Here is a 144,179-nt window from a genome sequence, read left to right on the forward strand (position 1 = left end):
GAGGCATTCACTTTCTCAAATATGTGTTAAAAGCACAGAGAATTATCAAACTTTTCTTTGTTGGTCTTTTCATCCCTCTGCAATAACGCATTAATTCACTCCTCTTAATAAATGGTTGGGACTGGTAAAAAGCCAGAGCTATTCCTCTACACCATAGCGGTGGTGTTATAGCTAATGTACCTCATGGGAGACATAGTCCAGCTGCAGCACCAGCTACAGTTGCTTCAATGCAGGAGACTACTGTGATCTGAGACGGACACCCTCAGACACCTGAAACTCTTGTAAAGGACTTGTGGGAGCTTGGCAGCCATTTGGGAACACAGCTGGTGGGAAGGTGTGATACCCCATAGAACCTAAAGTGATGCTAGACATCTATGCTTAAGCAACTGAATTTCTCCCATGGTCTCAAACAAAAGGACAACAGGGGTAAAACAAAAATTACTTTAATATATGGAACTGAAATTATACTCTACCTCAGCCATTGTTTCCTGACTACCATGAAGCAGCAACAAACCTAGACGAATTCTCAAGCCACAAAATACCTTGTTTATCTACCAGCAGCTGAAGCTGCAGAATTTTTTTAAAGCATCTTTTTCACCATCGTACCCACCTCAGCTTTAGATAAAACCAGCCTCCTTTTGTTGGTCTTTGGAAGTTAAGTGGAGTAGCTGAGTGATGAAAGGGATATCAAGTTGCCAGAGGTGTACAGACCAGCCTGAGCCTTGGTGGTCTGACACGTCTCAGAGAGGTGCTGGACAGACGTGGAGCAGGACACACGATAAGATACGGTATAAGGAGCTCTGGCAAATGGCACGTTTTGGCAGCACAGAAGCTGCACATCTCCCTTGTCTGACTGCATTTCATAGGCTGTCAGTGAAGTCAAAGCTGCCTCAACACTACTCATCCTTCTTCCCAGAATGACTGCTGTACACCACTGTCAGACTACAGAGTTTGTCAGTATGAGGAAGCTCTGTGGGAATGGCTTGGCATCCACAAATCTGTCAGGGAAGTGGCTGGAATATGTAACTTACATTCCTTCATTTTGATTAAGCTCTAGTTACTCAGACTGTAACAAACACCAAGTTTATATAACACTGCAATCTCTACAGACAATGTTAAATAGCTACACATTATGGACATTATCTATCACATAGGCTAATTTAATGTAAGCTTCAAAGCTATGTAGAACCAAAACACTGATAGTACTGGAAAAAAAAGGCATTTGTTTCATTATTAAAGTAATCAAACCCTGACAGCCTTTTTTTTTTTAATGGGAGCGTGTTAGCATCTTGTTCCATTTTGGAATAAGCTTTGTTTCAAACCATTGGAATTTCCTTCAGAACAGAAATCCCAATTCCCAACCATTTTTGTTCCCATTGTTCCTGCATCCCAGATCCCAGCACCCAGAGGCTAAACTTCTTTCCCAGTGCATGTCCCCGTTCCACCTCCCCATGCCCACAAATCCTGCTGTGTAGAGTCTCACAGACTCTTTTAGAGAAACAGACTCTGCAGACAGCACAGACACACAGCCCACTCTTTGGAGAGCAATTGTATTGTGTTAGGTTCCTGCGCCTAGGGCTCTTTGTAGCATAATCTCTTACAGAACTAACATTAACCATCTGGTACCATTTAAACGAGAGGCCCTGTGGACTACATTACCCAGAATCCTTGACAGAGATGTTGATGAGTAGCTAATGAGTGAAGAATAAGTCAGGCTCACCGTGTTCCTCAAATTCATGATCTTTTTCTTGGCCAGAGGTACACAATGGATGATGGTGACAGCAGGTAAAATTGTAAGCCAGAAAGGTTGCTCTTAGATTCATCTCAATAATGAGTGAAAAATTCAGGCCCAGTCTTTCTTTTCAGATCCATGACCCCAGCCAGAATATACAAAACTTACTTTTGCTCTCTCCTGACAGAAACATACGAAAATTCACAGTCATTGTAGAATTCTAGGTAAAAAACAAAAAAACCTCTCCCCCGCCCCCCCCCCCAAAAAAAATTAAAAGCCCAAATTCTATGAACAAATCACCCAATGAAATCAACCAGACTTGATCCCAGTAGAGTAGCTGGAAGCAGTGGTTAAACACATATGACTCTCCAGATGCTGTAGCAGGGCACCCATAATGATTTCATCACAGGCACAGCTGAAGAGATGCCAAACTTCCTCACTGCAACTGGAGCAGGTGACAGTGAGTATCTGGTTCTTCCCTAAGCAGCCACACCACAGACAGCTTGGCATTTGCACCCTCTCCTACCAGCTCATTCAGATCAGAGTGCTGCTGCTTTCAATGCTGACAGCAGGCATGCAGTTCCAGAGATGGATCACTATACTTTAAAAAAGCTTCCTTAAAGTTTACGATGGTGGAGATGTCACATAACATTTGGCTTTTGATGTGATGCAGTGTAAATGCTGTAATCATATTTACAAGACATGATTGATAACATGCTGTGCATGAACTCCTTCCTTTCAACTTTCCCATAAAAGACGTTCATCTGCCATTTCCGAATCTCAACTACCAAAGGATCCAAGCGAAAAAAACTAAAATAAGCCCAAGCAGGGCAAACTGGCCAGAAGAAAGCTCAGCTCCAAACTTGTGTTCACTGAATGATTATGTGAGATCCCAATGAAGGCTAAGTCCTACAGCAAAACTCTTCACCTGAATACCAGTTCAATTAGTTCTTTATTTCAGCAGCGTGATCTCACTGATAAAGTTACTCCTGAGCTTCGCTGCTGTACAGGGATCCCCAGCAGATGCTGTAGAGGAGACTATGGACTTGTTCAGCTGCTCTGCTGCCTGATAATACCCTCCTTACTTGCACAGTCCATCACCCAAAGTGACTACTAGGTTAATATAGCCAGCTCCACCAGCAGGGAATCAGCGAGCACTTTTTTCATCCTGTCTCTAGAGCTAGGAGGTGGTAATCTCTGATATGGGTGTAACCCTGTTAGATACTAAGGACTTCCACTGCAGCCTTAAGCACCATGGCCTGCATCTGGGGAGGGGACATTTTACAACTCAGTGAATCAGTTGCTTGAAACTCCCTTTCAACACTCATACAGCCAAAGTCTGACTTCTGTAAAAGACCAAGAATGTGACCAGCACACACAACAGGAAAGGGATTATTGTAATTAGATGGTGATGGAACAATTAAACTAATGGTAAAAAAGCAAATTTGTCATAGTGAAGGAAGAGCATAAACCCAACTGGAATGGAAGATCTTAATACACATTTGTGTTGCAGTGCACTTTCACATGATTCTGAGATTCAGGCTATGATGCATTAGCATGCATTAGAAAACTCCAGTTGCAAAAGAACCAAATTCAATTTTTGTGTCATACAGACATGTATTATTTTGCTATAGAATGTCTGAATTTACAGCCATGAATGTTTAAAACATGTTGCAAACCTTTGAGCAAATAGGAGATGAGGTTAAAGCTGAAGAAAAATCATCTAGCATCCATAGTCTGGCATGTGGTAAAGTCATGCTGGAATCAGTTAAGATTATCTCATGTAGTAGAGGGAGACACTTTGAATGGTAGAAGGACATCCAATCCTGCAGATGTTCAGATAACACATGTTTCCAAGGCACTTTGAAGATGAAGCACATAAATAGAAGGTTTCATTATTAGATATTAGGAAGAGTAATAAAAACAAATACAGTTCATACTAAAGAACATCTGACGGCTCTTTTATGAGACACAGCATAGGGGTCTTTTCAAAGTAGTGATTTATTTTTTCACATTACTCCTTTTCATTAGCAGAGTTCAGAAATTAATTTGAAAATTTCTGTTTCATTCAAACCAGCAGTGTCAAACATTTCTGCCAAAGAAAGACACAACAACTCAGGCAGCGTAAAGAAGCTTGTAAAAAGCTACTAGACAGAGAAGTTCACTCAACCACTAGCATCACTGATTGGATCCAGAGCCACAATAAAAATGGATAGACAATATATGCCCTTACCTTAAACCATCTCAAATACCACACAAAGGAAAGGGGGGCAAAGGAGCAAAAGAGTGAACTGTAGAAAAAACAAAATGAAAGCCATACACCCAACATCTCAATTTCGAACAGTTGTGTAAAACATCTGGAAGTTGCAAATCCTGAAGAACCCAGCAGTCCCCATATCTCATATTTCACCCAAGGACACCATAGTTGGTCTCTATGAACTAAAGAAGAGGAACAAAAAGAAGCATAGTAGGTCAAATAAGGTGTGTGCACAAGCTAGAGATTTGTTGGCTTCATTACAAATATTTTCTGTGTGATGAATGAGAAATGTTTTACAGACTTGGGCTGTGACAGCAGTATACAGCAAAATTCCTTTGTTGAATGGAACAGGTATTAGAAGAGGATCTTACATCCCAAAGCTTACATCCATAAATGTGATCTTGCAGCAATGTCCTTACAGTTATCATAAATGCACACTTTTTCTAGTCAACCTTTTTCTTTTCCAGTCATGATTATATGTAATGAGAGTTTTAATGGATATACCTTCAAGAAGAGAAATTCCAGTAAGAACGTAGAAGTGCCTTTGAAGTAAGGAGTATGCTGAATCACAGCCATTAAAAATTTATGAGGTTTCCTTTACTGGTAGAAGAGAAAGCTCTGCGCTATTTGATAGACCTAAAGTGACACATATTGCAAATTTAAGTACCGCATACAAGAGAAGACAAGAAAGCAGCTCATACTGTGTTAGGAATAGAATGTATTACTTTGTGCACAGTATGAGGAAATTTGTTTGAATGCTGCTGTTATCAGACAAATCCTTTCACTGAAATACCAGACAGGACATCCTCAGAAAGAAGGACAGAGCAGAGAGCAGGGAGAGCAGCGAGGTAGAAACAAAGTGCATGCTAGATAATTGACAATTTGATCAGTAAATGACCACTTACGGAACTGAGAACCAAAGCAGGTAAGGACAGGAGAATCCTACAGAATACAAAGCTTGTGATTTTCCTTGCAATTCTAGAGAAAGAGAGGGAGGGAGTGTGGGTTTGGTTTTGGACAAATAAATACTTATTTTTCTGATTTAGACATAAAAGATGGCATCATGTAGAAAACCCACAAGAAGCTTTCAGTGAAAGAGAAGCCTAGGAATATAAAGCATATTTCAGGAACTTTCAATTAGGGTTAGGAGTATAAGGATCCTGAAAAGCAAAGCTATTGGGGACTGCAGTATTTTGCATGTGTGGTGCACACATGTAGAATTGAAAATGCACAATGAAGCTGCAGATTCAGTTCTTCACAGTGAAGAACATCAGAAATTCTCTCAGCCATAAAGCCTTCCTGGGTTCGCTTCTGTGTGTGCCTCAGGGTATGGTGAGGATCTACACACTGGGCTGCTAGTTATTGACGTGTGCCATCCTCAGTGTTCTGCATGCACCTTCCGTGTAATTCAGACACAACTTGAAAGACAGAAGTGACAAGCTGCTTGCAGGTCTCTCTGTTTTTTCTTCTTATTATAATACTTGAGAGCTTCACAAACTGCATTTATAACAAGCCTATGAAATGAGGGACTACTGTAAAAGATGGGAATTGAAGCACAGATTAAGGTCTAAGGGGTCCACCTCTTTTAGGTGCCTAACCTGGGGCTCCTAGGATTTATTTTTTTTGTCAGACTTTCTGGCACTAGCAGGCACTTTACATTTTCCAGACACCACTTCCATTGACTTCCATGGCTCTTGTGAATGCTCTGCAGTTCTGCAAGTGAGACCCCCTGCACACAGCAAGCAATTGCCTGCTAAATTCTTCCTGGCATGCTGCACATTATATGTATTAGAGAGAAAGAATTCAGTTGTCAGTGGCAGCATTTCACTACCCAAGCTCTGTGTGATTCGGTAAATACCTTCCAGTTTCCTCAACAATTAAGGCAAAAAAAAAAAAAAAGATAACAAAGTCTTTCATTAAAAAGTCCTGTCCCTCGTGCTACCACATTCCCACTCAGATTATTGCCAGAAAGGGTCTCCCGTGCAAACTAAAGTAGCAGTTTTCTCCTATTATTCCAATGAGCTTCCTTTTCTTGGAGAACATCTAAAATCTCACTGTGAATCCAGCCATGAAAGGTGAACTCCAGATTGGAGTTCCCACTGGAAATCCTACTCAGCAATTTTAAACTCAAGCAAGGTAGTGGGATGGAGTCTGGAAAATATAAATCCTGCATGGATCCCGATACTCCTGTTTCCAGGGAAAAAAAGCCCCAAACAACCAAAACCCCAAACCAAAAAAATAAAATTAACTGGTTTACTGGAAATCAGTAATAAGAAGATTTATTTCAGAGGATATATTACTAATAAAACACAATTTCTCCCCAAGTTGTGTATGATTATATGGTTACCTCTCTCAAAAACTTTGATTCACCATCTTCCCAAGACCCTGACTTTACTTGGAGCATACAAGAGCCATGATTCATGGAAACAATCATCTGAAAAACCAAATCAGCTAGTCCAACTTGTTTTCAACTAACCTAAAGAAGGGTACAAACAGTAATTTCTGTATATGAGTCAATCCTTTTTCCATAATACACTACAGTTTAGACAACATCGGGTCATGATAGATCTTGCCCTGTCATATCAGACTATGCCATAAAATGACTGTCTCCAGGTCCTTGTCATTGCTGCTACCTCCTGCTTCCACTGGCAAGCAACCGGCTCTTACACCTTGACTGATAGCTTGAAACGAGTGTTATAACAGCTGGTGCCATAAACAACCACATTTCTCTGTCGTTCTTGTATGACCTTTACATATTCTCCTACAGCAAGATTTAGAAATGGGTTATTTGCAATAGGAGAAAATAATTTCCTACCTGGCAGCCCTTAGTAGCTGCTAAGTTCCTCTGTCAACATGAGCACACCGACATTTTGCTGATGTGGAAGACTGAAATGCAATGACAGGAAAGACCTTCCAGCACATGGTATGCATCTACTCCATGCGTGAAAATCTACTACAGGCTTCTTGGACTTCCTAGACGTTTTGATCCAATGCTAACACACCTGAAACTCAGGCTCCATTTTTAATCAGACAGGAACTACTTCCCCCCCACACACTTCTTTCTAAGCTCTCAGGCACTCTGGGCCATATGCACTGACACTGCATGCCTGTTACAGCCTCGAAATTCAAGAGCATAATGAGTGATTCAGACCAAAGCTTGAGTGGGGGAAGGTGGCAATATTCAGCACCTAATTTAGGCTCCATAGTAAGCCGTCTGGATATTCTGTACTTCAGCAGATCAGATGAATATCCTTTTGACGCTCTTTGCCAAAGAACACAGCACTCCTGCACTTCACAAGACAGAGTTTTAGCCTCAGCTTTTTACAACTACATGTGAACTTTACTAACACCCAAGAGAAAGAGATGGATTTCCCCTGTTTAAGGTGCTCACAGCATCAAGATTTTTGCATATTCATCCCTCTAGGTTGTCTGTGACTGTCTAGCTGCAAAGTTGGAGGAAGAATGGAGGTTATACCAAGCTTGTTTTAACTTTCATTTAATAACATTGATTATTGTTATGTCACGTAGCAGCTACAGAATTGCTAAAGCATTTTCAGCCAGCTCTGTGCTGTCACCTGCGACCTGATGAATCCAAAATACCCTGGCATTGTCTTCCTGAAAGGCTCGCACTGACCTGCATATTTTTTGAATTTGTTCCAATTTCCAGCAGTTTCTCCAAGGTTTATTCAGACGAATAAGCATTTGCATTTGAGGCTGTTTCCCACAACAAAAGGACACAGTCTCTGAATGTAGTCTTTGTGCTTTCTCTTTGACCCCAGTTATTTGTTGCACAGACGACATGTCGCTGTTGCAGTTCCCTGGCATCTGTAGTTACCGTTGCCACTAATCCAGTAATTTCTAGTCCACATTTTAGGGCCATGCCAGCCAATCACTGCTTTTTGATTGCCTTCTGTTGCACACCACACACTAACCAAGCCTTCAAAACAACAGTGAAACTCTGCAGCTTGACACAGCTCCATTAATTTTCTTAATTGAATCAAACAGTCAGAATTTCCTTTGTTTTATTTGTTCTCCATTTGGAGACATATTTTTTACTAATAACATACAAACTACATAGATTTACCACAAACTTTGATAATTGTACTGGGTAAGTACAAAGGCTGATGGAGGTTAGCTTTATATAGGCTATCTTCTCTGGCTTCTCAAAGAGCTCACAGCAAGCATCAGTAGTCATTCAGATAAAAATTCTCACCAAACGCTTATATGTCATTACACTATGCTTCAGTTTTTTTACCCTATAGCTTCTTGAATGTGCTGTAGAGTATGTGCAAATTTTGATAAATAACTCAATTTGTGGTACTTGATGTATCTGCAGAAAAACAGCACAGAGAAGGCAGGAGGGGAAATCTTTCCACAGGCACACTGGAGTTAAGTGTGATCTTATACTTTTCAGCAAGCTGACCTAACTCCAAGTAGAAAACTGCCAATAGGGTGGTAGTGGGTATATCCTCAGGAGGCAAGAGACATTTTAACTGGGAGAGAATTGGTTATAGGGAATGAGGGCAAAGGGTCAGGATAGAGCCGGGCACCGAGGATGTATGCTGTTGGTGTTGGATAAAGGTTATAGCTGACTTTGGAACAATAACTCTGGCCTTCACATAGATGTACCAAGATGACTGCTATGCTCTGAATTTACAGAAAGGTACTCTTTGAGCACTAAGAATACACGTAATCAATACTGAACAAAGCCACAGCATTCCCTGAAAGAAGTAACTGCTTAGAAACCATTATTTATGCTGTGCAGAAAACTGTCAAACTTTCTGTGCGGTGTTTATCTCAGATTCTATACATTTAATCCTGGAAAAATAAAAAGGGTGGGGTCTGCAAATGAGGTACAGAATACAGCAAACCCTCACAGGGAGAAGAGAGGAGAAAGCACAAAAAGGCCAAGAAAAATGTCTTTTTGGAATTTCAAAGAAATGTAGGGTTTGGTTTTTTCTTAGGGTTTTTGTTTTTTTTTTTTTTTTTTTTGTAGTTATGCTTTTCAGTGAACATGACAGGGTTCATGAGAAGAACTTTCAGTGTTTAGGAGCTTTTACTTTATTGATAAATGATATACACAAAATGCTGTATTTGCTTTTCTGCATTTCTTCCATTCACCCCTCTGGCACATTTTCCTCAGAGCTTCTCACTTCACCGGTTGAGAGGCATTTATTGCCAGGATCTTCTATCCTTACTTATTCAAGCAGAAGAACTACATCTACTGTCCAGAAAAGGGCAAATCATTAAAGTGAAAAAAAAGTGTTTCTAAAGAGCTACAAAGCCTCACTACTTAAAGGCCTTAGAGAATAGAAAATAACTACCTGGCAAGAAGAGCTGGTAGTATTGCTTAAAATCCCTAGGTTACTGCTTCAGCCTGTGTACAAATTATCCCTCTAGAGGCCAGCAGAGTATCAAAAAAGTTACCATGAACTAGACCATAATACCTCTGCAGACCCAAATCTTATCCAAATTATTAACATTAAAAACTTCTTCCAGCTGTCCAAAGGCTGCCTTTTGCACTGAGACTGAACTATCCTGCAATTATAGTAGGAATGTAAAAAGTGTGCCGTAGTATTACTTTTATTATAGATCTAAATTCCTGGCATGGGGTCATGGGTATTTGAAGTAAGAGTGCTCACTAAAACAGATATATTGCCTTCATTCACAAAGGGAAGATCTGCTCCTTTAAGCAGTGTGTTTGCAATTAGTGCATGCTTAGGAGAAACAGTGTGTACTGTGGTCAGAGCCATACTGTGGTCTACCATACTATGGCACCTATTGCTGTCTCTGAACTTTTTGTCTTGGTATTACCAGCTGTAAAATAGATGTTGTAATACAACGCACAGTTGAACCGGAGGAAACCTCCTGCCTCACAGAAGTGAGGAGAACATTAACTACTGTAATCAGCTACATGGAAATGCCTCGTTAAAAAGGGCAACAGGAATGCAAAGCAATGAGAAATCTGGCAAATGAAATAGGTATATGCATGCCTTAGTATTTTTCTACTAATGAGCTGATCTAATTCTTTCTCTTTGAGCAGGTCTTTTTCTAAGGCTTGTTCCTGCAGTGCTCACACAGCCACATTCCCACAGAATTTTGCTTGAGGAAGGCCTCGAAATTCAGCTTTGTGTGTTTTGTCTTGATGCCAGGAAATACTATCCTTTTAATTAGCAGGTCCATTTCTTTGATAAGTGTTTAAGTGGTTTCAGTGCAATTTCATCTCTTCAGTTGTCATCCAGCACTTGGGAGGTAAGGAAAAAGGAAGCAAGCACTGAATTTTTCCATCATTTCTACAGAGGGACATTTCTGTACTTTTGTGGGTGGGCGGATGGATGGATAGACAGACGGAAAAGGGAGTTTCCTTTATGGGATTCCAATAATTGGTATGTGGTTTACATTCCATTCATCTGAAGGACTCTTATTTTAATCAGAAACAGGCTTAGACTACTAAACTACCTCTAGTGTTCAAAACGCCCCTGCTTTCAGCCAGTGGCTTTTCTCACATGCACCTTTCCTTTGACACCCACAGGCCCCAAAGAGTAATGCGGTCATTTACCACCAAGAACTCAGTGTCAGGTTCTATAACAGGAGTTGGTTCAGAGCCCTGTTCCAGGCAGAGGTTTTCTGATTGTTAGCTTCACAAGCAGAAGGACTTTACAGTGTGGTATTTGAAATTGGCATTGATTTCTCAAAAAGGGTTTTGGTGAGGTTTTTTTCCTAGGCTCATCCAGCTCTGGGAAAGCCCTGTCTGGACAGTGTCGTGGAGGTCTGGCAGCACAGCTTGGTCTTAGTAGCCAGATGCTAATGCAGAAAACTGCTGAGGACAGACCCATATTTGGCAGCGGGACTTGCTGCTGTGCATTAAGCACAAATGAATGAGGGGCTAACACCTTGTTGAGAACTAGTCAGACTAAATAACAACACAAGACAAATTTCAGCTTTGGAGTTGGTGAAAATGCGGAGAACTTCAACATTAACTGCTGTCATCCAAGAGAAGGGAAAACATAGAATGACTTTTGTAGCACTGTTACTCAGAATTCTCTCTGGACCATTTGTGATAGGCCTGCAGAAAACCCTAAAATCTCTTCAAACCCTGCATTTTCCCATCTCAGCTAAATTGTTCTGCTGTCCAGATTTGTTTACCTTTCACTGTTAATTATGCATGTCCCAGCATATTTATCTTTTCTGGGCCTCTGTTGATTAACCTGTCTAGATTGTAACTGCACACACTTTGGAGATTTCCATACCATCCATCCTTGAATGCACAAAGTACTTCATGTCACAACCCCCTCTAGTACCCTTTGGGCAGGTCTGTCAACCAGCCCAGCAGGAGAAGTGTTGCAGGATGCTACACAACCTAAGAAAGGAAGAATAGTTTCACAGCTCAGGTCTACAGCAACCTGGGTCCATCACAGATTTCTTGCCTTGTGCCTCAGTTTCCCCATGGGGAGGGGGTAACTAGGGACAGATGCTGATCTGACATCAAAGGGAAGGCTAAGCCACCACCCCCTTCTTTCTACATGGAAGATATGAAGCAGGAGGTCTGTGGCAGTAGGCTATGGACACAGACAAGAAAGGCACAGTTCTGTCCAGCTCCATGCATCCTGCAAAGACAACATGCAACATGGCATGCACCAAGTAAGCAAAAATTGCTAATGGCATGAAGGAAGCAAAAAAAACAATCAAATACTTCTTCCTTCTACCCCGTGATTCAACAGCCTCTTGGCAACATGCATTTCTCTGCTGTTTATTTAGAACGTGAGACCCTTGGGACATAATTTAGCATCGGCATTGGCAGATGAGAAGTATCTGAAGTTGGGTTGTGGGTTGCAAAGTTCTCAGCAAAATCATCCATCTGCAACCTGACAATTTCCTCTCTCTTGCCACAGTGAAGCAGAACACCTCTCCTTGGGCGAAGGCCTTTAGACTCTGCTAGACCTCTGAGAAGCATGGATCCAACCTGTACTACCCAGGTCAAGGATATCATTGCTGCATACCTGTCACAGCATGTCTTACCCAAACTATGCTACCATGCATTGCCATGCCCGGGCTTTCACTGGTCCTGGTCTCTCAAGCTTCGAGATTTCTGCCTGAGATTTGCCTCGAAAGAGATTCTTTCATCTTGATTCAGCTCAGGGCAATAATGAAGTTAATCCTGAAAACAAACAGGTCCAACAGTTGAAGTGTTTGCTACATTGTTAATTTGGAGTAAATCTATCAAGATCAGTGATATCCTGATCACTGAATACTGGATTGAAAACAGAATTTGGAATGCTCAGCCGTGTTCTGGCCAAACCACTTCCTATTAGATGAATCGGAACATTTTGTAACGCTCCCTGGTGCTGTTATTTGGGTTTCACCCGCAGTTGTTGGTTGGGTTCATTAGCATCCCAACTGCCTTCTGTGATGTTTTTTGTTGTTGTTGTTCTTATTATGGGGTTTGTTACCCACCCCTCTATTTTTCGTTTTTTTGTTTTTTTTTTTTTGGGGGGGGGGGGTTTGGTTTTTTTGTTTGTTTGTTTTTTTGTTCTTCTTGCATTTGTTTGGTTTTTCTGCCATGAAATAGCCCAGAATTTATTTTGGATGCTGAGATTTAGCACAGAGCTAGCATTTGCTATAATAACGCTTTGCTGCTGGACACCCATGGTTTTCCACGGTCAAAGCATTTACTTACATCAGACACCAAAACAGCTTGATACAAAGAGTCTTTGGATTCATCTTTCCTGGAGTGACTACAATGAGTTTGTACCACATTAGACTAAAGGAAGGTGAAATGCTGAATGAAGGTGAATGCCGGTCTTGCTAAACTACGAGTGCACCACAGGAGCTGCCTAGCAGCACAGTCGGTTCCTTTAATCATTCCCCAGTATTCTCCCTGGACTGATCAGACAGCACCTTCACACACCAAGACCTATAATCCGTCCTTTAATGTTAATTAAGGTATGACTGCTTAAACTTCTGTGGGTTTTTTCCCTTCTCTTCCTTTAGCTGGCCACAACTGTTCAAGTGTTGCTGAAGAGTGTTCTGTTTAAGAATTAAAAAATGCTTAGCTAAATAGGTTAGCTTATTTGCTTTTGCTGATAGTAGCAGTCCACCCACAGAGCCCTTTCAAATCTCTTCAGTGTTTTGGAAACTGGATAAGGGACTTATTCAATGACGTGCAAGTTTTCCCTGAGCCAGGAATGAAGCATGCATTTCATGAAATGAGAAATAACCTCAGACCACACACAGAGTATAATTTCTGAACTCTGTCTCGGGCTCTCTTCCCCTCATACCCGCACACACATACACATACTCCTGCTAAAAAACAAGATGATGACTGACATCCCTAAATCCTTTAAGCATTCTTCTATAGCTAAGAGCAGAGGGAGGTTTTCAGAGCTTAGGTGGCTCATTATTAGCAACAAGCTGATGAAAAAATGGATTACTACAGTATGTGCATACCATGTCAAACAGAAATAAAAGCTGATGCCATCTAAACACAGCTTTCAAGAGTAGAAACTGCTGATGCAAACGTATTAAAGTTATATTTACTGCATAATGAGATGAGGAAAAATCCTCCCACAAGAATATTTCCTTAAGAATAATGTTCGTTCTGTCACTCCTTGTTTAGCTAAGCTAAAATCACTGGGTACTTCTAATACTATTTTCCATTATAATCCAGAGAAATAAAACAGACAGGTAAATTTACTGCATATGAAAACCTCACATCCTTTCCTCTCCCAGGTGCAGGAGCTGTGTTGCATGGCTCGTGAGAACAAACTATACAAAGAATAGGCAAAGGCCAAACTTTTCCACAGCAGTTACTCCATTGCCTCAATACCACCTCCAGAGCTTAATTCTCCACAGCCTTAGAGCAAGTGAGTGCACTTAACCACTGAGACACTGGCCAAACTCCTGCTCAGCTCCCCTTGAATATTTCCGTCATGCTGGTCTAAAAGAAGTAGCTTCGTTGCGTTCAATAGTTCAGGAGCTCTCCTGCCTTACAGTTGTAGCACCTCTGCTGAACTGCCTCTGCAGAGCTTAAAATGAACAAGTGAAGGTGCTTACAGACTGATTTCTGTACCTCATTCATTGCTGTGTACCTGACCAGTAATACCGCCACACAACTAAGCCATTGATACCTACTCTATCATCCTGGATACTCTCTATCTGCTTATGCACACAAATGTACATTTATACTTGTATTACATACACTGCTGTTACTTCCTCCAATAGTTAAGCTTTCTTAACGCTTTCCATTATAGGGCCTTGCTTTCAGTTGTTTGTAACTTTGCCAAACTCTAAGTGCTCAAGATGAGATTTTCCATGCTGGGTGTCTGTGTCAGGCTGATTTTTTTTTCTGGTAAGTTTCAACTAAAATAGTACAGCTGTTCTGAATATGGGGTTAAAGGGGAGCAATCTCCCTCTTCCCTACGTTTTTCTTACAGCCATTTCACTGAGAATCTGTTTTCTCTGCATGCATTGGGAGAGATATTTGGGGTGGGGAAAAAGGTGTTACCTTACTGTAAGGGATAAGACTGTCAGGGTCATGCCCAGCTGAAAATCTGACAAATTTTGGCGAAGTTATAGTTCTAAATACTGTGTTCTATTCATGCTCTATATAAATCTCCTGGAGAGCAGCACCATTGTTTTCTAAACACACCACTGAAACAGTAGACGACCCTGACCTCACACACCTCCGCATCCATCACCAGACTGTGTGCATATCCTTCCCAAAGATGAACTGAGCATCCTCCCGATTAAAATATCACTTATAGGGCAGTTCGTGACTTTTCATGCAATTTCTGGTCCTGGCCCCCAGGAGCTGCTGTGGCATCAGAACTGAGAGCTGAGAAATTCTGACTGGTGTACCATCAATACCCGTTGATGGTGCCCAGGCAGTGCACTTGAGGAAGATTGTTAGCTGGGAAACAAGCTGAAAAGGAACACAAAAGAAATGGAAAAGCAGAGCAGACTCAGCAGACTCCAAGAGACTGATGCAACATAGCCAAGGCATAATGATCCATTGTGTAAAATACACAAACACTGTCTCCAGACTGTAGAATAGAACCAAAAATCCAAATATGCCTCTTTTGTTTTCAACCAGTTTCTGTGACCTCTATTAACAACACCTTCTTTCCATTACTGGCTGGTCCTCAGAAAAGGCTGTAACCTATTGCTTCCTGCTATTAGCTACTTTGTTTTTTCAAACAGGAATTTGTGATTCTACATTTTCATTATGATATACGTGGGAATCAATCACCTCCAAGTAATGGAATTCCTTTTTCTTTTTATCTGAAAGATTTTAAAAAACACATTGTCAAAACCGCATAAGAAACAGTTATAAAAACACTAAAAAGAAAATGAGAGCATTACAAATGCTCATGCCAACTAGTGTAAATGCATTACAGAACAGTATTCATAGAATCATAGAATCATAGAATAGTTAGGGTTGGAAAGGACCTCAAGATCATCCAGTTTCAACCCCCCTGCCATGGGCAGGGACATCTCACACTAAACCATCCCACACAAGGCTTCATCCAACCTGGCCTTGAACACCGCCAGGGATGGAGCACTCACAACCTCCCTGGGCAACCCATTCCAGTGTCTCACCACCCTAACAGGAAAGAATTTCTTCCTTATATCCAATCTAAACTTCCCCTGTTTAAGTTTTAACCCGTTACCCCTTGTCCTGTCACTACAGTCCCTAAAGAAGAGTCCATCCTCAGCATTCCTATAGGCCCCCTTCAGCTGTATGCTCACCAATACTAACTTTTTCCCAGGGACATCAACCTTCTTCTCTGAAAGATTCCTTTATTTCTTTCCCTTTCAGATTTGGAGTTTTCCTTATGACTGTCCTAGCACAAAACCAAGAACAAAGAAATTCCAGGTTGCATCCGAGATCAGCCGCAGCCTCTGTCGCTGTGAAGAGGCTGCAGCAGCACAGCAGTTACCATCTTGACTCATCCAAACCAAGCTACTGGACAGCTATAATCTTTTCTAGTTAATTCCCAGTTCCCTGCCTGAACAACAACAAAAGGTAAAGCCAGACACATATCACAGACTTTGTCTGTTACCCTGTAATTCTGCAAAGCTAAAAATGGAAGTTCTCTGCTACCAGGAGGAACAGACTCACTGCAGCTTTCCAGAGGTTCTGAACACCCACTTCTCGCTTGACTGAATGAAACAAAAAAAGATAGACCAGTGACATGCTTAAATTATAATAACTCAATTACAGAGTATTTTATTGCTCACTCTGAGTCTTTAACATGAACTCTTCTACTAAGATGAGTCTTGGGATTTCCACCCTAAGGAAAGTAAAATAAAAATATCCCATTCTATTCTTTTAAACTCCCTTAAAGCTTTCTAAAATCATTTTCTTACCATGATGGGTTTTTTTTTTGTTTTTTTTTTTTTCCAGACACATCACCCTCAAGACTACCAGGAGGCAGCTGTCTCTTCTCATGGTAGAAGCTAAGACTTCACGTATGATATGAAAAACAGTAGCCACACTGAACCTACCACCACTGTCTAAATATGTAACCACGCAGAGAAAACACTGCAACGCTGCTAAAAGGCCTAAATCTTCACCTTTCTTGACCAAGGGTGGCAGAAGAGTTTGACATTCTGGAAACCAGGGTCTCCATGTGAAAACAGATTCCACGTCTTGGGCTTTTTCAGTCACCTAGCTAGGATATTCCGCCTTTACTGGTATTCATGAATGTTAACATGTGCCTGAACCAAAGGATAAAAAAAAAAAAATAATAAAATTTAAAGAAAGAAACCAACTTTAAACAGCTTTCCCTATTATCACTGAGGATTTTAATTTTTCCATTACATAAGCAATTGCAAATACAGCTTTCCCCTTTAAAAGCCTTCCTACTACTTCTATCTCCTCCAATGAAATGGAATTTAAGAAGAGAAGCCCTTCATACATACCCATAAATGTTTCAAGACAAATACCACTGTCTAGGCCAAGCGCATTTTCCCATTTAATTTCTTCTACCTTGTTCAGGTTTTCAGCTTACAAAGGATCAGAGACAAATGCCAGTGAATTCAGGCATTTGTTATGGATGCATGTTACGTTTTTATAGTGTTCTCTTAGCAGCCCAAGGTTTCTGAGTTTGAAATAAGGTGCCATCAGATGGTGAATTACTCAGTTGCAACAATTTGATAGAACCACAAAATTCTAAACCAGAAAATTATTCTACTTTCCCAAGGTTCAAATAACAGTATGTCAAGTATGTAGGTAAAATACTTACTATTTGTTTTGCCACAGGCCTAAAATGTGTGTCATACAATCACAGTTTCTTTCCATATATATTAGAATTAGACTATATTGTACAGATAGTCTACCATATAATTGTCATTTATACTACACATATGTATAGTATATAATATATACAGTATATATATTACATGTAAAATATATCATTATATATATCTCATTGTGTATATAAAAATATAATATTATCTACTTCTAATGATTGGGGCATGTAGTAAAGTCAAGCAACGACACCCATTATAAGGAACTTAGATTCTGGTTTTGTTAAATACTGCATAGAGTAACACATCAGAAGCAGAATGGAACCTTAACATTTAATTAAAGAGGAGGTATTTCTCAGTACTCCCTCCAAGTACAAGAGTCCTAAATTAGAAGTAGCGTACAGTAATACAGAAACATATATAATTGCAACTACAAAACAGTGTGGGGCAGAAAGGGAGGCAGCAGGAGCCTGAATTACTCTAGCCATGCTATTACAGTATCTGCACATAGAAGGACTAAGCCAAGTTCATATCCGAATCCACTGTGGAGGTGATGAGACCAAAGCACAAAAGAGCAGTTTTAAGAAAACAGCTTTCTCAGAGACACTTAAATTATATTCCCAATTAGACCACATTATGAATTATAAAACAGAACAACTAGAAACTCTGCTGGAACTTCCATCACAGCCTGGATCACAGACAGGCCAGCCCTGCCAATGGTTGTGAGCATTTGCTTCAAACAATATAAACAGACATCTGGTATTTGTTTTTAAAGTAATTGGCATAGAATAATTTTCAGGGTGATATAGGAGATCATGTTTATATAAGCATTCACTTGATGGAAACAACTTAATATCAAACCATAAAGGAAGAAAAGCCCTGTAGTATAAACAGTCCTGCTGAACTAAAATGCAGATTCATTCTGAGTTGAGCTGGTAGTTGTTTAGCAACTGGGCTATCCCCACTGCTCTGCCATTGTCTTTCATGGGTGCAGTGTTAGGGATTGTGAATGCTGATATCAAATATACAACTAGTGTTCAGTCATTGGAACATGCTGCAATAGACTAGTACAAATTCTAATGTGATTACACTGCATGCGTGCAATTTCAGAAAACAATGCTTTAGTGCAGCTGGCCTGCTCATGCTCCAGTTTGTGTAAGTTATGTCAACCCAGTCATACTGCATGAGGACACACAGACACAACATCAAGTTCTGACCTGTTGATTCCATCCTCTCAGCTCAAGCAAATTCAAAGAATAATTGAGATAATAATTTTAAAAGGAAATTTAGCTTTTTGGATACCAAACAAAAATTAGGATGTCAGCAAACGACTTAGAAGCCCTGCAATCATCTTGTTTTGATGTGCTTTCCTTCTCTTAGAATTAGCTTGCAGAATCACACGAGATAGCATCACAAGGACCACCCTATGATCTACATGTGATCTACAGAAAAACAGGCATACCTCTTAAATGCTCTCAATCACTACCTTTCTCGTCTGCACATCTAGACATCCAGCTTAGATGGAAGAAACTGCATTTCCTGAATTACCTAAAGCCAGTCACCTATTTTCAGGTGCTTAATCAGGAAGGTAGATTCTGGCACAAGGTCTACTTACATGGTCATTACTTTTTTCCATAGGATGCACCAAGTCAAGATGTGCAACTTGGAATGAGTAAATGCAAGGAGAGAGAGTTTTCATATTACCTCATTTGTTGCATAATCTGGAAGGTATGCAGTGAATAAAATATGCAGGGCACTGCAGAAACAGAAAAGTATGTAGCAGCTAAGGCAGTTAAATGCTTCCTTGGAAGAACAGAACCCTCTCCTCCTTCTGCTGTTAAGATTCCTAAGCAAGTAACTTAAACCATCTTCTTCAGATGTAGTATTATGATCTTTGAAGTATCCTGTGATACTTTGATTGTGCTATTGCCAACTTCCTTTCCCTCCTATTAATGCTGCTTTTGCTCACTGTGCTGAAGCCATGGTGCTGGCATCAGTCTGCCTTTCAGTGCTCGAAGTCATGACCTGCTAAAGCTGAGCAAATACATCCTTTCAAACTGCCTTAATGTGCTCACAAAATGTTTGCATGCACTCCCTGACTTTCTCAAACATATTCATTATCCAAAATTATTCAGTATACCTCCCCCAGACCAAATATGAAATCTGTGTACCACATGGCTACTCCCAAGTGTAGCTATAAGCATAGCTCCAGTTTGCAAAACATGGTTAAGATCCAAATTACACTGCAACTCAGACCCAGGGCACACATAGCGTTTTTAACTAGGCCTGGTGACAGTTTTGTAAACAGGTTGCTGACAGAGCTGCATTTGTTAGCTTAGGAAGGGTCAAATTTCTTACTATTTCACAGACAACCTTTTTTTTTTCCCCAAGTGGTTTTTTTTTTTTCCAATCAAAGAACTTCAGTTGAAGGCAATGGAGGCTATTGGTACTCCGTGTTAGATCAGGGACGCAAAGCCAGACCCATAGGAATCCCACCAAGCAAAAGAACAAGGAAATTGCAACAAGGAGCAGTTAAAACCTAGTTTGCCATTTACAGCTAAAAGTAATGACAAAACAGACACCCTTCTCCTCCTGGCTGATTTATACTGAAATCAAGTAATAACTAACATGAAGCTACTTCCTTACACTATGAGGCCGCCACAGCTACCCTGTAGCTTGTACCTCCCTGCAACCATGCAGGAACATGTGGAAGTCGGAACTCCACTCTACTGTATTACATTCCCCCAAAGCTTCCTTCATTTTTAAACCCAAAGAAAATGATAATCATGTATTTCCAAGAAGACAAAACTTATCTTTTGGGTTTTTTTTAATACTTAAAGAATAAATATACCTTCACACATAGGTCAAATTCTTCCCTTTTCAATTTATTGAGATACTTTTTTTAAAAATCATACAGATGTCTTCGCCATGACAGAAATATTTTATACACAGATCCCTAGTGCAGTAAATTGCAATATTTATGGCTTAGGTGATATTCCCTAGAAAATACATTAAATCTGCACAGGAAGCTATAGAGTGACATATATCTTACTTCAAGACATCTCCCTGTAGCTCAGCTCAACTGCAGATAACAAATGTATTTCCACAAATACACGATCAGGACTTGGCACACGTGAATAAAACATGCACTTCTATGGATGTTTTGATTTATGCATATGAACACCCTATAGATGAGAAACATAATTTTCTGATTACTTCAGGAAAATGAAGATGACTTCACACTTTGTAATCAGCCATGCAGTTCAGCCTTCTACCTGTACAGTTCCACTGCTCCGAGGTTCTTCTAAAATAAGTAAAATACAAAATCTTACCTATATCAATCAGATTCTGCTCTCCCAATGTCTACTGATTCAGACTATGACAGACAAGCTGGTGGTGCTCAGGTGAAGCTTCTACCTAGTGCCCTGATAGCAGCTGAAATCAACAAGCCCTTGAAGCTCTCTGACTGGGAAGTTACCAGTCCCTCCTTCTGGCCTAAAACATGTCAGTTTTACTGATGCAACTTCTAACAGATAGTTGCTTCTCCTACTTTGACGAGCACTACATTAACCTATTACACAACATGTACTCTCACAGATTTTCCCTATTATCTAACTTCAATTATATTTGGTGCAGATCAAGCCATTTAATTTTTCTCTTTTTGCTGCGGACATGAAGGGGCTATTCTCTTTCTCTGTGCAGCAGCCTTTTCCTGTATTTGATGACCATATTCTTTATTCCACCAAATCATCTCTTCTCTAACTGAGCAGCAGTTTGCCTCTCTAAGCAGAAGAATGCCAATCTGTAAAGAAAGTGAATACTAATGCCACCAATAAAAGGCCTTAGTTTATGCTGTACTTATTAAAATCAACAAGAAGGGTGCAGATATTCAGTCTCAAGTTGACTTCCTTCAGCTGTACATAACGCAAACGTATGAATAACCAGCAGTTTTCAAGTTCTTTCATTTTCTTTGTTGAGATTTTTTTTTAAAGCTGACTATCCTGCATTTCAGTTTGTATCTAAATATCATTGGGTATAATAAAGCGGTAACAGCATAGATCGAGGGTGAGAAAAACAGTTAGGGGACATATTTTTCTTACTTATGTTAGCTGCCTATAAATACCAAGGATTTTACTACTTTATCAAATATGTTAAGTACTGAGCTCCTTGTTCCAGGTAGTTAACTCAGATTTCCCTGTTAGCTTTTTAGATGGCTTCCAATTACAATAAGCGCATAATGGTTAATGCAGAGACAGAGCAAAGCCTAGAACGGCTTCCCATGACCCAGAGTAGAAGCTGCTCCAGATGAAATTTAAGCTTATTTTCCAGTGGGCAGACATCCAGACCACAAAAACTACCACCATTCACAGACTGCTGCTGTGCAGCTTCAGTGTCCAAGGTTTTAAAATTTCATAACATTTACCCTTCGCATAAAACAATTTATATAGTATATTCAATGTACAACTCTTTACTAATACGGCATTACATCTGAGATTTCAGTTTACAAAAACCAAGGATTAGGGTTAAGGTTTCCAGAGCAACATGAAGCCCTGGCCTCTTTTGCTTACTATGATAAGGTACTCCTTCACATGACCCCACAGCACTGACAAATGTGATATGACTACTCAGGAAATGAGATATGACATATCTCATAACCACTCCTCCAATCTGTGAAGAGCAGTTTTCATTTAAAATTTTATTACAGTGAGCATTTCAGGAGTAAGTTGATAATTTGTCAGTATGTAGAACTTCTTTACTCCATACATACTGTATTGCCTATTCTCAACAACTGACAGATGAACCCCTCCTTTTTGAAATACTGGTAGCATATTAAGTACTGGAATAAAAATGAGATCCAGAAGCTTTTTTTTGTCCCCCAAGTACACAATGGAAAGTATTCATTATGTTCTCAGAGATGTACAAATTTCCCTGTTTTGTACCCAAAATGCAAATTAGAACTCTGAGGTCATGTTCCTCACCATCTTAGAAAGAATTAGTATGTTCTGCTACAGAAGTAGTTGAATGGGGTGCAGTCTGTATATTCACAACTGGGTAAAAAATATTACCCATCATTCTCTTTGGTAACCTATGCATTTGATGCATCAGAAAGAGGAGTTATGGTTCAACCCAATCCTAGTTTTCCACATCTTTATCCTGAAAGCTTAGGACTGCAACACTACATAGCACTGGCGAACCGTTGGGCAAAACTAATGTTTAATAAAAATTATTTGCCCAGAAAGGTGAGTGCAAAGTAACAGTATACATTATTTGATGTTGTAAGAAATGCTATGATCATAACTAGGTCCATTCCAGCTCCAGTGTTGAGGATAGAGTCAAATGTGGAAGATACATGTAAATACATTTGCTTTGGCTGAAACATGGCAGACAGAACATGTACCCAGCAGCTCTCATGCCAAAGTCAGAACACACAATACCCAGTGCTACAGACAAATCTGCCTACATAGCAGAGGTGGCATAAAAGCAGGGACGGGCACCAGTGCTTTCCTCAAGCATATACTGCTGTATAAACATGCTGAAAGGGTAATAGAGTTGAACAGTCTGATAAAATCAGGAACACAAAATTCTGTATGCTTTCATTGGTGAAATCAATCAATCAAAGGATTCATGGTGCACACACCCAGTGTACCTGTACCAGAAATGTATGGTTATTTATTCTTTGAATTACTGGTCACCTGCATAGATGAAGATAAAGGAGTAACATGAGAGAAAGATCTGACTAGAAAGTGGGTGATTGACTGAACCTCCATAATTAAGCGTGACTGATCCCTACAGGGGTCCCTCCAGGTAGCAATTTCTCCTCCTCTACGTCCACTCTCATGAGACTCCACCTGGAGTACAGCATCCAGATATGGGGTCCCCAGCATAAAACAGGCATGGACCTCTTAGGCCAGGTCAAGAGGAGGGCCATGAAAAGGGCCAGAGGGCTGGACTAGGAGAGTTGGGGTTGTTCAGCCTGCAGAAGAGAAGGCTCTAGGGAGACTTCACTGTGGCCTTTCAATACTTAAGGGTGGCTTATAAGAAAGACTGGGAAAGACTTTCTTACAACAACCAGTAATGACAAGAGGTAATGGCTTTAAACTGAAAGAGCATAGATTTAGATTAGGCACAAGATTTTTTTAATGACAAGGGTGGTATGGCATGTGAACAGGTTGCCCAGAACAGCTGTGCAACCCTGGCAGCTGTGTCCCCTGGCAGTGTTCAAGGCCTGGTTGGAAAGGGCTTTAAGCAACACAGTCTAGTGGAAGATGTCCCCATCCACACTACTGGGGTTGGAACTAGATGATCTTTGAAGGTCCTTCCAACTCAAACCATGCCCTGATTCTATAATCGTATAGGTTCTTGAAATTCCCTCAGGCAGCTAACTGCTGTGTCTAGTCTAATTTGTGTACTATAAAACAACACAAGAATATGTAAAAGATATTAGACACAATCATTCCGATCTCATGAAGTCCCTGAGTCTCTAGTAGCTGAGAAAGCATATGGAATATCACTGTCAAATCCTGTTAATATCATTAGATTCTGCATAGATGACTGAGGATGTCCAAAATGTAATTAAACAGGAAAAATTACTTAGTACTGCCACTGAGTCTAGGAAATAACCAGAATTCAAGAAAAAAATTGCACTCAGAACACTTAAAAAAGCTTAATTTAAAATTAATATATCATAGTTTACAATATATAGTATTTATGTACTACTATGCATATAGGTACTATACACATGTAATTACATATATATTCATATGTGTAAAATGCAAATCCATATCATGAATATGACTTCATCACTTTGCCTTTAATCTCATGAAGTTACATTTTGCTGAATACTGCTGAAGCTGTGGATATTTTAATGTTCAAATGAAATAATTATAGTGCAAGTCACGTAGAAAACTCTCATTTTACTACACTACAAGATGTAGCAGTGGATGGTTCATCTGAATCATCTGGACTGTATTTTTTCCATAGAAAATTTTCATTTTTTTTCCAAAGAGAACTTTCATGCACTTCTCTCTCTTCTGTCACTTGGGGAGGAGGTGCTTTTTCACATAGCTTCTCTACAGCTGCTATGTCTGTCAGCTTTCTGAGGCTCTCCTCATTCTGATCATTCAGCATGTCCCAGAAATCTTTTGGTCTCTCCTTTGATTTCTCTACTTGCCCTGAAGGGAATCTCCTTAGTGAGTCTGTAGGCCCATTTCCATCATTTCTGAAGAGGTCATTGAGAATAGAGGTATCTCCAAGTAAGTCCACAAAAGACTTTTTCTTACAAGTACGAGCTTCTCTCTCCCCATTTGCTGACTGAGACAAGCATCTTTTTCTTGGCAGCTGTGTTCCTTCTGAGTCCTGCTGTCCTTCACAACTTTTTACAGGCAGCACCTCAATTATTTCTGATTTACTGCTTAATGAGCCAGATGCCATAAAATCCTTGAATGCCTGACTGTTTCTCCTTTCGATATGTTGAGTAGCAACAGTGGGCGATTGTTTATATTTTGCATCAACACACACATCTTGCAAGTAGGAGTCATTGTGAAGCTGCTCTACTACTTTACGGCTCTGCTGGCTCTGTGTTTCCATAGTTCTGCTCCGAGGTAGTCCTTTAGCTGATGAAGGAGTAGATTTAGATCTTCCAAAATTAAGAACGGATTTTTCTTTTGCGTGTGTTGTACTCAATTCTCTTTCTTCACAGTCATGTGAAGACTGTGCTGCTGTTTCAGCTAGGAAGAAAGACTCCATTTCTGGATACTTGGAAATATAGAATTCCCTCAACATCATGTGCCTTGTTTCTGACGTAGCTTTTACAATACGCTCTGCAAGTTCTTCTACTGATCCCATATTAAAGTGGGACACCATTTCCTCTAACTGTCTCCTGTAATGAACAAGGAAAAATGTTATTTTGATACCTTTAACTAGAAACAAAAGCAGCTTTCAAGCCATTCATTCAATTCTCCTATTTCACATATCCCAGAAAGTAATCACCGAAATGAGCTTCCTTATTTTAGAGGGGAGGGGGGATGGGAAAGGAAGAAGGAAGTAGCTGCTCAAACTCCTTTTAAAAGACTTGCTAAACAACAGCTAGATAAACACATTCACAGGAGACAGGGACTGTACCTCCACCCTATCCAGTAAGCTATAGAGTATTTGTTTCTGCTGAGAGGCCAAGCTCCAACTAAAGGAAATTACCCTGAGTTAGCCATCACCTAGAGACTGGTAACCTAACTGGGAGGCTGGAGAGGTGGGTTTATGCTCCCTTGTCAGAGAAAGAATATGAAACATGCTACCTTTCCTGTATGAGGGCTCCAACAGGCAGTGAGATTCAACCCTGTCTGGACTCAAATACTAATTGACAGGCTAGCTCCAACTATACCCTTTGTGATGTGGTGACTGTAGACAGCTTCCGATTCTACCTTACAACACAAACTGAGGCACCTAATCATCCTCATTAATTGTACAGCACATTCAGATGCACTATAAAGTAACTGCAAGCCATGCGCTAACAGACGACCTGCTTAACTTTTAAGAGTGAGCGTGCTTTTAAGCTTTTTGCAAGAGCTATAACAGTAAGCAAGTCTAGCACTTCAACAATAACAGTATAGCTAAGGCCAGATGGCTAATACGACAGATTTTGAACATTTACAGGTATCACCTAGGAACATAACTATTGTATAGTTATTTAATTGTCTCAAGGCCGAACTGAATATATATACCAAATCCCAGTTCTATAGGTTTGCCTAGTTAGCTACAGCTTTCTCCTGTTTCCACATACCACCTGGCTATTGTTCTTGAACTTTTATCTATATACCAATGAAATTTAAATATTTATAAAAGCAAAAGTTGAGGGGAAAAAGGCAAAACAAAGACAGAAAATTTATCCTTCAAAAAATTAGGGGGGCAATAAAATATTAAATAATATTAAGCCCTATGCTAACAACCCCACTAAAGTCCAAAGTTCTTTAATAGTCTTTCAAAGAAAGTGATGAGATCAGAGCAAAACCAGTAGGCAGTCAGAAGTTCACACTATAAAATTTCTTGTTTCTCTACAGTTTAAACATTGGTTTGTAGTACTGTATGAGGCACATAGCATGAACACTCATGGTGATGACAACTGCACAGCTCTGTAATATATAAAACACTGAATCAACATGTTAAAGTGATTTGTGGGTTCAGTTCATCTTATTAATCAATTATGGTACTCTTTGTGCAATGTGAGTGGAAGTTTCCCATTAGTTCTGCTCTTGCCATAGAAATTAATCAGTATTCCATGAGTATGGTTGAAACAAAGGAAAAAGCAACTCCTCACAAGGAGATTAGTTTCAGCCTTAGGATTTTACTTCCATCTCACTAAAACAGTCTCACCTGCAGATTCCTTTGGGTGTCTTCCCAACTAAGAAGGTGGTTGAACCTACTTTGTGTACTTTTTTGTTTTTCTGGGTCACAGGATGCATAACATACAGGTGGTGTTGATTACTGTTTGCCAACATTTCTTGTTGTCCCTTCATAATGTTCTTCTCTGCTGTGTTGTCTTCATTTTTCTAGTTAAATGAGACACGGAAATCATCAGAACAGCTATGTCTCCAACATAATGATAAGATCTATTGTACCCACTTCAGTCGCTATTAGCTAGCACTCAATGATTTGAATGCTAAGACTAGGGATTCAGGGCTGCAGTGCAGACTCCCTAACCCAGTCACAAACTTTCAGAGACACTGACGGCAGTCTTGGTTCTCCAAGAATAAGGTGAGATATTTTTCCAAACAGGTTAATTGTAAGGTTAAATAGAAAGTATCTAAGTAATCTAATGCAAAACCAGGGGTTATACAAATGGTTAATCCTGTACTATGGGACCCAAAGCTCAGTTACAACCTCCAAATATTGCTATAAAATAGAAAATGCCTGTGTCAATAGCTTACACTCAGAGAAAAAGACAACTAAAATTAATCACAATGCCACTCAAAAATACCAAGTGAAAAAAATTGTCAGGATCATAATCTTTAACATACACACACTTACTCAGAATTGTGATACTTTTGGAAAAGGTATCACTATACTCACGTGTAAAGGAACAGAAAAAAGTTGAACATTACACTTTTATTATAATACTGGCAAGCCTAAGATGCTAATAACCACATGATGCTTCTTAAGTGAAGAATGCCAACAAAAAGCTAACGTTTTAATCAAACTCAGTAAGACTGTACTACAGATCAACTTGTCATGCATTGACAGTCAACAAAAAATGTAATCCTATTTACACCTTCTTTTTCAGAAATTTCCCCTTTGCCAAAAGACAAGCCAAAAGAAATATGAAAATTAAAGAATGTGTTTGAAGAGCAGGGAAAAACAGGATAAAAAAACCCCAAACCAACCAAAACCCCACAACACAACAGAAGAGTAACTTTTCTTCCACCATCTTTAAATTTATTTTTCTCAAATGAGTTAGGGGGAAAAAATGACCGCTTAGTGATGTCCTCAGCCTCCCTACTAACACTACTTCAGAGATGAACACGCAAACTATGTTCACACCTTGTCATTTGGAGTTCAAAATTTGGGTTTGGATCTACAGTGTTTCTTCCCAATGTGTTTCTATCTGATCCATGTCCACTGCCTTTACTTCCATGGGCTGCTCACAATGTTCTTGAGCTTTAGAATCTCACGTCTGTTCTCAATCCGTTACTTTGGCAAGTAACCTCAAACTAGCATACACACAGAGATGTTAATATTAAGGGACCTACAGGCATAAATTTGCACTTTTTAAGCTAAATGCACAATTCAAAAGATGAAAATTTCACTTTATTATTAAAAATACTACATAAAATTGAAACCAAAGTTCCAATTAAAATTAAAACCCTATTCTCCCAATAATGTTATGATGATAGTAGCAAAATTAAGGTTGAATTAGCAGATGTTAACTATAGCATAAATATTCTACAGTTATCTTGCCAGCTCTGTATACATTAAAGATGTTTACAAATTATTATTAAGATATGCATATATAATACTGAACTTTACTTGTAAAATTTATTGTAAAAGAAGAAAGTAATGCTAGGTTTAAGACATGTTTATTTTGGTGGAATTTTTGCATGAAATGTAGTCATAGTGTTCAGATCTCACTATGATAAGACTCAGGGCATTTATCAGTCTGTCACGAAATCAGGACTCTAATTTAATGTAAGCAAGCATAACTTGCATAGAATACAAGCCTAATCATGCCAATGCCCGTCTTAAAAGTATTTTATACCCCCATATACATGCATCCATCTACCCCTTATTAAATAAGACCAAAGTATATGAGGCAGCAACACTTTGGTTTACACATCTGTTTAAACGCAGAAGATTAGAAATCTCTTTGGGAAAAAAGCCAAATGTTGTAAATGCACTGAAAGTCAAAGTTGCTTGTCTTTGCAGAGAACCAGAATTAATGTAAGAAGTACCACTAATTGCAAATAAACTCACAAATGGTATATTTAGTTTTGGAAGTACAAAACTTAAGCACATCGACCCACACTGCCATATCTGAAAGCAAATCAAAATACCACCATATACACACAAAGAGCTCCTCCTCTTCTACCTGAATTAGCTGCTCTAAGTTTTTTCTTATGATAGATAAAGTGACTATAAACAAGCTACCTCAAGAGCTGCAGCAGCTAATGCCAGTGCAAGCTCATGGCCACTGTGAATTTCTCCTGAAAAATTTATCTCAGCTCTCTGGAACAAAGCCCGCTAGTTAAATGGCTCCCACTAAATGGCTGAAACACAATTGGCTCTGTTTAACTTGTTAATGTTTTAGAAAGTTTGCCAACTTAATCCAGCTCCCAACTTCCAAATCCAGTAATTTATTTTTAAAAAAACAATAAACATTGTCAGTAGAATCAAAACACTCAGTGAACACGGAGACATCTTAAGAAAAACTAAAGGTCAAATCTGAAGTTTATTATTCTGAGCAATACACAGATGAGAGTCTAGGTAGAGGAAAGTTTTACATACACAGATGAAAATACTCCTAGTATCTTTCTACTAGTATTACCTTTAAAGAAAGTGAAAACTTCAGTCAACATTCCACACTACTTTGCTTTCTTTTGAATTTGACTTCATTTATTTTTCTCCTGAATTCTTCTCTCCCATGGCCAATTTCTGATTTTCGACTTCTAACACACTAACTGAAATCTATTTAATGCTGAAAATTTCCTTTCAAAAGCTTTCTGTTTTCTGTTCTTCAACTAATTCTCTACCAAACTATTGTGTGTGTCCCCCCATTATTTCCTCCTACATAAAATCCCATGTTGACCTTACAGAACTGGTCTTGTTCACCTGAATTATCATGTATATCATATGCATCAGACAATCTTGCAAAGCAAAATTGAAATCAGTACAATTTGATTCAGCTAAGAACCTCTGACTATTGTTCTTAAACTACTGATACTAGCACATTTAATCCATTTATATCATTGAATGTCAGACTCATTATGAATAAATGTTATGACAAAGAATGAAATAATGAAACAAAACTTTCAACACAAGACATATTCTGTACATTTAGAAGTGTGTGTAATAGTTGTTTAACTGAAAATAGTATATACTAATTAACACAGTTAGGTAAGTGCAAGTGTTGCTGAACTTCGTGAAAGAAAAATTTGATAATATACGATCTGACTGCAGTGTTTTCAAATCATTGGAAAGATGCTAGTGATTAGTACCTAAGCACATCTCAGGACTATAAAGAAACTGATTCCATAGGAAGAAAGAAAGGACAATTAAGAACAAGTCAACTTTCTAGTGTAAAAAACAAAGAAAGAAAGTTAACAAATTTAACACAGGAGAAGAAAAATTAGTCAAGAAACTGAAAGGGCACAATTACTGACACAAATTCTTTCTCCTGGAAGTAAAATTCCATCCAGTACCAAAATAAGTAATAGCATGTTTTTCTCACTCTAAATGTAAATATGCTTAAAAAGTTCCAAAGACATTATTATGGCCAAGCTATTCTGAATGACAAGTAAAATCATAGTATCAAAATCCAAAAGTATTCTTGCAAATATTATACCATCACACACATACATACTGTTAAAACTTTTTCATGTGCTGCACCTAGCGCATCTTCTGATTAGCATTCTGAAATATATGACAGAAAGCTAAAGAAATACTTTAGTTTACTTTTACATATAGTGCCTGCTATATGTAATTTAAAATAATTTTTACAAAAAAATTTGACAGCAATCATGAAAACAGTCTTTGCTAAATATTTAACTACATTAAAGACAACATTTGTGGTGCACGTTACAAAATTTCCACAGTTGAAAGTGGGAAAGTTTCACTTAAAGTTGTCCACCTATTTATCAGTCATATATCTGTCTATATATTACTAACACCATTATACATTTTGGTATTCTTCATATTTTCTCCTTTCTCAATACAGTACTTCCGTGGTGGAAAAAGGTGCAGCAAAATAATTTCTTTGACAAAGACAAAATATTTTCATTGTATTACTGAATATAACATTTTTACTATGTTAGTCAACTTCCTACACTTCCACGGGAAAAACCTTCACAAAAAGTTAAAAAGAAACTATTTATTTTCAAATGCATACATATAAGAGAAAGGCCACCCATGCAAGTTGCTTAGTAGAAGGCAACATGTTTTGGATTCAGAAAATTACATGAGAAAAGCTGACACTACAGAAAACATACCTGCTAATGTAAAGAAATAAAGTTCATGAATATATACAGTAAAGCGAAATTGTGAAGTGCTGTTGTAAACCATGGAAAACAGCATGTAGAAACTCAGTCATTCCTTCCTGGTTTACACTTGTTTTCTTACCTCATCACCACTTCATTTACTGCACTTACTCTGAAGAGGCTTTCCATATATTGCAATGGGTAAGAAGTGGGATTATTACATAGCTATGCAGAAAATAGTTTTTAAACTATTCAGAAAACGTAGGGACTCTTACCACACATGAAAAAATACTTCAAAGCAAGCATTTGTTTTCAGTTTTCATCTTCCATTTAGTCTACGGGTTTCCAACATGAACATGTTCTATCTTCCTACCACAGCAGATCTTTTCCCCCATTCATTCCTTCTTCTTTCATTGTTTATGTAGCTTATTCTTAAAAGTATATATCAGGTTTTGGATACCAATTATGAGCATCTATTTCTTTGAATTACATATTACATACAGGCTGTAATCAAGAGTCCAGCAAAAAGGGCAGCATCTGCACATTTAGAGTTCCACATCAGTTCACAGTTAAGCGTAATGGTCTTCAAGCAGAAGGAAGACAAGCAGCTGAACACCAAGCAAAAACTTAATTGCCAGAATGCAGGAGTTATTTTCACTGAGAGATTCCAACTTGAACCTGCAACAACTCATGCATCTGTTAGCTCTGTGTAACAATCTGTCTCCTGCAGCATAATTTTAAAAATAGTATACACCCACCACACCCAACTTTTGCCTGTTTTTGAAGTACAAAACTTCAGTATCTGTTCTTCCTACAGGCATAAAGAAGTAGCTCTACGCTCTGGAACAATGAATGATAATCCATGTACAAGCACCCTCAGACATTAATGAGATGACTGGCCACCTTCAGCCTATGACTTCCTTTTTCCTCTCTTTATCCCCTTCAAGCAAGGCAAACGAAAACAATCTTAATCATTTTACATACACCATGATGAAAACGTATGGGAGAGTAAGTAAGCAGAGGCTAGGAGCAAGACGAGTAGAGAAAAAAGAGAAACAGAGATTCAGAAATACTTGGTTTTCAAACTGTGTCACATTTGTGGTAATTCCTCAAGTCACCAGACTTAAGAGGATAACGAACTTCCTTCAAAAGCCTGGATATGAAGTTGAAATCATGCTTGCATAATGATCCCTCAGCCACAGTTGCACTGTGTCTGAGCATCTTCCTCTGTTTTAGAGTCATAAAATGGTTTTACTGCCTGACTATCTGAAGTATCACCACTGTAAGTATCTTACTAGATACTGACTTCTGTCAGCAATAACCCTCAGTGACTTCCCCACTCACGGCTGAAACAGGGTTAACAGGCTTTTGTCTTCAGGTATGCATGAAACCACTACTGCCAGATATCCAGGATACTTTCCACTGCAATTTAATTGTTTGTTTTCATTTCTAAACCAAACAAGAAAAGCCTTCTCAAATCTCCAAGGTGCCTTGCGAGTCATCTAAATCATTCAAAAGCATGAAGCACAGTGAATTCAGTATGACTGTCCTCTTAAAATACAGCTTATAAGCAAGTAACAAACCCGTATGCTATATTCTTTGTATTTTCCCACTCCCCTCAAAACAGATATATCACAAATTGCAATAGTTTTAGATGATTGTTATTATTTTGATCAAGTGATACTTACTCCATTCCAGTGATCTACCCAACTTACAATTCTAAATTATTTCAGCTAATCTTTTTCCCTTCACAGTTTTCACTGAATTCCCCCCCACACACACCCCTGCCACTGGGAATATTTATGAATTATTATCACCTTTCCACATGCTTTTCATGAACATACGCTATAGTCATAGATACTGTTTTTATTTTACCTATGTCTTCTCTAATTGTTGGGACAGAGATAAATACCCTGAAACATTTGCTACCTGATTGCTTCTTCCTGGTCTGTTTTCCTTCTTTTTTTATGCATGTACACATGTCAAACAAGAATTTCTTCCTAAATTATTCTGCATGCCAAAGAAGATGAAGTATAAGTATACTTATAAGACCATTGCACCAAGCTGTGTGGTCCGGTTGATATGCTGGAGGGAAGGGATGCCACCCAGAGGGACCTTGACATGCTTGTAAGGTGGGCTGATGCCAACCTTATGAAGTTCAAACATGCCAAGTGCAAGGTCCTACACCTGGGTCGGAGCAATCCCAGGCACGGCTACAGATTGGGCAAAGAAGAGATTCAGAGCAGCCCTGCAGAGAAGGACTTGGGGGGGCTGGTCGATGAGAAAACGAACATGGGGCAGCAGTGTGCACTCGCAGCCTAGAAAGCCAACCGTATCCTGGGCTGCATCAAAAGCAGCGTGACCAGCAGGTCGAAGGAGGTGATCCTGCCCCTCTGCTCTCGTGAGACCTCACTTGGAGTATTGTGTGCAGTTCTGGTGTCCTCAACATAAAAACGACAAGGAACTGCTGGAACAAATCCAGAGGAGGGCCACGAGGATGATCAGGGGACTGGAGCACCTCCCGTATGAAGACAGGCTGAGGAAGTTGGGGCTGTTCAGCCTGGAGAAGAGAAGGCTGCATGGAGACCTCATAGCAGCCTTCCAGTACCTGAAGGAGGCCTATAGGGATGCTGAGGATGGACTTTTCTTTAGGGACTGTAGGGACAGGAAAAAGGGTAACAGATTATAACTTAACCAGGGGAAGTTTAAATTGGATATAAGGAAGAAGTTCTTTCCTGTGAGGGTGGTGAGCCACTGGAATGGGTCGCCCAAGGAAGCTGTGAATGCTCCATGCAAGGCAGTGTTCAAGGCCAGGTTGGATGAAGCCTTGGGTGTGATGGTTTAGTGAGAGGTGTCCCTGTCCATGGCAGGGGGGTTGGAACTAAATGATCTTGAAGTCCTTTCCAACCCTAACTATTCTATGATTCTATGATTCTATAAGTATCCACATAAAACTTAATGTAGTTTTTCTAAAAATGAGGTCACATAGTGAAAACAATAAAAAAAAGTTATCAAATAGTAAGTTTTTTTTCTACTTTGACCTGACTCTTACATAAACCAGAATTGCTTTTCTGCTTACAGAGGACACACTACTGAACAAGCCATGTTATGGCTTCAGATGGTTATGGCTAGTTATACATTTCTCTGTATGAAATAAGCCTGAATCTTATAATATTTTAAGACTATTTCTGATATGGGCATTAATTTTCCCTCTGAATTTAACTTTCTTAATTGAAAAGCAGTCTAAGACTGAATTTGTCTACTGTTCTAACAAAACAGAATTGCAAAATAAGTATGAGAGGTAATTGTATAGCTAATTGTCAATACCTCAATTGTGCTAGAAAATGAAGCTAAACTGCTTAAAAATTTTAGATTATTCTAGGACAAATCACATTTATACCCAAGCTTTCTGAATTAAACAAATACTCAGGATGTTGGCTATGACTACAAATGTATCTAATATTTGATAGTACAACAGCAGGCCAATAGCTACAAAAACCATTTGACTTATTCCGGATCCAAATTACTTCTCCAAAATACTCTGCCAACAGCAAGAGACCAGCTATACCTGCTGATAAAAGTACAGAAATTTTTTCAGAGTAATATGTAGTTATTTTTTTGCCAGGTTGTCTTATCTAGCTTTTCTGCTTGTACAAACCGAGTCAAAAGACATTCCATGAACTCTAACCTTTTGCTTGGTAGTGGAGAATTAACTAGTAAGTCAACAGAGGATAGACTGTGTTCTATTTCACATCTACTTCTGTTTTTTCCCCAATCAGGTAACAAAGCAAGAATTTCTCACTGGGAGCAGTTTTATTTAATTTGTTGACTCTTTAACAAGAAAGAATTTCTATAAGCCGTATCACTCTCTTGCACCAAAAACTTGACCATGAGCCAACATAGTTACTATTACTGTTGAGAACGAAAGGACGTAATAGCCTGCCTCGGAATTCAACAATAAAGTAATTGCTTACTCCAGCAGAAGTGGGCTTGCACCTACCTTCATTCACCTCCTCATTCCTCCATCAAACAGTAGCAGAGCCAAAAGCTATGCACATATGTCATACGAAAATTCAACTACACACTTCACAGGATGAGGGTAGTGAGGCACTGGAACAAGCTGCCCAAAGAAGTGGTAAATGCTCCATCCCTGGCAGTGTTCAAGGCCCAGTTGGACAGAGCCTTGGGTGACATGGTTTAGTGTGAGGTGTCTGTGCCCATGGTGGTGGGGTTGGAACTAGATAATCTTTAGGTCCTTTCCAACCCAAACCATTCTACGATTCCATGCCATATATGAACTCACTGCATTTAAGAAAAAAGAAAATAAAACAACCGAAAGACATACTGAAATGGTTAATTCCTCTGTAAACTGAAACAGTAAACTCAATAAAACAGCATTACAGGCCAATCATTTGGGAACAATTATTTTAAAGCTGAATAGCATTCCCCATCCTAGAAGAGCATGGATAATGGCATGTTATCTCCCAAAAGCCTACTCTTTGTAAACAAGTATCTTAACTTGCTGAATTTGAAAGCTGTGCAAACACACTGCAATCAGAGTTACTCTAACTGGTAGAAGTCTTTGTTTAAATAATCTACAAAATGTCAATGTAATACAAATAAGATAAAGAGGAGTTCTTAATGACACAACTTTAGTATTTACAGTATTCTCAACAGCACTTAAATCTGCATTGGAGATACAAAGGGCACGTTTTTTCCTAGGCTGACAGCATGCTTAGTTCTCTCATTTACACCACATTGCAATAACATAAAGAGGGCTTTACCATTAATCCAGGTTTTACTACAAAGCATCCCGTTATTTCTCTGTCAAACACTGTCAAGAGTGCCAAATGTCTGTCATCCAATTCAGAGGATTAAGTCTTCTTTTATAGTGCAATTCTTGTACGAATTTATAAAAATACAGATATAGTTTCTTAGAGCTGGTCACAGTCTATATTTTGGCCTGAATTCATGCTGCAGAGGTTGAATATGACAGCTGGCAGGAAGCTGAGGGGAGAATACATCCTCCCCCTTTTCAGTCACCACATTTCTGTTGCCATAGTGATTAATCCTCAATTGAATGGCTGTCTTTGTACATTTCTTTTCAGTAAAACTTTAAGTAAACTTAAGTTGAAAACATACAATTGACTGAAAAAGAAAAAAAAAAAGATTCCACATATTCAACAGGTACAGCACAACTTCTTGCGACTAATATTTTTCCACATATTAAAAGGTGTAAATTAGCTTTAATGCAGCACATCATCAGTTTTTCAAATTACTTAGTATGCCTGTTCCCATTCTGTGTCTTTTTTGTGAAGCCTCCAGGCCTTCTCCAAAGTCATCCAAATGCTCCAACCCCCCAGATTCTTACTGAAGAAATACTACTCAAATTCAGCCTTATAGGAATGACAGAAAGCCTATTCTGGACTTCTACACTTGTGTAAAACATTTGACATAGGCTGTTTTTGCCAATTAGCATAGAAATTAATTAGGAAATTAAGGAATGCAGTCATTTAATTCAGAATAGTCTAGAAACATTAGAAGACATCTGTTGACTTTAGGAGGCTTTTATTTCTTATGTCAGCTAAGAAAAAGCTTCACAAAAAGGAGTGCAAAACCAAAGTAACAACCTCCTGCTGTGAAAATCATTCAGGTTCTTTTGGAACCTTGAACTCATCAGAAAAAAGGATCAAAAACTTAAAGTCTCTAAAAATACTTAGTAGATAACTATGGTCTTAGAGAAGTTCTTAATTTCAATTTTTTCCCCCAAAAATAATAATGTCAGAATAATTCTGAGCAAAATAACACATGAATACCTCAAGGTTCAGTGTGGTTTCCCCCCTTTCCCCTTTCCTTCCACCTCCACCCGCCCCCGCCTTGAAAGGATGAACTACATGTAGATCTGCTCTGAAAATTACAGCCTGGCTTTATAAACCTGCCATATCCAGTCTGCAGGTTCATTTCATATGTTTTCTTTTTGAAACTTTTGGTTTTGATGTTCTTATTGCTGTAGTTACACAAGATAGTTCTTCATTCTGGATTTCAGATATCTGCTTAACAGACAGTGATGGGGCAATAAAGACAATCTTCCACTTGTTCAATGAAAAAAATGAATTTCTAACAATGTCTATTTGCACACACATGTAAACAGAAGACCTGAATTTAAACTAAAATGCAGAACACAGATTACTCAGTGTCATTAAATCAGGCTAAACCCAACAAAATAATACAGGAAAAAATAAGTTAATTATTCCACTAGTTTAACTTTTAATATAATCTTTCCTCACACATCTACATGAGGACCAGAAAACCCTTCCTGTGAATAATTTGTGAAATAGAATTTTAAGGGTATTTTGTGGTCATATGCATAAGGAAGCAACAAAACCCAGCTCTCAGTAACTTCTACTGGAGTGGCTATCTTCCATATTAAATGATGTGCATCTTCTGCCCTCAGATGTTTAAATACTGAAGCCTGGCATGAATTCTCCCGCATCATGCGTCACAGACCTGACCATAACTTCTGCCTTAACAGTTATACATTGCTACAAAAGATTACAAATAGCCAGAGATCTTCAATTGCAAAGAGACACACTTGCCTGCTTTCTAAGACACTTAGGTTCTGGGACATCCAACAATTTTTTAGAACTATGGAAGCTGAGATGCATTATTAGAGTATAATACAGTATAATACAGTATAAACTGTCTCTCCAGAATTTCTTCAGGAACAGCTTTCTGCCACACTTCTGCATGAAACAAAAATTCCTGGCTTTGTTTTGATCACTGGGGCTTTTAAACACCTCTAATTACTAATGCTTCAGCACCTCCTACATAAGCAGCACTATAAGAAACATTAACTATTTGAGAGAAGATTATCATACTTCACTATGTCCTTCTCAAAATCTACACTGATCCCACAGCCAGTTGCAGTCAGTGGTCAGAAAACAATCTTCAGACACATGATAATACATACAGTTCAGGAATTGTCAGTCATAAGTTAAAATATTTTTACTGTAATTCTAAGCATTCTGCATTTAAGGGATATAATTATATAAATGCCATGTCTATCTAAAACACCCCAAACTGTTAGTCTTTTAAGTGCCCCCCCCCCCTTTCAAAATAAGGTATAAGCAGATCTCTGCTAATGTAGATGGACTTATGAAAGCCACCTCCATAACAAGAAAACAGTATCTCTTCATTGAAAACGCTACTCCAACTCATCCAACAGCTACAGAATCCTCTACTTTCATGCAATTCCATGGATTTCTGTGATAAAAGGAATATACTCCCCAAAACACTATCTAATTTTCCTTTCTTCAGGATTATACAATTAAAAAAATTAAAAGAAAAATTTTCACATTTGTTTCCTTCTACTATCATCATATACAAACTATTTTCTAATAATTACTTCTAATTCAGATGCTAAACAGGATTTGACCAATGATATTCAACCAAAATATGGTTTATTCTCTTGCTTGTACAATTAAAGCATACTTTATACTGTTACTTTTACTACTGTTAGATTTTACCTCACCTTTCATGGCTGGTAAGTTATGAGAGAGTTCTCATGATGTCGTATATTTCTTGATGGCAGACTTCATATTCTGGTTGCTGTTACCTACACTGTATTTTCAATAGTCATACATAATTTCTGGAAATAAACACTAAACCAGCATTCAGTACTGTAAGTTTGAACATTCTAGCTAAACTACTTACCAGTTTGCACAATTGATTTAAAACAAAAAAGAACAGAGAATACAACTTCACTCCCTACCACTTCTGGGGAAAGAAGAGTTAAAGGCTCTGCAGCAATCTTGAAGCCAAGTACCAGAATTGTCACGGAGCCTGAAGCATAAAGCAAGCAAGAACAGAAGAAATAGTAGCAAGACCTACTTTTTCATGAAAAGTTCTATTAAACCTTTAAAGGTTTAGAACAATAGCAAGGTTAAAATAACATATCACTTCAGAGAAAAAGGTAGCTGGGCTATATGAATACTAGCACAGGTATTAATGACAGACTCACTACTTATTACTGGATTAAACAAGGTATGCTGGATTGAAACCTACAGTTTCAAAGGCTAACAGAGATTTGACTGAATTACGTTAGTGCCAGCTGTCCAGATCCAATTCAGACCTTCTGAAGCCAAGTTAAGGAAAAAAAAACTATCACCAAGACCAACACCTTTTTCTATCCAAAAGTCCAAATCTTAACAATTTTTAGAAGCAATTTAAATCCAAGCTCATTTATTCACTAGTTAACCATGTTCTTAAACAAGATGTTCTACATACCTTCAAAGTTCTCTTTTAAGAAACAGAACACCCTTGCACCTGTCCCTTGTACCTTGGCTCTCAGGGATCTTCTTCCCACACAACCTCTCTCACTTTGAGGGAAGCATTCTGACAGGTTCTGCATTTTGCTTCAGTTTTAAGCAGTCTTCACAACCCAAGTGACTGCATTAGTCTCCATGCTTCAACAAAAAAGGAAGCAGTAGTACACCTGATTTATACTCTTTAAGCCACTGCAGGTAGAAAACCATAAATTAGCTAATGAAACTAAAGAGATTAACTTACGATATAAAAGTTAACAGGAATTTAGTGAAGCCAAAATGCGATGACTAGTCAATAGCAAGAAATAAACAAAATACTAATATTCTTATATGAGGTTATCTTGTTTAGTTTTACTTATTATTTATTACGCTTTGCTTAATACTTATTGTTTATTATAAACTTGTTTATTTTTTATTTAACTTCACTTGAAATCACCATTCTCTTTATGATAATGCAATCAGTTGCTCCAACAGTGAATGTTGTAACTGATGGTAAGTGAAAAATGACCAGCAAAGACCAATGGCCAGAAAAGCAAAAATGATCATGTTTTTCACAGAACACCTTCTAAAATAATGAAGAAATGAAAATAGTAGCAATAATATTCTAAAAAGATCATATTTCAAAATTGTCTATGACACCCTAGCTGCTCTTCTTTTAAGCAGAATATTAAAAATTCAGAGCTCTGTATTTAAGAATAGGCAGACATTTAAGGATTATTTCTAGATAGTGCCTCTACATAAAAGAAAGAATATGATGTGAAGGAAGAGGCAGCCCGCAAAAATTAGTGGTATTTTTCTTTCTACTAAGATCTCCAAGAGAATTGATACTATTGCTTCTGAGTGAAAAGTATGTAGCTTTGAAAAATCACTGACAAGTTAGTTGACTAGTTAATTTGTTACACCTGCAGTTAGGAACTCTAAAATAATGAGATGTAAGTTACATGAAGAATACAGATGATCTGTCACAAACTAGTTTTTAACACAGCTGGATCAAACATCTACTCAAAGTACTCTCTCCAAAGTTCCCTTCTAGTTATATATAGCTTTAATAATATTGTGAGCCATTGCCATTAAGTACTTTTCTACAATATTCCTGAGTATTTTTTACCAACTCCTCTGTTAATAAGGGACATTCTAATGCAAATATGTTAGAATTGAAAAGACCTCACTTTTACTAGTTCGCCTGGTTTGATCTTCCCAGTGTAAAAATTCTTTGGCATCCCTGCTAATGGCTTAATTAAGTACAGTAGATCAACAACACTGGAAGAAACTCTTCTACCGCCGGCGGATGTTCAACACCCCAGAACAACACAGTCCTATGTCTACAATTTCTATAATGATCGCTAATATGTTTGTAATGACTAAACTGCACATTCACCAAATACTTACTCTATGCTTGTGGTTTACCTTAAGAATCAGTGTAGGAAACTGCAAATGTTTATTACAAGGCAAACAACAAAGTGTCCAGATAATCAGAGTAGATTAAAACCACTGTGTAATGAGAACGAAAATCTGAAAGCTGTACCTGAATTTATTCCCGATTTGTATGTAGTCTAAATGTAACTAAACAAGATGCATGACCAATAAAAAGCATAAAACATATCTGTTGCTGAAACTGAGCACTCCCAGTAAGCTCCAGCTTCACATTTCAGCCATTAAGCATAGACAATTTAACTTATAGCAACTTCATCTGTCCCCTCTGTTAACCCCATCCACAACCCCCCAAAAAGAACCTGCAAACTGATTTATGTTTGACTTTCTACACTACAGAGATTCCAGTATGCACTGTGGCAACTGGATTTTTGTTAACTGGATCCAAATTGAGAAAACTTATTTTTTCAACCCTCAAATCAGAAAAACATAGCATAGAATTTGATTTCAAACACACAATCTCTAATCCAACCATTTCTCTGACAGAAAAATCCCACAGAGGGTGCTGTGCTGCTTAATTCCCAGCTCTTTCAAGGCTGGCCAATGTAAAAACCACCCCAAAAACCAAATCACAAAAGTAATTTATTAGACCTCCATTTGAGCCTCCTCCTCCACCCATCCTCTGTGGCTTTGATCATTCATGGTGGCCATTAAGAGAATAACGAGTTTGTTAGAGCTTCTTATGATGAAAAATGAGGATTAAAAAAAAAAAAAAAAAAAAAGTAAAAACAACATTTCCCAAACATTTCTCTTTACCTTGGCACTACAGACTGCTACATTAGCAGGGAGCTGGGAAAACTGCTTCAACTCAAATACATCTCGTACAGCCCACCGGCTCAAGTGATTCTCAGCCTTGCTGGATCCAACTACATTCTGATTTGAATGAATATATGCCACTTCTGGAACACCATCTAATATTAGGAGAAAGATATAATCAAAGATGTGGCTATTCCAAAACTCTGAAGGTATACAGTTTCACTGAAGGACAGTGGAATTAAAACCACCCAACTCCCCCCCCCACCCTCAACCAAACAAAAAAATCAAAGTTGTAAAATTTGCTATGATTTTACCCAGCACCAAGTTTCTCAGCTCTATGAAATCAACAACAATCATTAGACTTATTCAGATTTATTTAGATAGTTTAATACTGCTTTCATTTTAATGTGGGTTTTTTTTTCAGATGGACAAGAAGTTTCAGAGCACCTATGCTTTAATGGCTGCAATATTAATAAAGTTGTCTCTAACAGAACCAAATCCTCTATATGATATTTCAAATTCCCAGATCACATTTTTTTTTCAATCTACTTTTTATGAATAGCTCTGTCAAGACTTTTAAGGTTTTACATTTCAGTTATCTAGATTTGTGAACTCTTAATACATCTTCAACCAGAGCATCTTTCAACAGACTGCGTTTAACAAAGTATTACAAAACTTCTCCATACCTGGGAAGACAGGAAAGTAAACCTAGCAGTTAAAAAGTGACACAGAAAGACATCACTAAATAATTTAGCAGAGCACTTACTAATATCTTGTAACAAAAACATGTATATCAGGAAAAACTTTAAACCTGACAAGAATGATAAATTAAATATATGTTACTACTTTAGTAGAAATAAAAAATTAAGTTACCTAAATATCTGTCCATTGATTCCACTTTCTGCTCCTGATGTTTAAATTCAGTTTTACCTGCAGAAGTTCTACACACAGTGCAACTGCTAGTCTTCATTTGTGCAACAGAGGTATCTTGAATAGGATAGAGTATTTTAGACCCAAACCGAACTCTGCCTCTCTGTTTTTTACGCTTATAGCTTTGCTTTCTGGCATGTGTTTTCTCAACTGGCAAGTTATCTTCAGAGGATGAAAATTCATCTATATTCTGCGAATTGCTTTCCTTTTCTTTTCTATTGTGCTTCTTTCCTTGTAGCTGAGGTTTTGAGACATTACCTTGTCCATTGTTATGGGTATATCTTTCTTTCCCCTTCAGAAAGCTGAAAGTTCTTGACTTTCTTGATTTAGAATTATGAGAAATCTCAATATCATCAGACTCATCACTTACGTCACTTGCTCCTTTCAATTCTCTTGTACGGTTCTTGATGTCTTCAAAAGACACAGTTTTGCTGCAATTTGACTCACTATTATGGAAACCAAATTGCCTACTGTCTCCCTTGAATACAAACCCAACTTCCTCTGTTGCTAACTCTTCACAATTTTCAGATGTGGACCTGCATAATTCAACTTTTTTAGTAAGCAGTGGTTGCTGGCATGCTGAAACTTGGGTAGGAAAGATGACATCATCATCTTCAGAACTGTTTTCAGTATTCATGACTGTATCACTGTGCTTTGAAATGCCTTGATCATCGCTTTCTATGTTCTCTTCCTCCTCAGAGCCTGATAAAACAAGACAGCCTATACTACACAAATTTTGTTTATCAGTTCTATCTGGTGAGTGATCAGTGTTCCCATGCTCCAAAACAGACATATGGCTTTGACATTCCTGAAAATCACTGTGTTTGCTATTTACATTTGTTCTTAAAGTCTGATCATCAGAACTGGAATGATGAGAGCTATAATTATTATCCTCTTCTTTGGTAGCTTCAACTTCTCTCTGCAACAACTTAGAGAATCCACATTGCATTAAGGAAAGCTGTCCCTTGGTTTTCACTGAAATATTTGCATTGCAAGGCTTTCTTCTGTCGCATTTTTTCATGGAAGTTTCCAGAGTATCATCATCACTAAAGTCATCACAAAAGTCTATTTCTTCTGTTATTAATTGTGCCTGAATGCTTTGGGAATCTCTATCTTCTCTACAATCTAGTTGTTCAGACTGAAAAGAAATTAGAGCAAAAGTATTTTTAAAAACATAACTAACATATGGAACACACCTAATTCCACAGCAGTGTAAAAAAAAGCAGGTTCTCACTATGTTAATAAAAAAAATGTATGAAACAGTATTACACAATGCCATGGTTTAAACCCAGCCAGTTTATACTAATCTTGTTGTCACTTCACATGTTTCAAAGGTGTTTTGAAAAATGACTTCATGATTCAAACCTAAATACTGTGTAATGACACAGCAATGATCAACCTCCTTGTGGATGGCGACTAACAGTTTAAAAGAGCAACAAGTACATAACATTCTGCTCTAAAATTAGTTGAGGCCTACTGCAATCAAACAAAATTACACACAGGCAATCTTAAAATATTTTGAATACACAGAAGTCCAGAATACAGCTCTAGAAATATGTACTAATGAAACAAGAATTAGGATAATATGTAAAGCCTGAAAGGTAAATACTAAATTTTTTTTACATGAAGTTTTAAAATTGATGTATTAATGCTGGTATCACCCTATTTAACATAAGATGAAAAAGTTAGTTTGCCACCAAGACCAATGTGAGATCATGAGCATACAGTGATATAATAGCAATGTAAGGTTATGATGAATATGACAGCATTCTGATTTAAATATTGACATTTACCCACAGAAATCTCCAGAAGTGTAAGACTGTGACTGATTTTTAGTACCATGCAGTGTGATCTAATCTAACAGTATTTTCATGCTCACAATGCCATATAGTAGATCTGTTCCTTTCCCAAAACACATGAACAGTGTACAGTCAAAAACATTCATAAAAATGACCAAGCTTTAAAAAGGCGAAAACAAAACCCCACGAAAAAAGAACCCCAAACCAAACAAAAAAAAAAAACCCACCCAAAAGAAAACCAAAACAGAGGTCCACAAAACCTGAAGGAAGTTTTCAATGCTCTAAACTGACTGTACTCCCTTCCACAATCTCCTAAATCTTCTAAACAGTAGGTGTCAGATTCTCAACTGACTTCTTGGTCAGAAAGCTGTTATGTCATAATCGTATTTTAAAGCTTAAGACACTACAGAGCAATACCTACAGGGGGCGTACAAGAAATATGAAGAGGGACTTTTTACAAGGGCATGCAGTGACAGGAAAAGGGGGAATGGCTTTAAACTGACAAAAGGTAGATTTAGATTGGATATTACAAAAAAGTTCTGTACCGTGCAGGTGATGAGACACTGGAACAGGCTGCCCAGAGAGGCTGTGGCTGCCCCATCCCTGGAACTGTTCAAGGCCAGATCAGATAGGGCTTGCAGCAAGCTGGTCTAGTGGAAGGTGTCTCCTGCCAAGTGCAGGGGAGTTGGAACTGGAAGATCTTTAAAGCTGGAAACATTAAGAAGGACTACAGAGCCCTGGGAGAGGTGGTTGGGGGCTCTGGAGCTCAGATAGTCTTTTCATCTGTTCTCCAGGATAAAGGGGAAGACCCTAAAAAGGCTAGGAGGACTGGCCAGGTTAATAAATGGTTAGAAAGGTGGTGCCATAGTCAGGGGGTTGGGTATCTAGAACATGGGACTCAATTTAGTAGGCCAGGTCTACCGGGGGTACCAGGAGCTGCTCTGATGAATGGGAAGAGCAGTTTTGGCAGGAGGCTTGCCAGACTGGTCAAGGAAGCTTTAAACTAGATGTGTTGGGGGAGGGGGGCATCATTCCATCCCAACACACCCAGTCAGTTGCCAGCATCTATAATAAATGCTCGGAGCAATGTGGAGATACTCCAGTCGCTCCAGCCAATGAGCCGGCTTCATTTGGAGCTCAGCTCAGATGCCACTGTACAAACACCCGTAGCATGGGGAATAAACAAGAGGAATTAGAGATGTGTGCACGTCTACAGGGGTATGTTATAATAAGCATCACAGAAACATGGTGGGATGGCTCCTATGACTGGAGTGTTGGAATGGAAGGTTACAGGCTCTTTAGAAAAGACAGGCCCAGCAGGTGGGGAGGGGGAGTTGCTATTTACGTTAAAGATAGGCTGGAGAGCATGGAACACTGCCTGGGGACGGGTGAGCAGTCAACAGAGAGTTTGTGGGTCACGGTTAAAGCAAGAACAGTGATGGGGGACATTACTGGGGGGATCTGTTACAAACCGCCTGATCAAGAGGACTCTGTGGATGAAGCACTCTATAGACAGATAGGAAAAGCCTCATGCTCGCAGGCCCTTGTTCTCATGGGTGACTTTAACCACCCTGATACCTGTTGGAGTGACAGTACAGCCCAGCACGAGCAATCCAGGAGGTTCCTCGACTGTGCGGAAGACAACTTCCTTCTGCAAGAAATAGAGGAGCTGACAAGGAAAGGTGCCACGCTTGACCTTGTGCTCACCAACAGGGAAGGCCTGGTTGGAAATGTGAAGCTCCAGGGCATCCTTGGTTGCAGTGATCATGAGATAGTCAAATTTGAGATCCTCAGGACAGTGGGAAGAGCGTGCAGCAAGCTCACTGCCCTGGACTTCAAGAGAGCAGAATTTAGCCTCTCCAGGAGCCCGCTTAGTAAGGTTCCAAGGGATATAGCCCTGGAGGGCAGGGGGGCCCAAGACTGTTGGTTGATATTCAAGAATCACCTGCTACAAGCTCAGGAGTGTTGTACGCCAACTAGAAGGAACTGCAGTAGGACGGGCAGGAGACCTCCATGGATGGATAAGGAGCTGCTGAGGAAAATTCGAAGGAAAAAAGGGGCTTATAAAGGGTGAAAGCAAGGACAGGCGGCCTGGGAAGAATACATGGATGTTGTCTGGGAAGCTAGGGACCAGGTTAGGAAAGCTAAGGCCCAGTTAGAATTAAAATGGCTAGGGAAGTTAAAGATAAAAGGAAGGGATTCTATAGGTATGCAGGGAATAAAACACAGATGAGGGACAACACAGGCCCCCTCTGGAAGCTATCAGGAGAACTGGCTACACAGGATTTGGAGAAGGATGAGTTTCTGAATGACTTCTTTGCCTCGGTTTCACTGTCAAATGCTCTGACTACACCACCCAAGTCTTGGAAGGCAGATGCAGGGACTGTGAGAATGAAGACCTTGGGCCCACTGTAGGAGAGGATCTGGTTAGAGACCATCTTAAGAACCTCAACATGCACAAGACCATGGGACCTGATGAAATCCATCCGTGGGTCCTGAAGGAGCTGGGGAATGGAGTTGCTAAGCCACTGGCCGTCATATTTGAAAAATCATGGCAGTCAGGTGAAGTTCCCGACGACTGGAAAAAGGAAAATATAACCCCCATTTTCAAGAAGTGGAAAACAGAAGACCCGGGGAATTACAGACCAGCCAGTCTCACCTCTGTGCCTGGCAAAACCTTGGAGCACATTCTCCTGGAAGGCATGCTAAGGCTCATGAAAAGAACAAGGTGCTTGGGGACAGCCAGCATGGCTTCACTAAGGGGAAATCCTGCCTGACCAATTTGGTGGCCTTCTATGATGGGGCTAGAGAATTAACGGACGGGTAGAGCACCTGGACTTGTGCAAAGCACTCAAGAGTGTCTCATACGACATCCTTGTCTCTAAACTGGAGACATCAATTTGATGGATGGACCACTCAGTGGATAAAGAACTGGCCGGATGGCCACATGCAAAGAGTTGTGGTCAATGCCTCAATGTCCAGCTGGAGACCAGTAAAAAATGGTGTCCCTCAGGGATCGGTGTTGGGACCGGTCTTGTTCAACATCTTTATTGGTGACATGGAAAGTGGGATTGAGTGTGCCCTCAGCAAGTTTGCCGATGACACCAAGCTGTGTGGTTCAGTTGATATGCTGGAGGGAAGGAATGCCATCCAGAGGGAACTTGACACGCTTGTGAGGTGGGCTGATGCCAATCTTATGAAGTTTAATCATGCCAAGTGCAAGGTCCTACACCTGGGTCGGAGCAATCCCAGGCACAGCTACAGGTTGGGCAAAGAAGAGATTCAGAGCAGCCCTGCAGAGAAGGACTTGGGTGTTGGTCGATGAGAAACTGAACATGAGCCGGCTTCAGTCTGCGCTCACAGCCCAGAAAGCCAACCGTATCCTGGGCTGCATCAAAAGGAGCGTGACCAGCAGGTCGAAGGAGGTGACCCGGCCCCTCTACTCTGCTCTCATGAGACCTCACTTGGAGTATTGTGTGCAGTTCTGGTGTCCTCATCATAAAAAGGACATGGAACTGTTGGAACAAGTCCAGAGGAGGGCCACAAGAATGACCAGGGGACTGAAGCACCTCCCATATGAAGACAGGCTGACAAAGTTGGGGCTGTTCAGCCTGGAGAAGAGAAGGCTGCGTGGAGACCTCATAGCAACCTTCCAGTATCTAAAATGGGGCTATAGGGATGCTGAGGATGGACTTTTCTTTAGGGACTGTAGGGACAGGAAAAAGGGTAACGGAATAAGACTTAAACAGGGGAAGTTTAAATTGGATATAAGAAAGAAGTTCTTTCCTGTTAGGGTGGTGAGCCACTGGAATGGGTTGCCCAAGGAAGCTGTGAATTCTCCATGCAAGGTGGTGTTCAAGGCCAGGTTGGACAGAGCCTTGGGTGAGATGGTTTAGTGTGAGGTGCTCCTGCCCATAGCAGCGGGGTTGGAACTAGATGATCTTTAGGTCCTATCCAACCGTAACTATTCTATGATTCTATGGTCCCTTTCAACACAATCCATTCTATGATTCTGTTTCAGTAAACCATATTGTTTTGTAATAACAGCATATTAGTAAAAACTTCAGACTGAGGATATGATATGCAAGTGTTGTAAAGGTCATAGAATACCACATTACCAGATGTTCAGAATATTCAACTTTAAATACAGAATGAGAGCACAATATTATCTAATACTTTACAATACGTGAAACCAGGGGCAAGCAAGCAATAAAAGATAGCAAATTCAATCTAAGGTAAAAGTATTATCAGTCTAATTACATACTGTCTATAATTGCCACTACAGCATCAGGAACCAGAGGGACTACCATGCTGTGGTTCATAGTCCTCACCTTTTCTGAGCTGCATGGAGAAGTCTCTTCCTTTAGCCACGTAGTTGCTGTTATGACTCCTGCTTCTACCCGTCCTTCCCTCTAGAACAGTCAAGAATGCTTGCAATAAAAATCTTTATCTGTTTGAGTTAAAGGCAAGCCCAGTTTTTCTTTCTTTTTACAGAGGTCTAAGCACCAGAAACACAATTAGCAAAGACCAGGCTTTCATTTTGGCAATACACTTACTGCCCTTTGATCTAATGCATATCCTTCAGTAAAAGCAACATACTGCATAAATTTGGAGGATTTGATTTACACACAATTTTAATAATTTTAAGTTTTTTTTCCTTAAAGCAGAATAGCTGCTTCAATGCTCAAATTACATGCCATGTTTTAATTTAATTTAGAGAAGTTTTGAGCTTAATATCCCCAAAGTTACTCTTTTGGCTATGCTACCTTTGCATTACTGTATTACATTCCCAAGCCTCCTAGCAAAGGCAAAATAACACAACAGAGGGAAAGAAACCTAGAATAAAGCTGCAATAAACTGCAAGATGCAAGTTAGCTGCAGCAAACATACTGGATACTGCATATACTTAAAATCAGTTTGTACTATACACTGTGGAATTGGACCAAAAAGACTTTTTTTTTTAGACTAAGAAATTAAAGCATGAAGCCTCAGTTATTTACTTCCATCCTGTAATGTTTTCAAATACAGCATTCTAAAATACATGTTATTAGATAGTTTTTGACACCTCAAAATGCACTATATAAAGGTTATTGTGCTCATAAAAAAATACTCCTATAATCAGAATTCTGGCTTATATGGCTACTGATCTACTGATGAATAAAAGGTACCTGTACACAGTGTTAACAATATGTGAAAGTATTACAGCAATAAGTTATGGCATTTTTACTGGGAAAAGAAATATACTGGCAAACTTTAGAAAACTGTAATCGGAACTTTTTCTAGTTTTTTTGTTTGATTTAAGGAAATTTAGCTGGTCTACATCAGAGTCAAGAATTAGCATGCCTGTTTCATGCAATGCACTCCTAGACAGGTACTTTTTATATGTCACGATTCAGCTTCATAAAGTGTTTCCATTTAAAATTGTAATGGAATTTGTCATGAGGAAAGCAAAAAATGTAAAACTAATATGCAAAAGTAAAAGGGTAAGACTTCACACCTCCAGGATGTCTTTGGTAAGACAGGACCCATGAATCCTAAGTTTGAAAAGGTTATGGATCCCAAAAAGCTCTCCTTGATGTTCCTTTGATCCTTGCACTGCTTCAAAATACCGCTTGGCATTTTCACTTCCAACCACCGCACAGTGAAGTTGCTAAAACAGAACAACACAAAAGATTTCAGAAGTGTTTGCTCCAACCACTCATCAGAATTTCCTGGCATCCACATTATATACACAGCTTTAGTTGGAGCAGGCAAAAATTCCTAAGGGAGGATATTTTGTTTTGATTTTCCTGGCAGATGTCGGTATAATAGACTGTTATAATATGAACCTGCTTGGTTTTACTGAATAAAAAAAAAAGAATATTTCAATTTTTTACTTCATTGTTGTCTGATATCAGACATCTACCGTACACACTACTGACACTTCTCTGTACCTTGACTGCTCATCTTTCATCAGTACTAAATTTTTACTAACTTTTCCATAGTCCTTTGCATTGTATGCTTACTTGGTAAGGACTAAATAAGGCCACAAGATTACTCCCAATGTTCTCTGAATATTTTAATTATCATGCACTCTAAGTAGACTGAACAGAAGTGACTTAAAAATCTTCTAGGTAAAAAGGAAAAACAAGTAAACGGTTTGTCAGGCAGAACTAAAATATTTCTGCAGTCAGGCAGGTTTCAATGACTGTAAATTTTCAATACTTAGATAATTGGTCTATTTCACTTTAAATTGAAGAACATCAAACCCATGGTTTTATGGATACAAGACTTGTAATATTTTTTGTGACAGTCTGTAAGTAGTTCATCGTTCTTCAGTTCTACTCCCAGTTCTAGCACTGAACAGGGATTTTCCTGGACAGTACATCCCTGGAATTATACAGGCCAGTAACTGTACAGTCAAATTCTAGTTTAACTTTAGCCAAGCACAGTTTACATCTTTCTTGAATTATTCATATCATTTACAAAAGTATACTTTAGGATACATATATAACTTACCTGGGTTTCTATTATGTTAGATTTCAATTTTATTTACATCATTCAATCACAAATGACTACATCAGACAATCAAACACCACAAAAAAAGAATTTAGTAATTTTAAAGTCAAATAGATCCCTTGGTAAGAATACACTACAAACATGAGAAAGTGTCTTCACATAAATTGATTTCTCAAAAGCACAGATGACAACATTTAGCTCTCTGAGAGTGCATTTGCATAGTTCACCAAAAGCTACGTGTCCACAACTACTCTTGGTTTCTGAACTTTCAATAGCAGAAAAATGCATTTGCTTCAAAACCGACTGAAAATTTCCTAACTGTGTTTGTGTCAGTAGCAGGTAATGCTATTCAAGCATAACTAAAAAAATTCAAGCTCAAGATTTATTCTGTTTATTGCTTCCTATTCAACTTGAAAGCCACAAGTCAACATGGGGCAAAAAAAGAAAAAAAAGCCCCCACAAAAACAAACCAATCACATGAGCCTTTCAACAAGTTCTATAGATGCCTTTTGGAAAACCAAACGGACAATATCCAGGTCTTCTTTATCTACAAGATTACCAACTGCAAAGACCTCTGTGAAGCATGACACTCCTCCAGGATTTTAGTGAATACAGCTGGTGGTTGTATTTTGTTAGCCTGAGATCTCATTCTGTTAGCCTGAGATCTCGCCTACTGATATTTGCTGTTGAAGTGAATCCTCCCAAGTACTTTGCATGACAGAAACTTTGAAACAGGGTGCTCTCTAAGCTTTTCCATGAATGTGGATATAAAGAATAAATCAACTAGTTTTTTTGGCAATTAACGCTCCTTTAGACCTTGCTAAAGTAACGTCCATGGAGCAGTGCAATTCCTGCTCCTGATGTGTTTGAAAACTAAATTACTACTGTAGAATCATAGAATACCCGGTTGCAAGGAACCGGTTGCAAGGTTGCGGTTCCTTGCCTCAAGGAACACCTTGGCAAAAGCAAGGTCTAGCAAGATGGCCCAGCACCCTGTCCAGCCATATCTTAAATGCGTCCACTGTTGCTTCCTTGGGGAGATTATTCAAATGGATGATTGTTTTCACTGCAAAAAATTCTCCCCTGTGTCCAATTAGAATCTTCGTGGGAGTAACAGGTACCCATTACCCCTTGTCTTTTTCACATGACTGCTTATAAAAAGGGAGCCTTTATCTTCCTAGTAGCCACCCTTTAAATACTGGAACATGGTGATAAAGTCTCCCCTAAGCCTTCTTTTCTCAGGGCTGAACAAACCCAGCTCTCTCAGCCTTTCCTCACACAGCAGGCTCCCCAGTCCCCTGGTAATCCTTGTAGCCCTTCTCTGGACCCATTCCAGCCTGTCCATGTCATTTTTGTAAGGCAGAGATCAAAACCAAACACAGTATTGCAGGTGTGACCTGACAAGCAAGGATAAGAGTAGGATAATGACTTCCTAATCTATGCTGGCAATGTCCCTGTTGATGTAATCCAGCATCTTGTCGGCTTTCTTTGCTGCAGCTGTACACTGTTCACTCATACTGAGCTTGTTGTACAACAGGACCCCATGTCTCTTTACAGAGCTGTTCCACAGCTGGGTAGACCCCAGCCTGTGCTGCATTCTTGGACTGTGTTTAGCCAGGTGGAAGACCTTCCACTTTTCATAGCTGACCTTCATACGGTTCTTGTTTGCTCACTCTTCCAGCCTATCCACATCCTCCTGCAGACCAGTTCCCTCTTCCAAAGTGTCCATTTCCTGACTCAGTTTGGTATCATCAGCAAAGTTAATCAGGGTACACTTCATCCCATCCTCCAGATCACTTATGAAGGTATTAAGCAGTCTTGGGACCAACATCGAGCCCTGTGGGACCCAACTAGTGACAGGTCACCAGTTTGAAGACTAGCTATTAACCAAGCTATTATTCTGATCTAATTAGGAAACAGTTGCTAGATTCTGTGTTACTCAAACTTCTGGTTTTCCCAGTCTTGGGTGTCTAAACTTATCAATGTAACTAGCAAAATTTAGAAAGAGCAAGTGTTCCAGGTTCAGTATTGTGGCAAGCAACATTTCTTCTTCTCTTTGTAATAGCAGAACTACAAGCTGGTTTTCCCTTCTTTTACAAGCAAGTCTTTAAAGGCAGGAGAGCAGCAATGCCTTCTTGCTTTTCTTCCATAGCACCAGCAAGATTTTTGCTTGTCTTTCTCTAACCCTTTGTTGGAGAGTTGGACAAAATCAGACTCCAACCAAATCAGACTGCTGCAGATTCTAACTACAACTCTCAAAGATATATTTTACAAGTCTTGAAGTCTTACGTTTAACTTGATAAATGTATAATTAAGCTGTCCAAAGTTACAGAAAAACTCAAACGCAAATATAATTGTTTTATTCTTTAACAATTACTAAAAGTTATATCTTTGCTTAATCAGTTAAGGTAATAGCGTATATCATAAAACCGAGGTAAACTACAATTTTGCTATAGGCTAACTTGGCTTTCAGTCACTGAAACTGCTTCAAAGATATCTCAATTTAAATAGTTTCTGAACTTTACCTGTTTATAAACTTGTCGCAAGTACATCATCTCCTCCACAGTTCCCAAGGATATCAATCTAAACACTTTAACAGGTTTGTATTGGCCAATCCTGTAAGCTCTGCAGGGACAATGACATATTAAAAAACATTTTTATCGGTTAAAAAGAGAAAGCACTCTTAGGAGTAGTAAAATAAATAAGTAAATAAAAGTTTTCCAATAAAACACTAGTACTCTAAATCATTTATGAGCTGGTTGTGTTTTTTGCTAGTTTGTTTTTGTTGGGTTTATTTGTTTTTTTCGTTTGGTTGGGTTTTTTACTTTAAAAATTTTCTTCAGTATTTAATTCCCTTTACCCTTAGTTTTCAATATTTCTGCCAAGGCTTATCCAGTTGAAAAAGTTTTTGCCTAAGTTTGTATCACAAGGCCTATCTCCCACCTCTCTTGAAAACACATCATCCAATATGTTTTCTCAGTTCTGTCTTTTCACCACCCCATCCCGTGTCTCCATCTGCTCTTGCATAAGGTATTCTCCTATTTGCATTATATAGGAGTTAGCTCACAGGATTACTTGGGGCAGTCTGTTCTTTCTTAACTTTATAAATTACTTTGCAAGTCACAACATCATAAAACAGCTAATAAACAGGCAGTGTTCTATCTAAATGGTAAATTCTGGGACTTCTAATAGATTAAATTCCAAAAATTCAACAGAGGCTGATCCAATTTATAGAAATGTGATCTTACAAAGATCCTTTAAAAGCAGACCCTTTCAACAACACATATTGCTGAAACAGATATTTCTCTTAGAAGTCAGAAAGAATCTTAAGATAGAATTACATAATTGGAAGGGACAAGAGAAACAAGATTATTTCTGCTCATGAAAATATATACGTATCTACTGAATTTACAAGGCTTCCAGTATTTTTTACTTCAGCTATTCAAAAGTCTGCCCTGAATTCCTAGGCAAGCGTCTTATGGTCAAAAAGCCCTAAAAGAAAAATCCAGATTCCTGGAAATACTCCAACAGCATAATATCAGAGATAGGAGTGAGTGCTGAAGAGACACGAATCTCCACAAGTGTGAAGCAGAAAAGAGCATAAATTTTTTTTTCAAGGGTTCTGGAATTCAAAAGATCACTTGAATGAGGTTCAACTACAATGCATTTTGTCTTGACAAACAGGAGAAACGCCATCCAGCTACACAGACACACACACTCTAGAGATCATGAAAAGTTACAGGAACTATGGCTTGTTGCTTGCTTGGGTTTTGTTTTTTGTGTAGGCTTTTTTTTTTGGGGGGGGGGTGGTGGAAGGTGTGGCGTTGGTGTTGTGTTTTGGTTTGTTTGTTTGGGGTTTTTTATGACCCCACGTAACAGTGCCACAAAACTAAAATGGAAAATAAGAAATAAAATTCAGGGTTTAAAATATCAATGCTAAAAAATAATTTAGCTGGACATCTCTTACTATCCCGTGGACAAGCAAGACTATATTAAAAATTTCTTCCCCGAGGGAAATTCTAGTTGGATAATCAGATTATAGAATCAAAGGAAAAGAAGAATACAACATGGACTGAGTTCTGTATTTTGGGAATATACCTGTCAATAGCTTGAAGATCATTTGCTGGGTTCCATGTAGGATCAAACAGTATAACAACATTGGCACCAACAAAATTAAGACCCAGTCCACCAGCCCTAAAAATATAAAAAAGGAAAAATAGGACTATTTGACAGTAAGAAAAACAGAACTCCCTCTCCCCCCGATCCCATGTATTAAATCCACATTGACATACCTTTCCCCTACATAAAAAAAAGACCACAATAGAGATACTGAAAATAGCGGGATATAGCTTTGTGTTACTATTGTGTTAATAACCACTAAGTACTCAAATAACCACTCCTGTAAAATACAATCTTCTCTCTTAAGAAGTAGATTACAAACTGTATGACTAGCTGTCATAACCAACTGCTATCACTTTACTACAGTAGAAGCCCTGACTGCTACTTCATACCCACTAAGCCCTACATAGGTCTACTCCAACTATGATTTTACTGAAATTCATAACCACTTTCATGCCTGTTAACATTATAGAAGAAGGAAAACTATAGCTTAAATAAGAGTCTGCATTAAACTTTACTTCCTCTAATCCCAGTACATAGTTTCACAGTAATGCTATGCAGCTTCTACTAAAATGGTCACAGTCTAGGGCATGTCATATCTTTAAGAATTAACAATGGTCTGTTACTTGGAGCTTGACATATGCATAGCTGAATGCTTTATTTTGGAGAAATAAAAGTAAGGAAAATACCACTTTTCATTCAGCAACAAATCAGGCAAATAATAATTCTTTTCAACTAGTTCAACCAACATTCCTACAGGTAGAGACAAGATCCTACACAAGCATATACTAAATACTATTACTAATTTAACTATTAAAACAATTCTTCACATTTGACATAGGCAGCACTAATTTTTAAGTGTGTTTTTTCCTGAATGAGGTGCTGCAAAATTGAAAATGTCAATCCATTTAATTTATCAAGCACCTAGTTTTGGAAGATTACTTTACATTTTGCACAGGGAAAGCTAAAATTTTCAGGTATAAGAATGAACGGAGACAGAAACTAAAAGCTTATGGAACCCCACCAGTTTTTGGTCTTCATGGAATCCCTGTCAATGTAAATACAGTTGTGGCCTCTTCCTTCCAGGTGTGGTGTGGTGTTGGGTTAGTTAAATCTGGAAAAAGAGAGGATGTGGGAACCTGCCAATATTAACGGAGGTTTCCGGAGGATAAGCGTTCTCAAAGTTTGAAATGCTGAATAAAAATCTTTGTGTTTTTCAAAATACCTTACTGTATGTTGGAATTTTGGTGTATTTCTTTTTAGTGAAGACAGAATTCAGCCTCTCATCTTAACAAACCAGCCCTGCAGTCAAAGTGAAACATAAGTCAACATGTTTCTCCAATGTTTTTTAATTAAAAAAAAAAAAAAAAAAAAATTGCAATCTTTGGAACTGCAATATGAATTACACCTAAGTGCAAAGCCTTAGCACAAGTAAAACAGACTGCCTATAAAAATTAACTGAATAGGCTACTTAGCTTTTTTAAGATTTTGCCTTTCATTATTTTTAGGTATGACACAAAAAATCAGATACTCCAAAATGGGAAAAGAATGGCTGCTATATCCTTCATGGAGACAATGAATACAGTAATTAGTTTGTGCACACTAAATAATACCTTCCATTTTAACTAGCTCTTAGTCATTAATGCAAGGTGGTCCATGCAAATTACTGTAGTATGACTCAAATGAAGAGCCCTATATGAAAGGGCCCATAACAGCTCTGTTACAAACAACAGCTTTGAAAAGATCATCTTACTTAAAACTGCACACTGTGTTACATAAATGGCTTGGTTTTATAACCCATCACTAACAGCTTAATATCTCAACGCACCAGAGAAAGACCAGCACGGAAAACCCAGTGAAACACTTTGTAACTTTAATCAAGGACATGTCTTTTAAACATAGAATGGACTGGGCTGGAAGGGACCTTAAAGATCATCCAGTTCCAACTCCCCTGCCATGGACAAAGACACCGCCCAGCAGACAGGGTTCCCCAAAGCCCTGTTCAATGTGGCCTTGAACACTGCCAGGATGGAGCAGACACAACTTCTCTGGGCAGCCTGTGCCACTGCTTCACCACTCACACAGTAAAGAATTTCTCCCTCCAGGTTTCTTGTAGGCACCTTATAGTTACTGGAAGAGTGCTCTAATATCTCCCTTAGACTTCTCTTCCCCAGAATGAAAAAGCCCAGCTCTCCCAGCCTGCCTCAACAGGAGACGTGCTCCATCCCCGTTTATCTTCATGGCCCTCCTCTGCACTTGCTTCAACAAGTTCACATCCTTCTTGTTTTGGGGGCCCCAGAACTGAATGCAGGACTCCAACTGGGGTCTCATGAGAGAAGAGTTGAGAGGGAGAATTACCTCCCTCGGCCTCCTGGTCATGCTTCCTTTGATGCAGCCCAGCGTACACTTAGCTTTCTGGGCTGCAAGTGCACACTTGAGGAGCTCATGTTGAGCTTCTCGTTGACCAACACTCCCAAGTCCTTCTCCTCAGGGCTGCTCTCAACTCATGATCTATACTTAATGGTTTGATAGAATTGACAAGCTCTGTAGAAATCAATCATATTTTCTCTCAACACCCATAAAATGTATTTATCCGTATAGCTACATTAGTCATAGCTATCAATAAAGGTATTATGGGTACCTATGACTATGTTCAATACTAACATTAAGTGCAAGACTGCTATATGGACACAGGGGATTTTTTGTGTGTTTGTGGGTTCTTTTTTTCACTTAAGGCTTCATTTCTCAGAAAACTCACCAACCAACTAAAATGAGGTTTTCCAAATGCCTATGGGCTGTACATAGCCAACTGAAGGCAGAAACAGTGCTTTGCTGGTATTCCAAAAAAAAAAAAAAAAAAAAAAAGAAAAATTTAAATATAAGCTAGGAACATCTTAAATTTAACAGTGAAGTCACTGCCACTGTCTGCTCTGTAAACAGCTAATTTATAGATTGGTGGTTCCTGTTTTAAAGTTGCATGTTGACTATGCCAATGGAATATAATGGCAGACTCAAGATCGATGTGCAGGGAATTTGCCCCTTTGCAGAATGCATTCTACAGCCAAAAAACTGTGTATTGTCGGCAAAAATCGACATTTGGTTCTCCAAGCAATGCAACTTTCAGAACACATACAGGCTGACTACATGGAACAGTTGGCCAAAACCAGACATAAGCGTATGACCCAGTTCTGTTAATTTACTATATGTTGAGAAATAAAGAACATACTTGCTGTGGTTTAAGCCCAGCTGGTAACTCAGCACCACACAGCTGCTTACTCACCTCCTGTTTCCCCGGGTGGGATGGGGAAGAGAATCAAAAGAATGTAAACCTCACGGGTTAAGAACGGTCCAGTAACTGAACTCTAGTACAAATACGCATACTACAACAACTACTACTACTACTACTAACAATAATAATGATAAGGAAAATAACAAGGGGAGAGAATATAAAACTAAAAAGGGAAAGGGGCAAAAAAACCCAATAAACACAAGTGATGCACAATACAATTGCTCACCACCTGCCAACCGATACCCAGCCCGACTTGAGAGGTGAGCTGGCATTTCGGGTGACTCCCCAAAGTTTATACACTGGGCATGATGTGCTGTGGTATGGAATACCCCTTTGGCTGGTTTGGGTAAGGTGTCCTGTTTCTGCTTCCTCCCAGCTAATTGCGCCCCTCCTTATTGGCAGAGCATGAGAGACTGAAAAGACCTTAATCAGGTTAAGAGCTACTGAGCAGCAACTAAAACATCCGTGTGTTATCAGGACTATTCTCAAACTGAAGCCAAAACAAGGCACAGTGCCAGCTACTACTGGAGGAAGAGAAAAAAAACAAACTGTTACAGCTGAAACTAGGACAATACTGTAAAGTCCTATTGCCTGAAATGTGAGTAAGATGGAAAACTAATCTCTTGTACAATAGCACTAGGATAAGTCACTTTGATTTCCAAAGGATTATTTAATTTCCAAAGGAAATATTAAAGCTGCTTCCATTACTGCCTATCAAGCAGGAAAAATGATCACTTTGTGTTATCTGTGATAAACTACACAAAGTATCAACCCATATGTTTTGCTTAGTAAACATTGGTTATATTGATTGTGATTCCATTGTGGTTCCTTCCATTTATTCAGTGATGGGAAACACTAAAACCAACAGAATCAAGACTCATCTCAAGTACCACCAGCAGGTATAGAAAGCTCACCAGTCTCTGTATTCACAAACTCTCATAACGAAGAGGAGAAACTCCTTCTCTCTTTACCTGACCTTCATTTTTAGTCCCATGTAAATTAATGGATGAGAACTGAGAAGGTTACAATTATATATCTAAACTAGACTGACAGAAGCACAAACAGTAGAGTCTTTCCTAATGCTATGGATGCAGTAACTCCCTGCAGTCTTCAGAGACAAGGAAGAAGAAGCTGATGGCCAAATTCCACATTTGATTGAGATTACAAACAAATCACTAAAACCATTTTAAGCTAGGATTCAGAAGACTCACTTGCTTCAGATCTTAGAAATCCATTAAGCAGAGAACAACGGAAGGGAGGAAGTCTCCAAATATTATAGGAAGTTTCAGAGCACAGCAGTGAGTCTATGTCAACTAACAGATGAGAACAATTCACTTTCTCAGAAAAGTAATACTTCACAAGGTCATCAAACAAAATGCAGAGTGACTTACTTACTAAACATTAGGAAGGCAGAATGAAACAAATTTCAAGTTAAATTTTCTTACATTGTAGATACAAGACATATGTTAATTTCTTGAATGCTGTTGAACTCTCTTACAATTCTCATTCTATCTTCTGATTTTGTATTTCCATCAAGTCTTCGGTAATCTAGCCCAGATGCCATACAGTATTGTTCCAGCACATCTAGCAACTGGGTGGGGAAAAAAAAAAAAAGAAGGATGAAGTGCTTACTATTATCTTTTTAATTAAACTTAATTACAGAGGACATGTTTCTGAAACAAAAGGACATGTTCTATTTTTAAGAGATCAAGAATTGAAAGCAAGAGCAAATCTTCGTAATTTTGATATCAACATCCTTGACTCTCTTTAGCTGTGATTCTACAGTACTCAAGATGATCAGTATTGGTCTGCTGTGGTCTCACTCAATCCTCCAACCATGACTTCCTGTCCCACCCCTAAGGGATGCTGAATCAGTTCAACCCAATAAACTGGAAGGCAACTTAAAGTTTTCTGCCATCTTAGCAAATTACAATGGCTTGAAATACAGTAAATAAGCATCAGTGCCAGCAAAGCAGCACACTGGTATGCACAGTCAGAGTTCAGAGGAATGAAGTGAAAGGCATGAGCATTTTGCTACTGAATCCAAATACTGATCTTGCAATCTTTCTTGAAAAAAAATAATATTGAAGACAATGAACTGTCATTGATGCTATTATTTTTTAATACTTTTTAGTGTTATCATCACACATATTTAAGAAAATATGTATTTTAGCTTGCACCATTTCAAGAAACACATTACTCCTTAGCAGGAAAATCAAGAAGAAAGTCTCCTAAAAGAAAAATGTGTATACCTCTTGCCAATCTAACCATCTAGTTAAACAGTTTTAAGTTCAAACCAACTGATGAAGTTTCATGGCTGCTGATGCTCAGGTCAGTAGAGCAGAAAAATTTACCTACTTTAAGTGGCAACACAAAGGTTGTGGGATCCTTCAGGTGTATTTTGCTGTGACACTGCTCTAACACAAGACACTATCTGAACTCAGTATGAGCTATGTACACCTGAAGTAATACAACAGTTTTGAAAAGCTCTTCAGTAAGGCAGCAGTTTTTCGTCTGTTTTGCTATCACCTTTTTTATCATGAACACGAGGTTTCAATGTGGTTCTGGAGTATGTCACACTGTCCTCATCATTATTACCCACAGCACAGAGAAAATGTAGTTGACAGCTGTCACCTCCAGGCTTTATACTTCAGAACTTGCTACTGCAGTTAATTGATAAAAATCATATGGAGCTCACCTTTGTGGAAAAGGAGAAAAGAAGAATTTTATCCTTGTTCCTTCGGAAGTGATTTAAAAGCTGCTGAAGGACCTGTAAATGAACCAGAGACTTTACCTACAGGTCATCTCACACACTTACTTGTGTTTTCAACCTTTATATAGGCTACACCATAATTAATTGTTTGCAAAGCCAGAGGCATAACAAAAAAACTCCACTAGCACTATAAATATGCCAAACGTACATTTCTTCAGTGATGTACTTGGAACTCCTGCTGTAAAAAGGCAGTCATACCACTAACAGGTAAATTCAGAAGCTGTGTCAGTGCACAGACTGCAAAAAACGTTCCTTATCTCATGCGCTAGCTCAGCTTATGAATTCTTGCATTTCACAAATGCACACAGTACCCTGAAAACATGAAGGCCTGTTTAAACTTTCTGTACTACATCTGAGCTCAGAACTGCTTGGAACTTGTCTTCTTAAAATAATCAGTGAAATGTATGCCCCTCCCCATTCTCACTCTTGCCTGTTGCTCTGTTTACAGTAGGATCCAGCTTCCCAGAGTCTGCACGGATCTTGAAATGCCAATAATCCGCCCACACACAACGTTTTTCTGGTGGGGAAGCAAATAATCCAGAGTCTTGTGTATAACAGTAATACCATTATTTTCAAAGGAAGCATGTCCACATCTGGCAACGGCGGCTCCAGAGTACCGTGCAGAAGCAATACACAAAAGGGAAAGAGGAATTTTCTGTACCAGGCCTACAGCCTTCTCCCACTGGCCAATAAATATTTTAAAAATTGTATTTATTCAGTAATAAACATATAACTATTAATCAACACTGATTTCACCAAAAGCCTAACAAATCTTTCTCAACCAAATAATGATGAGTGTTTATATTAATCTTACAAATCTGGATGGTTATCTAGACTATAAAATATTAATTATACATCACTTACAATCCTTTTTGTATGTGTTAGCCAGCCAGTTAAAAGTGAAAACAAGGTACAAGCAAGAGAATTTGCCTGGCTTGCACAAAGAGATATAATCCAGAATTTATTTCATTGGGAAAAGTCTGTATCAGGTAATTTAAAGAGCTAAATGACTTATATTTGCATTTCAATTTAGCTATATTTGAATGTCAATTTACCAGTGACATTCTTTGAAAGTAGAAGGAATATGGCTAGTGTATTGTTGCTATTAAAGTACAGGTCAATGAATTTCCTGTAAGAATACACACAAACAAATCCACCCATTTTGTTTACATAAAATGGATCAATGTCATGCCCTTTGGGATTTCAGGTAAATAAGGAAAAATAATGGTTTTGCACCAAAAAGAAATAAATCCTATGCTTGTGCACCAACTCCTGAAAGTTGTTAATTCTGAAAAAGACACTTGATCAGACTCAAACAAAAGTACAGTGCTCTTTTTAGGAGACCACATGAATTTAAATGCTTATCTCTCCCTTATTACACACTGTGAGTCGTCTGTGACGAAGTGGTACCTACCATATTTAAGAACACCTTGTCTGCATACAGATGCCCAAGTTAGCCTACAGTGTTTTTAGGCTTCAGAGCCACAGAATCACAGAATCACAGAATCCCAAGGGTTGGAAGGGACCTAAAAAGATCATCTAGTCCAACCCCCCCACAAGAGCAGGGTAACCTACAGTACATCACACAGGAACTTGTCCAGGCGGGCCTTGAATATCTCCAGTGTAGGAGACTCCACAACCCCCCTGGGCAACCTGTTCCAGTGCTCTGTCACTCTTACAGTAAAGAAGTTCTTCCTGATGTTAACGTGGAACTTCCTATGTTCCAGTTTACACCCATTGCCCCTTGTCCTATCACTGGATATCACTGAAAAAAGCCTAGCTCCATCATCCTGACACCTACCCTTCACATATTTGTAAACACACCTGCCTGGGTTAGGGTTATGTTTAATGGCAGAAGTTACTATAATTTGCAAGGTGCTCCAAAACACATACATATTGGACGAAGCCTTGGGTGGCATGGTTTAATGGGAGGTGTCCCTGCCCATGGCAGGGGGGATTTGGAACTAGATGATCTTAAGGTCCTTTTCAACCCTAACTATTCTATGATTCTATATTTCTACTGAAATAATGATAATATGCTAGGTAAAAATAAATAACAGCCTCTGCTCTTTTGCCACCACAGTTATGCTCATACTCTGGCACTGCAATAGCAGAACCTTCTTCCTTACCACCCAAGATCATCGCACACAAGCATGAGAAAAACCTTACTGCTACCAGCCAAGGTTACACTTAACACATTTATTTTGTTCATCTTTAATGTGGCTATTACTAGTTTAATTTGATGTCTGAAGGGTTAGAAGACAAAATAAGCACTTAGTACGTCTTCACCAGTTCCATGCTACTCACGATTGTGTAGGTCCCTTTCGAATTCATCCTAAGACATTTCTTCCAGGCTGAAGAGCCCCATCATATTCGGTTGTTTCTGTCCCACTGTACTGATCACCTTTGTGGCCCTTTCCTGAACCTTCCTCTGAACCTTTTCAAGGTCTAACAGATGCTTTTTGAGAGAAGGCACTGGAACGACCCACAATACTGAAGGTGTGCAGAAATCATTAAGCCCATAATGATTTTGTTTTGCTTTGTTTCCCAAGTATTTCTGATGCCACTGAATCAATGGTTTCATGGAACTCTGTCATAATATTACCCCAACCCCTTGAGTGTAGGGGTCATTTCTGTGCCCACCACTGAATATGTGAAGCTTACATCTTAGCTTATCTCAGTGTCACAGATCACTCCTTCCAGTCTGCCCACAGACACCCTGATCCACGGCAAGAGCTACCTGTTGTCATGGTAGCACAACATACATTATCCATAAACAGAATTATTAAAAACCAACAACCATTAGTAGCATCTACTACACTAGCAGACCTATTACTATTACCAACACTTTATTTTCCTCTAAAGAACATGTTTACCTTCATTTTCCCACTGTACTTTGGATCTGAAATGGTTTCAAAGGCTGCATCTTTGCTTAATTGCACAAAATCTGGAAAACTGGAAAATACTTGGCTGCACACCCGTTTGATATGTGCTTCCTGGAAAAAAGGCAGAAAGTTTGAGTAAGCACTAAAAATTACAGAACTACACTGGGAAACCAATAAGCCATACAAGGAGTCAAACAGGCTCAAACAAGCGATCTGCTGAAGTAACTCGAGCAGAATGACTCTAGTGTTTTTATTCAGTTCTTTGCAAGAGTGCTGGATAGAACATCTCCTGTGTGTTTCAGTTTGCTTCATTTAAAAAGGATCTTAATCTGAAACCATGGATTCTAGTTACTACAGTAAGAGATGTCCAAAATTTCTTCTCCTGCAGAGAGACAGCAAAAGGACTGGCTAGAATCATCAGCCTCAAGAACCCTGATGATCTGAGGTTTGTGTTAACTAGCAGGTATGTACTAGGATTTAATTTCTCTTGACCCTCTTGCACAAGCCAATACATGAATTACATACTGTTCCACCAATATGACAAAAAAACAATAAGGGGAATGCATTTAAACTGTTCAAAAGCCACTGCAAGAATCTGGGTAGCTCAGATCTTGAACATGACCACACACTGTAAGTCTACCTTTCCAGAAGAACAGAAAAGGCTTGTGACTCGCCTAAGAACAGCATATGTGATGGACTTTAATCCTAAAGGTAAGAAATACTACAAAATACCAGTTTCTTCAGTAATTTTGAGAGGTTAATAATTATGTACAATGTAAGATATTAAGTCTCAGAATACTCCTATATTGTTATTCCTGTGGCTATTTAAACTCTCAAATGTTACTACAACAAAAAATACATCCACCAACCAACAAACTTGCCAGAATTAGCTAGGATTTTCTCATTTCCATTCCTCTGCGGCTTCTGAGGGGAAGTGGCAACATCCCTTGATCCCTCTGCTCATTCTTGGATTTTAAGGCTCACGTACAATCATTTTTAAAAACTGTGAGTCTTGCAGGTTAGCTGCCACAGTAACAAGATAAACTGATATCGATCTCTCACTGAGTATTTTCTACTAAAATATGTTTCCCATCATTTAGAGGAACTCAATCCTGAATATGAAGTACCACAGGAAAAAAACAACACATTCTAATTGCTATTATTTATTTATTTGCACAAATATATTCCTTTTACTAGGCACTTGTCATAAATGGAACAGAAATGCCAATATTATAAATCACTACAAACTACTCTCCCCCTTAAGGGTTATAGACACACTGAAGAGCTTTATTTTAAAATATACATCAATTAAATGATATATAGAGAGGTGTTACACAACATTACCAGTGCTGCATTCTAAATTACTGAATGGAAAGGAATTCTGCAAAAATATTTTAATGTCAGTTAGATAAAATTGAAAAAGGAGGCCAGCAACAATTTCATTCAAGAGTTTTCATCCTTTTTTTCCATTAGACCGTCCTTTACATACTTCTGAGACTAACCTGCTGCTTGCTAGTGTTGTCTGTCTGCAGCAGTGCAGCATGATTTGCAACCTTCTGTAGAATTGTCAGGTAACTGAAGCGCAGAGACTTAATTGTTTCACCATAAGCATTTTCCTACTCCCCATAAAGAAAACCCCCAAACAGAAAAGAATGGTTAAGCAAACAAATACTTCTGAAAATAAGAAATCATCTATATTAACTGCTAGCTTTACAAGGTTTAATGCATTAGCAATTGTAAGTAGTACTATAACTGATCCCAAATAGATGTATACTATATTTCTAACAAAAATTAAACGGCTTTCTTTTTTATTTATTCAGCTTTGTGATACTATTAACAGAAAACATCTCAAAAACCCCACACCGATGTTCATAGTTCGATAAACATTTCAGATAGCATGGTACCTACAGAAATTACTAAAATAACCAAGAATTCCTCAACAGACAAAAAAAAAAAAGACAAACTTTACAACTGATGCAAAAGTAAATCAAATCAGAAGTGTTTGTATGAATTCTTATGTAATGACTGCTAACTTTACAGCAAAAATGTTTAAAGTTTCATAAACATCTCAGGTAACATAATTCAAACAAAACATTCTACAATGCAGCAGCAACAGCATCAGCTATTTTTCTGGTTATGGTTGCCTGATTCAACCAATATTGGTTTTCCTTTCCTTTCCCAAGTTACTAAATTTCATGGTTAACTTTGGAATAAGACAGTCCTTAAGAGCACTTAAGTATCCACAGGCCTGCCTATTGCCCTTTGTGAATCAAGTTCAATAGCATTTTAATTTCCCTAAGACATCATGAGAAACAAAAGTCTGCAAAGAACTAATGCTTGTAACCATGAAATATTAAACAGGCTGGTTGGCAGACTTTTAAAAGAATGATGTGAAGACTGAATAAGCTACATAATTTTGAAAAAAAAAAAAAAAACAACCAAAAAACAACAAACACACCCACAACACGAGGATCGAAACAGGCCAGAAGGAAAACAGGGAGATGCAAGTACGAGGCATATGCTTCTAAATGTTTAAGATGTGTTTAATCTGAGTGACATGGGCAAAACAAACCCAAAGCTGGACTCACTGAATGCTAAAGTCCATGGAAGACAGAAGAAATCTGCAAAGCTAGTACTACTGAACAAAGTTCTGCTTGTGCTCTACGGCTACTGTCAGAGTTCTCCTTTCAATGACGCAAAGCAAAGCGCGTGTTTGTTGGCACAGAAAGACAATCCAACCACAGCTGTAATGCGAAGCCCAGCAAACCGCTAGGTCCAGAATGCCTCTGGTTTACAGCTTCTGCACAGACTGCCTGAGGCACACGGGAGCAGTATGCCTGACACATCCTGAACATGCCAATGCAATACCCACGTCAACATCAACTACATCACAGGTGGACTTAAGACAAAGAACCAGAATTTACGGCATAAACACCTGCTTGGGGCATGCAAAACAGCTCTGCTGTGATCCCGAAGTGCCTAACACCATGATGCTCCTGATGCACCCACCCCTGTTTCCAGTCAGGACTTCCCAAACAGATGGCTTATGAGCATGCAGCCATTTCAATCAGCATTTCACCAGCACTGAGTCTCTGGAGAAAGCCAGAAAGATTACATTCTAAAATCCAAACAGTTGAAGTTCTTACTTTGTAACAACAGTTCTTTCTTTTACGACCGCTGCTGCAGCTGCAGGGCTCTCCTGCTCGTAATACCAAGCTCACATCCTCTGTCTCTAGCACAGCCTGGTACACTGCTTTCTGGAATTCGGTTAGGGAACAGTACACCATCTGCCAAAGAGAAACCCCAATAAACACAATTCCATGCAGCATGCAATGAAAAGCAAAAGAGCACTGCATCAAAAAACATACACCATAGAAGACAAAGTAGCAAACAAGATTATATTTGCTCAAGTAGTTACTTCTACCACCAAATTGAAAAAATGTGGATCTTGACATCAAAACAGCATTAAATTGTAGCCAAAAATGTATGCATACTTCTTTCATCACCTCCCAGAATTCTACAGAGTATCAATTTCAAGCTACAAGAACCTGCTGCTAGGTTTCTGTAAACCTTTCGGTATGGCTTTTGTAGAGGTGGAAAAAGTAAGAGAAATATACATGTAACCGTAACTATGGACTTCCTTCTGCTTTGCCAGTTGCTTAATTTACCCTTTCTTTCCTCTTTTTAGGCACTAGCTGCTGTAGGGCACTACCACAGGCAGGGCAAACAGAATAAGTAATAAGAAGGCAAGGATCTATACAGCGCTATGGCCAAAACTCTTATCCGTCTTCTTAGAGACCATGGGTGGCATCTCCATGACATCTTTAGCCTTAGCAGCAGGAGACAGAAATCCCAAGATCATTCCTTAACCTAGGCTACCCACACAGCAGCAGCACCATGCTGAGCTATAATAATAAAGCAGTAACTTGAACATATACTCAGATTAACAAGAGAATAAAAAGAATAAAACCTTGTAGATTTAGAAAATGCAACTGACTGATGTTTGTGTTAATCTTTCCTTCCAAAGACAGTTTAGATGACATTATTATAAGCTAAGGATGAAGAATAAATACCAAATTTTGAAAACAAAACCGGCTGCAAACTAATGTATTTTTCTACTTAGAAGAAAAGCACAAGTATGTGCAATGAGAATTTATCAGAACTCTCAGCTATAGTCATAAAGTATTATCACTTCATATAATGATTATAATGAACAGGATCCCAGACCTACCAACAACCAGGGTTTAGGGCTTTCTTTTATTTAGTGATCGAAAATGAAGGAATTAAAAATTAAAAAACTAAAAACATAGACTTCCACACACAAGGTGTTAAGCTGCAAATCCTGAAGTCCTACATAGAATTTCGAGAGATTTACATACCTTGTACTGGGTTTGCACTGGTAAGTACAAAAGTGCACATAAAATAGATGCATAAATCACTAGTCAGAAGTCTAGCTGAGCATTTTCATGCTTGATTAACTCCATTTCAACATGCAATCATAGTAATTATGTGAACAAAGCACACTACTGCATGTGCATTTTTAGCAAGGCTCTGGATTATTCTTGAATTTGTAAGTCCAAGACAGAAACATAAACTACTACAGGCATGATGAAAGAGAGAAAACACAACAAAAAACAAAAACTAAGATATATATTCATTAACACTGTATTTGAAATGTGCAGGCACTCTTACTCTGTCTTCCTTTTTTGGCAGCTGATCACTGATAAGTGCTTTGGTTCGCCTCAGAAACCAGCCAGACATTTTTCTTGCTAGCTCCACCATGGCCTTACGACCTGTTGCTAGCTCTCTTTTAGTTGCAGTGTGCCTCTGGCCATGCTCCACTGGATCAGAAAATTTCCTCTTGAAGTGTACCCTGCTACCCAAAAGTCCTGGTACAGCCCTAAAAAAAAAACAAAAGGGTGTGGGAGGTGGAGTGTATGCAAAAGAATAACAGCATTTTGTTTACTCTAAGGCAGTCTTCCTTTTTCCACTAATTAAAAGCATAAAATGAATTGTTTCTGGACAACAGCAAGAGATCTTAGAAAAATAAATAAAAATTGTGTATACAGATTCAAAAAATGGCAAATCTGGAAGTAGTATATATTTTTATCTACCTCCTGTGACCCTCAAACATTAAGAGATTCCCCTTAAGAAAACAGTTCCTATCTTCAGAAAAACAAAAGCTCAGCAGACTAACAGAAGTCACAAATATACAGAACCTCTAAACTATCAGACCATTACTGTTCTGGAGCCTGAACTGGAAGCTAAGCAGTCATGTTCTCATTTTGTACTCTTTTTATTAGAATTACATTATGCAGATATTACAATTTACCAAATAAAATCTGAAGATATCCAACAGCAAAAAGGGTTTGGTAATCACTGGCAGCCTTACATATTGGAACAATTTATTAACAGTATCAGAATTGTTTTAATGGACTGGATGCAACACGAAGCTTACTGTTAAAATATTTTCTTCCCCATATTTCAATTCACTATGTATATCCCTATATTTAAGGTATGTTTGCTCTGTTTCTCCTCTGTAGAGCATCTCCAGAACGTCTCTTACATTTCAATTTCTATCTAGGGCTCGTTCCACCCCTCCTGCTCCATTTTCTTGGACAAGACTACTGCTTTGCAATTATGTGCAATTGTGTATTTTGGAAAACATAAGATATCGCTACTTTCATCTTCTAAATAAGTCAGAATGACCTGCACATACTGGACAGAGCAAATGCATAACAGTGTTCAAACTTCCGTAATGATTCTCCATCTACCCTGTGGAGGCCAGAAGAAGAAGGAGGGAAAAGTCTGTCCTTGGAAAAGAAAGCTAAACATGGAAGGTGGGAGGGGGATGGGTAGCATTTTAACTGCTTCTCAAATTCCAGAAAGAAGACAGATCTGAGGAGCTCCAAAGCTACTAAATAACAGAAAAACTCATACCAGGAGCTCACCTCCGCAGATACACTGGAAAAACATAATTCTGACAAAACATTGGGTGTTTTGGGGGAGGATTAAGACTTGTTGTTGGGTTTTCTGACACAGATGGGTCCATATCATCCATCTCCTTCCCAGCCCCACCACATGGTTAACACATACAGGTGTTTGCCCATTAGAAAAAAAAAATAAAAAAAGGATACTTTATTTACCAGTCCATAACACACCAAAGTTCCTTCATATCATTCTGAAGAATGGTTCCAGTAAGACCAATGCGAACACTGCATTTTAATGACTTCATGGTTTGAGTTATTTGAGCCTTTGGATTCTTGATTCTATGTGCTTCATCCACTATCACAGCAGACCATTCTGCACTGTAGATCAACAAAAAATATTGTATTAACTGTAACTGCTTATCCGATCATTCTACATGAAGTCAGCCACACAAGCAGCTGTGATTATTATAAGACACCATTACTTTTTGATTGCATTACACTAATCAGTTTCTGTATAGTCTGTTTAATAAATTCAGCTGCCACAGTTGAGTATAATGGCTAAACTACACAGCCAAATAGAATCATAGAATAGAATTACAGAATCATAGAATAGTTAGGGTTGGAAAGGACCTCAAGATCATCTAGTTCCAACCCCCTGCCATGGGCAGGGACACCTCACACTAAACCATCTCACCCAAGGCTCTGTCCAACCTGGCCTTGAACACTGCCAGGCATGGAGCATTCACAGCTTCCTTGGGCAACCCATTCCAGTGGCTCATCACCCTAACAGTAAAGAACTTCTTCCTTATATCCAATCTAAACTTCCCCTGTTTAAGTTTGAACCCGCTACCCCTTGTCCTGTCACTACAGTCCCTGACAAAGAGTCCCTCCCCAGCATCCCTATAGGCCCCCTTCAGATACTGCAAGGCTGCTATGAGGTCTCCACACAGCCTTCTCTTCTCCAGAATGAACAGCCCCAACTTCCTCAGCCTGTCTTCATACGGGAGGTGCTCCAGTCCCCTGATCATCCTCGTGGCCCTCCTCTGGACTTGTTCCAACAGTTCCATGTCCTTTTTATGTTGAGGACACCAGAACTGCACACAATACTCCAAGTGAGGTCTCACAAGAGCAGAGTAGAGGGGCAGGATCACCTCCTTCGACCTGGCGGTCACGCTCCTTTTGATGCAGCCCAGGATACGGTTGGCTTTCTGGGCTGCGAGCGCACACTGCCGGCTCATGTTCATTTTCTCATCGAGCAGCACTCCCAAGTCCTTCTCCGCAGGGCTGCTCTGAATCTTTTCTTTGCCCAACCTGTAGTTGTGCCTGGCATTGCTCCGACCCAGGTGTAGGACCTTGCACTTGTCATGGTTGAACTTCATAAGGTTGGCATCACAGCCCACCTCACAAGCGTGTCAGGGTCCCTCTAGATGGCATCCCTTCCCTCCAGCATATCAACTGAACCACACAGCTTGGTGTCATCGGCAAACTTGCTGAGGGCGCACTCAATCCCACTGTCCATGTCAGCGACAAAGATGTTAAATGAACTAATGCTAAATGTACCAAATGTTTACTCTGAAGAAAGCAGCTTTCAAAACCTGGAGCAATCAATCCAGCATATCTCACCAGCACTAATTTCACTCATAAGTAAGAGCTAGAAAAATTAAATAAATCTCTGAAGATGAACTACTGAAAGATGCTTAATGCAGGTGTGCTTCATTTTCCTAATGAAAACTATCCAGTGTAACTAGAAGTAGACTGAAAGCACTTCAATCTGCATGGTGTCCTACATCACTCAGCTTCTTTAGTACGTGTATGATATCAATATGGCAGAGGAGTTTAAATATTTTATGATTTTGCGACTAGGAGAAACCTATCTAGAAGCAAGAACTGAAAGGTATTTTGCAGCCAATTTCAAGCATAGAACTTGGAGACAGAATGACCTGTATGTATCCTGTGATATTAATTTAAGTTATCCAGTATATAGCAAGAGATTTATTAACTGTATGAGACTGCTTTATATATATGAATGCATGTTTCATGACAAAATCATATCCACTTCAATGATACTTCAGACTGCAAAAAGCTGAAACAGACATGCTTAGGAAGAAACCTCTCTCCTAAACAGGCTGCATATAGTTCATTAATCTGAAGGCCAATTTGTGGCATTCTTGATGCCTGTTAAATACACTCCTTCATATCTAAGTTCCTTATGTTCCTAAGATCTGCTAAAAATTGGGAGTTTCTGAAGAGGGTCCAACAAACTATCATATACTAGCTCCTTCAACTTAACATCTCACTATGTGGATGTACATGCATAACTGATCCCATGTACTCTTCTCCACAATGCTTAAGACCAGTTGAGACCAATCCATCATTCTAGTTAAGCAAGACACATAACCTCTCCCAGCATCAAGGTCATAGGCTCACCCAGTTACATGCTATGTAGAATCAGAGTACAGGTAAATCTGTATGCTGAACAAGGTATTTGCAAGCAGTCAGTCAGATCTGCTCTGCATATATACCTATTTCCTGAATATAGCCAAAGGAAAGGCAAAACTCCTAGTTTGAAAATGCTGACAGCCATTGAGCAAATAAAGTAGTAGGTCTAATACATCCGCTGTCAGAAAGACCTTGATTCTGCTAAGTCCACCAGGTATTTAAAACTATACACACACAAATATGTATCTTTTATCTCAAGTTTTTTTGGACTCGGGAATTTCCTGAAGATGGTGAAAAATGGAAATAATAAGGAAAATGCACCTTTTGAGCATTTGCTAAAAATTCCAGATTTTTTCCTTACACTGAAAGATAGAAAATATCTTCTGCCTATCTTTTAGCTACCGCCTGTTTTCAGACAAGCGATTCCTACGTCTTTTAGAGAAACTTCATGAATGGTGAAGACTACCTTTATGAAAACTATTCAACTAGTTACTTCTCCCAAGCATCCCATAACAAAGATAACAGGGTGAACTCTGCAAAGACAGTTAAATGAGATTTTCCTCTTCAGCACAGAGAGGCACTGAATTTAACAGTATATATATCACACAGGAAGAATAAGTACTTGCAAAGAACAATGCAAAACCATATAGTTAAAATTTTGTGTGTAGAAAAATATATTAAAATCATTTACCTGTTAAATTCATCCAAATACAGGCGAAGTACCTCATACGTTGTAAGGGCAACTTCACATTTCCCTTGCTTGATGCGACTGAAGTCATCATCTTTTTTACTGCCGTGTAAGACACAGACCTTAAAGTACCCCCATGTGTCTAACTCATCCTTCCAGTTGTAAAGCACTGAAAGAGGGGCCACTATGAGGAAAGTCTGAAAACAAATAGATATTATAGTATTACTGGAAAAACTGCACTTCTTCCTCAATAACAGAAAGCAAAAGCATGATATCTATTTTACTGATTTCAACATTTTGAACAACATGTCTAATTCTGTCACTTTAAAGTATATACAGAAAATACCTGAAGAATCACTACAAATTCAAAAGTAATCAGTTTACTCACAGTATGTGAATACTACAGAAGTACTGTATGTCAATAACACAAATGTACTGTAATACTAAAAAACCACCACAAAGTAGTGTTGATTACTCAAATTACACTCTAAAAACTGCAATAAGACATGAGATACCACCGCTTTGCTTTGCTATAGCATCTGTATACCATAAAGTGTTTTACAGATGGAGAAAACAAAAGGATGAAGAGGGTAAGCAGCTTCCTCCAATCCACAAATCATCATGTAACTTCAAAACAGAAAGACCTGAAAAGGGTTTAAAAATGTAAGACAGATCATACAACTGATTTAATATCATAGAATAATAAAATCAGTGGGGTGGGAAGTGCTCTCAGTTTCTAGTCTTAACCTTCTGCTCAAAGCAGGGGTAACACTAAATTAAGAACAGGTATTAAGGGCTCTCCCAGTTCAGGTCTTCAAAACCCCGTAGGGATAGGAGTGGTCTAACAACCTCCCTCTGTAACCTCTTCCAGTACTTAATTGGCCTCAAAGTGAAACTCTTATTACCAGTCAGAAGTGTTCCGAGTTTGTTTTTGTTTGGTTGTTTTTCTTCTTTTACATGAAGTGCTACCCCTTCACTTTTTCCTCTCTGCCTGTATGTCCTGAGAAACCTGTACCCATTCCTCAGAGAGCCATAGTCATATGAACAGCACTGCCAAATATTCCAATTTTTTCAATATGATAAAAACAGCACTCAAAACCAGAAATTGCTTAAGTCCTATGCTGGGTAAAATTAAAAATATTAAAACGATCTTCAGTTTTCTCTCATTCACACAGAGCTTTTAAATGTGTTTGATTAGAGCTAATAAAGATACAGTTCTGACTCCAGAAATTATGACAGTCATTCAAGAAAACGTGCAGTCACAAGAATATTAACAGTAAGTTTTCCAAATATATACATTTCACTTTATTTATATATCCTGTTAATACAGGTGCACACGCTTTTCTTACTTGAGAAACACAATTGCACAAAATTGTAGTTTTCTATTCACTGACATGGGCTTTTCAAATTACTCTAGCCACAAATCTCATACAGGTATTTCCAAATGTTTTGTGTTAGTGCTGATCAACAGTTTTACCAGATTAGACAATAACAGTTAAGTAACGCACTATGACAGTCCAGAAAACTGAAGGCTTCCCTAACACTGCTAAGACCATGAGACCTTAATCCGCCAAATTAGCTGAATTTTAAAAATAAATATGCATAAACTCCTAAAGCAAGCAAAAAAAATGAAAAAAAATCAAAGTATTGCCTTTTACCAAAATCCTTAAGCCTGTATCACTAAAAGCTGTACCTTCTTGGGGTTACACTTTGGTTCCTTTTTCATTGTCCTCAGTAAAAATTCTGGCATATTATTTTCAATATCCTCACGTGTTCCTTTTTTGTGCAACACTGCAGCCAAAAACGAAATAACCTTGAGGAAGAAAACAATTTTCAGTGATTATGTACTAAAATGCAAACAGAAATTGAGTGATATCCACTGAAAAAGTACCCCAGGAAACAGAAAAACAACCCGAAACATTTAGGACAAAATCATGGATGGGATGTTGTAAAGCGGTTTGGGGCGGAGTTGGGATTTTGTTTGTGCGTTTTGTGTTAAATCAATCTCATTTTTAAAATAGGAACCCCTTCCCTTGGAGAATCCTGAATTCACAATAAGAGCAATTAACTGCTCTATTTTACTCCTTCATCCTCCAGTGGAAAACTCCCCCAAGCACAGAAGAGACTATGAATGAACTTGGAAAAGCTAAAACTGAGGTATGCCTTGCAGTTTTCCGTTTTCAGGATGACACTTGACTCAGCATCAATTAAAAAAAAAAAAAAAAAAAAAAAAAAGAGAGAGAAAACAGAAGGAAGAGATACTTGCTTAGTAACTCTTAGGGAAAAGTATACTCCTCACTATACTTCTGAAAAAGCAAGAGGTTTTAACTAGAGCTTAATTTAACAATTTTAACTAGTATGTTGTTTCCTGTATACTCCGTTCCTTCCAATTCCTGTCATTAACTTCAAAACCAGCTCTTCCTGTTGTGTTTGGGCTTCCCTATCCTATCCGCCCCAAACCAGTCAAGGTGATTTTCCTTTCATTATGATAAGACATTCATTATTATACACCACAGCAATAACAAACATCCCAGTGTAGGCTATTCCAAACTGCTCCCATGGCAATCCAAAACAGGAAGGAGGCACAGAGATTGGCCAGTATGTGCATACCAATTAAATCCACTTGGGATAAAAGGTATCCATGGCACTAAGCAGCAGCAAGGACCAGATGCATCATCAGAGGGGTACCCTTCTTTTGAAAACTCAACAGGCCCCCTTTACTCTAAGCAGTCAGCTCCAGCCCCTTCCTTCTGCAGCTGCTACACAGCTGTTCATAGCAGGGCTGCAGTAAAGCTATCAGCTGTTGATTTCCAAAAGAGAGGAAATTTCCAGAGCTTTCTCCCCCTAATGAGAGGGGGAAGAAAAGAAGGCGGGGAAGAAAGAGCCAGACAGGAGTGCAGAAGTCCAGGAAAAATACCCAAGAAGAGTAAGGCTTGATGAGCAAAAGAAAGAAGAAATCCATCACATATGGGGCCACAGGGTGAGAAAGAGATACACAGAAGAAAACCAAACATTTGCATACATAATATTTCATATAAACTGAGCCTAAGAGGAACTGCAAGTTTGCACGTTTGACTTTATTTTTTTTTTCTTTAATCCTTTTGAGAGTAAGAATGAAATTCAACTGAACATAAAATCTCCATGTGTCTTCCAGATCCTCCATTTTTGGAAGAATTGTGCATCACAAATTTAACAATAGAGAAGACTATAAAAGGGCAACTGTGATGAGAAAGCTTTGGCTTGTCCAGATAAAGCACGAAGCAACCTAAAGGCCTTGATAGGAAACTAACTTAGTGCAATCACATTATTCTACTTGCCTCCACCTCAACTTCAGCTTGAAATTAAAGAGCCATACAGTCAGGACAATACAAGCAAAAATCAGTTCAGAAGTACAAAGAATATTAAAATGCTAAAGTTGTCTAGAACACCCTTTATGTCATAAATGATCCTATAATTCAGAAACAATAAGGCTTATGCAACTGACAAACACAAGTTTTCTGTAAGACTAAATCATTACTTGAAGTTTAACTAACACTTCTTTTTTAACTAAGTGAAATCCTCTTTTACTTCGTATCCACTGGACGGGCTTTCCCCTACTGAACCTGAACATAAATACTGTGTTTTATAAGAAATACACAAGATACATTTCAAAACTTGACACTGTGAGGAAAAGAAATAACCAGAAAGAAAAAGAAAAGATCTGAATTCCACACAGGAACACACTGTCACTGTGTGATAAATGTGACCAAGTCACTACAGAATCAGCTCTGAGGTACAAATACATGAGATGGAAGCAAGACAACTCATTTCCTCCTGCCCAGTTGGCTGTCTTATATAGATGCTTCCTGCTACATGAAATCAGATTATTTGCAGTTCTAAGTAGTACCAAACTTCCATAAGTGCAGAGCTCTTAAACTGCCATGGACAAGAAACACGGTCAAGCTTAAGTAAAACACAAAGTAAACTGATAAAGTTTAGTTTCAATAAATGTGTCAACAGATCATCAGCAGCTACACAAATTCATGATGGACCTCTAAATGCTCTATCCAGAGAGGTTTTGCCAGTTTAATTTACTCACTCCTTTTGTCAAGCTTGCTACAGAATAATACTTCTTTGCACTGAAGAGTGTCTGCCATCATCCTAAATGGCAGGGTGAAGGGCAACAGAAGTTACAGCCTGTATTTGTCAATGAAGGAATGATCTTGCATTTGACACACAGAGGGAGAAAAGAGAGGGGGACAAACGCTAGCCACCATAGGATTCTAGCTGCTAGCTTAAAACAGGAAAGATTAAAGGGAATTCTCAAATGTAAAATCACCCTAATTTTAGTAAAATAAATAAATCATTTGGGCCACACTGATTCAAAGCATAATGGAAAAATCCTGCCGTACTTTGTCTTTTCATGAACCCAAGTTGTAGTTCCAAAAGAGTAATAGAAATAACATAGAACATCTAAGCACTTTTTTCCAGAAATGGGAGTAAATGTGGCCACTCCTATTCATTCCCAGTACAGCTGAATTATTTGTTTTCAGGAAAAAAATATACTGAAAGAGCGGTCAGATAAGGGCTGTAAGCTCTTTCAGCATACTCCAGTGCAGATTGCTTTCATGATGTACAGGTAATCCTCCAGGTAAATTCAACATAAAATGAATACTAACATTTTAACCACCATAATTATTCATGCTTACATCAAAAGGGGACACAGCTCATTTCTGACGCTTGTCAGGAGTGAATCTTAAATCAGCAATGGCTCTTTACTCCAAGTGCTGTCTTGGACAGTCACATCCTGCCACCTCCAACTCCTCAACAGCAAAGGGATGTTAAGCTCACTGACATGGCTTTTCTTAAATAAGTCATTTTTAAGAACTCATAGAAAATACATTGCCAAAAAAATTTAAAGAATACCTGTATTGTCTTTCCAAGGCCCATATCATCTCCAAGAATACACCCCCTTTTATTAGCATAATGTCCATACAGAAATTGGACTCCTTCTCTTTGATAATCACGCAGGTATCTGTTAATTGTATATGGAATAAAATCGCCATTGTCAGATAATTTAAAAGCAACTGCAGGAGATGGAAGATTCTGGTCAGGAAAATAAGGCTTTTCCAGGTCACCATCATCAAATATTAAGCTTTTCCAGGGTTCTCTTCTGTCTTTGACTCTATGAAGTTTAGTTATTAATATTTTCCTTTCTTCAGACTCTGAGAATGATACGACAGCAAATGATTTTCCATTCTTGTCCTTTTCAATAGAAGATATTGTTCCTTCATGAAGTTTCCCATCTTCAAGACAAGGGGCAAGGCATTTCTCCTCAATATGCCAATTATCTACAAAAAACCACAAAGACACAGAATGATAAACTGGCCAGACCTACAAAGCATTTCATTATGTCATATTAATAAAACATTGGATATAAATTTGTTTGACAAAATGCATACCACAAGATAAAAAGAATTTATTGAAAGTAGCATTAGAATCAGGATAGCTGTTATTGTTTAGAACTAAATCCTTAGGTAGACATAAAATTATAGTTTGCTGAAACACTGCTATGCTACAAATATCCGGAAGCATGAATGAAAAAAATCTGATGTAAAAGCAAAATTCTGATACATTAAGTTGTTACATAGTGGCTTCACATATGTAAATACTGATACACTGATGCCTGTAGGTTTACTGTCCAATTAAAAGACTATGGAACCTTCTCTATTAGACACTTGAGATCTACCAGAATTTACTACTGCAGTGTTAGTAGATTGTTTCATGATTATAATCACATAGAAAAACATCATCTTTCTCACAACACAGTCTGGAACAGGTAAAAACAAACAAACAAACTTATGTTTAGAAACAACAGAAGTGTACTTTAAGTGCATACGATAGCGTATCATTTGCCTATATTGTTCACCAAAGTGGGTAATTACTCAGTGAACTAACTGCCTACAGCTGTCAAGTCTGGAACTGTTAAAATCCCCTCCTCTGAGTGGTCTCACTACAGCCATAATACAGCATATCAAGTATTAACAACACTGATGACTGACCTGCTTCATTTTCAGCTATCTCATTTTTATATTTAATGCGCAAAGACAATTTTTTTAAATTATAACGTATGCTTCCAACAAAGAATAGGGAAGATAAGAACAGCAGTGTATCAGAGTTCAAATAATCCACATTGAAAAACCCAACAAAATACCTCTATCAGAAAAATCAAGGCCATCACTCTTGATAGTAAAAAGAGAAAGACCTTGTAAGTAACAGTTGCACACAGTTTTCCAAATCTGAACTGAGGAATTCTCATACTTCCAAATTTGTGAAAAGTTTCCAACCTTCCCCAGCTCTGCCACCCCAAAACAAAGAAAGGGACATATAATTCATTTTAGCATTTTTATTGTTTCTTATCTACTTGTTGGAATAAGCCCTGCTACTTCTGAGAAAGTTATTATCAGTAGCAGTGAGCAGCACCTAAGCTTTTTATGGAAAGCAGCAAGTCAGACAGAATCTTAACATCAAAGCATGTATTTGTACTTCATACCTATGACAAGTGGTAGTCCACTGTTTCTGGGCTTCTCAACCCAGCTACTTTTCAGAGGGAAGAAAAAGAAAACAGGAAGTCCTGAAGGCAAGAAATTCCACCTTCCCCATTTTCATGTGTCAGTACAAAAAAATTCATGGAGAAAGACAGGTTCTTCTCACCAGTTCCTGAACTCCTGGAAGTGTACACTTACAGGATTATTCTCTACAATGTCTGAGATCAGTGATAACTACTCATTTAAAAAACTTAATTAAATTGTATACGCTAAAGAAAACAAACCACTGCAGTGGTCATAAGCTGACATCCAGATAATAATAAAAATAAAATAGTAAAAATAAAACAAGAATAGGAAATATCTCTCCTCTAAAATTCTTTGGCCTTAAAGTATTCTTTTAGCCACAGAGACACCCTGGGCTAGGTATAGCTTGTGCATGCAGCAAACCGCAACGCACTCCTCTCTTTCAAGTAGCTCCATTTCCTCTTTACCACATGCAGATTCCTTGCATTTGGGATCTTATGACTACAAATTTTACAAGTATGCTCTTCAGCACTGTCAAGCTTTTGCCTGCTAGGAACATGCATCCCACAACCTAAACTGATGGCCTGGTTCTTATACTAACAAGACTATAACTACAACCTTTCCATTAGACACACTATTTGAAGATTTTTTTCATAATGCCTCCCATCACCCTCACTTGAGAAGTTCAGTCCCACACCCTGCAACCAGTACATAAACTACCCCATACCTTCGGCCATTCTTGATGTTTTTCTCAGAGATTTGAAGCTCAAACGTATCTTTTTGTGGCAAAGGGTGAAGAACAAACAGTATATTCAACATATCATACATATCCAATCTCTTAAAATTTAAGACATCTGTACTGTGTATCACACATGCCCATATCAATACAAAAAACGTACACATGAACTTCTCTCAGTAGCATCTAAGTCTTCGAGCAATTTCTGAAAAACAAGAAGCAATACTGAAAAAATGAAAGAACACACTGTTAAATATGCAAAACAAAGTTTAAAAAAAGACAGCATTTCCATAATTACTTTCTTTTACAGTAATATCTGAAGCAACATGTGACAGTAAAGACTCTCAAGTTAAAACCAGGATTTCAAATGACAGCACCTTTGTCTTTAACTAAAGATTTACTTGAGTTTAATAAGTTGCACATAACTTGTCAGAATTAGAGTTCCAAATCCCGAAGCTTGTGAGAAACAAGGCGCAGAATAAGAAAAAGGGAAAGAAAATAAATGCAATGGTACTAAGGACACCATCGCTACAAAACTCCAGAAAATAATGCTGTGCAAGACAAAGCAAGAATTACTACTTTAACCAGACTGATTCACTAATTTCTTGGGTTATGAACCAAACTATATTTGTAGGGTACTATATTTAAAAATTAAGAAAATCATCCGATATGGCTTTCTAACATGGATACAGTACACTTACCATCAACAAAGTAAGTTAATACTTAATACGTCAGCCTCTACTCATCGTTGTTGAAAAAAAAGTGCCATTATATATTTACTAAGAGTATTAAATCATAGTCATAGAATCAGCTAGGCTGGAAATGACCTTTAGTATCATCAAGTCCAATATTTACCCCATGGGCAGCCAGTTTCTCCAGAACGCTGTGTGAGGCAGTGTCAAATGCTTTAATAAGGTCCAAACAGACCTTAATAAAGGTCTTAACAGACCTTATTAAACGTCTACAGCCTTTCCCCCTTCAACCAGGTAGGTCACCTTGTTGGAGGAGACCAGGCTGGTCAGGCAGGACTTGCCCTTCATGAACCTATTGTTACACACTAGCTCCTTTCAACAACTACTCCTCCACAAAAACAAAAAAACAAACAAACACCTCCCCCCCCCCAAAAAAAAAGTTAAACTGTTATGACTGCTTTCTAATTTTTGAGGACTGATCACTGAATGTAGATCACAAACGGAGTTTTGTACACTCCAGTACAGACAAAGCAAAATTCAAGGATACCATAAAGCAAAAGCACTGCCATCCTTCAATTGTAAAGCTTAACTATGAAGTTCATAAACAGTCTAAAAAAACTCAAAAATGTTCTCCTCCAAAAGATGTCAAAGCAGGATGTCATGAGACCACACAACCACATTTCCACTTGTCACAAGAACCCAACTCGAAATGTATGCTGCTGGTAACAGACCCAATTTTAAGAGCATTTTTCCCTTACTATTTCTAAAACATATACACGGGCACACTCCAGCACCTCAGCTCTGTCGTTAGCGAGGCCTCACAGCACCACAGCACCGAGACGTGTGCCCTGGGCACTGCCCACTCCCACGGGCACGCCGTACAGGGAAGCACCTTCTAACTACCACACCTGCTTTCATTTTTCACCTGAGCAAAGGTGCCTGCACATTGCACACGTGCAGTGCCTGCACATCACTCTGGGAAAACACACGACGATGCTTACCTGGGACACCAACACTCACTTTAACCTTTGGCCGTGCAAAGCCCTTGCTTGGCCGGAGGCAACCCGGGGGCGAGCGCAAACCCTAGGCCTACCGTTCCGCCGCCCTAGCGGCCTACGGCGGCAAGAGGGCAACACGGGCCGGCCGGGCGCCCACAGCGCCTCGCTGGGCACCACACCGGAGGGCACGGGCTGAGGAAACCCATGAGCAGAGCACTCACCCGGCAGGCACCTCACACCATGCCAGGGAAGGGAAGGGCTCTCACCCCCATGCCGACTCCAACAAGAGCCGGGCAGCCTCACTGCCTCTCTCGCCCTGCCGGGATGTGGGCACAGTCCGGTACCCGTCACCGGAGCGAGCCCCCACCGCCCCCAGCCATAGGTACGACGGCAGCCTACTGAAGGGAGCGAGTTATCGCGAGAGGAGTGGTGCGGCGGGACTTCCTTCTTAAAGAAGCCGGCGGTGAAAGGCTCGGAGCAGGAAGTATCGCGAGGTTTGGTAGTTCTATCGCGGGAGGCGGGTGTGGTGGAGGGGTGCTGTGTACCGCGTTGGGAGTGCGGGAATGTCGTCACTCGCCGGTGGTGGGATGCTGTGGGGCAATCGGTAGTCGTGGTGCTGAGGCTCGAGGGGCGCTCGGACCGAGGGTGGCGAGCCTCCGGGAGAGTCCCGCAGGGGGCTGGGGCTAAGTCGTGGCTGTGCCCTGTTACCCCCGCAGGAGCGCGGCGAAGTGTAGTACGTGTATCGCTGTCGTACGAGTTAGCAGCTGCTGCGGGGTGCGGCGTTGCCCCTCAGTCTGGCCGCTGAGCGGGGCAGAACTACGCGGGGTGGAATGGTTTGACATCTTGACCCGTACTGCTATACTGTAACGTGAGTTTCCTCCCGATGTAGTCCTTGTCTGTAACAGCATCTGGAAAGGATGTTGTTGCACACAAAGGAGGAAAAATAAGCCGAGAGCAAAAGTTACTTTGCATGAAGAATTTGCACAGGTAAGGAAGTAGGGAGAGAAGCTGGTACCCAGCGATGCAGCTGGCGTGGTGGACAGAGCTGGCTGCGGTGAGGTGGTCAAAGTACAGTAAAACCCTGTGTGCTGTAGGGGGCGGCACTTGGGGAACAGGCCTAAGTGAGAGGTCCGCTGATGCCCGTGCTGTCCATCTTCAGGAGAGCTTGGCTGGACATAGCAACGGTTTGCAAATTGTGAACTTGATCTGTAACAAGCATCTTGCTCTTGCTGGAAAAATTCAGACCCGCCAAAACCACCCAGATTGCTTCACATCTCAGTAGGAATTTTAACAGAAAGTACATGATGGGCAGAATTTTCAGGTTCATGGTATTAGCATGGATCTATGACAAAATGCTTTCAGATGTATCTAGCAGTGCAATAGTAAGTAGTTTCACTTACAAGAGTTAGGGGTATTCTGTGCAAATATAATGCAAGAAATATTTTTAAACATTTAATATGGAAGACATCAGTTTGGGATGAATCATTGCTTCTACTTACATTGTAAATTCAATCATTTTAGTGACATGTTAAGGAGGGATTAAGCATAAGAGAAAAAAACTCGGATCCTTTTGGCATATGCAATAAAACTGCGTACAATGAAGATGGATATTCAGACCAGCTAATCAAAATCCTACATCCTACAGTATTTTCAGAAACAAGGCAAGGCAATAAACTTTCTAATACATGAGTCTCTGTGCTATTTCTGCATGCAGCTAACATTCAGGCATCTACCTGTCTGCTCGAAGTATGATGAAGCCGTATAGAAACTGGAGCAGCATTATGTTCCTTCTTTAAGTTGTCTGCTATTAGCCAGAATTTTGTTCTAACAGAAGTTAATGAAAGATGGATGGTGTTTGATCAATGAATTATATTAGACTAATGGGAATATAGCAAGCATGAAGGCATTAATACAGTTGCTACAACAATAAACTGCATGACTATTGGGCACTGCATATGTTGGTGGAGGTTGTTCAACAATAAAACATAATATAGTACCAATAAATTATTGTAAAAATATACATGTCATCATGCACTTAACTATGTTCATGCTGAAGGAATGTGAGAAGAACTAAACCAACATTAAACCAAATCAGAAAACAGGATGGCATTTCAGATTTAAAAAATCTGGCAAAATAAACACAGTGTAACTTTACCATGACCTCAGGTACTTAATATATCTTGGCCCTCAGAGCATCTTGCTAAAATCAGCGAGAACATAGGCTCCAATTCGAACGCAAGCTATTGAAGCTATTAAACTGAATGATGTTTGAAGATAAAGGTGTGTTTATACTAAAAGGTGTTTATTTAAAGAATGCTATGTTGCATTTGACTCTTAGCAAGATATTTATGCTTAATAAGGACATTCTCATGCAGAGTACAGCTATTATTTTAGTCACAGATACAATATTACAACTTCACAATAGAAGCAAATAAGAAACTTATTAACCTCTTGCTCAAACATGCTAATTTTTCTCATAAACAGGCAGGTAAATTCTGCCTACACTCCAAGAATCCCGTTCTGCTTTTATGTCAGTGGTAAGACCTCAGTTGATTAGCTGGAAAGAGAATTGCCCTGAAAATCCCAATGAAGTCACTAGGGTGAGTCTCCATTACAGTTGTTAGGTACACTCTTGATGCTCTTCCCCTCAGGAGGGAGACCATTAAAATTCCTCTCCCAGATTAAGAGCAGTTTCTGTGTCTTTACTTAGCTTTGTGGAAAAAAAAAATAATAATAAAAAAGCAAGATAGAAAACAAGATGGCCCAGTGAGATTAGGCCTTTTTTCATGCAGTACCCTTATAGGACCAGGCCTGTAACAAACGCGTTTTCAGAGGGTAGAGAATTCTTTAGCTCTGTCATGTGCCTGTAAAGGTTTCTGTGATATACAAGTCCATCTTTCAGGAATCTTTCTAGCACAAATTAGAAGTTACTTGCTAGGATGCAAAGAATGTCTCACACCATGTTCCTTCAGGGAAAGATTTGTAAAAGGATTTAATTTTGAAAAGCTGTTGCCGTTACTGAAAAGTTGAATATATCCAAAACCCATATTAAAATTTGAACTCTGCTCATATTTGACTTAGTTTAGATTTCATAAGAGGAGTGTCAGGCTCAGATAACAACCAAAATGAATTGGATGATGGAGATAAGCACTTTTTAAATATGTGCTATATCCCTGAAAGCATTTCACATGTAACATTGTGGCCTTCCTGTTCACTCTTCTTTGACAGAGAGAGGAGATAAATTAACTGATGTGCATCTAAAAAGAGCAGCTTAGTTACATTTACAGCATCCTGCACGTCAGTGTGTCTGAAAACAAAGCAAGCTGGTGATTCTCAGATGCACTCAGCATTTGCAAGCCTAACTGAAAGCCTTGGAGGGTACAGGCACTTAGAATTTTTGAAAATGTCAGTCAGTTATTTAATTCTACAGTAGAAGAAAGAATACGTGGTTCAGTTCACTGGTATGAATAAAGCATGGAACCATGAAGAGTGCTACAGAGAATTTATAATGGGATGTGCACTGAATTAGCATGTTGGAAAGGTTTTGGTCTCTCCAGCAGTTCACTTGCCACAGTATTTTACACATTACCCTTTAACAGTATTGAAGAAACTCTCAGAGTTCTTTGTGGAAATAAGCCTGACGAGGTGCTCTGAAGTGTCTGTTCACTGATGTACACCCACAGGGAAAAAAAAAAAGAGGCATTAGAGCCCTAGAGCGCAGAGCTGCAGTCTTTGGGATCACAATGATGTGGAGGGATAGCTGTGGGCAGATATAGGCTGTTCAGTAAGGACCAGCCATGACAGTGGGGAAAAGAGCTGGCATTTTGTGTGAGATAGCAGGAGGGGTACATGAAGTTCTGCCTGGTCTGTAATCACCATGAGGTGGCAGAGTCTAGGATCTTGAGAGAAGGGAATAAGGCTGGATCATAACCCTGAACTTCAAGAGTTCAGACTCATGCTTGACCAATCCACTGGCCTTCTACAATGAAATGACTTCTTTGGGGGGCTAGAGGAGACCAGTGTATGTTTTTTATCTTGACTTCAGCAAGGCTTTCACCTCTTTCTCCCATAACATCTTCCATCTACAAGCTGAAGAATTAAGGTCTAGATAAATGGGCAGTGAGGTAGATTGAAAACTGGTTGAACTTCTGGGCTTAAAGGATTGTTATCAGCAGCACAGAGTCCAGCTGCAGTCCACTTGCTCGTGGAGTATTCTGGGGTCTGATACTGGGGTCACTACTGGCCTTGGACAACTTGGATTGTGGGACAGAGTGTATCCTCAGCAAGTTTTCAGACAGTACATAATTGGGAAGAGTGGTTGACAGACCACTTGTGCTGCCATCCAGGACTGTGATGGCCTGGAGAAATGGACAGGTAGGAAACTCGTGAAGTTCAACAAAATCCTGCACTGGGGTGGAATAACGCTGTGCAGTAGTATAGGCTGGAGATCAAATAGTTGGAAAGACGCTTTGCAGAAAATGACATGTGGGTCGTAGTACACAATAAGTTGGCTATGAGCCAGTGGTGCACCCCTGAAGCACAGGCAGCCAACGACATCTTGAGCTATGTTAGAAAGAGCATTGCCCAACAGATTAAGGGAGGTTATCCTTCCCCTCTGTTCAGCCCAGGTGACACCACCTCTGAAGCACTGTGTCCAGTTCTTGGCTTCCCACAAGACAGAAAATGGACATGCTGTAGAAAGTCCAAGTCCATGAAAATGAAGAAGTTGGAGCATTTGACCATACCAGAAGAGCCTGAGAGCTGGAATTGTGTAACCTCCAGAGAAGTCTTGGGAGAAATCTTTTCAGTGTGCACAAATAGCTGATGGGAGGGTATAAAGAAGATGGAGCCATACTTTCTCAATGGTACCCAAAGCAAGAGGCAATCAGTGCAAACTGAGACAGGAAATTCCATTTAAAGATAAGGAAACGCTCTTCAGCTATGAGGGTGGCCAAACACTGCTGCAGTTTTCTCAGAGTTGTTATGGAATCCCCATCCTTGGAGATACTCGAAACTGAACTGGACATAAGCCTGATCAACCTGTGCTAGGTGACTGTGCTTTGAGTAGGGGAGACTGGACTAAATGTGCTCTGGAGTATTCCAACCTCAGCCATTCTGTGGTTCTTTGAAGAAGTCTGTAGGACAAACCAAGTTCTGGCTAACTGCTTATGCTGCCTATTATTTAAAAATAAGAGTTACAGGTACCGGATGGGATCCAGTCTATCCTGTAACCCAGTGCCAAAAGACACAGTACCAATTCTTACCTAGCTATATGCATATTTCCAGTCTTGTCTTCCAGTTATTCTCAATGACTCACAAGATCTTCAATTCATACTTCTCTTTTGTATTATTAATCATAAAATAAAAGCCTGAAAATGATAAATAAGTATGTCTGAAAATGCTGCACAACACTTAAACGTATTCAGAACACATGAAAAATAAGCAATACTTGAGAGTTTAACTCAAAGGTTCAGATATCCCTTGTATTGTTAACTCATTCTCTCTCAGATTCTGGTTAATCCTAAATCTTACTAACTCTTAGAAGCCAGGGTAGTATAATTCTTATAACCTGCTGCAAAATTGTCCTTTAAAGTTCATCTGCCAGATGATGTGTTACTCAGCTTGAGTAAACCTGGGAGATTGATTCACCAAGTGTTACGAGGTATTGATTAATTTCCTTCGAGTGTCTGGTTAAAGGCAGACTTAAGGAAAATGTAAAGTTTTGTCCTTAAATAAATATCGTGTATAAATGGATCATGTCAGCAACACTCAGATTTCATGATTGCCTGGAGTGGGAACTGGATAATGAGACTTGTCAGCTCCACTGGATTTGCGGCGGGTATTTGTGTAGAGCAGTTCTGAATGTTTCAGAAAAATATGTGAACATTCAAAAGGCCTGTGGGCCAGCCTCAGTTTTGCTCTGGGTCTGGTTAAACCGAATCAGCATAATTGTTCTTTGGAGGATCTTTTATTATGTGTTACACATTTCACTTTACAAATAAAAATTATTTCAGAAATGAAACAGAGCTTTCCATTAGGAGCAGTAGTCATAGAAATGGTTTATGGAGATTACAGTCAAGTTTGGTTCACGTAATCCCTTTTTTCCTTAAGGAAAAAATAAAAAGTGTTTGTTTCCTCAGGTTTGACTTCACTTTTTTTTAATTTTTTGATTGACAGCAAAACATGGAGGGAAAAATGTAAGAGCAGTGTACTTACAGAGAGCAAAAAAAACTAAAACTGGAAGGATAGAGGGGTTTATTTTCTGTTTTGTGAGGGGTAACATGGCAAGCTATCCTGAAGAGATATGAAAGTAATCACTTAAAGCTTCCTAAGAAAATGTGATCTTGGTGCGGGATTCTGGGACTTGCAGTTTTCATAACTAAACCCACAAAACCTTGAGCACACAGCCCTTGTAAATAGCTCTCTTAACTTAATCGTCAGGTCAAACATAATCAGAGCATCTCTAATCAAATGAAACTGTAGGGTCATTTTGGAAATGTGATACCAGCTGGGAATTGTTAGGCTGATACTATGATCTGAAAATTAAGAAAGCATTATGCAATTATCCTCTTAAAGGTTTAAACTTTTTTTTCCTTTCTGATCTCTTTTAGGCAGTTTACATCAGTAATTGTGTGAGCCAAACTGATGTGTTACACTTTTGAGGAAACATGCAGAGGCATACACACATATATACACACACACACGCAAAAACATATTAGGAAGCACTCTAAAGCTCTATTAAAATATATTACTCCTGTTTAAACAAAAAATCCCATTCCGGTATTGTGATTAGAATGCAGTGCTTTATACGAAGTTATTTCCTGTGTTTCTTCTTTGTGCTATCTATGCAACACATCTAGCAAAATAGGGTAGCTTGATGAAGTGGCAGTTTTTAGGGGAATACTGTAGCTGTGTACAGATATGTTAAAGATTTAAACTGGAGCTAGACAAGCTAAACTGGGTGCTTGTCAAACAATTCACCAGTCAGTTCCCCTAAAGCATGTACAAATGCTGCATGTTCATGTGGAAAGCAAGGATATTTTTGCTCCTGGGGGATTTTTCCCCAACTCTGAAGTCAGTTAACCTCTTTTACTAGGAGGATCAGACTGCTGCTGGTGCCAGAAACCACAAACGTCTGGGACCAGTATGTCAGAGATTATTTCTGCTGAATCAGCTCTCAATATAACAAATGCATTAAACCAGTAACCCAGGCACAGACGCATTTCATAGCACAATGGGAACTGCACGGCAAAGTGTATTTTTTATTTAAACAAATTCTGAGACCCTGTTCATTGTTCAAGGTTAAGTGAAAAAAATGACTGTTTCTGTGACACCAGCAACAGATTACAGTAACAGTAAAACTACTGGTAGACTTTTTCAAGCCTTGCTTATAAATAAAATTGAAGATAAAATAGGAGAAAGACTATGATATAATTTCTAAAGTTTCAAAGGAGTTATTAAGCCGATTACATTAGAAGTTACTATAATTTACTCTTCAGAAATACATTGTATATTGAAAAGTTAGTTGCCATGCATGCCCTTTATTGGGTTAATGTAACTTATAATTGTTGTCAGGTGTCTGGTCGCTGTAATAGGTAACATCTCTGTTTGTTAGGTTTATTCCAAACAATCTGGTTTGTACACATACATGTACACACATGCATCTACCGTGCCACTGGCCCTCAGACGAACTGAAACCCATGCCTAGTTTGTAGTTAAGGGTGTACAAATGCAAGTATCAACAATTGAAACCTAATAAAACCACAAAATAGCAAACTTGATTCATATGCCGCAATAGCTAAGTCTTACTGTCCAAATTAAACATATGTAGCTTCTTCATCTGTAAACAATTTTTCTGTTACTTTGAACTGCAGTGTTCTCTTATTTTCTGATTCACCTTACCCAGTAAATTCTGAGTTGATACCACATTTTTTCAAGATGTAGTGTATAAAAGTTACTTATACACCACACAACAAAAACATATATCTTAAAAAAGGAATCACTGTTAAAGACATACATATTTTTTTCTAGCTTTAATTTATCTCAAAGACAGGTAGTAGGCTTCTTTATAAAAAAAAAAAAAACAACCTCTTGAAACCAAAAAACCCAAATATTCAGCCTTACTCTGAGGTTGGATTTTCCAACCTTAATGTTTAGGGTTTTTTTATTACTGTAACCAGCACAGATTTCCTTTAAAAAAAAAAAAAATTTGCTATTAAATTAGTTTTAAAATACTGGGTTTGCTAGCTCATTTTAAGGAGCAGATTAGGGCCAAAGAAGGGGAGTATTGAAGTTCTGAAAAATACTTTTGTTTCTGAGGCTATTGCTTGCTGACTTGTAAGTAGACTTATAATCAACTTAGTTGCACTTCCACAGGGCAGCACTGAGCAATGGACCAACCTTCTTCAGCATGGCACTCTCTCATGCTTACTGCTTGTCATGGTTTAAACCCAGTCAGCCACACAGTTTCTACGCCCCCCCACTCTTTCTTTCCTTCCCCTCCCCACCTCCCCACTCCCAGAGGGATGGGGAGGAGAATCGAAAGAATGTAACTCCCATGGGTTGAGATAAGAACAGCCCAGTAACTAAAGTGTAACACAAACCACTGCTGCTACCACCACTAATAATAAGAGACATGACAAGGGAAGAGAATACGATACCACCCGCTGAAACGAGCCCGACTGAGCAGAGAGTGCCCTTCCAGGTAACTCCCAGTTACCTTCCGGGCATGACGTGCTGTGGTATGGAATACCTCTTTGGTCAGGTTGGGTCAGGTGACCTGTTTCTGCTTATTCCTGGCTTCTGCTCCTGCCTGGCAGAGCATGAGACTCACAAAGTCCTATGGCCAGTATAAACATTTGAGCAGTAACTAAAAACATTGGTGTTATCAGCTCTGTTCCCAGGCCGAAAGTCAAAAACACAGCACTGCACCAGCTACTAAGAAGGAGAAAAATATGACTGCTACTGCTGGACCCAGGACACTGCTTCATTTTCCCCCCTAACAGAAGATTTGTGCTTGAAGTGTAGTAAGTAAATAAAGCCAAAGAAAACCAACAAACCAAAAAAACAGAGAGAAATAAAAAATATACAACATTCAATTGCTTGTGCTTTCTGCACAGGCCTGCCTTCCTCAGCGTTCAAGATTACTGCTAGTCCAAATTCATTTGTCACTATCGATCAGTCCTAAGGGCCTATTCTGTCCATGTGGTACTTCGGTTGTAAATATAAGGCACTAGTAACTGAATCCGCAGGCCAACTGTCATATGTATTCCATTGACTTTCACCCAAAAAAAAGGGCATGCTAAAAATCCAAACCTGCACTCACAGGTATAATTAAAAGGGGAAAAGTTAGCAAAAAAGAAGTTCCCAGGAGCATTCTTATTATAACCAGTCACTCATATTGCATGTCTTTGTTTGGGGGGTTTTTTTGTTACTTTTGTTTGGTGGTTGGTTGGGGATTTTTTTGTTTGGTTGGTTTTTGGTTTTGTTTTGTTTTTTCTTTTGGGTGGTGTTTGTGGTTTTGGGTTTTTTTTTTTTTTATTTTTGGGTTTTGTTCGTGTTATTTTTTTTTCCTCAAAGAAGAGATTAACCCAGCTCTGTATGTGTATGTGGGAGGGAATAATTCTGTATTAAAACAGATACGCTGTTGTTATGACTTCACTGATGTTTATCATCTAACTACTACAATTACTGGAGCCATAAAAATAAGTGGAGTAGAAGCATCCTCCATAGAAAATGAGGCAGAGTTGAGGTCTCCTAAACCAAACAGTCGAGGTACCATATCTTCTGCATTGTAAGAATAATGTTTGCATTTATTTGCATTCATGTAGTGTTTTCTTAGAATAACTTAGCTGTGTTCATTTATACTTGTGTGTATATGAAGTTAACATAGCTCTTACAAAGCAGCACAATCGAGCCAATTTTCTACAGAAACTGGGCTGTTCATTTACAACAGGATGTTTGCGTAGATGTACAGAAGAAAAAATGCCAAAGTTCTTAAACTTTTGCTTATTGCACATTTTCTGACCAGTGCCATCCTTTCACGATAAAGATGGTAAATCAAATTGTTTTAGCTGAGTGGACTTAGGCCTTAGCTTAAACGATTTTCTAAACCAGAATGAGATGAGTTAGTACTTAATGCTAGGACAAATGACAGCATAGGTTATTACTTCACCTCAGAAAGACCACAGAATGCAGAAGAATTCTACCTTTTTTCTAAAAAGCCACATAATCTCGATTACTTAAAAAAAAACAACACCCAAACCAGAAGGCTACTATTAACTCTTGTGAGGTAATAGGTTGTTTTGACAATGTCATTATCCAGATTTATGGATGTACCTTTCAGCTTCACTCAATATCTAATTCTCCTCAATCACTCCATGGATTACCCCTGGTCCTCAAGGACATGAGAGCAATTCCAAATTAACTTCCAGATACATTTATGTAAACTGTGTATTCCGCCTCAAAAAGAGTCATCCACTGCATTTACATATAAAGAGAACCTTTAAATACGCAACAGATGTTCCATTTTTTAAAAAGCTCTTGAATTCATTGACAGGCCTTTGGCTAAACTGATGAATTAATTTGTTCAGGGCAGATTTCATAAAGCCTCTAATGATTCTTACCCTTACACATCTTGACTTGATTTCTGAGATCTACAGCATGTGTTTTAAATGTTTCAACCTTTACTACTTTAATCAGGTAACATTTATTTCAAGGTTGGATGATGATCGGTCATTGAAAGATATAGTTGAGTAGGAAATAAAATACGATTTGTCAGTTAAACAAATGTCCACATCTGAAATAAGAAGAAATCAGTCTATATTACTGGATCCCTGAAATGCTTAGCAGTTTTGATGTCACTCTCCCTTTCAAGAATATATGGTGCTGGATTGCTACATATTGCTGGACAGCTATACAGAAACCACAGTTACCATACTTAGGTACAACTGATTTTTTGGGGTTAGTTTGCATGTAAGCATTTACCTCTATGCTAAAAATAATTTCTATCATTTTAGTCTATTTTTCTTTAATACTTAGAGGCTAAATACCAATTTAAACAACAATGAAATCAGCTTGAAACACATATTTTATCAAAGTTGTTTGGTTTGGATAGGTCTTCAACTTTGTTAATGCCTCTGATGTAATATACTAAATTATATCGTATAATATAAGGGTTTTTTATTGACAGATATGTTTGGTAGAGTGCAATAAAAACTTCATTAGAAATACTTCTGTATTCCATTGCTAGACAACTGGCATGCCAGCCACACTCAATAAACTTCTGTATATTTTCTTACTGTAATGGGACCTTCAGAGGTCCAGAAATCCACAGTCTCTAAGATATGATAAGAATATATTACATTTATGGTGTTTTTATTTCTGATTAAAATCATAAACAGAACAGACATTTTTTGCCTCTTCCATGACGTTTGCTCATAAATCTAGGTTTAGCTAGATTAAGAAGTCTGAGTGCGTCAGTGCTGAGTGTATGTCAGTAGTCCCTATCTGTATGAATCCACAGAATGATAGGTTTTACAGCCTAATTTGAGATGCTGACCTCCATTCTGCAGAGTTTGGTGCTTTTTCTCCCTAAGGCATTTCTAAATGAACTCTGCTGTATCAAGAAAGAATTGCAGGATTAGACAGCACATAACAGAGACAGTCCTAGCCACCGAATCCAGCCTTCAAAATTAAACTAAGTTCTAGATAAAATCCATCTAGGTGGTTTACATTTATTTGAAAGAGGTCTGCAATTAAGGTTTCTTAATCTGGGCCTCTTATGTATATACACATTTTATATCTCTGAAAATGCTGTACATAAGTAGAACTACATTTCATAAGAGAAAAAATAGTTGAAAAAAGAAAATCCTTCTTACCATTTTGTGTTTATTCTATTTCCAAGCTATTCTGGAAACACAAAACTTAACAAAGCTTATTTTTTTTATCCATGGTATGTTCACCGGGTTCTTTCTTGCCAGTTCCTCCATAGGCTATAATAATCTCAGCTATCAGCTGAATAGCTAACTAGAAAGAAACAAGCAAAATGTATATTTACTGCCTCCCATCTGCCTTTCCTTTGAAAATGCCACTCATTGACCTCTCTACCCAGATTAAAAAAAGATAAAAACCCCTAAATTTTAGAAATGTAATTACAAAGATTCTAAAAAAGGGATAATCTCCTTTTAGAGTTTTTTTTTTAAACTGGACTGGGCAGAATGCTGAGCTTCTAACTGAAATTAGGCTTCTAATTTGAAATTCTGACTTCAAATTGTCTTACTTTCAGCAAGAGGTTGGATATATGGTCAACCAAAACCTCTTCTCTTTTTTTATGTTTCTATTTGACAATAGCGTTGTCAAATATCCTGTGATTCTGTCTCCCTGTAGTTGAAATTGGCCCAAAGACTTAGGAATTACTAGAGGAGAGTGGTAGATGTTCTTTTCAAAGTCATATGGAAGTTTGCAACACATATGGTGCAATATCCAAGAAAGATCCCAAGTCCAGAGTGCACATAGCTGAATATTAGTTCATCCTGCGAACCACTGTGCAGCTCACGCTGAAACAACCATAATTCATTGTTATTAGGGGTCCTTTAAGGGTTACAATCTGGAGAAGTCAGTCAGAATCTCCTGGTGTACAATTTGTTTTGTACATCATATTTGGCACTCTGTTCCCTCTTCGTAAATGATGAGGAATGATTATTCCTGAGAAATTAAGTGCTTTCATTTTATTCACTAGACAGGATTTCCTGCAGAGTAGCTCTGGATTACAGTATTCTCAGGGATCAGGACTGATGCTAATGTGCTGTTCACATTTCAATAAGAAAGCAAACAGATCTTGTGCTTTTGAGTTGCTCACCAGAAATAAACCTAACCGCAGGGGAAAATTCTAGAGGAATTTTCAATTTGTTGTCAGACACTGTAGCTTACAGTGCAAGAAAAAAGCAGTATACTGTAGAAACAACTGTGTGATTACCCAATTCTCCACTTTGCTGTATTATCAGTTTTTAAAAACACTAGTAAAAATAGGTGACAGAATGAATCTGTAACTAGGAACCAGATATACCATAAACTGCATGAAGTTGTTGCTAATTAATTTCCTTCAAATACATTATTTAATAGTAACAATACCTTCTGTCCCAGCATCTCCGATACCTGATTAGTAACATATTGCAGCATATACAGAGGGTAGCAAAGTAATTCAGAGCAAAGTAATCAAATGTGAGAAGGCTGAGTGAAAGATGTGCCACACACAAAAAAAGAATTCTTGGAGTAGCCAAGATTAGTCCTTTGTAGTCCTTTGTAGTCCTTATAGCCAAGAGTAGTCCTTTGATTCTTAGTTTCTCATTTCTAAACTCCAGATTTGCACTGCTAAACTCAAATTCTGAGATCAAATTTTATTGGTAGCGTGTTGTTTTCTTCTAAAAAACTTGAGTTTCATAGAGAAGTCAAAGGACCCTTAACTCATTTGCAAGCTTAGCTGCAGAAACACAAAATATACAAATCTGCAGTGAAACAGGGTTGTTCATGCCAAGAAAATAATCTTATATAAACACAGATGTCATTCTCCTGTATCAACTAGGGTGGGTGTGGCCATTTTAGTAAGAAAAGACTGTATTGCTTAGTGCTTGGCTCTGCAGTCTTTGTTTTGGAATGGATGTGCCTCTAAGATAAGAAAATGGAGTACTGTTTTACTTAGTTTACATACCATTTTAGATGAAAATACACCACCAAACCTAGCTGCTGTCATATGACAGTTTTATTTGGCAAAAAGAGCTAGTCCACATGTCTGCTGAAAGCTTTTCCCAGTATTGTAGTGTAAGCGGTATGTTTTCTAACAATATATTTTGAGTAATAAATTACTGAATTAATTTGTTTAGAGAAATAGCAGAAATTATTCCCCAAAAAGTAGTATCTTGACAGGATGGGTGGTATTTAAATTAAAAGAGTCTCCAAGTGTAGCTATATTATAGTAATTGGACCAGGAAATGTATTCTTCAATGGAGAATGTTGTCTACAATGAACTAGCTTTAAATTAGCTAATCTTGATATCAAGTAGCAGTTCAGCCACACTAGAAAAGAGCTCAGCAAGGGTGGAGTTTTATATGTTATTTCCAGTAAGCTTTGTAGCCTATGTTGTACTCTGTCTTGTTGAAATTATACTGATGACTGCACCCAAGCAAGACAGTTTAAAGGTTCCTTAGATTATCCTGTATCCAGTCATTGGCAAAACTCTTTAAGAGTACGCTAATACCTACCTAGTTTATTGATATTGCTGTGTGTTTACTTTCAGTTGTGTCATAGCTGTGGCCTCATAGCATGAGTGATGGCCCAGCATTTAGACAGGGAGAAAAGACTTGTCAGTGTGGCTGGTTCTCACAGAACTGCTATTTCTCTAAAGACAGAAACATTCTAATTGAACAGTCATAACTGGCTGCTACTTTAAAACCTTGCATTCACGTTGGAGTTGACAACCACAGGATCGTTTAGGTTGGAAAATACCTTTAAGATCATTGAGCCTGACCGTTAACCTGGTACTGCCAAACCACCACTAAACCTGTCCCTAAGCACCACATCTACATGTCTTTTAAATACTCCAGGGTTGGTGACTCAACCACTTCCCTGGACAGCCTGTTCCAGTCCTGCTGGCCAAACTATCTCTGATACAAGCCAGGATGCTGTTGGCCTTCTTGGCCACCTGGGCACAAGCTGGCTCATGTTCAGCTGTCAGTCAGCACCCCCAAGTCCTTTTCATCTCAGCAGCTTTTTCACTTACACAAGTCTGTAGTGTTGCATGGGATTGTTGTGACCCCATGTCACAACATGACCTAACCCGGCGCATAGTCTGGTTGAACCTTATACCATTGGCCACAGACCATCAATCCAACCTGTTCAGATTCCTCTGCAAAGCCTTTCTACCCTCCAGCAGATCAACACTCCTGCTCAGCTGGACATCATCTGCAAACTGACTGTTGGTGCATTATATACCCTTGTCCATATCACTGATAAAGATGTTAAACAGAACTGGCCCTGGTACCAAGCCCTGGGGAAGACCACTTGTGAGCAGCTGTGCACTGAATTTATCTCCATTCACCACCACTCTTTGGGCCCAGCTCTCCAGCCAGTTTTTAGCCAGTGAACAGTACACTCATCCAAGCCATGAGCAGCCAGTCCCTCTAGCACAATGCTGTGGGAGATGGTGTCAAAGGATTTACTGAAGTCCAGGTAGACAACATCCACAGCCTTTCCCTCATCCACTTAGCAATTCATCTTATCATAAAAAGAGGTCAGGCTGGTCAAGCAGGATCTGCTTTTCATAAACCCATGCTGACAGGGCCTGACCACATGGTTGTGCTGTACGTGCTGCATGTGTTGCATGATGGCACTCAGGCTGATCTGCTCCATCCCCTTCCCTGTCACCAAGGTCAGTAGTTCCCCAGATCCTCCTTCCAACCCTTCTTGTAGATGTACATCACATTTGCTAATTTCAAAGAAAAATACTCAAGGCAGAGGAACTGAACATTGGAAAGTTTGCCAGTCACATTACAATCCTACATTTTACAGAAAGGCATTTTCTAACTTTTTAAGTAATATAAAACAGTTCTGTTGACTGCAATGAAGACACTGGTTATATAGGATCTCGCTTACTTTTGTTTCTTACTTTTCTTTTCACCTGTTTTCCTTCTGACTTCAGGAAGGAGTCCTAGGACCAGAGGAGAACTAGAAATAAGAGACCTAACTTGTAAATTGTGGGCTTTCAAAACAAGGTACAAGAACTAAAAGGGCTGAGAGACATATCCATATGAGTATTTGCTGACTCACAAGATTATTTATATCCAGACTTCCTACAGATGGAGCTATAATGCAGGTTGTAAAGGCCTGTTTTCTTTCACAGCAGATACTGGGGTGACATCTCCATAAGTGGGCTTCTTGTTTAAATGCCTTATGTTTTGTTTCCAATTTACTTGTCGTTTTCTGGAGTAAGTATTTTTTAGAAAAGATTAGTTTAAAATGTACACGTAGGTCAAGTTTTATTAAAAAAAAAAAAAAAAACTAAACCAAAAAAAAAAAAAAAACAACAAAAGCACCTGAATTTTGAGATGGCTGAGCTTCATTTTATTCCAATTTAGTGCTAGTGCATTTAGCTTCTTACTTCCTTCAGTTCTTTCTCCAATATAGAAGTTTATACAGAATGAGAAAAATAAAAACCCAAATGAACTTATTTGAAGAAAGTGGACAAAGACATAGGCTCAGTGTCATGACTGTATCATTCTGCTCTTGTTGCATGCCTTTTGCTATTTTGCTTTTTCTCTTATCTGCCTATATTGTAGGCTTCTGGGACCAAAGCCATTTTCTCCACTTGAGGTTACATGAATAATGTTTTAAAGCCTTTGTTTTAGAAAAAGGACAAATGGCTGCAATTTTTTCTTGAAGTCCTCCAGAAGTTTAAAGAGACATCTTAAATTGTGTCTTTCTGGCTCCTCAGATACTTTATCCCTACATATTCATAATTTCTGATCTTCTGTTGTGCCACTTACCTAGCAGGCAGCCAGTAAGAGAGTGCCTGGGCTGGCACCATGGACAGAGGGCCCTTATGAAGTGGCTGGAGTTGTAGGCAATACATTCCTGAGAAATCTTTCTCATGTGTGTAACTGAACGACTTAAATTATTTAATTACGTTAACTGAATTAGCTGCATGGTGGATTTTGAGGGTGAACAATTCTTCCCTCAAAACTGGACAAACCCAACAATTCCTCTCCTGTGAAAAATCTGTGGTTTGGGGGAGTTTCAAATTGACAGCTGCTGGCTGAAAGATTCTTAGTCGTATTCCCTATCACATAATGTGAGAATAATAGTAAACATCATTATGAATCAATAGTCTAATGATAGTGGCAGACTTTGCTTTTTGATAGTGGTCTTCTCCCCTACAAAACACATTTTTGGCTCTCTGCAGTGTTCTCCATTGCTACATTTAATAAATACAAACAAATATAGCCATAGTTGGACACAGTCCAGACACACTCCATGGGGCATGGGAGGGCTTCCATTTTATTTTCCTCATGAGAAATAGATTGGAGCTGGAAGACTTTTCCTGCCTCCAAAGGACACTATAATTCAAACACAGCTTCTGAAATTTCAGCACTGCATTTTAATTAGCCGTGTTCACAGATGTGAAAAAGAGAATGCGAATAAGGGGGCAGTGGATTGATGTGTCCTAAAATTATTGTAATAATTGTAATGCGCAAGTTTGTCACACATTAATAGCTGCAGACATTTTGCTGGTACCCTGGGACTTCATAGTCACATGCAGCCCTACATCAGCCACACTGCAAAACCTGTGAAAGTAGGCTCTCAAGAGTCGTAGAGATTAGGTGCTTCTCAGCACTGAAACAAAGTACTGTATCCTAACAGAGTGCCACTTGTCAAAGCTTTTTTCATATGAAGGTAGAGTCCTTTTGCTTAGTGTTGGCTTCTATTTGATTGTGTTGTGTTCATCATCTGCAAAACACAGAAAAAAATCCTGTGCCAGAGGCCCTACATTTTGGGGGACTCATAATTTTGCCTGAACCCCAGGGGCTTAAGAGAGATTTAGGAATGAAGGAGAGATTCTTGCTGGTCAAGGCATGGGGCCTCCAGGATAGCAGGGAGAATAATTTCTAGCTGAATTTATGATCTGTAGTGGTGGTAATGTTAGACTTCAGTCTGTGCATTGTGTTGTATGGTAAATACTTCTATCTTACTGTAGAAGATGATCTATCTGTAGCTAACAACTATTTATCTGGCACTCTCCAAACAATGGAAATGCTCCTTGTCTGTTGAGGTAGGCCTCCAAAGTGCTCTCTGTACTTAAAAGTAACAAAAATGCTTCTTGGTGGACTAAATATAAACCATTTGGGCATACAGGCTTGTTAGTCTTGTGCTTCTGAAGCTAAATAGGGAAACACTTGGAAATACAGAAATTAGTTTCCATGGCAAACAAGCTTTTCCAGATGGAATTAGCAAAAATCTGAATATCTGAGTTCCAAGTGGTCCTTGATTGAGAGATTCGGTTGATAACTTTATAATGATGAATTTGGAAGATTTCAGGCACTGAAAAGATGAAGCCTGTTTCATAAATTCCATATTCCATCCTATATACCAGTTCTTCCTTTTGACCGTACACTGAAGTCTGCACTTCTTGCCGGCAACAGTGAGCCTTCTCTGACAGGTATTATGAGGAAAATGAACCAAAGATTATTTGATGGTAAGAAGTCGTGTATTTTGCTTCTTGAAAGGCAGCTTGTGTTAATAATGGGTTCTTTTCTATGTGAATTATAATAAAGCTTTGTCCCTCAGGGACATGCTTCTAACGTAGAACTGAGGGCATTCTCAAAAAGCAAAAGTTGATGCTATCTCCCAGCTAAACTGAAAGCTGTGCAGAAAAAGAGGCTTATGATGCAATTGAGATGTTGGCCTTAGACTTCCTTCTAACTTGTTTAAGGAATACTGTTTTCTATTAACAGTAATGTCTGAATATGAGGAAGGAAACACTGCCTTTCGTTCTCCCTGCTGCCTGGGGCACTGTTATTTATCATTTCAGAGTTGTACCTTTCAAGTTCAAACCTTAGTCTTGTGAGGGCCAATGAATCAGACTTGGTGATGAGACTGTACACCCTATCTTGACATTAGGCTATGTAGAGGACAGTCTGTTTCTGAATACCTGTGGGAAACACATTAAAGATTTTAAGCTCCTATGACAGCAGAGACAGCCTATAAAAAGGGAGGATACAACTGGATAATAGAAGAGTTGAAACTTGAGAAGCAGGTTGCATGCAGCTTCTGTGTACTTTGTACTCTTTTGCTTGCTTCGGTTGGGGAAAAAGACTGCAGTCTTCATCACAATCCTGGCACTTCTATGCACGTTTTCTATGGGTACTATTTGTAAAGTTTACAGTGTGTATAAACTAGCTGGAAGGTTGGATGCTGTCAAAAAGTAGACTGCCACAAAATAAAAGTAGCTGTCGGAAGAGGGAGAATGATCTGCTGTGCCAGATGCAACTCCAAGAATTAATTACTTTCCCTTTTGCTGGCCTCTCTAAAATTTAGCACATCCCCGGTCCCCGCAATCTACTGAAGAGTTTGTTTGCTCTTTAGCTAGAGAGAACTTATACGCTGTCTGTCATCATCTATCCAACTTACATTGTTTGCAGTTTCAACCACTGTAGTCTTCTGTGTCTCAGCTTGCATTTTATTCCCTAAACTCTTTTGGTCTAACGCTTCTCTGTGCATACAGGTCCTATTATAGAGGGCTTGAAGCTGCTCTGTGCTATTAAAATATTAAATTAAAATCAGTCTAAGAAGATAGGATAATTGATAACATTTGGTGTCAACACTGTTCCAGTTCTTCATGGCTTCCTCAGTAGCTGAGGAGGATTCTTATCTAAAGTTTATTGGAAGTCATGAAACACACCTACTGATTTCAATTAGGTGTGTTTCATTAGAAATCTTATCAGGTCTTAGACACAAACTTTATACACAGTTACAACCCCTTGACTTTACAAGTTTTTCAAGATATGCATTCAAGTGTTACAGATAAAGATTTGTTTTCAGAATAGAAGCTTAACCCGTACAGATTATTTCTGCATCAAATAACTCATCTTTCATACTCTATGCCCCATAGCCTCCAGAAGAATCCAACTCAGCAGCCAAAAGAAATCACTCTACACTTGCCTGATATTTAACACCAACACCTGGGAGGGCAACTTAGGTGTGGAGTGAGAGGAAATGGCAACACCCCGTTTAGCTAGAGTGCACCATCTGATCTTACATCCCTTTTCTTCTTCTTGTCAAGCAAGTTTTCAGGTTTGGTTTGAAATTCCTGCTCTTTTTCCTTAACAAACTCCCACTTGGAAGGTGGAGTGCTGAAGCACAAGCCTAGACTCTAGAAGAAAGCCTCGGTGAGTTAACATGGAGAGCATCCAAGTACAGGAATATAAGGAGAAAAAGCTTCAAAGCAATCCTCCAGTAGATCCATGCCACATTAATCTTCTGAAAGATGATAAACAAACCATGAAAATGAGTGGGAAGGAAAAGTGAGTGCTAAAACCAAAATCTTTATCTGGAACAGAAGGTTCATGCAATGGAAGACGTAGAGATCGCGGACACATGAATATTCCTTCAATCTTACTATCCTTTTAGTCTGATATGTAAATAAAAGGATTTTTTTTTTATATTAATCATATTTTAAACCAACAACCAAGCAAAAGAAAAAGGATTAGTCATTGCACAATTCAAGTCTGTGTTCCTTTTTTTTGTTTTTCCCTCTAGATAAAACTCCTGCCTTTGGCATGGGCATAATTTCCATTTCGGCATGTTCATCTGATATTTCCTGTTCCTGTTTGCTTTTTCAGAGAGAACTTGCATATTTAAAATCTCTACTGATTTTAGACTCTCACCATAAACTTCAGTGTCTTTTAGAATAGCAGCTGAACATAGTGTCTGTCTCTGAAATGTATTTTCTTCTTGTTTGGATATGGGACCATTAATTCTAGGGGAGAGTTTAAGTCATTAAGTACATTATATCATATGTCCAATTGTAGGGTAATCTTATTGTATATGGGTTGCAAAGATATCAGAGTTAGCCACAAGAAAGCATGGAATGCTGAAGGCAAGATCTGCTTCCAGGAGGAATGTGTAACTCAGGAGAAAAAGGATAAACCTTGGTTATTGTGATGCACCAGTTTCCAGAACCTCTCCTTGAAACACAGACTAGAAGTAGATGTAAACTTCTCCTGAGAAACCCATTCAGTAAACTGCATGAACAGAAGGCAAAAGCTTCATATGTATGTTTTACCTCTACTGTGCTTAGAACTTCCTTCCTATAACAGTAAGTCCATATTGCATCCAGCTACTTAAATTCAATAAATTATTCAGTCAGTATCAGATAATTAGATACTTTTGTCTGCATTTTGGTCAGAACGCCATAGCAGTCATGCCACTCTTGCAAAGAAAAAAAATTGACAGGTCCCTTAATTATGACAATTGGTCATATTGTACTGTTTCAGTCTCATTTGAAAAGTGACGTCAGCAATGGCAGAATATTTTTAATACATAAATAGGAATTGTAATAGGGCATTGCACTCCTAGTACTGGTGAACATCTGTGCTGGTATGTACAAAATCATTCTTTGGCTAAGAATACCACAAACACGTAATTCACTGTAAAAGTTTGTGCTGACTTTTTTTGGTTTTGCTTTGTTTGGGGTTTTTTTCGTATTATATAGGAAAAAATTCACAGAATGCATGAAAAGAAACTGTTCAATTACTGAGACTGAGTAACTTTGTGATATATTATGATTCACAATTACATCACACATAGGAAGCAGCCAACCAACACCAGAGGGCCATTACTTAACCCTCTGGCCGTGTTCTATTATTTGAAAGATGTGTGTCATGTGGAAGTAGGATAGCTTGGCAAAAACATTTAATAGTAATGTTCCTGGCATCTCAGAACTTGTTCTTACAATTGCAATACTTCCTGCTACTGTACCTGTCATTACAGAGTTGTCAACCAATAAGAACAAGCATACAAGACATTCAGTTACATTTAAGAATCAACAGTGACATAATACTGGGATCTGCAGTGGAACTGACACAGCCAATACATAGTAAATCTTTCAATAAGCAGCAGAAAGATCTATACAAGGGAGAGGTTTTGCTGGTTTTTTTTCCTGCAATGTATATATTAAGTTGGATATGGAAGGTACCAACGGCCTGGGGCACTATTCTGCATAATAAACATTGATAGTAAAACTTGACCTGTTAGGCCATTGTTGGAGCAAATCAGCACAGTGGTGTCAACAAATGTCAGCATAAATGGATCTTACTGGGTGGTACAACTTATGTTTGAAGTTTTCTGCTGGCAAAGTATTGGCATGTAGTTACAGCTTCCCAGACCACCTGTATGTGTTAGTTCTAATTTACAGTAGGATTGAAACAACAAGCAACAATCACAATATCAGAAAATCTTTCTAGATTGTTGCCTTTGTACACTTACTCTTACCCATTAGAGCTTTCCTGTATGTGTCTCAGTCAGCATGGGCTCATGAAGGGCAAGTCCTGCTTGACCAACCTGATCTCCTTCTACAGCAAGGTGACTTGCCTGGCTGATGAGGGAAAGGCTGTGGACATTGTCTATTTGGACTTTAGTAAAGCATTTGACACTGTCTCTCACAGCATTCTCCTTCAGAAACTGGCTGCTCATGGCCTGGATAGGTGTATTCTTCACTGGGTTGGAAGCTGGCTGGGTGGTCGATCCCAAAGACTGGTGGTAAATAGTGTCACATCTAGTTGATGACCAGTCACTAGTGGTGTCCCTCAGGGCTCGGTGTTAGGGCCAGTGTTGTTTAGTATCTTCAGTGATGATATGGATGAGGGGATTGAGTGCACCCTTAGTAAATTTGCAGACAATACCAACTTGAGTGGGGGAGTTGATCTGCTGGAGGATATGGAGGCGCTGCAGAGGGATCTGGACAGGCTGGATCAATGGGCCAAGGCCAATGGTATAAAGTTCAACAAGGAAAAGTGCTGGGTCCTGCATCTGGGCCACCACAACCCCATGCAACGTTACAGGCTTGGGGAAGAGTGGCTGGAAAACTGCTTTGTGAAAAAGGATCTGGAGGTGCTGATTGACAGCTGAACGTGAACCAGCTTGTGCCCAGGCAGCCAAGAAGGCCACAGCATCCTGAATTATATCAGAAATAGTGTGGCCAGCAGGGCCAGGGCAGTGATCATCCCCCTGTACTGGACACTGGTGAGGCCACATCTCGCCTCCTGTGTTCATTTCTGGGCCCCTCACTTCAAGAGAGATATTTTGTTGCTGGAGCAAGTCCAGAAGAGGGCAACGAAGCTGGTGAAGGATCTGGAGAATAAGTCTCATGAGGAACGACTGAGGAAACTGGGGGTGTTTAGCCTGGAGAAGGCTCAGGGGAACGTTATTGTTCTTTTAACTACCTGAAAGGAGGTTGTAGTGAGGCGGGGGTTGGTCTCTCTACCAGGTAGCAAGCAATAGGACAAGAGGTGATGGCCTCAACCTGCATCAGGGGAGGTTTGGATTGGATATTAGGAAAAATTTCTACACCAAGAAAGTGATCAGGCATTGGAAGAGGCTGCCCAGGGAATGGTGGAATCATCATCCCTGGAAGTGTTCAAAAGCCATGTAGATGCGGCCCTCAGTGACATGGATTAATGGTGGACTTGGCAGTGCTGGGGTAACAGTTGGACTTGATGATCTTAAAGATCTTTTACAACCTAGTTGACTCTATGATTCTATAACACCAGGATGAAAGCTATTTGGTCTAATTAATGTCACGTGTCTATGTTTGTCATTTCCTTGGTACAATGAAAGATATGAAATGCTTATTCCTTCATTCCTTCTTGCACATTCCCCCAGTACATTTGTGTATATGGTATAGATACAATCTATACACTTTGAGACACTTCTTGAAATTATTGGAGTCAAAATCTGTGGTGTGAACAGTGCATGATGATGTGGTCTTCCTTTTCATCTCTTTTTTTCTTGTAGAAAAAAAGCACCCCATCTTCGTTTTTCTTTAATTAGGTATTCCAAGGTTTAGACAACTCAATTGAGATTTGTCACCCTTGCACAGGAGATTTACGGTGCACTCCCAGAAATCTTAACTGGTAGTTTTGGAGCAACTGAAACCAATGTTGAGCTTCTTGGAGTATTCAAAGGGAGAAGCGCTGGTTTGTGTTTGTTTGGGTTTTTTTCTTTGATAATAGGAAGAAGAGAGGTTTTTTAATCTCTTACTCCAGGAGTATAGGCACTGGCTGAGTGCCAGGACCTAAGGAAGATTGTTCTCTGTGGAAAGGTAAAGCTTAATAGGAGATGATTACCTACTTAGCTGCCAAATACCAACTTAGGCTTGCCTGAACCTGGGCAGTATAGAAGCATTCGTCTATCAGAGTCTATCACCCATGAAGAGGCTCATGGAAATCTGGGCCCAAAAGTGGTGAAAGAGTTTGGTGTTTTGTGTTTATTTTGGACTTGGGACAGTTTTATATGACCAAGAAGATATATATATCCAAGAAGGGACGGTTTTATATGACCCTGTAAGTGAGCTGTTCTGGAGTCCAGATGTGTAAGCTGAAAGGTCAAGAAGAAAAAGTTTCTCACAGTGACCTGCCAAGAGTAAAAGTACAGTAAAAACCATTGTACTCTTCTTCAGTGTTGTTTTAGAGGGCTGTGTATACCTATCCTAGCTGTGTGTGGGACATTTAATGAGAAGGATCATCAGAATGATGATACATGGAAGACATCTAAAACTTTAGGTACAGAAATATGCCACAAAGAGTTTGCCTGTGTTGTGTATGCTGTGCATGCATCCATATACTCAAATGCACATTCCCAAATTCATTATTTTGTAAAAGATATTGATTATGTACTTGATCATCCAACAAGGTGGGCAAAATAATCTTCTGTGACTATTCATGCTAAATTTTTTCCCATTTATTAAGAGCTATACTCTGGTAAATAAGAAGATTGCTTCTAAAAATTTTACAGAAGTAAAATTCTCCATTGTCATCTCACTATACAGTGGAAATATTTGCCCTTTATATTGATCAAAAATGGTGACTTCTCCTGTGTTTTCAGGTTTATTTTTTTAAATAAACTTGATCACTATTAAGTCTAGTGTTTCAGTACCATTCCTAGTGCCTAATAATGTAATAGATTGTTAACACAGTCCTCATCCTCATGTCAGATCTCACGTCACTTTTAGTAGGAAACTGATGTGAATTCTCTTTTCACCTGCACTGATGAGTTATGCTACTGGATTGAATTTACCACTGTTACCCTTGTTATGTCTTTCGCAAACTATGTTGCTACACAAATCCAAAAATCATTAGAAAGGTTTTTTATTAACAGTGGTGCAGTTTCCCTGAGGTGTAGTAGTGGATAACTGATGCTAATTGCAAAACAACTGCCAAATGATCTAGGCAGATTATATAGAATCATAGAATCAACTATGTTGTAAAAGACCTCTAAGATCATTAAGTCCAGCCATTACCCTAGGACTGTCAAGACCAACACTAAACCATGTCACAGAGGGTCTTATTTACATAGTTTTTAAACACTTCTAAGGGTGGTGATTCCACCACTTCCCTGGGCAGCCTCTTCCAATATCTGTTCACCCTCTCAGTGAAGAAATTTTTCCTATTATATATATCAAGCTTAGTTGTGGACTTAAAATTGAAAATCAAGCCAAAAGAATATCTAAAAATTATAGACACATGAGTAATGACATTTAAAAATAATATACATGTTGGGTGGTAATTCAGACTTCCAACGTGATGTCTTATGGTTATTTTTCCTGCTTACACAAAAATTAGTTCGCCACCCTGAACAAGTTTCAAGTTTGTTGGAAACATAATTTCTAAGGAAAAACTGCTACTAAAAATTGGTAAGAAGCAAAGCTTACAATGTACTTTATATAAAATCTAGTGTGTTATCTACACAGTAATGGTAATGCAAGTAATGTTCTTTGTTTAGTTAAAGTTACACATCCTTTTTCTGTGACTAGCATTTATTTTGTTTACTGAATAGATTTGAAAGACAGAAGAAAGGATTGCTATAACATTCAATTATAATGACCATGCATTCATTAAATATATGCATTTTAAAAGTTGAAACTTTAATTGTAGGAGATTTTTGATAGGAAGAGGATAAACTGCCTTATATTTTGTTTTTCTGCTCAGTGGTGATAAGATGGTAATGAAACAAATGTTCCTGTAAGTTCATTGGAGACAATATGAACTATGTAGTACTGTCAGGAATTTTGTAAATAATGATCTTCTCAATTCCCTGGCTACAAATTCCTGAGAAGGTAACAGAGTAACATGAATGGAGACTAAACTGTAGTGCAAGACTCAAATCATTCCACTAGATACTGATCTAAATAGCCATTAATATGTACATGAGACACCCAGGCCTTCTTTTTTGTATCAGCAAAGCATTCTTATTTCCAATTAAAGGCCCACCAAAAAAAAAAAAAAAAAAAAATCTGGGAAGGTCTCTCAGAAAATAGAATCTTAACTTCATGCAGTTTGTCTGTCTCTAAAGGGAGGTGATTATACTGACCTAGATTACCACTGCAAAATTAAAACATTACCACTTAAAGTTCTCCTGAGGTGGTCTGAAGTCTTTTGACAGGAGATATTATTACTCTGTTAAAATTGTGCTTAGTCATCTTCAGTTAATACAACCAAAATTTTAACCTGGAAATCAATACTCAACTTGCTTTCATTAACATGAAAGGTTTTCACACTTTTCCAAACTACTGGCTATGTTGTCCCTGTTGCTGATGAGGGAGAACTTATCACTGATGACAGTTCAAATTGCAAGGAATTAAATTAAATCTGACATTGCTTTCTGCTATAATGGGAGCTTTTCATATCACAAACAATGTAAAGGTCACAGTAAGCTTTCTTTATTAGCAAAATATCTCAGTTAGTGTTAAACGTTGTCCTGAGACTCCAAAAAGAGTCTTCTTCGAAAAAAGAAAAAGAAACTTGGACATATTTAGAAATCCCTAACGCTGGACATCTAATTTCTGTGATTTTATTTTGAAAAGATTTTCCACAGTACATCATTTGATGAATCTAGACCAGTATTTCATCAAATACTGCACATGTTATTAAAATGTTAAAGTGATAGGTGAGAAATACAAAACTTTGATTAACTGAGGCCTCAACAAATATTACAAGATGAGGTCTTATCTATAACAGCGTGGTAAACAGCATGAAAACATAAAAGAAGGTGATTGAAGAAACACATTTGAGACCATTTGAACTCCAGGTTTAATTGCAGTCTCACTTTTATGTCCACCTTTTCGTCAAGAACTTTCTTTTCTTGTCCTCACATAAGCGTACAGGTAGGCATAAAAGAATATGTGCGTGTGCTCTTATATTTGTGGTATGAAGTCTTGTTTCTAATTCCGAAGAATTTTATTCTTCCCCACCTTGTGATGTGTGGGGAAGCTGCAGCTGCAGACTGCTGGTTCAATATAAATTATATCTGTACAGAGTCATAGGTACTCCAGGCTGCTGAAGGTGTGGATTGTCCAGAAAGAGGGCATAACTGGGATGTGTAACAAAGGTGTTGACTTGGAGCCTGCTGCCAGCAGAGCTCTCACAAACCAGCAAAACCCTCCACAGTGATGAATTGCCCCCTCTGGCATAGAAGGGTTGGCTGATGTTAGGAAGTGCAAATTACATCTCCCTGTGGCAGCTTGTCTAAATCTGAACCTTTAATTGTAATGAAGTGATGAATACATTCCCTTCATTTTTGTTTTGGTGAATTCAGCTCAGATAAAGGTGACAGATAAACTGCACAGGGGAATGAAGTCATTGAAACTGGTTAAGAAATGGCTCAAAACCTATTTCAGTAAGTTCTATTTTTTTCTTGAATTATCTGAAAAATGTTTCAGCTAGGTCTAAATATAACAGGTTAGTAACAGCAGGAGAGTCTTTCGGTTTTACCTGCATCCAGATATCTGTACAACACACGGAAATGCTATTTGTGTAATACAGCAGGGCACTAGCCACATAGTTTTGTCTGTGCTCTAAGGACAAGCACTTCAAAAATCTTTCAGAATGGCCAGACAAATGCTCACATGGAAACCTCTCTTCTTGATGACTCACAGGATTTTCCTGTTCTTAAGAGAAATATATACCTATATATAAAAAAATAAAACTCTCACAATGTTTACAAAAGCTAATTGAGTTTACTGTCAAATACGTACTCGTGTTTGTGGGGCTTTACTTGAAACATTAGTTGTGAGTGACATGTGGTAGGACATTCCTCTCGTATTTGCAGTCACTGCTAGTTTAAGCTGCTTTCTCCTGAAAGCTTAAGGAGAGTCTAACAAAGATCTGGTGGTCTCCTCCAAGGTTCTCTCTGGAACAAGAAGATGGCATGCAGGCAGGGTGCTGCTTCCCTTCTCTCCCCAGAAGAGATGTCATCCCCCTCTGCTTGCAAATGGGGAGGTGAGATTGAGGATCAAAACCAAAAACTGCCATAATCCAATTGCTAGACTTTAACTTTTTATTGTATCTTTTAGGGGCTTCTCTGCTGCGCAAACTAACCACAGAAGGAAAGTAAGGACATGTAAGCAGATAAATCGCGATGGCATATTTTGTTATGGAGTTATGGAGTATTATTATTTGTTATTATGTTATGGAGTAGTTTGTGATGGAGTATTTTGGTATTCTAGTATTACTCCACAGAGGTTGCTTTTCATATCGGAAAACTTTAACCAGGAGAAACATACTAGCATAAATAAGGGAGCATCTAGGAAATTGTACTAGAACTGATAAATAGTGATGGTTATTTATATGTGTCTAGTTTACTTCATGGACATAACAGGAAGAGGCGGCTTTCTGCAATGCAGTGGGTGCACAAAGAAATGGTTGCCACAGAGTTAATTGTTTGTATAATACGTAGTTCTAGTTCAACCTACAAAGTTTAGATAAGTGACAAAGGATCAAATCTTTTATGACCAAACGTTTCTGCTAATGTGCATTTTCCATCTTATCTGCTCCATTTCTTTTTTTTAAGCAAGTTGTTTTTATTGGACTATGAGTAGCAAATTCCTACAATTTTATAGCCATATGACATTGTTGTCATTGCTTTTAGCACAGGAAATGGTACATCTGTTAGTAAAGAGACCAAAGGAACTCTCCCATGAGTCACCAAAAAGCATTTGCCAAAACTAATTAAACTAATGCCAAATGTGACAAGTCAGTTTAAGACCTGTAACTGTTTACAGTACACTGACTTTTGGGGAAAGTGGTAGAATATAGGGATGAAGGTAGTGGGAGGTCAGGGTAAGGATCTGAAGTATAATTTCACAGAGGAAGTGAATTTGTCTTGCCTGAATTTTTTCCTTACTAATTCACCTAGCTCTGCTGAGCTAGCCCAAGAGCCATTTTCAGAGCCTTTGTTTCAGCCACTTACCCTTAAATTGCAATTAACAGGAAAACTCTTCATTCTGTTTGAACGAACTCTTTATATTTCTCCAGGTGTGAAATTTTAATTGTTATTCTCAGGTGAGAACTTTTCTTAAAAAAAAGTTTATCCTTGTATGTAATGTTTGCTGGGAGTTCTGCTAGATTTCATGGGACTATTATGAGGTTCTGCTAAAGAGATGTTTTGATCTGGATTTTTTACAGAAATTCAGAATGAAATACAGAATTCTTTTAAGTATTAAACTAAAGAATATGCCAAGGGGAGCAATATAATCTTTGATAATAAATTCTGCAGAAATCAAGCTATTTTATCCCATTGCATCTGCAAACCCCAAATGTTACATGTCTAGCTAAGGCCTGTGGTCTGATTGTAACTTCAGATACTCATGTAAACTATGAAAACGGTGCATCAAGAAAGCTGAAATATCAGTAACAATCAACCTGATTTCTGCAAGCAGTTGTATGTAATAATGAAGAAAATTATTTCTTTTGAGTTAAAGAAGTAGTCTATTTACTGAATGCTCACAGTTTCTGAAATGAGGTTTTTTTCATTTGTATAGCAAACACAATTATTAAAATGCCCCTATTAGAGTACTGAAGAATTATTTCTTCTAGATGAGCCATTTGATTTCTTTCTTATTCTTACAAGCGATTTTGTGTGGTTGCAGTTTTTGGACCATGGTGCACTGTGGAAGCAATGAGAGACACAAGGAAAAGAGGTGGGTCTTGTCTAGAGACAAGACCAAGGCCCTATCACACTTGACATTTTTAGTTGACAAATGACCCTCCAATCATCTGCCAGCCCAATTCTTGTATCTAAGTGTGGATAATTGCCCCTGTTTTTACCTTACCTTGCATTTGCCTCCGATGTCTTAACTGCCAAATTTTGAGTTGCTACCGCTATGAGCTCTTTCTCAGTTTTGAGATAGAAGTATTAGTTTTAGTGATATTTTTAGTGAGAATTTGCCCACCAGGCTAGCATTAATCATCAGAAATCCCTCTACTAATAAATATTCCACTTCATTCTTGCATAATTCTATTGACACATCAGTGATTTATCATTCTCCATCTTTGTTTCAGAATACATTTGTGTCCTCAGCCTTCCTTCTCATATTGATATACCTGCTAAAGTAACTTGAGCAAATCCAATTATTATAAACTAGTTTCTTCCCTCTGTCCAACGTAGTTTAAAACCAGTGTAGCAGGTCTTACGTGTTTCAAATCTGGGAATTTGTACTTTTCAATCAAAGGAGGATTCTGTGATAGAAAAAAAAGTTATTTTCAGAAAAAAAAAAATCCAAGCTCTCATCACCATTGCCATGAGCCGTTAATCAGTCTTGAACACAATTATGTGATAAATTTCTGGCATTTGCAGGTGTCTCTTTAGAACCCTGAAAAAATTCTTCGGAATTATGCGTTTTCTGTAAGTTCTCACCCTGCTGCATCGCTGTTCTGTACACAGACTTCCCATTTATAAATCAAACATCTTCTGATAATTTAGGATATTTAGTGCTCCTAAATTAATACCTAATCCCATTACGTGGGAGGAAGTATGTCATACTACTTTCATTAACTAAATTGAAACATCTGTGGCCCAAACATCCCTGGCACAGACTCAGTGTCAAGATCTCCTTAATATCTTTGGTGGTTTATGATTATCTTTCTCTGATAGGAACTCCTGGTCTTACCATCTCCTGTTTGGATTGCTGTGGTCATCTTAACCAGGAGTAAATTATGGAATTCATTTAAAATATACACCTAGGTCAAAATACAAAATCTTTTCCATTACATGCAAAGTACTTAGAAACCTACAGTAATAACAGCTGTAGACATAACTGTTCATATGCACATAAAGTTCACTGTATGGAGAATAGAAATTCTGTGGCGTCTGAGCGTTAGTTTCTGAAGTTGTTCTTTTCTAAACCTATAATTTGATGATGCACTTTTTCATCATCCTTTTATTGCTAAAGCTATTCCAAACTCACTGATTTAAGAAACATGGAATACAGATCATCCATGCCCTGAATTTCTCCTGAAAGTTGAGGTAAATGAGTTTGGGGTCTATACCAATGGGAATCCCCATCTCAAGGAAAGAATAATCCTGCCTACTGGATTTTAATTTTTAAATATAAAAAACTATAGGTAAAGAAAATAAAAGAGATAAGTATGAATGTTAAAGTTGCATTATGAACTTATTCTCCATCTAGTTGTAAAAATAGTAATTTTTCATCATGATCAAAGACAAAAAATATACCGCAGTAAGAGACAGAAAATTACCAAAATTGCGAAATGCAATATTTTGTGCAGTAATAAAACATTTATACTCTAAATGGAGACAGAGAATAAATGTTGTTGCTCTCTGATATAGATAACTTTTGGTTTATATTATTTTTATCAACAGACGAGGACATTTCCTCTGATTTCCTTATAATTCTGTGTAAGGGGTAGATAGCAGAGTAACTTTAGACTAGAAGACTGTCTTATCAACCACACCGTATTTATAGTTTTGCACAAAGTTAAAAGTTCTTACAGTTAGGCCAAGTTCCCTGTGACTGGAAAAAGAGGAACATCATACCCATTTTTTAAAAGGGTAAAAAGAAGGACACTGGGAGCTATCAACCTGTAATCCTGACTTCTGTGCCCTGTATCTGTAAGATAATGGAGCACATCCTCCTGGAAGCTATGTCAAAGCATATGAATGACGGGGAAGTGATTAGAGGCAGGCGATACAGATTTACAATGGGAAAATGATGCCTGACTGGTCTGGTGGTCTTCTAGGATGGACTAAGGACATTGGTAGATAAGGGAGGAAAAATGATGTAGTCTGTCTTGAGTTCTGTAAGGCCTTTGACACAGTCCCACACAACATCCTTGTCACTAAATTAGATAGTGATTTGATGGATGGACAATTCAATGGCTAAGGACTGGGATAACTGCATCCAAAGACTTGTGGCCAATGGCTCAATGTCCAAATGGAGATCAGTAACAAGTAGGGGCAGAATGGATTAAGAGCAGCCCTAAGGAGAAGGACGTAAGAATATTGGTAGATGAAAAATTACATAGGAGTTGGCAATCAGTTAGATGGATACACCGCTCGATGGATAAAGAACTGGCTGGGTGGCCACATGCAAAGAATTGTGGTCAATGGCTCAATGTCCAGCTGGAGACCAGTAACGATGGTATTCCTCAGGAATCAGTGTTGGGACTGGTCTTGTTTAACATCTTTGTCGGTGACATGGACAGTGGGATTGAGTGGGCCCTCAGCAAGTTTGCCGATGACACCAAGCTGTGTGGTTCGGTTGATATGCTGGAGGGAAGGGATGCCATCCAGAGGGACCTTGACACCCTTGTGAGGTGGGCTGATGCCAACCTCATGAAGTTCAACCATGACAAGTGCAAGGTCCTGCACCTGAGTCAGAGCAATCCCAGGCACAGCTACAGGTTGGGCATAGAAGAGATTCAGAGCAGCCCTGCAGAGAAGGACTTGGGAGTGCTGGTCGATGAGAAAATGAACATGAGCCGGCTTCAGTGTGCACTCGCAGCCCAGAAAGCCAACCGTATCCTGGGCTGCATCAAAAGGAGCATGACCAGCAGGTCGAAGGAGGTGATCCTGCCCCTCTACCCTGCTCTCGTGAGACCTCACCTGAAGTATTGTGTGCAGTTCTGGTGTCCTCAACATAAAAAGGACATGGAACTGCTGGAACAAGTGCAGAGGAGGGCCACGAGGATGATCAGGGGACTGGAGCACCTCTCGTATGAAGACAGGCTGAGGAAGTTGGGGCTGTTCAGCCTGGAGAAGAGAAGGCTGCGTGGGGACCTCATAGCAGCCTTCCAGTATCTGAAGGGGGCCTATAGGGATGCTGGGGATGGACTCTTCGTCAGGGACTGTAGTGACAGGACAAGGAGTAATGGGTTCAAACTTAAACAGGGGAAGTTTAGATTGGCTATAAGGAGGAAGTTCTTTCCTGTTAGGGTGGTGAGGCACTGGAATGGGTTGCCCAAGGAAGCTGTGAATGCTCCATGCCTGGCAGTGTTCAAGGCCAGGTTGGACAGAGCCTTGGGTGAGATGGTTTAGTGTGAGGTGTCACTGGCCATGGCAGGTGGGTTGGAACTAGATGATCTTGAGGTCCTTTCCAACCCTAACTATTCTATGATTCTATGAATGTGCTCTTGCAGCCCAGAAAGCAAACCATATCCTGGGCTGTATCAAAAGGAATGTTGCCAGCAGGTTGAGGGAGGTGGTTGTCCCCAGCTACTCCTCTGCAGTGACATTTCACCCAGATTACTGCAGCCAGTACTGGGGCCTCCAGCCCTGGGGTCCCCAGCACAAGAAAGTGTAAGAGCAACACCAGAAGAAAATGGTCAGAGGGCTGGAGCACCTCTTCTGTGAAAGCAGGCTGAGAGAGTTGGGTTTGTGCAGCCTGGAGAATAGCAGGCTTCACTGACACCTTAAAGCAGCCTTAAAGTACCTAAAGTGGGCCTATGAGAACGACAGAGAAGAATTTTCCACTGAGGCCCATAGCAACAGGACAAGGGGCAACACTTCTACACTGAAAGATGATAGATTTAGATTTGACATGAGAAAGAAATTCTTAATTATGAGATTGGTGAGGCACTGGCACAGGTTGCCCAGAGAAGCTGTTGCTGCCCCATCCCTGGCAGCTTTCAAGGCCAGGTTGGACATGGCTTTGAGCACCTGGTCTAGCGGAAGGTGTCCCTGCCTGTGGTAAAGAGGTTAGAATTAGATGATTTTTAAGGTCCCTTCCAACCAAAATTATTCTGTGATTTTCTGATGCTAAATAGAATTATAGCATAATATAGCAAGCAGTTTTACATGTTATGGCCTCAGTTAAGAAATTATTTCCTTGCTACCTTTATGAAACACTAGGCAAAAATCAATTGGCAATCCAAAAATTAGAGTAGTATTTAATATATGGTGACTTTCAGGAGTAGATTTTTGTTGGAGAGAAAAACAGTACCTTGTTGAATGAAGGGCAGCCTAGATTATTTTTTTAATATATGAAAAGCCTTTTAAATAGTTTTGGCAGAATCATAATCCTTTCAAGACAAGAAGTAAAAGACTCCATATGAAGTTGGAACCAAATTTAGAGGAAAAACAAGCATTCTTTTGGAGAGTGAGATGCTTCCATTTGTAATTTTTTGTCATAAATAGAGATGTACTGATTATATCTAGATAAAGCTGTTCCTAGGGTTTATATATGGGTAAAGCCTAATCTGTTACACCTGTAAAACTAGAGGAAATCCACTGACTTTATCAGAAGTTTTTGAAACTATATTCTACAACTGAAAGTAGGATTTGGCTCAATGTATTTTTCAAAGAAAAAATATTAAAATAATGACATCTGTGTTAAAAGCCATCTAAGTTCATTTGTCATCCCTTTCTCTTTCTTCCAAATGAAAGTTTAATAAATAAAATGCTATAAAAAAGCACAGAATTTAAAGAAAAAATATATTATGATAAAAAGCAGAGGATTTTTCTTATCATCTTTCAAAAAAAAACCTCCCCAAAGAGCACGTTAAAGTGAATTAAATCTCCAGTGAATGCTGTACTTTGTCATAACAAGAAAACAAAAAACTGACAAAACACATACCAACTTTCAAAATAAGATTACAATTTAGCAGAACAAAACCAAAGCTTTTGGTATTGTATTTGTTTATTTGTTTTGGCACTAGCATGATTTTTGGATTGTTCTTCAAATACTCAGTTTTGCCCATCTGTATTTCTTGCTAGTGTAGTTGGGTTTGTAAAACAAGAAATCTCTTGAAAACAGGCTTTGGATGAAGTTGAATAGTACACAGAATTGTCTGTGAAAACCAACTATCAGACAGACATTAATCTGTTCTATTTGTGGTCCAGCATCATGCTTGAATGAAATACAGAAATTTAAGGAGTTCCTCCAGTTATTCTGTTCTACCTATTCCATCCCCCTGGAATAAAGTCCTCTGTTTCAAAACAAAAAGTAATCCAAAGAAATAGAAAAGTTGTAGCTCTTCTACAACTGTGGTATTACTGTGTCCTGAACAGAGAGGTTGAATTCTGCATCTTGTTCCATAAAGATGGAACTGGACCTCCTGAGCCCCTTGTAAAGAGACCCTTTTGACTGGATAAGCTGAAGTTTTCCTTTAATATTTTTTTTATTATTACTTTTTCAGTTATGCTTAAATATTAAAGCTCTTGTGCTTTTTTTGGCAGGTATTATGAAGGGGTGGAGATTCATAAATGGAAAAAGAGACGCTTACTGGATTTTTCTTTGCAGTAGTGGGATAGGATTAGAGAAATCAGCTCTACATCTAAATGCTTGTTAAATTCTGCAGTACATCATGATGAATCATCCTGACAAATCTCTGAAATCCTTAAATTTGACCTTGTCTTTGTTGCTGTGATTATGGAGGGAGAATCTTTTATACTGCAGGAGACATCCCGGCTCCTCATTCCCCCTCAGGAAAAGCATTTTCAAAGTACAACCATGTAGGCTGTGTCACCAGCCTGAGAGGGGAAGCAAAAGCCACACCCATGTTCTTTTAAAAGCCTTTTCCCCCCTCACAGAATCTTTTTGGTTTTAACAATAGTCAAAGAAAATACAATCTCAATTGAAAACAGAAGTCAGAAGCCTCCCTGCTTTGGCCAGCCAGAGGAGGAAAGGGAGGAAAAAACACTCATTCTCCAAAGTTATCTCTATTTTCTAAGACAAGCACAGCTGCGGAAGAGCCAGATTGCAGTCTTTTCCATGGAACTTTTTTTCCTTTGACGTGATGCCAGTTGATAAGCTACTATATAATTAGAAAACACTCTGGTGGGTCAGAAACCACCACTTCAGAAGAAGCAAAGATGCAGAACACCAAGGCTTGATTGATTTGTGAGGAGTGAGCAGGGGTGAAGGTTAGTTAATTGTTTACTCAAGGAATATTTCATGTTCTGCCTCATTTGGTGACATGTTTTTGAGGTAGCCCTTGTGAGAGGTTAGAAACCCTACCATTATGCTTGGGTCTAAACAATGCCCTACAAGTGCAGGTCTGTGTCTAAAAGAAGAGAAATCTAATTCCAAAGGAACTGTAATCATCAGGCGCTAGGAATTTCCTGCCAGAGGTAGAAAAGGGGATTGGCTCGTCAAAGCCATGGGAAGATGCAGACATGTTCTGGAAGTCCAGGAAGGGAGTAAATGAAAGCATGCAAAACACTCAGAAGAGAGGAAGCATAAGTGTTATACTGAAAGGTACTGATGTTTATAAAACTAAATATTTTGCGCAGTAACCTGGCCGTATATTGCTATAAAGTACCTTGTTAATGTGCTGGTATGTTAGTTTTAGAATCTGCCAAGAAAATCTGCCTGTATGTTTCCTTACTTAGGAACCCAGTAGGGTATATTTTCCAAGTGCTTTATTTTAATAGTGTAGTTGCAAAGACTTATCTGATACTGGAAATGTGGCACACAAAAATATTTTTTCACTTCTACTGCAATCTCAGGCCAACATCATATAAACATAAATTAAGCACTTCTGGGAGAAAAAAAGAGGAGGTACTACTAAGGTCTTCAGAATACTTACTGCGATCTCTAATTACTTGTCTCTGTGCATTTGTACCTGTAAACTTGAGAAGCAGTGTATATACGGTAACAAGAACAGAGGAGAGCAAACCCAGAACCAGGATGTGCCGAAGAGCTGGGATTATTCAACATAAAGAGACTGACAAAGATTCTGAGGTGAGGTTTTTTTTAATCCAACAGGCTTCTTTAAATCCTGTTGTGCTGAAGAAACACTTAAATAAGGCTGAATAATTTTAAATTAACGTGATTTTGCTTTGCCTGTTAGTTGTAGTGAGAGGGATGTGGGCATCTCCAGATAAAAATAAATTATTCTTTATGCTAGTTCACAGCTTTAATTAGCTGATTAGTAGGAAGGCTACTGTAATATTCAGTTCAGAAAAAAATATCTGGGTTTTTTTTTTTTTGGTTGATGTTTGTGAAAGCAAATCTAATTTTGGAGTCCTAAAATCATACCGATTTCGGGATATTTTCCCCTGAAAGGTAGCATGCAGTAGCTGAAATTCTCAATTTCAACCCAGACTCTAGAAGAAATACAGTATTTTGAGCCAGTTTCAAAATCAGAATACAAAGTCCATACGGAAGGTATTGGTGAAAACACACTATGTTACAAGCCTGCAGACCTGTCATCCTTGAGAGGGATTGGACCATGTAGACCAATCTGCAAATTTGCCCTCTTATGGAAGAGCAAACCAACCTTCCCGCTCCTAGCCCAGCATGTCTTTTGTTGGTGTTTTGCTGCTCAGATTTTACACACTTGCAGGCACCCCAGGAAAACAAACCTTTGAAAACCAAGAGTGTAATTTTGAAGGACAAATAAAACAGGATTCACTCACATAATTTTCAGTGTACATAAATGCAACAAAGTTAAAAGCAGAGATCACCAGTTAAGATTAAAGAGGGCAGTGACAGGCATTCAACATCACAGCCAGTGTCAAATGTATCAGGAAGCCTCCTTCCCATAAAACAGCGATACCAAGACAACTGGTGACAAAAATTATTTTTCTCCTCAAATGATGATGTTGCAAAGTATTGACCTGAATTGAGGCACTCCTCTTTGTTCTGCACTGGGATGGAAACACTGAAAATGTATTTACAACTGAACTGCAGCTCATTACACAGTGACCTCATACAGTGACCTTTTGTTTAGCAAAGCGAGCATGCCAGCCAAGGAGTATAACTGCCTGCTTCTTCTGTCTGTGCATGAAAGGCTATGGAGTCTCCTTTGGCTACAGCCAAGATACCAACATCTGAAATTGAGTGGAATGCCATCAGTGTGAGTGAGTATCCCACTCAAAAGTCTGCTAGACTCAGAAATGCTATGCACATACTCTTTCTGAGGTCACACTAACATAAACCTAGTAATGAAATGCTTATTTCAAAATGTTCATTCCATCTCGTCACCTCTCCCCTTTTCACTTCCCGTATCCCATTTTTTTGGCATTGGCTAATGGGAAGCACAGGGGAGAGGAACTGCAGTGAGTATGGTACCTGGGCTGTATTCACAAACAGGAGCACCTCTTAAAAGATCAGATCTTTTCACTATCTTAGAGCAGAACGGTTGGCATACCTTCCTTATGTTCTTTTGGCAAAAGGTGACCTTTTGAGAGAGGGGAAATTCTTAACAATGGATGCTAAATGCACATTTTTGTACTGTTGAGATTATCCTGTGGCTCTCATCCTCAAACTTGCCTAATTCTTCTGTTCTGTTTCTCCTCTGGGTGTTTGGCACCCCATGCCTGGGGCAACAGCAAATTTACACCTATCAGTGATCATCCAATACATTTTTTAAAATACTGACTCTATCCTTGGAATGGATTTCCAGAAATAATTCCTTTCCACTGAATGGTTTTATTTTCATAAGATCATAGAAACATTGAACAGTCTGGGCTAGAAGGGACCTTAAAGATCACCCAGTTCCAACCACCCTGCCATGGGCAGGGATACCTCCCACCAGACCAGATTGCTCAAAGCCCTATCACCTGGCCTTGAACACTACCAGGGATGGGACAGACACAACTTCTCTGGGCAGCCTGTGCCAGTGTCTCAACACCCTCACAGTGGAGGATTTTTTCCTAGTATCTATTCTACATCTCCCCTCTGTCAGTTTAAAGCCATTTCCCCTTGTCTTGGCACTACATGCCCTTGTAAAATGGCCCTCTCCAGATTTCCTGTAGGCCTCTTTTAGGCAGTGAAAGGCTGCTATGTAATCTCCTGGAGCCTTCTCTTCCCCAAGCAGAACAAGCCCAGCTCTCTCAGCCTGTCTTCGTAGGAGAGATACACTAGCATCTCTGGTCATCTTCATGGCCCTTCTCTAGGCTTGCATGAAAAGGTCTTGTTTGGGGGACCCAGAACTGAATGCAGGACTCCAACTGGGGTCTCATGAGAGAAGAGTTGAGAGGGAGAATTACCTCCCTCGACCTCCTGGTCATGCTTCCTTTGATGCAGCCCAGCGTACACTTAGCTTTCTGGGCTGCAAGTGCACACTTGAGGAGCTCATGTTGAGCTTCTCATTGACCAACACTCCCAAGTCCTTCTCCTCAGGGCTGCTCTCAACTCATGATCTATACTTAATGGTTTGATAGAATTGACAAGCTCTGTAGAAATCAATCGTATTTTCTCTCAACACCCATAAAATGTATTTATCCGTATAGCTACATTAGTCATAGCTATCAATAAAGGTATTGTGGGTACCTATGACTATGTTTAATACTAACATAAAGTGCAAGACTGCTATATGGACACAGGGGATTTTTTGTGTGTTTGTGGGTTCTTTTTTTCACTTAAGGCTTCATTTCTCAGAAAACTCACCAACCAACTAAAATGAGGTTTTCCAAATGCCTATGGGCTGTACATAGCCAACTGAAGGCAGAAACAGTGCTTTGCTGGTATTCCAAAAAAAAAAAAAAAAAAAAGAAAAATTTAAATATAAGCTAGGAACATCTTAAATTTAACAGTGAAGTCACTGCCACTGTCTGCTCTGTAAACAGCTAATTTATAGATTGGTGGTTCCTGTTTTAAAGTTGCATGTTGACTACGCCAATGGAATATAATGGCAGACTCAAGATCGATGTGCAGGGAACTCGCCCCTTTGCAGAATGCATTCTACAGCCAAAAGACTGTGTATTGTCGGCAAAAATCGACATTTGGTTCTCCAAGCAATGCAACTTTCAGAACACATACAGGCTGACTACATGGAACAGTTGGCCAAAACCAGACATAAGCGTATGACCCAGTTCTGTTAATTTACTATGTGTTGAGAAATAAAGAACATACTTGCTGTGGTTTAAGCCCAGCTGGTAACTCAGCACCACACAGCTGCTTACTCACCTCCTGTTTCCCCGGGTGGGATGGGGAAGAGAATCAAAAGAATGTAAACCTCACGGGTTAAGAACGGTCCAGTAACTGAACTCTAGTACAAATACGCATACTACAACAACTACTACTACTACTACTAACAATAATAATGACAAGGAAAATAACAAAGGGAGAGAATATAAAACTAAAAAGGGAAAGGGGCAAAAACCCCAATAAACATAAGTGATGCACAATAAAATTGCTCACCACCTGCCAACCGATACCCAGCCCGACTTGAGAGGTGAGCTGGCATTTCGGGTGACTCCCCAAAGTTTATACACTGGGCATGATGTGCTGTGGTATGGAATACCCCTTTGGCTGGTTTGGGTAAGGTGTCCTGTTTCTGCTTCCTCCCAGCTAATTGCACCCCTCCTTATTGGCAGAGCATGAGAGACTGAAAAGGCCTTAATCAGGTTAAGAGCTACTGAGCAGCAACTAAAACGTCCGTGTGTTATCAGGACTATTCTCAAACTGAAGCCAAAACACAGCACAGTGCCAGCTACTACTGGAGGAAGAGAAAAAAAATAAACTGTTACAGCTGAAACTAGGACAATACTGTAAAGTCCTATTGCCTGAAATATGAGTAAGATGGAAAACTAATCTCTTGTAGAGTAGCACTAGGATAAATCACTTTGATTTCCAAAGGATTATTTAATTTCCAAAGGAAATATTAAAGCTGCTTCCATTACTGCCTATCAAGCAGGAAAAATGATCACTTTGTGTTATCTGTGATAAACTACACAAAGTATCAACCCATATGTTTTGCTTAGTAAACATTGGTTATATTGATTGTGATTCCATTGTGGTTCCTTCCATTTATTCAGTGATGGGAAACACTAAAACCAACAGAATCAAGACTCATCTCAAGTACCACCAGCAGGTATAGAAAGCTCACCAGTCTCTGTATTCACAAACTCTCATAACGAAGAGGAGAAACTCCTTCTCTCTTTACCTGACCTTCATTTTTAGTCCCATGTAAATTAATGGATGAGAACTTAGAAGGTTACGATTATATACCTAAACTAGACTGACAGAAGCACAAACAGCAGAGTCTTTCCTAATGCTATGGATGCAGTAACTCCCTGCAGTCTTCAGAGACAAGGAGCAAGTGCACAGAGACGAGGAGCTGGCACACACTGCCAGCTCATGCTGAGCTTCTCATCACCCAGCACCCCAAGTCCTTCTCCTGATGGCTGCTCTCAATCCACTCTCTGCCCAGCCTGTGGTTGTGTTTGGGATTGCCCAGACTCAGGTCAGTACTTTCCAGTCTACATTGTTGAACTTCATGAGTTTTGTACAGGTCCAACTCTCAAGCATGTTAAGGTCCCCCTGGAAGGCATCCCTTCCCTCCAGTGTGTTGAATGCACCACACAGCTTGGTGTTGTCAGCAAACTTGTGAGGGCACCATTGATCCCAGGGTCCATGTCTCTAACAAAGGTGTTGAACAGGATCCGTCCCAATACCAGCCACTGGGGAACACCAGCCATCACTGATCTCCACTTGGACACTGAGCCATTGAACACAACTCTCTGAGTGCAACCACCCAGCCAGTTCATTATCCACGGAGTGGTCCATTCATTAAATCAATGCTTCTCCTGTTCAGAGCCAAGGATGTCGTGTGGAACTGTGTCAAATGCTTTGCACAAGTCCAGGTAGATGACATCAGTCATTTATCCCATACCCACCAGCACTGTGGCCCTGTCACAGAAGGGCACCAAATTGGTCAGGCAGGATTTCCCCTTAGAGAAGCCATATAGACTGTCACCAATCACCCCCTTTTTATTCTTCCTGGCACAGTCTGCAGGAGGGTGTGCTCCGTGATCTTGCCAAGCACCAAGGTGAGACTGACTGCCCTGTATTTTCCCAGGTCTTCCTTGTTTCCCTTTTTAAAAATATGGGTTATGTTTTTGCCTTCTCCAATCAGTGGAAACTTCACCAGATTGCCACAACTTCTCAGTATGATAGCTAATGGCTTGGCAACTACATCTGCCAGTTCCCCCAGGACCTGCAGATACATCTTCTCAGGTCCCGTGTACTTGTGCACCCGCACATTCCTTAGCTGAGCTTGATCCTAATCTTCTCCTACAGCAGGCAGTAGTATTTTAGCGAAGTACTTACCCTTTGAGCATAACTCATTATGGTTTCCACCTCTTACAATTCTCTTAAAATTACTATTTAATTTCTGATACACCATCATAACAAATGTATCACTGAATCTGAAAGAATTAAATCTACCACCTTTCGTACTTCAGAAATACTTTTTTTGTCATTAAAAGTTAAATACTGTGTTACCATGGCATGGCCACAGAAAAATAATTCTAAGGTCTTAAAAATGAGACAGACACAGTTTGGCTCAGACTGTCTAGACACCTAAAATCCTAAGATTTTGGTGTGTAGTATGGTGAACAGAATGCTTAGTATGCCCCCTGTTCTATTGCCTGCCCATAAAAGCTGTACCAGAATACTTGCTTTCAATTAGAATTCTTACCTGTTTGATGAATTTATCTTACCTGTGCCCGTTTTAAGGCCTCCTCTATCTTCTGCTTCCATGAATTACATCACTGAAGTCTGCATAGAGCAGGTTTGCAATATGTAAAGGAAAATAATGCTCTTTGCTATGGAAAATTAGGCGTTTCTGACATAGAGGTATTTCCAACTTTTTCCTTAAGAAACATGCTACAGAGAGATACATTACTAATTCAAAGAATTAATCAAGTTTAAAAACATTTTTTAGAGTTCTTTTCAGTAAAAAATGAAAAGGACCTATTGCTCGATGTTGATTTTTTTATAATTTTTTTTTTACTGACACCATTGTTCTAACTGCTCAGGGTGATAAGACAGGTCACTAGTACTGGGGCATTGACCTTGATTATACAGAAACGACACAAATCACCTAGAGATATAAGATACGCCTCCAGAAAGAGGCTTTCAAAAGGCTGGAAACTGAAACTTTTTCTTGTTCTCTGCCTGAAGGTTTAGCCAGCAGTTCTGACAAGCCTTCTGAGTACCCTGCTGTACTAAGGAGTTGCTTCCAATGACTGACTTTTCTTGTCTTTTAGCACATCTGACATCCATTTAAATAAAATAAGCCCATTTCCTATGTCTTTTATGCAGAAACTGCAGCAAGAAATACAATCTTTTGCTGAATTTGCTCCTGACTTCTTAGAAATTAACGGCAGTAAAAGTTGAATTTGACTATATGAGACAATTACTTCATAACTTTTGCTGCTAGTACTGGTAAAAACATGCTTCAAGAGAGCTTCTTGTGGGCTTTAATAAGCAGTTTTAAGGGCATAAGGTTTATGAAAGAAGGAGAGTCTTCCTGGGCCATCAGTGTCCATCTTTTGTAAGGGAAGGAAGAGAGGAGTACAAATAAATTTTAACTTTTATTTCTGAAGATGCTGCCCTTGGTCTTACAGTGCCTTTTTACTCTGGGATGCCAAAGTCTTAAGACTGTGATAAGCAAACAGAGGAAAAGAGTTATCTTTCTGTATCTCTCTCATTCTGTACCACTCCCTCTTCAGATTCCCAACTGGAGTACCAGAGACAACCCAATTTCAACTATTTTATTTTTCTTTTGAGCTTTGCACTGAGAATAGACCTACAAGTACTAGTTGGCTTCTTCTCAATTACCATGGTGCCAAATAGTTGCTTGTCTTAGTCTTTCTGTTAAAAATGGCTTGATACTTTCGAAGTTTCAGCATCTCTGAAATACTTCATTATGTGACAATTTTCTGGTATTAAAACCTGTCACCATTTTGATTTCTACATAATATGTGATCTGTTAACCCAGGGTAAAATTTATAAAACATTCAAAGTCTGGAATAAAATGCAAAATACTTACTAAAAATTACTTTGAAGTGTTGGTGGGCATTTTAAAAATCTGTAAAAACTACAGATCTTCTGCCCTTTTCCAAGCTGTAGTGTGGCTGCTTTGAAGAACACACATCAGATGAGCTATGTTTGTGCCTATGCCCATGCCTGTGGGAAAGTGTATGCAGAGAGGAAAAAGTAATTTCTGAGCTCTTCACTTGAAAATAGAGAAAAAGCTACGGAAGTCTGAAGTATTAGTAGCCATAGTAACTAGATGAGCTGATAGGGCCTAAAAGCAAGAGAGTGCTCTGTCACAAATAGGAGCTGCTATTAATACCTGGAGTAAAGATCCCAAGGGGGAGTAATCATTCTCTGAAAAATACAGAGAAAAACATAAAATGCATCTATAATGCATTGATTCAAGACAAACTAGCATAACTTTTGATTATTCACTGTTCTCTGAAGTTTGCAACTGGTATCTGCTATAATAAATGATACATTAATTTATTCAATGAATTAGGCATAGCTGTGCTTTCATAGTGACCAATTCCAATTTCAACAAAATCAGAACTTCCTATTCTAAATCTCTTTTATCATAGAATCATAGAATAGTTATGGTTGGAATGACCTTAAGATCATCTAGTTCCAACTGCCTGCCATGTGCAGGAACACCTCACACTAAACCATCTCACCTAAGGCTTCGTACAACCTGGCCTTGAGCACTGCCAGGGATGGAGCACTCACAGCTTCCCTGGGCAACCCATTCCAGTGCCTCACCACCCTCACAGGAAAGAACTTCCTCCTTATAGCCAATCTAAACTTCCCCTGTTTAAGTTTGAACCTGTTACCCCTTGTGCTGTCCCTACAGTCCCTGACGAAGAGTCCCTCCCCAGCATCCCTATAGGCCACCTTCAGATACTGGAAGGCTGCTATGAGGTCCCCATGCAGCCTTCTCTTCTCCAGGCTGAACAGCCCCAACTTCCTCAGCCTCTCTTCATATGGGAGGTGCTCCAGTCCCCTGATCATCCTTGTGGCCCTCCTCTGGACTTGTTCCAGCAGTTCCTTGTCCTTTTTATGTTGAGGACACCAGAACTGCACACAATACTCCAGGTGAGGTCTCACAAGAGCAGAGTAGAGGGGCAGGATCACCTCCTTCGACCTGCTGGTCATGCTCTTTTTGATGCAGCCCAGGATACGGTTGGCTTTCTGTGCTGTGAGCGCACACTGAAGCAGCTCATGTTCATTTTCTCATCAACCAACACTCCCAAGTCCTTCTCTGCAGGGCTGCTCTGAATCTCTTCTCTGCCCAATCTGTGGCTGTGCCTGGGATTGCTCTGACCCAGGTGTAGGACCTTGCACTTGTCATGGTTGAACTTCATAAGGTTCGCATCAGCCCACCTCACAGGCGTGTCAAGGTCCCTCTGGATGGCATCCCTTCCCTCCAGCGTATCAACCGGACCACACAGCTTGGTGTCATCGGCAAACTTGCTGAGGGCGCACTCAATCCTACTGTCCATGTCAGTGATGAAGATGTTACACAAGACTGCTCCCAACACCGATCCCTGAGGGACACCGCTCGTTACTGGTCTCCAGCTGGACATCGAGCCATTGACCACAATTCTTTGTGTGCAGCCATCCGGCCAGTTCTTTATCCACCCAGTGGTGTATCCATCAAATTGATGTCTCTCCAACTTAGAGAGAAGGATGTTGTGTGGGACAGTGTCAAACGCTTTGCACAAGTCCAGGTAGATGACATCAACTGCTCTACCCTTGTCCATCAGTTCTGTAGCCCCATCATGGAAGGCCACCAAATTGGTCAGGCAGGATTTCCCCTTAGTGAAGCCATGCTGGCTGTCACCAAGCACCTTGTTGTTTTTCATGTGCCTTAGCATGCCATCCAGGAGAATGTGCTCCAAGATTTTGCCAGGCACAGAGGTGAGACTGGCTGGTCTGTAATTCCCCGGGTCTTCTGTTTTCCCCTTCTTGAAAATGGGGGTTATATTTCCCTTTTTCCAGTCGTCGGGAACTTCACCTGACTGCCATGATTTTTCAAATATGACGGCCAGTGGCTTAGCAACTTCATTCGCCAGCTCCTTCAGGACCCACGGATGGATTTCATCAGGTCCCATGGTCTTGTGCAAGTTCAGGTTCTTAAGATGGTCTCGAACCAGATCCTCTCCTACAGTGGGCCCAAGGTCTTCATTCTCACAGTCCCTGCATCTGCCTTCCAAGACTTGGGTTTTGTGGTCAGAGCCTTTGCCAGTGAAGACCGAGGCAAAGAAGTCATTCAGAAACTCATCCTTCTCCAAATCCTGTGTAGCCAGTTCTCCTGATAGCTTCTGGGGGGGGCCTATGTTGTCTGTAGTCTGTTTTTTATTTGCTACATACCTATAGAATCCCTTCCTCTTATCTTTAACATCCCTAGCCAAGTTTAATTCTAACTGGGTCTTAGCTTTTCTAGCCTGGTCCCTAGCTTCCCAGACAACATCCATGTATTCTTCCCAGGCCACCTGTCCTTGCTTCCACCTTTCATAAGCCTCTTTTTTTCTTCGAATTTTCCTCAGCAGCTCCTTATCCATCCATGGAGGTCTCCTGGCCCTCCTGCTACACTTCCTTCTGGTTGGGATGCTACACTCCTGAGCTTGTAGCAGGTGATCCTTGAATATCAACCAACAGTCTTGGGCCTCTCTGCCCTCTAGGGCGATATCCCATGGAAACTTACTAAGCAGTCTCCTGAAGAAGCCAAAGTCTGCTCTCTTGAAGTCCAGGGCAGTGAGCTTGCTGCACGCTCTTCCCACTGTCCTGAGGATCTCAAATTTGACCATCTCATGATCACTGTAACCAAGGATGCCCTGGAGCGTCACATTTCCAACCAGGCCTTCCCTGTTGGTGAGCGTAAGATCAAGCATGGCACCTCTCCTTGTTGGCTCCTGTATTACTTGCAGAAGGAAATTGTCTTCCACACAATCGAGGAAGCTCCTGCATTGCTTGTGCTGGGCTGTACCATCCCTCCAACAGACATCAGGACGGCTGAAGTCCCCCATGGGAACAAGTGCCTGTGAGCATGAGGCTGTTCCTATCTGTCTGTAGAGTGCTTCATCCACAGAGTCCTCTTGATCAGGCGGTTTGTAACAGATCCCCACAGTAATGTCTCCCACAGCTGTTTTCCCTCTAACCCTGACCCACAAACTCTCTGTTGACTGCTCACCTGCCCCCAGACAGAGTTCCATACTCTCCAGCCTATCCCTAACATAAAGGGCAACTCTCCCTCCCTGCCTGCCAGGCCCGTCTTTTCCAAAGAGCCTGTAAACTTCCATTCCAACACTCCAGTCACAGGAGTCGTCCCACCATGTTTCTGTGATGACTGTTATATCATACCCCAGTAGACATGCACACATCTCTTAATTCCTCTTTTTTTTTTCCCCATGCTACGGGTGTTTCTACAGAGGCATCTGAGCTGAGCTCCAAATGAAGCCGGCTCATTGGCTGGAGCAGCTGGAATATCTCCACATTGCTCCAAGCATTTATTATAGGTTCTGGCAACTGACTGGGTGTGTTGGGATGGAATGATGCCCCCCTCCCCCAACACATCTAGTTTAAAGCTTCCTTGACCAGACTGGCAAGCCTCCTACCAAAACCGCTCTTCCCCTTTGTCAGACCAGCTCCACCAGCCCCCAGTAGACCTGGCCTACTAACTTGGGTCCCCTTTTCAAGACACCCAAACCCTTGACTATGGCATCACCTCTTACCATTTATTAACCTGGTCAATCCTCCTAGCCTTTTTAGGGTCCTCCCCTGTATCCTGGAGAATTGACAAAAAGACTGTCTGAGCTTCAGAGCCCCTAACCACCTCTCCCAGGGCTCTGTAGTCCTTCTTTATGTTCTCTGGGCTACTGCTATCTTATCTTGAAGAATTTAATTTTTCACTTATGTAATTGCTTTCACGGATGGGTTGACTTTGTCAGCAGCTAAGTTACGCTTTGTTTAGTTTGGGTCAGCTGTCCAGATTCCATCTCCTTCCAGCTTCTTGCTTATCCCTGGCCTGTTTGCTGGGAGGGCAGAGAGGAAAAAAGGAAGCTTTGGTGCTGTGCAAGTGTGCCTCAACAACAACCAATGCACTGGTGTCTTATCAACAGTTTTAGCCACAATTCCAAAACATGGCACCCATGAAAAGGTAACTTCTTCCCAGCCAGACCCTGTACATGTTCCTAACCACAGAAGCTTACCTGTACCAAGTAAGTGTAGTAAAAATAATGACAGGTAGGGAAGGTGATAGCACAGGAAGAAGTCCAGGGCTCTAACTTGCACCTAATTTTTTATGTGCTTTCCTGAACCCCCAAGCCATGTTTCTTTAGTGAGGACTTAGTCATTTAACTAGGTGGCTAACTTATAAGTGTTACAAAACGTTTCATGAAGCCTGTTTTCAAAAATTGAGGGTTCCTTGGCCCCATTTTAAAAAATAAAGTATTCTAGGCTTCCTGCAGTGAGAAACAGTGTATAATTCCACGCAAATTCCTGAGCTACCTTGGAGTTACCTGGTGAACAAGCAGAACACTGTGCAAGGACAGCTCTGTAGGACCAAGATTTTGAACTTGCCTCCTCAAGCTGCAAAAGTAGTACAGTGCAGGTAACTTCCCACTCAATGCTGAGATTCCCATCACGAAAATATAAAAGTCAGAAAAGCAAATAACTTGCTTGCTACTTCCTAAAGCAAAAGCCAGTACTGCCCATCAGAAAATAAGAGTGGATGACAGTTATGCCTGGTTTTTGGAAGACTGTAATTTTTGAAAGAATCTGTACCCATTTCTTCTTCCTTGCTTGTGCCGTATGACTACTGTTAGACAAACATTCAATCAAGACTGCTAACATAAGAAATTTCTCCTTATAGCTGTACTGAAAACAAAGTATATCAAGGATAGTTTCACAGTTCATATAGCCATCCTCTATTTCTGTCAATCTGTGTGGGTTTTTACATCTATGACAGGGAAGAAAAAAAAAGGCAAAATAACTTGACAATTTATTTCAATTCATTTTAACAAAAATAAGCCTGAGAACAGCCAGAGATCTACTATTCATACATAGTTAAGGAATTCACTGCTGCTAGGGTGCAAATTGGGTACCTGGCTGCTGGTACTACAGTGTTGCCTCAGAAAGTGGTGCTTTCCGCTCAGATGAGCTGGTATGGATGTAGTACAGGACCATGACAAGATGAGAAGAGAAGCTTAAAGATAAGGACTTTGATAGGCATGCTTCAGTTGTCAGCTCTTGCCTACAAGGTGTGACCCTTGTAATAAAAAGAAAAAATTCATAAAGCACATTCCACAGGGAGGGGAAATGGACAGGTTAGTTCACTCACCAACAAAGAAATACAGGTGTTCATAGGGTGTAGTGAAGCTATTTAACAGTACATGAAATGCTACACAACCTTTTGTTCAGGTTGGGAAGAATGCCATAACAATTTGAAAGCACAGAGGAAATGACGCACTATAATTACTCACTGCAAGCAGCAAAATGGGGCTAGTGCCCTACCTCTTGCAAAAAACAGTATAAAACCTTAACGAAAACATTTCGTTATTTGGTTTTGCCTTAAAGGCGAACAGCTTAGCAGTATAATAGTGAGGCAGTAGCTCAGTACCTACCCAGTGGTTGCAAATGGAGGAGCAATGAATTCCCAGTCATTCAGGTTCGAGACGACAGTACAAACAGAGGCTGTACTGTCGAGAGAAATCTGCTACCCAGGCTACACTGGCAGATGCAGATATATCACTTAGATTAAACAGCAACAATTACCTTTAATTATGCTGCATCTTCTACAATCACAGCTACTACTCATCAGCTGTAGAGATGTAGTATAACAGATTAAAAACCTGTCGTATAAACATAAATGAGTGCTATCTGCTGAAATCAGCAGCACCACTTTCATTCCATATTTTTTACACAGATAGAAGACAGAAAACATCTAACCTTATTCTCCAGAAGGATGTGTTTTGTCATGAAATACAGCTGAAGGCAAGCTGTAGCTGTGTAAACCACTGAACTGTATTGTATATAACACCAAACTTTTGTACTCGGCTCCTTATATAGAATCATAGAATAGTTAGGGTTGGAAAGGACCTCAAGATCATTTAGTTCCAACCCACCTGCCATAGGCAGGGACACCTCACACTAAACCATTCCACACAAGTCTTCATCCAACCTGGCCTTGAACACCGCCAGTGATGGAGCACTCACAACCTCCCTGGGCAACCCATTCCAGTGTCTCACCACCCTCACAGTAAAGAATTTCCTCCTTATATCCAATCTAAACTTCCCCTGTTTAAGTTTTAACCCGTTACCCCTTGTGCTGTCCCTACAGTCCCTGACGAAGAGTCCCTCCCCAGCATCCCTATAGGCCCCCTTCAGATACTGGAAGGCTGCTATGAGGTCCCCATGCAGCCTTCTCTTCTCCAGGCTGAACAGCCCCAACTTCCTCAGCCTCTCTTCATATGGGAGGTGCTCCAGTCCCCTGATCATCCTCGTGGCCCTCCTCTGCACTTGTTCCAGCAGTTCCATGTCCTTTTTATGTTGAGGACACCAGAACTGCACACAATACTCCAGGTGAGGTCTCACAAGAGCAGAGTAGAGGGGCAGGATCACCTCCTTCGACCTGCTGGTCACGCTCCTTTTGATGCAGCCCAGGATACGGTTGGCTTTCTGGGTTGCGAGCACACGCTGAAGCAGCTCATGTTCATTTTCTCATCGACCAACACTCCCAAGTCCTTCTCTGCAGGGCTGCTCTGAATCTCTTCTTTGCCCAATCTGTAGCTGTGCCTGGGATTGCTCTGACCCAGGTGTAGGACCTTGCACTTGTCATGGTTGAACTTCCTAAGGTTGGCATCAGCCCACCTCACAAGCGTGTCAAGGTCCCTCTGGATGCCATCCCTTCCCTCCAGCATATCAAGTGAACCACACAGCTTGGTGTCATCGGCAAACTTGCTGAGGGCGCACTCAATCCCACTGTCCATGTCAGCGACGAAGATGTTAAACAAGACCGGTCCCAACACCGATCCCTGAGGGACACCACTCATTACCGGTCTCCAGCTGGATAACGAGCCATTGACCACAACTCTTTGTGTGCGGCCATCCAGCCAGTTCTTTATCCACCGAGTGGATAATAAATTTATATAAATATAAATTAACAAATTAGGTAAAAAAATATAAAATCAGTATTTTAGGGTTCTAAAGTTATTGTAAATCCAAAGTTTTGTATCATAATTACTCCCATTGAACATAAAAAGAATTATTTGAAACACAGTATTTAAGCTTGTATATGAGTCTATAATTAAAAAAATTAAATCAAAAGTAAGAAACTTTTGATGATGCAATGTCCAGAAATGTCTATAGATTATGCTGACAGATTACTCTCTATTTTTACTTCCTTTCCATAACATTACATTTTTCTATTGAAATACACAAATGGGGTTCTGGGAGGTTTATTTACCTCTGACTTTTAAAACAGGCAAGTTCCTTCTTTGATGTACTTACAAACATAAAAGGATTTAGAACCGAGAAAAAAATGCAGTAAAATTTCAGATGACGACTCCAGTATATTAGTTTCATTTACATTATGAAGTTGTTTACATCAGTGACTGGGAAGTAATTACTGAGGTGCCTTCCTTTCACAATTTCTCGAAGAGTAAGGGATATTTAACTTGCCACAGGCAAGATTAAAAACACCCCGTTCAGTCCCAGTCTGCTTCTTCATGCACTGGCTGTCCTCTCACAGACATGCTTCCTTGATTCTTTATGGTAAAATTTCTTTGATCTTTGTAAGCAGAAAAGAAATGTCCGAAATAAAGGTGATAAGTGTCATCTGTCTGAAGGTACACAGACATAGACCACTTTAAATGTGGATGCATAAGTATATCCTGTGTCATAAAAACTTAAGAGAAAAAGGGAGTTTGGAATCATCAAGGTAAATGGTGAAAGGGTTTAGGTTTCACCAAAAGTGCTGGTGCAGTTTCACCAACACATATTGTGGTCTTCTGCATATCTATATTGTATCGGGCTGTGGAAGTACTGATACCAGTTTCCTAGATGACTGTGCATCCTTCATGCTTCCTAGTTCTTTTGTCCTCACTCACAAAAGTAAACGCTGTGTGCAGTTTGACATAATAGTAAAGTATGATGAGCACCCAGCTTTGGAAGGAGGAGGAGCTTGTGGTTCCTGGCCATGTGCTTACTTATTTCAAAGTGGCTTTGAGGTGGGTAACATAAATACATTAAAAGAAACTGAACAATCTGCCTTCCCAAACTGGAAGCAATATAGGCTAATGAAAAGCCACTAGACCAGCAAGATTCTCAAATCCTTCTGAGAGTCATTTATCCTTCCTCTACAGCAGTTTCCCAAACAGAAAATTGGGGATAAAACACCACTTTTTGTGATAATCAAATTCAAAGAAAGACAGTGTCCAAATATTATGGATTGTCCTCTGGAACATGATTTTTTTATTGTTTTATTTTATTTCACAGCAAAGTAAAAAGAAATTATCTCAGATTCCAAGATGGAAAAAATTAATTTTCTTCACTGTAGTAGGGGTGAAGTGGAAGCATTATTTTTGGAATTTTGTATTTTGTGGAACTTCCTATGCCAGCAACATTAAAAAAAATATATATATTCTAAATTCTAAAACTGTCTCTACAATTATGAGATTATTGGCTCAAAACTTTACAGTGAAGTATAAAACTGCTTGCTATGACATTTAAATGAACACTGTGGATTGCTAGCAGCAAGCATGCATGGGCGAGAAAAGAATCAAACAAATCACTTCCAAAGTTCTATAGCAATCATGCTAAGAGGGCGGTTCTGTGAGCAATTTGTTTGGAAGGAACAGCTTAATAGGCTACAGAAATACGGTGTTTTCATGGCCCATGAAGCAGAGCTCCTGTGTCACACTGGAAGAAGTTCAGCCATGCAGCCTCTGAGGAATGAGAGAATAAGATCCATAAAAAATACTGGAAAAGAGCATCACTGGTGAGGGAGATTAAGTAAATAAAGCAGCAATATAGTGCGGGAGGGAGAAACAGGAAGGAGCAGCTTTGGCAAGTGTTGGTGTAGTGGAGGAGTGTGAAGCAGTTGCTGTACAAGACAAAGCGCAGGAGCATGCTTGCAGTGCCTTGTTCCTCTATACTCAGCTCCGCTGTGCCCATGTGCTAACATGAGGGGACTTTCAGCTGCTGCTAAGAACTTGCAGCAAAACTGTGAAGGAGGTTCACTGAAGGCCAGAATGGGTGCATATAAAAGAAAGAATGGAGAAAGAGCTGTTTTAATTCTCCTTAGTTGCAGTAGGGGGATGTTTTCCACACAGGGAGAGAGGGTAGTTTAGAGAGCCTTCAGGGTAAATCTCAGTGCTCATACAGGCCACACACAGGGATTGTGCACACATATGCACATAAACGCTTGCCAAAACAAATCCTGCGAACAGGCTGTCTCAGCAAACATCTTAAAAATCTGCACTTTACCCACAGTGCCGGGGGATGCTTTAGGACCTTTATGATCACTGTTCGGGCATCACTGCAGACATGAAGAAACGTAGCATGTAAACCTGAGAAAGAGGTAAAAAGAAATGCAAAACACAAACTTTACATTAGAAGTAAACATAGCACAGAATATGCTTACTACGTATGCAAAATGTTCCTAGGACAGGTGGGTTTCCAGGCATTTCAAGATGTGGGGGATATACCTCTGCCTATTTCAGTTTTTCCATGCAGATGTAGTAGTGTGTCATCATTAATTCTACCCTGCAGGCCTTAAGCTAGGCATACCTTTGTGTGTCTGTGTTATAAATAGGAAATGTAGTAAAGCTAAAGAGCCTACTGCCATGACGGTAGCGTGTGTGGCAAATAAAGCCAACTGCAAGAAGGAAAGCCCAACAACATTTTGAGGTTTTGTGTGACAGCCTGATCACTTTCATTTTTAAAATGGTATTTTCCTTTTCGCTCTTATGACTTATTTTTACTTGTTATACTTTACTTTACTTATGTTTTTGCTTTCCCAGAGTTGCCCAAAATGAGACACAAGGAAGTTTTCATCTGTGTTAGTTTTCTTATGCAACGTTGAATTCAGTAACTGTGGGTTGAGTGGGGCTCAGTATTTGTGTGTCTTCTGCATGTACCTTCCTGACTACTGTCCCCCTACTCTCTTGTAGTTTTGAACCTGTAGCCACATGCTCTGTAGTCTTAGAAAACTAGTAAGGAATTTGTTAATAAAATGCATCTTTTTCTTTTCCAGAACATTCTACCTGAGAGCCCACACCCAGCTCCAGCCTGCATGGGATTTTGCACTTGAAAAAGAGCCCTTTCTGAACCAGAGCAGACCAAGTGGCAGAGCACTTGGCACAGGGACATCAGCCTAAATTTCGCACCTTCCAAGCAAGAGAAAGAGCTATTGGTTATTCAAGGTGGGGTTGTTACGGCTAATAATCAGGGGATATTGGTAACACTAGGACTTTAATCTTGTTTGTGTACCTCAGTTCAATACAACAATTTCTGAGCTCTTGCCTGTTAATACTTGTTTAGTTTAGATCAAATCTGTATCAATCTTTAAACAAAAAATTGACTGTGAAAGTTTTGCCAAAGTAAGGGATATAATGATGTTACTTTTTTGTTGCAATGATTTATTGTTGCTGGTTTTGGCGAATAAAGGAAGAACTATATGGCAAGGTGGTTACCAAGTGAGGGTTCACTGCCTAGATCCCATGCATCCAGCCAGCTGGGATCTACTTCTCTTCAAACTAAAGAATCAAAAAGCCGAATATGTGAAACTCCAAAACTGTTTATGATCACTTCACAGCTATCTTGTGGATATTATAGGCCACATTTACTTTCTGTATCTCTTCTCTCTGCTGTAGGTACAGGAAGAATTAGTCTTACAAATAAACATTCATCCTATATTGTCTATGTAAATAGGTTGTGGCATTGTTCATTTCATACACATTTAGAAAAGGAAAAGAAAATATATTCAGATTGAAATTTCTGAAAGAGTTGTGATTTTTTGAGTTAAGAAGAGGTATGTACTTAATGTCTATGTGATATATTTACTTATTTTCTTTTGCCTCATGATATAAACAAGCAAACTTTGTGAAATTGTTGTTAACACAGAAGCAGTATTAGCAACAGACCGTGCAACAAGATGTCACTGGAACTCTGGAGTAGCTCATAACAAATGTAGTTATTCCTCATGTGTGGAGCTGGTTACATGGTTTTACTATGGGGTTTCGCAAAGCCCAGTCTGAATGGCCATAGTAAGCAGTCTGTTGCCAGTCTGCTTAGCTGCACTGAGTAATGTATTAATAGTAATATATGAGCTCTGCCTGGCTGTTCAGATGACCAGAGAGCTTCAACCTTGACAGTCATAGACTGTTCCGTACCACCTGAAGAAAAAATGGAAAACATACAAACAATTAATGTTCTTTAAAGTAATTAATGCCCCAAGAGTACAAAAGGCACTACTCAGTTATTTAGTGTCCCTTCTGATGGAATCCAGTGGAGTCCCTCCTTGAATGGTATCCACGTAACACTTAATTGGAGATTAGGTTGGGACGTATGTAGAGGCTGGATACACTGCCAATATATCTATGTTCCTTCATAATTAGTAAGGGTTGATGTTCCCCTTTTTGTTTACAAGCGATACACTGCAGCTAATAGCAGAGCTAGTCTCCACTTTGCTAAGGTGGCTCTTACGAAAGGCTGAAAGAGAAATTGAGTCATAGTATTCCTCCTCCATTCCACAATCATTTCCACATAGTTTGGGTAATGAAAAGCTTTCTATACACCTTAACCCATCTTTAACAGACCACACAATTGTTTCCATGACACACAGAGCTTCAGCAACTGCTATCCTGGCCTGGATTCAAGCTGATTATCTGAATTATCTATATCCAGTTCACAGCTGTAAAAGTTCAGTATTTGTTATCAATTGTTTTCTGCAACTGCATGCTCAAGGACACACACTTATATCCAGGTTTGCATAAGAAAGAGTCTGTAAATCCAAGGGATATTAGTTCTGTTTTAGATTGGGTTTTGGATTTTTTCCCTTTGCTTTAGCTGTTGCTGCACACACTAATGAGAAATTACATTGTTTGAGAAGTAAGAATCTGCCTGACCCCTTAACAAATAAAAAAATGCAAAACTCTTAGGTTTCAGAAACCACATTCAGTTTCCAGCCTCCCTTCCACCTGACTCTTATCAGACTATACTGGAATCTATGTGGGTTCAGCACTTGCTGCCTGAATGCTCTTGAAGCAAAATTCCAGAGCTTTGCCAAAGCCACAGAGGATATACTCACCATAAATGTTTGATAGTGGATATTTGAAGTTATTACAATAAATCAGGGATAGTAAGAAGTAGGAGAAGCTCCCTTGCCAGAGACTGTCAGGGAAAGCAGATGGCTTGGGTAGCCTGAAGGAAAAAGCCTCTTCAGTAGAAGAAGAAAAAAATATCAAATTTGTTGATTCTTTCCAAATCGTATAGTGATGAAATGCATTCTGGAGGTTCTGAAATTCATGAACACATTAGAAAACACTTTCAAAGCACAGTCAGCCATCAAAGAAAGTAAAAAATACCCTTCTAAGTAAGGGTCATGCAGCTGAAGCTAGTGGAAAGAGCAGCAAGAAGGGAGAGGCAGTGTATACAAGAAGGCAGAGCAAGCCACCTTGAAAACAAAACCCAAACCAACCAACAACAATTAAAAAACAAAAACACAAAAAACCTCAAAACCCCAAAAAGACCAACCAAACCGAAAACAAACTTGCCAAACAATTGTTTTTAAAGTTCTGATTTTTTTCATCAAAATATATTGCCTGATACAACTGAATGTGCTCTGTTAGAAACATATGAAATATTTGCAATAGAAGTAACAGTTTTCAGCAATTTTCACACTTCATTTCTAGCTTCTAAATGAGCCTATCTTGCCAAAAACATTGTTTTATTTTGTGAATGTTTTAAAAAGGGGTTTTGCTAATGGAAAAATATCTCTTTTCCAGGAAAACTGAGGTTGATCTGTACAGAAAGTACTGCTGAAATTAGACCGGTTAGCATAGCACAAGAGCTTTAGCTGAGGAAATTAGTAAGAGTCTCCTGTGATCTCTGCAGGCATGAAGTCTCACACTTTCATTCTTCAGCTAATTAGCGCAAAAGAAATTTTCCACGCTGAAAAACAATATTACCACCATTGCAAAACAATGCAACTTATAGAACTGTTGCAGCAGCTTGGACCCAAGTCCACCTAGCCCTATAGACAGTCTTGAGACATGTCTAGTGTATTTATGTACGGTTTCTTTCTCAGGCTGTAATGGCAATTTTGAGATAGCAGTACCAAAACTGCCTAAAACTGTCACATCTGGATACTTCATAGATTTGTGTAGTGCAACACTTCTTATGTTATCTGGGTGATGATCTGAGAGCAAAACTAGAGATTTTAGTTCCTAATTAAATTTTCACACAGTCATCACAAATAAATGCACTGTTCATACACTGTGCAGTGAACAACCAGTGGGTGGCTGTTTTGTAAATATTATTACTCATATCAATACACATGCTCGGCCTAAGGAATGAAAAAAAAAATTAACATGGCTGAGAACATGGAACAGTAAAAAATATTTGCAGTGCTAAATCACACTAACCTTGACAGCAGATAGCTTTCACAAGATTTCTAGGTGAAAATCATAGAATCATAGAATAGTTAGGGTTGGAAAGGACCTCAAGATCATCTAGTTCCAACCCCCCTGCCATGGACAGGGACACCTCACACTAAACCATCTCACACAAGGCTTCATCCAACCTGGCCTTGAACACCGCCAGGGATGGAGCACTCACAACCTCCCTGGGCAACCCATTCCAGTGCCTCACCACCCTAACAGGAAAGAATTTCCTCCTTATACCCAATCTAAACTTCCCCTGTTTAAGTTTTAACCCGTTACCCCTTGTCCTGTCACTACAGTCCCTGACGAAGAGTCCATCCCCAGCATCCCTATAGGCCCCCTTCAGGTACTGGAAGGCTGCTATTAGGTCTCCACACAGCCTTCTCTTCTCCAGGCTGAAAAGCCCCAACTTCCTCAGCCTCTCTTCATATGGGAGGTGCTCCAGTCCCCTGATCATCCTCGTGGCCCTCCTCTGGACTTGTTCCAGCAGTTCCATGTCCTTTTTATGTTGAGGACACCAGAACTGCACACAATAATAGAAAGGTGACTTTGGAGGGACTGAAATTTCCAAACTGATACAGTATGGAAAATTCTTGAACATAATTTTTTGCCAGTTGTAATTGTCAAGGGTTTATATTAGATGCCTCTATACCTCAAACAAGCTTTTGACTAGTATATTTATAATATCAGACTCTATCTTACTTTTTTTCAACGTTATCTTACTAGTAAAAGACTTCTACAGGCAAAAATTCACACCTCTGACAATTTACATCAAACCCAAAAAGAGGCCAGTACGTATGAATAGAATTTCAAGGGTAAGTTCACAAGAAAACCAAAACTAGAATTATGTTGTTTTCTTGACTAAGGTATGCAAAGCTAACAGGGCTAACTGCATGCATGCAGTTAACTTCACTTTTTTCTTCTGTTTTGGAAATGGGCCAATTCTGATCTTTGGGCTTAAGTAACAAATAGGAATTTATTTAAGTCAGGGGGAAATAAGATGGATATTCACAACATATTCAACATATTCCCAATGAACACTTCATTTACATCATATATCATACTAAATATCCAGTTCACGAAGAAGCTGATCACAAGTAATTTTTATTCAGGTCAGCAGTGATGGAGGAGCTACTACTAAGAGAAGTTCTAAAGCAAACACCTTTAAAGAATAATGTAGAAATATACAGCTGTAATTGGATTTGGAAATACTTTCTTCTTCTTCATATTCATCTGAGCTATACATACAAAATATATTTTCCCCTCAGTTTTAGTCAATTTAAACTAATAGTGTTGGCAAGGCTACATTTTTTTTTAAGATTAATTTTACTGACATTACTGGAGATAGATACCAACATTTCCACACGGGGTGAACATCTCTGAAGACTGTGAAATGACTGAACATGGTAGGCACACCCACAGATTTTACCTAAACTAACCAAGCTTTCACACTTAGGCAGCAAACTGGGGTTCAGACGAAGCAGAAAAGACAAGGAAGAGATAGTGTTATCTATCTTCGACAACATCTGTTAAACAAGAAATATCACCTGCCTGCATTCTCCTTTATCCCCTCAATACGCATAGCTCCCATCCCAAAACAACAACTGTGACATCCTGTAACTCAAAACCACTACTTTAAATCGGTTTAGTGTAGTGTAAATTACAGAGTCTGCTACACAAATAATTTGCACTGAAATGTTTATCAGCTCTCTGACATAGCTGCTTCCATTTATAGCTTATAAACTGCTTTTTACTGGTTGCTTCACATCTGATAACATGGCTTGAGAACAGGTGGTGGAAATGTTAGGCAATTATGAGAGCCTCTGTTTGCTTGTGTGTGGTCTCTTGGTTTGCAGGGCCACTGACCACATGCGAAGGCATTGTAAATGTCTCAAAGTTAGATTATCAGCCTCCATTGTTGAGTACTGCCCTAGCTGCAGCTGGAGTCTTTCTGGACTGTAAACAGCTTTGTCAAAGGGTTAAAAGTTCAAAATTTTCAAGACCTACATTTAAGACCAAAATTTACCCAAAGGAAATCACAACATATTTTAAAATCTTGTGTGTGTAAGTAGGAAGGCTGTGTACCTCTCCAGTATTCCACTCTAAGGCTGGTGGCTTAGTAAGACTCAGAAAGTGATATGTTGGCCAAGGCAAAACTGGGGTTTTTTGTCGTGTGTTACCATTGCACCTTTAGAGATTTTGTAGCAAACCTTGCTGGAATAAATTGGCTGTCCACAAGTAAATTCGTAAGGGTTATTTAATTTTCTTTGCAAAGAAGGGTAAAACCCTTCCACAGCTTTATCACTAAAATATCCTCCAGGAGATTGATTCCTTGCAAATCCTTCACACTCAGTAAGAAATACCCATCTTTAGAGGCAGATTACAGTCTAATTCAGAATACAGATTTTTGTTTTAGCAAAACAAGAACACAGTTTTATGATCAGTAATCTCCAATCAAGAAAGGATCAAACTAATGGTAAAATCTTGCAAATTACTACTTGTATGTATAAAGCCTTTTAACTAGAGTAAAGGCTTTTTGTAATTTGAAACGCTTTCAAATTTTAATGCCATTATTGCTAAGAACTTTTTTGCTTTGGAAGGTCTAAGTGGTGCAGGACTTTCTCATCAGTGAGTATAGTCAAACTCACATTGTTTTCCACTACCTTCCTGCCTCTGGATGTGACAGGTGGCGTTTGCTTTTATACAGAAACAAAAATTACTTCAAATATTTTCCCTAAAGCCACAATAGGGATGCACATCTTGAACTTCAGCAGACATTAAAATAGCCTTTGCAGAATGGAAAGGAACAAAGAAGTAATAAAGAGGGTATTCTGCAGATGGTGCAATCTTGAGTTACTATATCACTGTATCCTCCCCCAACACACCTGTATTTATCCAGGTCCCCTTCCCATTTAGTGTGCAGTCATAACCTCCAGAAAAAGAGCATGCATTCTAGCAAACATTTTAAGTACAATGGAGTCTCTTTCATCTACAATGCATATCATCTCAAGAGGAACTCAACAACAAGTCTATGCAGTTTATCAAAATGCTTCTAGTACGTGTTTCCAGTACTACTGACTGAGGTGGGAAAAGGGTAGCAGGTCTGGACATAGGAAGTGCTTGAACCATAACAATTTTGAACAAAGGTGACCAGGGACAGGAACGAAGCTGCATCAGGGGAAGTTCAGATTGGACATTAGGAAAAGGTTCTTCACTGAGAGGGTAATCTATCATTAGAACAGGCTACCCTGGGAAGTGCTCACAGCGCCAAGCCTGTCAGAGTTCAAGGAGCATCTGGGTAATGCTCTGAGTCATATGGTTTAGTTTTAGGAAGTCCGGCAAGGAGAAGAGAGTTAGACACGGTAATTCTTATGTGTCCTTTCCAACTTAATATATTCTATGATTCTGTGATCACGTATGTATGTGGTTATACATATTGGAAAGGTTAACTGCATGGCCTTTTGCAAAACTCCTTTGGGACACAGCGAAGTGCAATATACCTTGAGACCATTGTACTGAAGTTCCCAAGGACTAATTGCAGGTTTTGCATTTTCTTTTCTTGTGATTTTTGTTGCAAATAATCCTGGAAGTCAGTTAGTCCATGACAATAAAGATAATTTTTTATTCTAGAAATCCAAACAAGAATATATGCCTGCAGCTCACACCTAAATATATTAGAATTACTGCAGATATCAGTTTTCAGCTGTTTGACCATTAAATTAGTTTTATCAAGCTAACCCACCCAGCAAACTCATTTTTGTTGCATCTTGGTATGCTCTTTTACTTGTCTGAGTTTACAAGAATGGATGTGCCCAGATGAAGAGAGAGGTTTTGAATGGACTATGGAAGATTTTTTTTAATTTATACTGTTCTGACATTTTCAGCGTGACCTTATATTAGAATTTTAGCTTGCCCTTTCAGAATGCATTTTAGAAAAAAAAGCAATTTCTCATTTTCTGACACAAAAATGTGTTGTATTTTGTTTCATACCAATGTCAAGCACCATCTATTGAAAATATTACAGGATTGCAAAATCTCATGTCCAGAAATAAGTAAGTGGCAGAATTAAAGTGTCTGACACCTCCAAGTTACGCCTTTCTAGGAATCTTTTGAAAAGTTTTTAAGAAAACAGTATTTTTTTTTTCTTTTTTTCCATTAGGCACATCAGTGCACACAACAGATACTGTCCAGTGAGCGCAACACCTGGTGAAAACTTCAGAAGTACCCACCCAGCACTTAATGCTAACAAACTCCCTTTTCATTTCCATTCTCCATTATTTGCATGTTGGTAAGGTTTTTTTCATTTAAGCTTTTCTTAAGAAATTTCATTTACAGTGAACACTAGAACAGGAAATTTCAGTTCAAATAATTCATTTTTCAATGTCAGGAAATGAAAACAGAGCCATAACAGAAAGTGTTAGACTACTTCTAATGCTTGTGCTATCATCACAGCAGTAATTACGTGCTCTTAAAGGATGAAATTCATTAATGCAATTTAAGATTATGGGTACAGTGGCCTATGATGAGGTTGCAATGTGGGCTGTAGTTGTGGCATACCCCCATGACAGTTCACCCTGAGAACATGTCTCTGCTCATGAAAGTAAAGGAAAAAAGTAGAGATAAATGTGACCTAGCTCAAGACCCTTTTCCTCCCTACAGCTGTGGGGATTACGTGTACTGAAGGCTCCAGACACTAGCAGAAAATAAGGAAAGGAAAAGAGATTTTCAAAGGCTTGTTAAAAAATTTGTCTCCCTGAAGTTTCCTGTGCGCTAGGACGCAAGGTGACTCACAGAAAGACTGTGCCACTGATCTTCCCAGTAACTTTCCTCATGACTTTTCTCTCATGACTTTTCTTCTTACTTTGATACTCAGGCGTGGAGAAGCTGAAATGTAAACCAGCACTATTTATGTTGCCACATCCTTCTATCTACTGATTTCAGTTTTCGAGCTTCATTATCATTGGGCAACAGAACCTGTTAGGTCAAT

The 144,179-nt window shown here is 39.3% G+C and overlaps 1 protein-coding gene across 6 annotated transcripts; it reads right to left on the bottom strand.

Annotated features, from left to right (window-relative positions):
- Positions 1–20,104: 20,104 nt before the first annotated feature.
- Positions 20,105–82,132, bottom strand: ERCC6L2 (ERCC excision repair 6 like 2). 6 transcript variants are annotated; one of them, XM_065661938.1, is made up of 21 exons: positions 81,761–82,132; positions 80,231–80,272; positions 80,059–80,107; positions 77,686–78,110; positions 74,474–74,593; positions 72,784–72,977; positions 69,870–70,031; positions 68,416–68,623; positions 66,870–67,010; positions 65,226–65,339; positions 63,715–63,834; positions 60,764–60,835; positions 59,511–59,656; positions 54,756–54,851; positions 53,183–53,282; positions 49,657–49,809; positions 48,491–48,571; positions 42,304–43,498; positions 41,431–41,585; positions 26,607–26,782; positions 20,105–25,119 (listed from the first exon to the last, which is right to left on the bottom strand). In XM_065661938.1, exons 3-21 carry the CDS (start codon positions 80,066–80,068, stop codon positions 24,150–24,152), a joined length of 4,638 nt encoding a protein of 1,545 aa, XP_065518010.1. In that variant the 5' UTR covers positions 80,069–80,107; positions 80,231–80,272; positions 81,761–82,132; the 3' UTR covers positions 20,105–24,149. The 6 variants fall into 6 exon arrangements, with proteins under 6 accessions (XP_065518010.1, XP_065518012.1, XP_065518009.1 ...); XM_065661940.1 differs by having other exon boundaries at positions 80,231–80,292; positions 81,761–81,801; XM_065661937.1 differs by having other exon boundaries at positions 80,059–80,272; positions 81,979–82,132.
- Positions 82,133–144,179: the final 62,047 nt, after the last annotated feature.

The sequence above is a fragment of the Lathamus discolor genome, chromosome Z (genome assembly GCF_037157495.1).
Source record: "Lathamus discolor isolate bLatDis1 chromosome Z, bLatDis1.hap1, whole genome shotgun sequence".
In the NCBI taxonomy this organism is placed as follows: domain Eukaryota; kingdom Metazoa; phylum Chordata; class Aves; order Psittaciformes; family Psittacidae; genus Lathamus; species Lathamus discolor.

What these genes read in the sequence shown, in the direction of transcription:
- ERCC6L2 (XM_065661937.1), bottom strand. An exon ending in TGCCAAAAAAGGAAGACAGA is followed by an intron (nt 67,011 to 68,415) that starts GTAAGAGTGCCT and finishes TCTCTTTGGCAG; the next exon opens with ATGGTGTACTGTTCCCTAAC. An exon ending in ATATGTCTTGTATCTACAAT is followed by an intron (nt 54,852 to 59,510) that starts GTAAGAAAATTT and finishes TTATATTTTTAG; the next exon opens with GGCTGGTGGACTGGGTCTTA.